This window comes from Zonotrichia leucophrys, chromosome Z (genome assembly GCF_028769735.1).
Source record: "Zonotrichia leucophrys gambelii isolate GWCS_2022_RI chromosome Z, RI_Zleu_2.0, whole genome shotgun sequence".
Classification (NCBI taxonomy): domain Eukaryota; kingdom Metazoa; phylum Chordata; class Aves; order Passeriformes; family Passerellidae; genus Zonotrichia; species Zonotrichia leucophrys.
Genome location: NC_088200.1, coordinates 56209156 through 56351845, shown reverse-complemented (window position 1 = coordinate 56351845; position 142690 = coordinate 56209156). Strand labels below are relative to the sequence as shown.

At 42.0% G+C, this 142690-nt stretch overlaps 6 protein-coding genes across 20 annotated transcripts in view; 3 read left to right on the top strand and 3 right to left on the bottom strand.

The window, feature by feature from the left end:
- Nucleotides 1–21435: 21435 nt before the first annotated feature.
- CHRNA6 (cholinergic receptor nicotinic alpha 6 subunit) lies at nucleotides 21436–32583 on the top strand. The gene is made up of 6 exons (XM_064735484.1): nucleotides 21436–21716; nucleotides 23989–24128; nucleotides 25262–25306; nucleotides 26950–27059; nucleotides 27201–28185; nucleotides 31102–32583. Exons 1-6 carry the CDS (start codon nucleotides 21638–21640, stop codon nucleotides 31222–31224), a joined length of 1482 nt encoding a protein of 493 aa, XP_064591554.1. The 5' UTR covers nucleotides 21436–21637; the 3' UTR covers nucleotides 31225–32583.
- A 1267-nt stretch (nucleotides 32584–33850) lies between these two features.
- On the bottom strand, nucleotides 33851–51333 carry CHRNB3 (cholinergic receptor nicotinic beta 3 subunit). Of its 4 annotated transcripts, XM_064736421.1 has the most exons (7): nucleotides 46693–46957; nucleotides 43456–43607; nucleotides 42361–42405; nucleotides 37827–37936; nucleotides 37073–37602; nucleotides 36720–36985; nucleotides 35182–35430 (listed from the first exon to the last, which is right to left on the bottom strand). In XM_064736421.1, exons 1-7 carry the CDS (start codon nucleotides 46733–46735, stop codon nucleotides 35296–35298), a joined length of 1281 nt encoding a protein of 426 aa, XP_064592491.1. In that variant the 5' UTR covers nucleotides 46736–46957; the 3' UTR covers nucleotides 35182–35295. The 4 variants fall into 4 exon arrangements, with proteins under 4 accessions (XP_064592493.1, XP_064592491.1, XP_064592492.1 ...); XM_064736423.1 differs by lacking the exon at nucleotides 36720–36985 and having other exon boundaries at nucleotides 33851–35430; XM_064736422.1 differs by lacking the exon at nucleotides 46693–46957 and adding an exon at nucleotides 51157–51333 and having other exon boundaries at nucleotides 36720–37602.
- Nucleotides 51334–61511: 10178 nt separating this feature from the next.
- On the bottom strand, nucleotides 61512–68344 carry THAP1 (THAP domain containing 1). The gene is made up of 3 exons (XM_064736335.1): nucleotides 68051–68344; nucleotides 67509–67704; nucleotides 61512–63524 (listed from the first exon to the last, which is right to left on the bottom strand). The coding sequence occupies exons 1-3, from the start codon at nucleotides 68119–68121 to the stop codon at nucleotides 63057–63059; spliced, it is 735 nt and encodes a 244-aa protein (XP_064592405.1). The 5' UTR covers nucleotides 68122–68344; the 3' UTR covers nucleotides 61512–63056.
- Nucleotides 68345–68836: 492 nt separating this feature from the next.
- On the top strand, nucleotides 68837–84310 carry LOC135460120 (transcription factor JunD-like). The gene is made up of 2 exons (XM_064736790.1): nucleotides 68837–68946; nucleotides 71179–84310. Exons 1-2 carry the CDS (start codon nucleotides 68837–68839, stop codon nucleotides 72812–72814), a joined length of 1746 nt encoding a protein of 581 aa, XP_064592860.1. The 3' UTR covers nucleotides 72815–84310.
- Nucleotides 84311–101707: 17397 nt separating this feature from the next.
- On the bottom strand, nucleotides 101708–126228 carry RNF170 (ring finger protein 170). 9 transcript variants are annotated; one of them, XR_010443085.1, is made up of 8 exons: nucleotides 116822–116866; nucleotides 116408–116551; nucleotides 111453–111528; nucleotides 110065–110176; nucleotides 108970–109043; nucleotides 107008–107112; nucleotides 104972–105304; nucleotides 101708–103602 (listed from the first exon to the last, which is right to left on the bottom strand). XR_010443085.1 is itself a non-coding variant. In XM_064736034.1 (8 exons), exons 3-8 carry the CDS (start codon nucleotides 116542–116544, stop codon nucleotides 105035–105037), a joined length of 774 nt encoding a protein of 257 aa, XP_064592104.1. In that variant the 5' UTR covers nucleotides 116545–116551; nucleotides 123286–123343; nucleotides 126165–126228; the 3' UTR covers nucleotides 101708–105034. The 9 variants fall into 9 exon arrangements, 8 of the variants coding, with proteins under 8 accessions (XP_064592104.1, XP_064592105.1, XP_064592106.1 ...); XM_064736034.1 differs by lacking the exon at nucleotides 116822–116866 and adding exons at nucleotides 123286–123343; nucleotides 126165–126228 and having other exon boundaries at nucleotides 101708–105304; XM_064736035.1 differs by lacking the exon at nucleotides 116822–116866 and adding exons at nucleotides 123286–123343; nucleotides 126015–126192 and having other exon boundaries at nucleotides 101708–105304.
- A 46-nt stretch (nucleotides 126229–126274) lies between these two features.
- Nucleotides 126275–142690, top strand: part of HOOK3 (hook microtubule tethering protein 3) — an 88222-nt gene continuing 71806 nt past the window's right edge. For 2 of the 4 annotated variants that reach the window (XM_064736894.1, XM_064736895.1), the window contains exons 1-2: nucleotides 126277–126437; nucleotides 140366–140451. In XM_064736894.1, the coding sequence (XP_064592964.1) occupies nucleotides 126381–126437; nucleotides 140366–140451 (143 nt within the window). In that variant the 5' untranslated portion in view covers nucleotides 126277–126380. Of the gene's footprint in view, nucleotides 126438–140365; nucleotides 140452–142690 lie in introns of all 4 variants that reach the window. The other 2 variants (XM_064736896.1, XM_064736891.1) reach the window with 2 other exon arrangements.

Sequence of the window (142690 nt, the reverse complement as noted above, 5' to 3'; positions counted from 1 at the left end):
TCTTTCTTTGTGAAGAGGTACCTGCACAATGCGCTGGAAATTTGGTTGTATGTGTTGAGGGTGTGTGTGTGTGTCTGTGTGAGCTGTGAATGTGTGTGCTTTTCTGTTCAGATGCCTCTAGCTAATTTAGTACTTAATTGAATTATAAACTTGGCTTCAAAGAGCATCCCTGGAAATGTCAAGATGGCTTTGTCACACAGCCATCTCATGCCACATGGCAGGAAAAAGACTTTTGCTGTAGCATATGGAACTTGAAGCCTAGAAAATCATCTGGAGTTATCTGGATATTTTTGTAATAACTAACTACTGTTGTAATTCACTAATTCTTGGTGAGGCTTTCCAAGGTTTATGACAGCCTTTGCTTCTTGGATAACTTCACATTCCCACATGGTGGCAGCTGGTGTTTGGACAGAGAGACTTGGCTGAATAGTCTTAAGTTTCATATTATATCTAATCCAGTCTAACCAAGACTTCTGTCCTGCTCTTCTTCCCTGCCACTGTTTGCCTGTTTCCCATGTGTCAGGTCCAACATCAAGGAAGGTAAAAGGGGGATAATTCATCTAGCTGACTGCCTGGGAAGCATCTCCTTTTTTGATTCAGCTTGTTTTCTTTTGCAGAGACATGACACTGTGTAGCTGGTAGTACACAACAGAAGAAGCACAGGGACAGAGGTAGGAGGGAATGAGACCAGCCCTGACTGAACTGCCTGCTGGTAGACTGGAGAAGGCATAGCATGAAATTGTGCTCCAGCTCATGCATCTTCATGGCTTCCATAACATGGTCAGCCTTGTAAAATCCAACTCTGAACTGATTCTGTTTCTTACAGGACTGTGGCAACTCTATATGCCCATGTCAATCGCCAAACTGCACTGCACTCATAATATCTCTGCAACATACTAAAGGTATCAGACATCCATATCTCACATCAGAAGTCTTATCAGCAGCACAGGGTGGATCTTAGTTCTGCTTTTCTTATGGGTGGCTTGTTTACAAAGCTTAGCTCTGACAATGTTGCAGCTTTTACCCATGACCTGGTGGGCTTTGTGAGCCCCAGCTTTCTTTCTTCCTCAATTTATCTCCAGCTTTTGGGATGCATAGTTGTAGTTGAACTGGATGTGGCCTGCAGCTCTCTGTTGCCTTTTCCTTCAGTGGGACAGTTCTATGCTGCCTCCAGACATGCAGTACCTGTAGCACTAAGTTTTTGCCACAGGATGTGCAGGTTGCAGACAGTCATAGTACCTGCTCCCTGGTGGTGATTGCCTGTGCTGAACTTGCTTTTCTTGCAGTGATCAGCCCCAGACAAGCTGCGCTTGATGCAGGAACATGGATGCATTCCTGAGGGAGCCTGGAAGCTGGAAGGTGCCTGTAACATATCATGCTAGAGTTGTACAGGATTTTGAGGGTTGGTGATTTGTATAGGAGAGAAGAGGGTGCATTACTCTGCTGTAGGGTGGAATGTTCTGCCCCTTCCAAGGGCTTCACATTTTCAGTTTCTGCTTATTTCCTGGTGGGATGCTATAATTTTTTTTCCATCTCCCACTTTTGGTCTAGATACAATTCTGACAAGTTTCAGAAGTGTTTCATGGCTTTTCCAGTGGAGTTTCTGGACTTCATGGCTAAGGTGGAGGTGTTCTGTGCCCTTAGGGGACCAACTGCTGGTATACAATGTCTCAGTTGATGCAAACGTACTCAGAGTGATGAAAATACTTCTCAGCCCTTTACAAGTGCTTTTCTCATCATTATGTAGGTGGGCAGGAAGTCTTGATATCACCTCTGCTTATTACAACAAATTTAACAAGTATTATGTGAATGCTTGAAATTCTATCCATGTGCATATCTCTAATATCCCAAAGCTGACTACATTCAAGGCCAGGATTTGACATCTTCCTGCCTTTGTGATACCTCAGTATATTTCATTCAGTGCATATAGCCTAGGGATATTTCTTAAATGCTCTCTCATTTTTCCAAGGACATGGACCTTATCATCCAGATGTCACCTTCCATTCCACCATGATTGAATGTGACTCAAGGGGATTATTTTGCTGCAGTTCACTACTGTACAACTGTTATGTCATCAGATGAAACCTGGTACATCTAATTCTGTCATTATGACTCTTAGGCTGAGGGCTTCACATCAGCCTGACAGTGTGTTGTCTCGGGGCTTGTCTTGGCCTGAGATTGTTTTAGCTGTGGTAGCAGCAGTTTGATAGTTGTTTGACTGCTTCCTACATTTTTTCAGCTTAGTTCTGTGAATAGCATCCAGGGTAAAATGTGACAGGCGTCAGCAAGGGCCGGCTTATCCCTGAGGAAACCGGCACCTCATCACCAGCCCTGTTCACTTAGCAGTGCTCCTCAGTTCAGAGGAGCAAGGTGGGTGCTGAGCGACAAATGTCATCAGCCTAGAGTCCAGGTCATTAAATTGTACCAGGCAAGTATCATGACAGGACAACTCGGGGCCAAACTGGGAAGTCAGGCTATGAATCAGAGTGTAGATCAAAGATCTGTGGCCTGATGTAGGCAGTGCTGAGATCAACACTCATGCAAGATAGCTTGAGTAAGTTGAAGCCCCTCTGAAATGGGGCTCCTGGGCTGAAAGGAGAAAGTTGTGTTGCAAACAGTGACATCATTTAGTTCTCATAGATAGAAGGGACTGCTGTAGAGATGCTCTTCCTCTACTGGGTTAAGTACCAGTTCCTCCACTTCAGGAGGATTAGGGTGTTGGGCCTGAGGCTAGTATGTATTCCATCTGCACTTGGTGCAGAAATAAATCTGAAATATTTTACTGCCAGTTATAAAATTCTGGATTTGCTCCACTGTCCCTGAGGAAAGAGGAACACTATGGCTGAGTGTCAAAGTTAAATGGGAACTACTGAGAGCAAAACAGATTTTATTAGCAAATGATCCAAAATAGCCCCAAATGGCAAGCACACTACAGTGACCAAGAGCCTACATTTGATGAAGAAATTGGCGTGCCAAGGACTCAGTGTGATACCCACTTACTGCCTGGGGAGAGCTTGTGCCCTCCCTGAGCCTTAGGACTTGGAAGGACAATGGCAGGCTAAACTTAAAGACAGAGACGAGGCATAGATAGTAGGAATTTAATATGTATCAGTCTCACTCTTATTTTCAGAGTGTTGATTTTACCATAACTGAACCGAAGCTAGTGACCTTCTGTATTTTAGTTAGACTGTGGAGACCCTAATTAGACTAACAATAAATTCTGAGCTCCACCTGCATTCCTTTCTGCCCATACCAAAATTTATTTTAGAATGTAGGAAGAGTGTTGTAGAGCTACCAGAGAGAATGGCATTGATGTTAATGGCAGTCACACCTGTTACGGCTGGAGTCAGGTAGAAAAGAATCAGCACTATACTGGTTAGCTGAGGATGATAAACTGCCTGGCATCCTTCTAACAAGCCGCCTTTTCTCCTCAGTTCCCTTTTTGGCTGCATCAGCTCCTCAGGGTAAAAATTACTATGTGTTTGTGTGGCATCCCACATTTCTTTTACAATCCTTTAGGCCCCTTGGTGGAATGAGGATTTACCTATATTTACCTATGGCCAGAGCATGTTCCACCATTTGCTTTGAGGAAGGGAGGCTGAGTGTGGAGGAAAGAACAGATTTATCCCTCAAACCCCAACAGTCTTTGATACTGTCTTTACTCCTAGAACAGGGGGGACAGAGCATGAGGAGTTGATTTCCACAGCTTGTTCTGCCAAACTAATTTGAAAATAAATCAGGGTAGACAACATCAACTGTTCTTCCCTTGTTTATCCTGGTCTTTATTTCATTGTTGAAGGCGGTCAGGTTGGTCAAGCATGGCTTCCCTTTAGTGAATCCAGGCTGACTGCTCCTGACCACCCTCTTGTCATCCATGTGGATGGCCTTATTTCAGAATGAGGTGTTCCATCACCTTTCCAGAGACTGATGTAAGGCTGAGTGGCTAGTAGTTCCCTGGGTCCTTATTCTTGCTCTTTTTGAAGACTTGGTGAGATTTTCTTTCCTCAGGCAACTCTCCTGACCACTGTGGCTTCTCAAAGATACAGGGTATAGTTGTAGGAGAAGATAACACTGCAAGTCTTTGATACCTTATGCATTGGGTCTGGATGAGAAGGGGTGGTGGATTTTTTTTCCACTGTCAGCACCTTTCTTCTACATGTTTCGGGATAGCTGAAGACCAGAAGGGAAAGTTTCAAATTCTGTAGTTCAGCAGTGACAGTGCTGTGTGCTGCCATGCAAAGAATATTAATAAGTGGACCTTTCTCATCACTGGATTACACTTCACAGTACTAAACAAGTGGTAGCTGGGCATCTATGGTTACAGTTTCCACATACTCCCAAATACTACAAGTCATGCAGCTTTTATTTTGCAGCTGATCCAGATGGGAATATTTATTATTTATATAGTTAGTTTTAATTTATCATTTAACTTACCATTTGCCATAGTGCTCTGTAAACAGAATCCAAGAGACTTTTTTGTGTGTGTGTGAATTAGAATTAAAATCCTGTGTATTAAGTGTGATAGCAAGTTTTGGAAATCTGTAATGCTGGTTGTGCTAGTACAAAAGATGACTTACGAATGGAACTTCAGGTTCATGTTAGATGAAGTCAACAATTAATAAATATACATTCGGAAGTCTGCCCCCAAAATGGAAAGGGAAGGATACACACATCCTCACTTGTTTGTTCCACAGGACATGGATTGTAACTGATGTTTTGTGTGGGCTGTGGAGAGGCAGAGGCAAAAATAATAACAAATCAAAGAGTCCTCTAGAAAAATCAGAATAGCCACTCTGTGAGTCCTCTGGAAAGCTTACACTGGCACTTTTGTCTAAACAAGTCAACCCAGATGTACTCAGTTAAAAATATATCTCCTTTACAAAGCTATTTGCTACCTCGACACCAAGTGTAGCCGTAATTTCTGTGTTAGACTTCCTGTGGCTATCATGTGAGCTTGTGAGTCAACCCATTAGAAGCTTTTCCAGTTATTAACCGTGCCAATAACTGAGAACATAAGTACTCTCACAGCACTGTGCTTGTGAAGCAAGTAAAGAAAGCTAAAGGCACTGAGCCACTACCACTTTCAAAACAAGGAATAAAGATGTTTTCCTCTGCTTTCTCAGCTTCATTGCTTTTAACCAGTTAACCAAAGTTAAAAAAGAAATGCTCTTTCATTCTACTGGTGCTACAGCAAACCTATGGTTTGTCTCTAATCCCTTTTATGGCTATCTCATGTAAGTCCTAATTAATGTTTAATTCCTTACTAAAGTCTTCCATTAAAGATTCACTTTATTTCTGGGAGGCACAAGGCCATCACAACTAACATGTATCATTTGTTTGACAGTTTTATGGTTCAGCTGGAACAATTTGCTGAGCTGTCCATCAGTATCTTCCCTGTAGCTTTGCAGCCTTTCTATTTTAGTCATGAACTGCAGAACAGAGCAGAGTAACAGGCCACTAAGTGATACTTAGAAACTGAAGGAATAAAGCTCAGAAAAGCCACTGGAAATACTTTGCCTAATAATTTATTACGTTGTTTTAGTTGTTTTGCAAGGTTTAATGCTAGTACATTAGAAGAGGAACTGTGCTTCAGAGACATCTTTTCAGTAGTGCAGGACTTGCAATATTTTTGTTTCATGGTTTTACACAGTTCTCTCCATCAAGAAGTCACACTAATTGTCAGTTCTCTGCAGCTGTAGGGGGGTGACAGATACCTCTGCTGTGTTAGCATGGCCTTGGCAGTGCACTGTGAAAGGCTGGTGAGAGCCTTTCTGTGCTCTCCCAGTGTTTGGGCATCATCTGATAAGGCACAGGAGGAGGAAGGAAGATATGTCAACAACTTCAGCTGCTGGGAAACTCTGCAGGTGCATTGCCTTGCAGGACCAGAACAAACCTATGCCCTAAGCCCTCCAGAGTTGGGCAATCGCAAGCTGTCTGTGATATGGCTGTGTTATGTATGTACCTATCTGCGTTAGGTACTTACATATAAGTCTTTGACATACATCCTCCCCTGCACTACCTGTCTTAGACTCATAACAGACCTTGTGTTGTAACCTTCACTGCAGCGTTGTTCTCGCCTCTCTGCTGGGGCTCTTCTCCATTCTCTGCAGCACAGTCCTTCCTGTCTTCTCAGGGGCTCCTCCTGGGCTCTTGACCCACCCCTATTTATTTCAGTTACCTTCATGAGCTACAGCTGCTGCCCAACTAAGGACCCTGCAGCTGCAGCTCGTTTGGAGCAACTCGGACCCACACAGATCCCACAATACAACATATATTCAGGCCCCCACATTTCCCCCCTTTTCTTTTAACAATTATACAGTTACAATACACATACAGTCCCAGCTCTCAGGCTGCCACAGCTCTCGGCTGTCTTTAGATACAACCATAGAATATATACATATCCCTATACAGTCCCAGCTCTCAGGCTGCCACAGCTCTCGGCTGTCTTTAGATACAACCATAGAATATATACATATCCCTATACAGTCCCAGCTCTCAGGCTGCCACAGCTCTCGGCTGTCTTTAGATACAACCATAGAATATATACATATCCCTATACAGTCCCAGCTCTCAGGCTGCCACAGCTCTCGGCTGTCTTTAGATACAACCATAGAATATATACATATCCCTATACAGTCCCAGCTCTCAGGCTGCCACAGCTCTCGGCTGTCCGGGGGATTCCATACCTTCTCTAGTCCCAGCTCTCAGGCTGCCACAGCTCTCAGCTGTCCGGGGGATTCCATACCTTCTCTAGTCCCAGCTCTCAGGCTACCACAGCTCTCGGCTGTCTTTCGATGTTCCAAGGCTCTTTTCTTTAAAGGCCATATTCTTCCAGCTTTCTGCTGCTACAGCTCCTTAATTCAAAGGCCATGTTATATTCTACAGTCCCAGCTCTCAGGCTGCCACAGCTCTCGGCTGTCCGGGGGATTCCATACCTTCTTTCAATGTTTGGTTGCAGTGTTCTTCCTCACACGGGGCACCAGTTGTTGTAATCTTCGCTGCAGCGTTGTTCTCGCCTCTCTGCTGGGGCTCTTCTCCATTCTCTGCAGCACAGTCCTTCCTTTCTTCTCAGGGGCTCCTCCTGGGCTCTTGACCCACCCCTATTTATTTCAGTTACCTTCACGAGCTACAGCTGCTGCCCAACTAAGGACCCTGCAGCTGCAGCTCGTTTGGAGCAACTCGGACCCACACAGATCCCACAATACAACATATATTCAGGCCCCCACATTTCCCCCTTTTCTTTTAACAATAATACAATTACAATACACATAAAGTCCCAGCTCTCAGGCTGCCACAGCTCTCGGCTGTCTTTAGATACAACCATAGAATATATACATATCCCTATACAGTCCCAGCTCTCAGGCTGCCACAGCTCTCGGCTGTCCGGGGGATTCCATACCTTCTCTAGTCCCAGCTCTCAGGCTGCCACAGCTCTCGGCTGTCCGGGGGATTCCATACCTTCTCTAGTCCCAGCTCTCAGGCTGCCACAGCTCTCGGCTGTCCTATCTTCTATAGTCCCAGCTCTCTTGGCTGATATTCCGAAGTCCCAGCTCTCAGGCTGCCACAGCTCTCGGCTGTCTTTAGATACAACCATAGAATATATACATATCCCTATACAGTCCCAGCTCTCTGGCTGCCACAGCTCTCGGCTGTCCTTAGATGTTCCAAGACTCTTTTCCTTAAAGGCCATATTCTTACAGCTTTCTGCTGCTACAGCTCCTTAATTCAAAGGCCATATTATAATCCAAAGTCCCAGCTCTCAGGCTGCCACAGCTCTCGGCTGTCCAGGGGATTCCATACCTTCTCTAGTCCCAGCTCTCAGGCTGCCACAGCTCTCGGCTGTCCAGGGGATTCCATACCTTCTTTCAATGTTTGGTTGCAGTGTTCTTCCTCACACGGGGCACCAGTTGTTGTAATCTTCGCTGCAGCGTTGTTCTTGCCTCGCTGCTGGGGCTCTTCTCCATTCTCTGCCACACAGTCCTTCCTTTCTTCTCAGGGGCTCCTCCTGGGCTCTTGACCCACCCCTATTTATTTCAGTTACCTTCATGAGCTACAGCTGCTGCCCAACTAAGGACCCTGCAGCTGCAGCTCGTTTGGAGCAACTCGGACCCACACAGGTCTTACAATACAACATATATTCAGGCCCCCACAACCTTGTGTCTTGATGTTGTCACAGGTGCCATTAATAAATGATGACAGTTTGTGATAACATTCCCATTTCAGTGTGATTACAAATGATAGTGCAGAATATTAATGGTTAGCTTTTCATACAGCTTCTCCATGAAGCCCATTCTTCCACAGGAGCAATGACCAGTCTCAGGGAAACAGCCTCTTCCCAGTTGCTTCACCATTTTATATAGTGCTCTCTACAGGCTTTTTGTAATGGCAGGAGTCTGCTAAAATGCACAGCACTGTCATGTGAAAACACCAGGGTTTGCACCTCAGGCTTATGGCCATGCTTAGCCTGATGCACAGTGAGAAAACAAGTAATCTTGAAATTATGTGAGAACAGTGGTACCCAAGCTAAAGTAAGATGGACCTGTTGCATGGCTTGAAAGATGGTTGCTGTGCTTGCCCACGGGTTTCCATTCAAAGAGTAGGTGTTGGTTACAATTGTGGGTAGAAATGAATGGGAAATCTTGTGGTGTAAGGTTTTCTCATTTGCACAGTGGAGGAGTGGGTGTGCTCAAGTTAACCGAGTACTCTTTTTCAGGGAAAAGAACGCTTAAAATAGTGCATGTTAAAATGGGCAGGTTTTGAAGATCACACAACATATTAAAAGAGACCACAAGGTCATTCGGCTTCGGGGGTTTGCAGCTGCTTCCCACACAGAGCATGTGAATACTTCTGCTCAAGTTAGAATTCCCAGTTTTACCTCCTTCTGAAAATGGACTACTAAAGTCATTGAACTGGAGCATAACTGCTTTCCTCTAGAGCCCAAAGCGCATTTAGCAGCTCAGCAGATATGAGCATTGCACACTCATTTGGGATTTTATGGATATGTGCATCTGTACCATTACATTCTGATGTGCAGCCTAATCTGGGCAGAACAGCACTATTGGAGGGATGAGATTAACGCAGTGCATCCATTTCAAGTAGTCCTTGCACTCATCCTTCCCTATCCATCGACATGTTTAGTAAAAATGTATATGCATGCACAGACACAAACACACAGATAGGTACTCCTCTTACCAAGAGAGTCAACTCTCAGTTTCTTGTCAATCAGTGGTTACTGTCTACAAATGGGTCTCCTTAGCGTGATGACATCCAAAATTATCCTTTTTCTACATGGTGGCTTAATTTTTCTTCATAGGGCATATTTTGCTGCTCCCAGATTTCCATCTGACTAAATCTTGTATTTTCCAAACCAGATCTTTTTCTTTGGCTTGTATTTTGCAAACTTCAACCATACTGATAAAAATTTCTTTACAGTTGTTGGACTTATTTGGTTGAAGGTGGAAGGATGAAACAAATTATAGTAGCAAGAGAAACAAAATGGAACTGACAAATATCTTTGATAGCTACTCATGTAAGAAGTAATGAAGTGTTCTGTGGGTATAGCAAGGCAGTAAAATCTAGAGGTGTTTATGAGACTGACTTAGAATTTTAATAGTTTACCCTTCCTAAAACTAACCATTTTCTTTTCAAGAGATCTGTCTTCAAAAATTTCACAAATTAGAATTTAAACACAAATTATTTTACCTGAATAATTTCTGCTGGCCACAGAGGTGACCAAGAAAAATGAGGTGCTCTTTGCAAAAAACATGTTTCATTTAATTTTTTCTTTCTTGCAAACTTCGACCTTTTCTGAATTACAAGGCGCTAGCCATCTCTAATCAAAGGGATCCTGTTGGCTGAGCCAGCAACACTTTAGTTCCTGCAGATGTTAGCTGTTATTGCTTCATTGCTGCTCACTTCTCATGGGTCTGCTCAGGGAATTTCACCTTTTGCTTTTCCTTGTCAAGCTGCAGCTCACTGACAATGTAAAATATGTCAGACATTCATTGACACATTCTTGCTTGTCTTGGTGCTGATGTTTGACATGGCACCAACACACTGTGTTGCCCAGCTGACACTGTGTGTCAGTTTTTCCTCTTCATCATGTCTTCCCCCTACTGTTTGCATTTGTGGCCCTGGAACATTTTAACTGAATTTCCACCCTGAATCCAGGGGATATCCAGTCAATTTTAATTTACCTTCTTCACCTTTGATTCAAAACTGCTGCGTCTTCTGTAGTATAAATGAATGACAGTTGAAATTTGCCCTTTTATGCACATTCCATCTCAACACATGCTCTGACTTTGATTATATCTTCATATTGGCATCCCTCCTTAAGCAGGTAGTGCAGAATGATTTAAGATGCTTTTAATACTGAATGCTCTGACAAAAAACAAAGCACAATACTTAGTTACAGCTCTCAGCTGCCCAGCTCTATTGGTGATTGCCATCATATGTTTTGCACCAATTTTTACTTCATTAGATACTAGTATAGATGAGTTATGTCCTCAAATACCATAGATGTACAATATTACTTGTACAATGCCTTAAGGTGTCTGTCATCTAAAGTTGATATAGGACTTGCTGCACAGCCTCTGGAAGCCTGCAAAGGAATTGTCTTTTTTTTCCTCACTTCTGTCACCCAATTTTGTCCATGAAAACAAGCAATTATTCTCATTATTCATGTAAGTCTACCCTGATTATTATCCATCTGAATGTCTTCCTTGTTACTGTCTTTGTTTCAAATTTTAGAGGATGTTCAGTGGTACAAGCATACTGTGAATGGATTCTGTGCCAGTCTCAGAGTCTAGAGAAGATCTGAGCTGCGAACTTTGTTATCTTATTGTGCCAGATGAAACAATGGGAGGTAAAAGGGTGGGATCTAGCTAGCCCAACATAAACCACCCAGAAGGCAGAGTTAGCTAGTCCCTGCAGAACAAGCACTGAGATGTCTCTGTCTAAAGTCTCTGCAGTGGCCATTCTTCTACTGATGGCAGAGAAAGCCTTGAAAGGGATGCCTCATTTCTGTATAGCTAGAGCTAGATGGAATTAATCCCCGTTAATCAGATTATCTACTTCTGCCTGAAGCAAAGACAGGAATATCTCAGCACTGCCCAAACCTAAAATTTCATCAAAAAGACTGTGGCACTGGCAACAGATCACCGAATACTCCTGGTCTAATCCTAAGGCTGTGTACAAAACTTGAAGCCTTTCCCCTTTAAACATTGCCTTTTAGGATAGCAGCCAGTGGCAATAATTTTGTAACTAAAGGAGATGATGTTTTAAATTAATGTTTCCACTTCCTCCCTCTCTCACTCACAACGCCCATTATGAGGTTGCTGATATTCCTTCCAAAAGCTTTTTCAAACAGAGCACAAAATAAAAGATGGTTTCTGACCATAATGACATCAGGCTTTCTCTTAGACTTTTTGCCCAGAGGCATAAGAGGTATTGATGGCTCAGCCTGTCCTAGAAATGTCAGAATGCATGAGGTTCACAGAGCCATGCATTAAATGAAGTGTACAGGACTCTGTAGCTGTCAAACATTAATTTAACAAAAATAAAGCTTTGCTATATAAAGAAGAGTCAATTTCGCTGATGGCCTCCTGCCTCCTGGACTAATACAAAGTTATCCATAAGGAGAGAGGGACAAGTCCACTGACCTACCCAGAACAGGATCTTGCCACTTAGTTCTTGTTCACCTAAATGCTTCCATTTGTGCCTTCAGTTACAAAATGGCTGTTTTCTTGGCAGGATTTCTCTTCACGTAACAGAGGATAGGTGTTATCTTTTTTATGTCTGAATTAACAGGAGATTTGGATCTTAATTCATTATCCATTTAACTGGAACGGGCTGCTAGTCTCCTTTGGCTGACTTGAAGTGTTCGCCTTCCAGATGCAAACTTAAGCCAGCACCAAAAAGGTTAAAAACTCTCAGGACCTCTGTAGCTTCGGTCACTTACACTGCGGTGTCTTCGTTCTTTATGCTGCTGCCGATTTAAATTCCGTCAGTCCCACAGCACTCTTTTTCTCAGCACACCTTATTACTGAGAGCCATCAATTAAGTAAAGAATTAAGTTTTTAAAAGGATTAAAAGTATTCTTTGCTAAGAAAATGGATTTTTGTCTGAGTGGTTCTGCTTATAGAAGGATGGCAGCATTTTCTAAGGATAAAAGAGTCCTCCCCCTTTCCCTCATATAAATCAACTGGCAGCTGAAATATTTTGCAGAGGATACGTCATGATGAGATTTCATGAGAGATGTGACTTGGCTGCTTGCTCTTCTGAGAGTGTTTTATGTCACTGCAGTCGTAGCATTCTTCTGCTTGCCAGGAGCTCTGGAAGGGAAGTTTAAGTTTGGCCAAATGTTTCTTTAGTTCATTTTTTGCAATTTGCCTAAAAGGAAATTAAAATTTCATCTGAGAATCTGCATGATTTTTTGGTAAACTGTAGGTTAATAGTTTGGGCTATTTAAAACAGCACTACTAAGCATGTCAGCACAATCTGAGTGCAAGTTCTATGGCACAGTGCAGACTTAATTTTAGCATTAAGATAACAAGTTTCTATTTCAAAGAGATCAGAATTGTTCAGACACTTGTACCAGTTCCTTCTGGAGTGGAAGAATGTCCTCTCTGAATAATACTGACAAAAGTCTCACCTGGTGGGAAATCCAAGCACACTTAATGTGCTTTATTGTATGTTAGCACATCAGTGCTGCTCTAAATCTTTGTGTTTTGACTGGTTTTCATGGAGTCTATAGAAAAACATTTACACAATTTCTCAGTTATGCATGGAATCTTAACGGGACTGTTGAGGTCTGAATAAGTTCCTGCCTGTTTCTGTTGTTGATTTTCCTCTAAAATTTTTCAAGAACTTGTATCTATAATTTTTGCCAAAAGGGCTCTTCCTGACAAATTTCCAGTGAAGTCTGATGAAAAAGAGCAAAAGAGGCTTATTTTCAGATGAAATTATGATTGTGAATATGTCTCATTTTCCAGAAAGTATGTCTTAGTGGTTAATGCATTGAAGCCAACATTTTCATATTCAGTTTTTGTTGACTCCCTTGATTGCTCAGCGCTTTGGCTGTTCCAGTTGTTCATGTGACCACTGAGCACCTCCTTTTCCTCCTTGCCTTGCCTCCTGTGCCAGTTTAGAAATTGACACCTCTGAAGATTGTCTACCTGTCAGTGTGTTTGTGCAGAACTCTTGCAAAGTAAATCTTTTTGACACTGAAATTCGACTGCCTATGCATTACATGACTGTATCCTCATTTCCCACTGGCATTAAGGAATTCCAGAAACCTTTAGTGATGGATTGGGAAAAGAGGCAGAGAAGGAAATGCTGGATTCTCTCAGACAGAAACATTTTTACTACTACTTTTGTTGTTCCAGAGTGGTGATATGGTCTTTAGGAGCAAAAATAGAATAAACTAAGTTAGCAAGAGTAACATTCTCACCTATCACAAGGGATGGATAATTGCTCACAAAACCAAGCACAGATAATCCCAAACAAGACTGTTTCTTCAAAATCTAAAGGACACTAAGAATAAAAGCATCTCACAAACTCTGAAACAACCAGGATTACTTAAACTTCCAGCTCCAGTTCAGATTTTTTTCCATTCATTTGCATTTAATAAGGCAAGTGCCCAGACAAAATTTTGAGTATGTCTTGAACATATTGTGCCCTCTTTGCCATGTGCAAACATCTTTGCAGTGTCCATAAAATGTTGTAGTATCCTGGGAAATGTTGGAGAGTAGGACATAAAGAATTTTTAAGAGAAACATTAATAGACCATTTCCAAAATAAGGAGTAAGGACTGAAGTCTTAAGAACTTTCAAAGCTCGCCAATCTCTTTTTGATATGTGTAGAAGCTGTGTCCTTCAACTTTTTCATCACCTGGGAAAGTGTTTCAGATTTCAGGCCAAGGTACCATAGATATTTTCAAAGGAACATTGATTAGTTTCATTACAGGGGAAATCTGAGAAGTGAATGGCAGAGTTCCTACAGACATGGGTTATTTGCCTCATATATTTACAAGTTCTCTCAAATTGCACCTTTTTTCTTTTTTAATTGGATGGGGTGCTTGCTCTGAGCTCAACTTTCACATTACCAGAACATTGCTAAGGCTTTCCTCCATTCCTCCAGCATCAGCAAAGCAAAGGGGTTTGCTTCATTATCCAACCTGACAAAACCTTTTCCCTTACCTAGCTTTTCCTAAGTTCTGTCCTCTGACAGAAGATTAGTGCTAGAGGAGTGTCAGGTTGCCTGGTCTAGACATGGTGTGTTTCTGACATTTTTATCCCAGGTAGAATCTGACATTTAATTATATAAATGGATGCAGTGTTCATCACCATGCAGTCAAACATCTGTTATTTCTGCTGCACTTGGATTGTTTGGGCTCAAATAATCCGGGAGATAAACCTTGTATGACAAGATTTATCCTTCATCTTCAAGCTGATGTTCTTTCTACTCCAGATTTTGGAGGAAAAATAGGACAGGTACTTAGTTTATTTCCCATCTGATGGTTTTGTTTTCTACATATGTTGCTAATGGTTGAAGCAAGAAAAAACCTGTTCTTTATTTCACTCCTGCTTCCTGCTCAAACAATAGTTTTTCATCACACATTTTTCTGTCTACTCACTGACCCTTCCAAAAATAAATTTTTAATGAATTTTAAAGAAAATTAAGTTTTTGTAAATTTGTTGTGAATCAAAAACTGCATTAAGGGAACAACTCAAATGAGATTTTTTCCATCTGAAGAAACAACAGACTATATATCTCATTTGGGAGAAGTTACACGGTTAGTCAGCTCGTATATGGTAGTTCACTAATCAGCGTACATACACATAGCTCCTACATAGCTTCTACACAAGATGCTCTGTACCCCTCGGGGATCTAAAAGTGAGCAAGAGGAGTGGTCATGGCTATTGAGATACTGGAAGTTTGGAGGGAAAAGATGCATACACAAAAAATAAGATTCCATCACTCCTCCAGCTCATTGAGTAGCTCATTTCCCTAATGCCAACTTTGTTCTTCTTTTTCAATTGTTGGGGATTTTTTCCCACTGATTAATTTAAAGACTATTTCCACCCCACCTCTTCTTTTTTTCTTTCTTTCCCCAACCACCAAGTTCTCCATGAATTTTATTATTTCTTTGGAACATACCCACAAATCTCAGTGGGTGAAATCCAGTATGTCATAGCCTCAGAGTAGTTATTCAGCCAGCATATGACCACAACCATGAATTGCTGGATCAACAAGAGCACTGTTAGATGTGCTCTGTTCACATGGTGCTTGAGTTACTTGCTTTTTCCAATGGTCTATTATTTCATGAATTTGTGAGGGCTAAAATTGGGCATTTGCATCTTAATCCCTTTGAGGCTAGGTGATTTCAGACATTCAGTCTGGGACTCTTTATTGCAGGCATATTCCCATCATTCACTAGCTCAATCTGGCCCTTTTGTTAAAGACCCCTACCCTTTCCACTCATCACACTCATTGCTATTGTATTTTCCCTAACAATATTGCTTCTATATCCATTATCCCTACTGCAGGGAAAAGACATGAGGAGACCTCTACCCACAGTCCCTGAATCCAACATTTTCAGGAAGTTACATCATAGCATCCCTTTGAGCATTCCCATTTACACTTCTGCTTGATTTGGTTTTTTCCCTACTTATGAAATGCTAAATTTCTCAGAAATAAAATGTTGGCTGTACTAGCATCCCTGGAGGCAATCCATATGTCAATATGGAATTTGGTTGCTTCCATAAGATCCTATTCAAACTTGTGTGGTCTGCATGTTATTTCTAATAACTATCACAACAAAAAGCTAGTGATTTCTGCTGGCCTCTCTCTGTTATAGCTCTTTAGAGTTGCTTCAAAACATTATGTGATTTCCATTTTGGGATTGAGGAGAAATAACATCCCTGGTGAGGAGCTCAAAAGAGGGTGCAGAAATATCCAATGCACCCTCCCTATAAGAGTCAAAATATGCTTGCAGCAAAGAAAGGTATTTACACAAGGGAAGTGTAGAAACATATATATTACACGTTCAAAACCTACTCCCATTAACTGTTGCTTTAGTAGAGAATTCTTAAAAAGCTGAACAGAGGTGATTGTGATTGGTTTGATGTTTAGTTCCTTGAAATGGATCAGATTTTATCAGCCTATACATATATATATAATCTCCATCAAGTTACAAGAAGAGTAGGTCCAAGCTGAAGGTCAGTGAAGGTAAAAGAAAGTGATGCTGTTAGTACAGTGGAAGGTGCTTTGGGGATGTTGCCATCAGGGACACTTTAGCTTGGATCTTCGTGCTGTACTCTGGTTACTGCATCTCCTTAGTGGACAGGATCATGAGAATAGGCATCTATTCATGTCATTGGCTACTCAGTGCATATTGACTGCCTGACTTACTGACTGCCCAGTTCATAGCTGGGGCAGCAGGGACACACTCATAGAGGTGCTGTGGTTCAATCTCTTCAATACAAAAGAGAAATTAAGAAAGGACTTCATCACAAGCAAGCTACTGAACTGAAGAAATCCTGTGTTAAGTTTGTGGAAATGCCCTAATCAACGCAAGCTTCAAGGCCTATTCCCACACATTATTTAAAATTTGACTACCAAAAAAAAAAAAAAAGGCTTTAGTGTAAAAGATCATGCCTGAAGCATGAGCACATTATTCTGCATACAGTAGTCATTGAAGCTCCATCTTCACTCATGCTTCACATCTCCTGCACACAAGGATGCACACTGGAAGCCACTGGTCAGTGTCTGGTGGATCAGAGAGCAAACACTGTTGACATGTGAGGTTCTAGAGCATGAGAGAAGCCAAAGGACAGGACTTACACATGGGTGAGATCCTGCCTTGCTGCACGGGGTGTGAATATATTACTCAGGGTGTAACACTTGGCAAAATGGACTGTACTAACACTTTAGCAGAGGTTAGTGTTCTGGAAGGGCTTCTCTGATAGTCGAATGACTTCCAACAAGGCAGTGAAAGTTGGATTCCTAATATTCTTCTGATAAATGCTTTATTATTCTGATTTATTGTAGTAATACCAGAAGTTGAAACAAAACAGTGGATCCCAACAGCACACAGGGTTTACACAGATTAATAGTAATCTTTTAGCTCTATGAGACTAGCATTGTCACATATAAGGCAGGTACAACTGCTGTCAATATTGCTTCTATGAAGCTGTAGGAAACTATACTGTGTGAGAGAGGTGAGAGGTGGAACACAGACCAAGAGCCCACCAGACAATCAATTGTCATTGAAATGGGGTAGAAGGGATAGGGCTGGGAGAATGCATTTCAGAAACAGAGCAGGAGTAATCAAGAAAAACCGCTGAGAAAGTGTCTGAGTGATGTCAGATGGGAGAACAGAGAGCAATGATTTTCTCTGCCTTAATAAGTAATAGATGCATGCTTATTAGTGAAGGATAACTCTGACAACACAAAAGAATAATATTCTGGTTTTCCCTCCAGCGGGTGTAAATCTTTGTGACCCTTTTTGCCCAAGTACTTGTAAAAAATGCCTCATGGGGAGTCCTACTTTGAGCCCAGTGCTTGCTGAGATCAAATACTTTCCTCAGAGTATTGTCACAGGTGGCCTCTGCCTCTCTGCCTAATGTCTGCAAAGCCTTGAATGGTTGAAAAGTCTGCTTTATTTCTACAGTCAACTGTCTTAAAAGATCTGGAAATACCTCTTCATGGTATCCAAATGCCACAAATCAGAACAGAGCATTTTAAGGTAAAATATAAGTGTTCACATGCTGATGAATTGCCTATGCAGTACAGACATGGAAAAAACACTAGTCCATATAAACTTTTCAGGCTAAACAATTCCTTCATCACTCAGAACCTAAGAAGCTTCATGTTCCAGCCTTTAGAGATAGTCCTTCAATTGCCTGCTCAATTTAAGTACCTCCCTTTCTCAGAAATCTCCCCTCTGTGAGCTTTAGTGAGTTTCCCGTTTACCTTAATTTAGCTAATGCATAAGATATCCAAAGCTGATTACAGAACTGTCAGTCAGATGGCAGGACTTGAACTGATTCTTTCATTATTCCATTACAGTTTCCTTCTGCTGGCGTCCCTTTTTGCTAGCAGTCGGTGTCCCCTGCCCAAGGAAGCGCTGTATGTGAATATGCAAAGAGGACCAAACCCTGGATGAGTTGGTTGAGTCCCTAAAAGCTGTCTGCTTGTGAAAGCAGTAAGTTGCAGAGTAGACATAACATTAAATGGTGCTGAGATCCCACTCAGCTGTTTCAGGGGAGGTATCACAAGCAAATGTATAGGTAGACATGAGCAAGAAGCCAGTGAGAAGTGGCTCAGATCCCCATAGAGCTTCCAGAGCAGCAAAGGGTGAAAAGTGCCCCTAGTACAAACTAGGCTGTACTGCTTGTACCCTAGTACAAACTTGGCTGGTGGTAGTTAGCAAAGAGTTAACAGACTGTGAACTTCTCCACTGGATGCAGAGGCTTCTCAGCAGATGATCGGGACATGAGTATCTCATGATGGAAAACACTTTTGTCACAGAGCTGTTTGTAACAGTCCCATTGCAGGTTAATCCATTGCATTGTCAAATCCTTACAAACAACTCAGATACAGCTCTCCAACAAAGGACTGCTTGGCTCTAGAGGAGGAAATCAGACATTCAAATCTGAGCCTGGCTCCAAATGGGTCTGTCATTAGGATTGCAAATAGCACAAGGGAGCATGCCTTCAGCTCCTGGGTGCATAGGCAACCCTGCAAATGGGTCTTCTCATTGTTTGTTTTTTTCACTGTCAATACCATGCAGCATTTACAACATCAAGTTCCAGTTAAGTAGTGCATCTAGGTCCGAGAAACCTTTTTGTGCAGATTTTGTGCATCTCTGCAAGCTGCTTGCCCTCTTTTTCCTGAGCCATCATAACTGAAGAAACCAGAGATTTTTTTTCTGAGTGAATATATGCTTGGGGGTAAAAGTACATATGGAAGGACTAAATCAGCTCTTCCTCCTACCTAGAGGGCAGAAGAAAAATGAAAGCTTGTCAATATATGCTTTCTGTTTGAGCTTGGCATTTTGATACCTCTTTTGGCCAGTTCATATTAGATTAAATTAGATACCTCCCAAGCAGCAATGATTCACAACTTTTTGCTCTGCTTCCAGCTGACATCCTTCTACTGAGGCAGTGCATCAGCTGGTCTCTCTGCATTCTCCATCTGGATGCCTCATCGGCCTCTTCTCATGGCTCGGTTTGAACTTTGCCTTCCTCTTCAGCCTTTCCCAAAGGCAGCACCCACTCCAGCAGGGTGTCAGTAGCACAATCTCCCCTGGCATCTGCTCCCTGAATGGCTGGTATTGCCTCCAAATTCAGCCTGCTTCCCTGGTCCCTTGCTCCCCCTAACAAAGCAGTTCTTTCCCTCAAGTGTGGCAGCAGGGATCATCTTTGCCAGTTGGCCTTGCACTGCTCTCCTTCGCTCTGGAGGGAAAGCACACTCATTACCCTCACCTCTGAAAACTTTTCAGTCTGCAGACATGCATGTGCTGATCTGTTAACTTCTCCCACCTGATTCCCTGGCCTGTTACATTTTTGGAAAGAGCAAAAAGTTTGAAAATGTCAAAACATTTTAAGTTGGGGTGAATTTGTTTTCAAATTGTATCTATGTTAGCATATGTCGTCCTTCTAGAAGCACTGGACTTTAACAGGAGTGCATATGCCATGGCTACAGCCAGCCACAGGCATCCTGTGATGCCACATGGCTGTGTAATTCTGTTAGCCACAGGCACATCAATTCAAGAAGAATCTATGAATTTCATTTGTTAAGGTGAGGAAACTGCAAGTTTATGAACCTGGACTATTACCACCATTCTAATAAACATTGCAACTTGGGAAAATTTGGCATAAAGTAGAAATTTTTTGTGGTTTTTACTTTTTTCCTAGGAAAATGTTTTAAAAGACAAATCACCACACTGAAACCCATGTTTTCATCTTAAAATTATTTGCATGAAGAATTTATATCTAACTTCAGTTTAGAGATGCCTCATAGCCATGCCTTGTGATCTACACTCACACTGTTGCTTTTGAGAGGGCAAAATTACTCACAGACTTCCAAACACTCATAGTTTTGTTTTTTTGCTTTCTCGTCTCTCTGCAGAAGGCTCCCTCTCTCTAATGAGCTCTGGAGTAAGGCTGGTGCCTGTAATCTTTAAAGATTTTCTTTTTCATCCCTCAAACCTTGTCACGGGCAGCCACTTCAGGGATCCACATGGGTCCACTTCAGGGGTCTTCTTTATTCAGTCAACTCATTCCTAAGTCTTTTTCTTCCAGACAATCCTCTTCTTTTCTATTTATACTTCAACAATTTGTATAAATTACAAACTACTTTCTTATTCTGTACTGCAGCTTGGCCTCTGTATTTTTTAGTATGAAGGGGATCTTTTTTTCATTTTCTGGCTTTTTTTTTTTTTTTTAATTCTCTCTACACTTATACAACAATGTAAGTGCCTGAAAATGCAGCAGCCTTTCTGTTTTTATCAAATCATTCATCCAGTCACTCGGACTTGATCATGCTGGATTGAGCACGCATAAAGGAGATTCCATGTCTGAGCTGCTTTCTGGGAGGCTGGATGGCACCTGTGGTGCCTTTCACCCTTCCTGAGAAACAGGATCCTCAGTTTCTCAGATCCTTTTCCTACAGATCCTTTTCAGGCATTCCTGTTGCAAGGACGTGTAGTTAACACCTGAGGAGAGAACATGCATCAACCTCTAAATGATTGTGAGATCAGTGTTTTTTTTAACTTCTGTGATTAAGAGTAACACTCTGTTGCAGAGAACTTGGCCTGTAACAGCACCTGGTGGGTTTTTGTCTTTAATCTGCTCCTCCGTTTTCACACTAGCATACTGGCACAGGAGGCTGCACACATGAGGGAAAAAAAAGTTAGAAGAATTGATGTTGTAAGCTGACTGGACTGTCAGGAATGAATTTAGCATGCTTAGTTGCCCCTGTCAGATGGCAATAATAAGTCTACTTGCCTTGGATTTATTCACTGAGAATACTATCAAGCAATTCTATCACTTGATGCTGTGCGCATTTCAAGGTTCGTATGGCTTCTGGTAGACATGTTAAAACCATGTAACATCCATTTCTATCACCTGAAGAATCAGTCCTCAGCTAAGAAAATGAAGCTGTTTCACCTCTGCGTATTGTGACGGACTCACTCAGGTGATCATCGGGCAACAGCTATAAAGCAGCTGCTTCAGCACGATGAGAATTCTTAACCCTTTGGTGAGGGGCTGAGTGAATGCTCCCCCTGCTCCATGATGGCTGTCCTGTGTCTTGCCTTCCCTCTCTCTCCCGCACTCTTGCACATTCCCCGGGGCAGGGGTGCGGGTGACTGGAAATGTGAAGTCACCTGATAGGATGCTGCCTGACTCCCTTCGCTCTGAGCGGCATAGCTCTCCTTGCCTAGTGGTAGTGAAAGCAACTCTGCAATGCTTTGCTCTGCTCAGCAGGCTGCTGAGTTTGCTGCAGATGCAAAACAGAAATCCATCCTTCTACTGCCTGCTTACCACCAGGAGGGTTATATGTCTTCTTGCCTCTTGTTCCTTCTGCCAAACCTCTTTTCTCAAAAGCAAGCTCTGTTCTGCTGCTAGCAATGCATCCTAAGACGTGGCTATGCTGGTGTTGCCCTGCTTTCTGTGTGTGGGCATTCGTGTTCACATCCTTGATTAAAGGTAGGCTCTCTTTGATACCAGTTTCTAGAATATTTTCTAGTTACTGTCTCTGCTTCTGTTTTCTTGAATTAATTCAATGTAAAGCTTCCACCAGCTATTTCTAACCTGAAATCTGTCACACTTCAACAGTATTTGAAAAGAGCTAAAGCAATGCTAGTTTTCCAATGTAAAACTCTTCATTTGTGTTTGATAACTAATGGAAGAACTATTTCTAGAAAACAATGGAAATGGATTAGGGTTCCTAGTAGTTTCATTTGATGCTTCAATTTGCAAGTGCTTTAATAATGCAGGCTATGGATGTGCATGGTCAGTACTTACACTTTCAAAAGTGAGAACTTTAACTATTGTTCACTATTGTTTGTGATCTGTGTTTTAAATGTGCTGCAGTCATTTCTGTTCACAACTCTCATGGAGTTTAGCACGATTTTTACATTTAGGACACATTTATTTTGAAAATCTCACTTCTGCAGATGACCAAGATGTGTATCAAATATACTGCTTGTCTTAGTAAGGCATAAGAAACTGTTTTAAAGCAGCACCATAGGATAAAACCTAAATACTTGTCTGGTTTAATTGCTTTATTTTAAAGCATGTATCTATTAAGAAGCCAGTGGGAAAATTTCAAATGAAACATGATTTTAGATGCATTTGCTTTATGTTCCCACAGTAGTGTACTTCTAATCACAGCGCTATGCGTGGTGATGATGAAATCTGAAAAGAAAAATTTTAGTTCTCTGTTGAATGAAACAATACATGACATAAAAGAATCTAAACTTCATGACATATTCATGTGTCTTCTCTGAATGACGCGGAAAGGATTAAATAAAATATCACGTTTTCAAAATTTTCCGTACATGTAAGTGACCAGTAGGCAGCATTTCATCTTGCAGTGTGATAATCCCCTGCAATTTCAGGATGCTTTGTATCACCTTAGAGGTGAAATCTCTTTTTCAAGAACAGGGGAAGGACAGTCTAATCATGAAAATGCAGCATACTGAGACCAGATGTCTCCCTGCAGGACATCTGCACATCCACAGGCCCTTGAAGGATATGTAAATTGCAAATTTATGTGCCAGACACCATGCTGCCTGGTACAAACCCCTTCTATGTTTAATATTTGCAGTCATAAAGGCTTATCATGGTTACTTGTCTGATGTGTTCTAGTGAAATCTGCGACTAATGCAAAAAACTTATGACAATGAGTCCTAAAACAAATTTTTCCTCAGTTGTATCAGTAATATCTTTGGGATAATCATATAGCTTTGATAACAGAGCTGTGCACAGCATGAGACAGAAATTCTAAATCTTGTGTTTATAAAATGTTTTTATTTTAGGTGCTGAAATACAGTAATGAATTGTAATAGCAAAGTTTCTCAAGAAAATTGTTCTTCTAAGCTGTTGTTGCCAGAGCCAATAAAATTTAATATTTTCCTTTAGAAATGAAAGTGTATAGCCTTTTACACTGTGAAAACAACTGTTTAGACTATATGTAACAGGTTAGGAGCAGTCTTCTTAACTCTGCAGTGAGTCAGCTCAGTGCCTGTCACATACCTTGCTTCTTCTGAGCCATCTGGTATGTTCTTCATTAATGAGGGGTTACAGCTGTGATCTGCTTGTTCCCAAAGAACAGTTCTGTATTACATAGATGCATGCTATTCTATAAGAAATGTTTAATATTTTCACTTTTTTCTTGTTCTTAGAACTTAATAAATGAACTTTCTGCAAAGAAAAATTGTGCTATCTAAAGGGTGAAAATATCAATTGTGAGGATAAAATTCAGTCATAATGTTTAAGATTAGGATGCATCATTGTAGTCATCTAATCACCTGATAGAGATTTTGATACAGTAGTTGCAGCATCAAGCTTTTAATTTCTAAGTAGGTATGCTTTTCATGAACACCCTGTTTTACTGGGAAGATTCACAAAAATTAAATCTGTCACATTTCTGCTTCTTATATTTCACACCACCTTCCTTTGGTGTCATACCAAGGTGGGCCAAATGGAGGCTCATAGGCCAAATCCAGCTTAGGAGACAAAACCACTGAAGCCATTACTTTACTATTTGAGGAAACAAGGAGTAGCCAACATTCTGCAGGAGGATGCTTTCAACTGACACCATACTGGCAGCCTCTCTTCTCTGTGCTCTGGTAGCTTTAAACATGATCACAAGCACAAGGTCCAGAAATATAGCACAGACTGGTATGTTATCCAGCACCTTTTTTCCCCTTTTTCTTCTTTCTGGCTCAGCTGTTCTTTGTCTTTACCAATACAGATACCACAGCCTGCGAATCAGAGGAACGGTTATTTCACAAACTCTTCTCCCAGTACAACCAGTTCATTAGGCCCGTGGAAAATGTGTCTGATCCTGTCACTGTGTATTTTGAACTGGCCATCACCCAGCTTACAAATGTGGTAAGACTCACTCCACAGTACTGCTGAGCTTTGGGGATGGTTGTAAACACATGCAAATTGCTGAAGCAGGAGATGTAATTGTGATGGCTGCACACACCTACAACTCTCCTAGCTTTCATTTCATGTGTTTCTACCTGCACCTGCTGAAACCTTTGCTGTTCTTTTAGTCAGATGAATTGTTCCAGTTGCTTGAAGAAGTGGTTTGAATGACACAGATTTATTTCCTTACTTCTATAGAATCAAACCCCTCTGCTTCAGGTAGCAGCCTCCAGAGCCCAGGGCAGAAGCACTAAATGTTCAAGCCCAGGCTCGCTCTCTTCACAGGGCTAGCCCACTCCAGAGACACCTAGTGTGTCCCAGCATGGGACCAATTCTCCTTTGGGACTACTGTCATTTCCCAGCAGTCCTGAGGGGAAAAATCTTCTCATTTTTTTCAATCTATGTGTTTCAAAATGATGTAAGGGAAAAGTGTGGAAAGTGGAAGCGTGGTGTTTTAAAGCATGAAGGTGGGGATGTATGTTGCATGTTTTGGAATGCAAATGGGTGTGGGGCAAACATACTGGGCAGGACAGAGCCAATGTGGAAGAAACAAAACATCACCTTTCTGATTTGTGACTGATTGGCAATTGCAATAAGTGACCGTAAGAAGGTGGTGTCTGTACAGCAGCTACCTAATTTAGTGCTGGTCAAGTGTATCTGCTCTAGAGGTTTGCATAGAAATTCAAAACACTGTGATACAAAGGTCATTTTCCTTGAATCTCAACCAATTCTGTACTGTGTAATCAGAGTTTTTGAGACACTGAATCCAACAAAATACACAGCCACAAGAAGAATCTCATTCTTTTGGTACAGGTCAGAGCAATTCTAGGTTGTGTGCTCTCCAGATACTCAAATGTCTGGCAAAAGAGTGCAGCTTTCTGTATACCTGATATTTATGGAGCATGATTTTTCAGTAAAGTTTTATTCATTTTTCAGTAGGGTTGCACACAACAATGTACAATGTGTAAACCTCTTGAAAGATGCTAGAAAAAATCTGCTATCAGTTAATGTGAAGTTCTGTTTTCCAGTTTTATGGGCAAACATTTTGGCCATCTCAGGATACTAAAACTGTTTATGCCTATGTTTCTTTATAGGATGAAGTCAATCAGATTATGGAAACAAATTTGTGGCTAAGACACGTAAGTGACTGTGTTGCATTTCTCTTGCATTTTGCATTGAAATTATTAAATGTGTGTTACTTGTAATTCATGTCTATACGATAAGTTTTTGTTTTGTAACAAGGATTTAAAAAATGAATGAGAAGCTCCACAATGAAAAAGTAATTTCTTCATTCTTTTTACCTAGAAGTTATATCTTCTTTCTTTCCTGTGGGATATATTCTCCACCTTCATGATTATTGGTTTTCTTCTGGAAAATCGAGCTGGATGTACTCCTTAAAGAGTGATTAAATATGCCACTCTAGGTATTCCCCATCAAAATATGTATTAGAAGAAGGAGCACGCCTCCATTGTTCCTGATAGCTTTGAGTATTTTTACATAGATAAGTATTGGAATTAAATACCAATATTGCCAGATGGAGCATACCAGGGCTCGTCTGGCCCTTGCTGCTGGACCAAGGGTGGCGGCTGTTGTGTTTCACCTCAGAGACACCTTTGGCTGGCTGGATGTTGCAGCTCAGCACCTGGCACAAGTCCAGGCATGCAGGAACTCAGTTTTACCTCTGGCGGAAAGGCTTTAGGTGAGGGGAAGGAAAGGAATCAAGTTCTGCTGGAGGGTTTGATCCAGAGCTTTATTCCAGGCACACAGACCTCTGAATGTTGCAGCAGCTCCAACAGAACCACGAACCACGTGGTCAGTGTGGCTTTTAACTCCAGGGAGAGGGGGAGGGAAGGGGTAGGTATGCCACCAACCAGGTGAGGGGGGAAGGCTCAGGGGACAAGTGACACCTGGATAACCTAATGTCCCCAGGGCTGAGAGGCATCTTTTGAACTTCGACAGTCACACGATGCCCTTGCTGGAATGCAAGATTGACGGACAGCTCTCAGCAGGGGGCAGGGGAGGAGAAGGGAGAGGTGATTGGCACACCTGGGGAAGGAACCGGGATAAGTGAGACAGGCTATGACATCACACCGCAACTAAGATAAGGATTCTTAGGGGACCTAAACTGCTGAGAAAATATAGCTAACTTTCACCTTTGTTTTCAGGCACTGGTTGTGGTCCAGGCAGAGTTTTCTGTAAAAGAGACCATACTTTTTTTTGCCATAGGTGAGAGACTGTGGAGCATGGCCCCATGATAGGGCAATAGGCAGCAATGCAGGAGAGCTGCTGTGCATCCCTCACTGCCCTGACCTGGTATGTCAGCACTCCTGTGGAACAAATACTGTCTTCTGGCAGCAGCTGCCAGTTCGTGAGCAGGTGGACCAAACATGGGGGTGCTGGTCTCCTCTGGCGCTGTCCTCCTCTCACGTGTGGGGTGCTGCAGCAAGGTCCTATTGTCTCTTGGCAGTGGGGAGGGAATCTTTCACAGACAAGGCTCTCTACTGATGTCGCACAACAGAGGAAAGATCTCAGCATGGCAGCAGTTCATAGCAATTGGCACCCCATCCTGTCACAGAGAAGAGAATAGCAATCAAGAGAGCAGTGTTCACACATGTCTAGTGTTTCTCCAGGTCATGGCCTTCCTTGGAATGATTTTTTGGACCATTGTCCCCTTCTTCACACGCTACACTTCATTACAGTCTGTCATTTTACGGGAAGATCTGAGAAACAGATATTTGTTGATAATTTGAAGTTTTATAATCCTTGTCCATTCTTCTTTCAGATTTGGAATGACTACAAACTGCGATGGGATCCCAGACAATATGATGGCATTGAATTTGTTCGGGTACCAGCAGATAAAATTTGGAAACCAGATATTGTCTTGTATAATAAGTATGATGATTCATTTTACCCATTTTACTGATTCATTTGAATCTTTCTCTCAAAAATATCTCCTTGCATCTCCTATAAAAACGCCCATTACATTTTATTTTCATGGTAATTGTTTTGGTTTTGCCTCATTTGTCTTTCCAGTGCTGTGGGAGATTTTCAAGTTGAAGGCAAGACCAAAGCCCTCCTTCGCTATGATGGAATGATCACCTGGACCCCACCAGCTATTTTTAAAAGCTCCTGTCCTATGGATATTACTTTTTTCCCATTTGATCATCAGAACTGTTCACTCAAATTTGGCTCATGGACCTATGACAAGGCCAAAATTGATCTTTTGATCATTGGATCCAAAGTAGATATGAATGACTTTTGGGAAAATAGTGAATGGGAAATAGTTGATGCTTCTGGCTACAAACATGATATCAAATATAACTGCTGTGAAGAGATCTACACAGACATAACATATTCTTTTTATATTCGAAGGTTGCCAATGTTCTACACCATAAATCTGATCATTCCCTGTCTTTTCATCTCATTCCTGACTGTGTTTGTTTTTTACCTGCCATCTGACTGTGGTGAGAAAGTTAATCTTTGCATCTCAGTGCTTCTTTCTTTGACTGTATTTTTACTGGTGATCACAGAAACAATCCCATCCACCTCTTTAGTAATTCCCTTAGTTGGTGAATATTTACTCTTCACAATGATATTTGTGACTCTGTCAATTGTCATCACAGTGTTTGTCCTCAATATACATTACAGGACTCCAATGACACACACAATGCCCAAATGGGTAAAAACCGTCTTTCTTCACCTTCTCCCCAAAGTCCTGTTGATGCAGAGGCCACTAGAACAGCAGAAAAAAACCACCTCCAGAAAAACCAAGAAAGTATCGGACACTAAGTTGGGCAAGTCAAAGCACAGCAAACACAAAGACACCAAATTGCACAAGGAGCTGCGGTGCAGTCACTGTGATCAGGCAACTGAACTCCGTACCACCAAAAGACAGCTGAGCCATCAGTCTCTGAGATGGATGGCAGAGCACATGGAGTACTCTCCAGAAGTGAAGGATGTCATCAGCAACGTCCAGTTCATCGCAGAGAACATGAGATCTCAAAATGAAACCAAAGAGGTAAGGGAGGTAACCATCCCTTTAGGGCTGGTTTTGTTTGTATTGAAATCAATGGTGATGACAAGGTGGAGTGCCTGTGCGTAAAATCAGGGGCTAGGTCAGCAGGGCACTTGTCCTGGTAGGAGTCTGTTACAGACCTCCTGGGCAGGATGAACAGGCAGGATGAACAGGTATTCTAGAGGAGGTTAGAAGAAGTATCATGATCACCAGCCCTTGCTTTCCTGAGGGACTTGCGCTTGCCAGGAAGCTGCTGGAAGGGAAACAGCAGAGAAGAATCAATCTAGGAGGTTCCTGAAGTGTGTGGAAGATAATTTCCTGACACAGGAAGCAAGCCAACCAGGGACGGTGCCCCACTGGACTCATTGTTTGTGAACAGAGAAGGACTAGTGGGAGATGTGACAGTTGGAGGCCATGGGCACAGCGACCACAGAATGATAGAGTTTTCAGTTTGGGGTTTAGTTGTGAGGCGTGCCAGCAGAACTGGATCTCCAGCAGCTAGACTTTGGCCTGTTTAGGAAATTGATTTCGAGAGTCCCTTTGGAGTGAGTCCCAAACGTCAAAGGAGTCCACAAAGGCTGGGCATAGTCTAAAAAGGAAATCCTAAAGGTACAGAAGCAGTAGGACGAGTTGCTGGGGAAGAAGACCATCTAATGGGTTGTTTGTGTGAGGTCATGAATTTTTTTCTTATTTGGGATTACTATCATAGAAAATGGTGCACACTGTAATTTAAGGGATTCTGGGGCCATATCCTCCTGTGTAAACACAAACTAAAAGAAGCTGCAAAAGGATTTTCTGACACCAGGAACTCATAAGGAGCAGAACTTCTCTGACACTTCAAGATATTTATAAAAGTATTTAGAAACTAATGCAATATATATCTTTGATCTGTCATGGAATTTTTGGTTTTGGTTTTGAATTTTTTTAGATGCTCTATGATGGTAAAATCCATCTTAAATTTAAGTACTGCTGTATTTATATGGAAAATCACAACAACTTTATAAGGGAAATGTTGATATGCATTATTTCTATCAGAATATTTTGTTGAAATTCATACAACTTCAGTAAAACCTAAAGATCACTTTTATTCCCCCCTTTCTTTATGGCCTGCAGAAGAAGTTTCATCTGACAGCAAAATCTATAAACTTCTGAATAAAGGAGTAGAGTTAAGTCAGTGACTGAATTCATAGTGAGAATGTAGCACATGCCAGTCTGAAGCAAAAGACAGGAATCTTTTACCATAGAGGAGGTTGGGGATTGAGCTGAGCCCTGCTTAGTACCTATGGCCTTAGTGCTTTGCTTAACTCACAAATTTCAGCCCTGCTTTCATTATCACGCCAGCTGCACAAAACATATCTATGTACTGATTCAGCTACTTTCTCTGATGGTCTCCCAAAAAGAAGTTTTCCATGCAGTCATGCAAATAACTTACTGTCTTGATTATGCAGCTCAGGGGGAATCTTCTTTTGCTAATTTTGCTGATTTCCATTTTGCAAATCTCTCCTGCCTCATGAAATTTTATTCTTAGTCCAGTGTGTTCATGAGCAGCTTTGTATCTTACCTTTTAGAACATATTAGAGAGGGGAAGCATAACTTTTCATTTACAAAAAATCTCCTTTCTAGGGAAAAACCAAGATTTGTTCTCAGGCAAGCACTGGGAGGCTGCTTCTGCTTCCGCCAGATATACAAATGGGTGGTGTTATGTACTAGTCCTAAATAAATCAAAGCCCTTTAAAAAATGCAGAAACATTTATAGCTGTTGGAGTTCTTCCTGAGTGCTCTTTCATGCAAAATGCAGCTTCCATGTCTGATTTTCAGAAGTCCTCCAAGGTTCTTCCCTGACTACCTGCCTGTTTCTATTCATGTTCATGTTACTATCATGGCCAACTTCTTTTTCGCATAACATCCCTATCACTCAACCCAACACTAATGACTATCATAGCTGTCCTCTCAGTAGCCCTGGGAGGTTGGATAGCATTAAACTAAATACAAACTTGAAAAGTCTTACCTTATTTATCTGTTTCTCTGGCTGAATTGCCATCATCAGAGTCTACAACTTCAAACCTACCCTACTTAAATTTTACTTATACTCTCCAATACCTGCTGCTGTATTCCTCACCCTCAACATGATCAAAATCCTAAAGCCAGTATTTTCTTGGAGGCAAATATAATAAAATTGAAAAAACAAGTGGAAGATCTCTCAACAGAGAGCTCTTAACTAGTCACTAGTTTATATGTGTGAATGTTCTTCTGATGCAGTGTTTCTTGTGCAGTACAAGCTCCAAGGTACAGTTTAAAGGACAGCAGCTTCATTGAATGTGGTTCTAAGATCTGTCTCTCAGCCATGCAAAATCCGTTCTGTCCTGCTTAGCACACAACACTGCAGTTTGCTGGAACCCTTGCTTTGCCATATTCCACATGTCCCTGTGTCCAGTTTCCTGAAATCAGTGGGGCCTGATTGGTGAGACAGTGTTTCAAATCAGACCAGAATAGCAAACTGCATCTTGTGTAGGCTGTCCGGATAAATCCTTCAACAGGGTTTAGTGATGTGCAGCTGTGGTGCTGTGCCTGCTGTTAAACCATCCCACTCTGCACCCACCACATGATCAGGTCCTGTTTGTTAATATCAGCATCACAGCCATGGATTAGCTGCCCTCAGAGTCGAATATTTAGAACAATTCAGCAGACTAGCAGACAGTGTTATATGTTCTCAGCCAAAAGTGGTAAAATGCCATTAGAAAATCAGCTCCCTCTGAAGAGATGTGAAAACGGAGCAACTATAAGCATGACAGGCACATTCCTGACTTGCATGTGTGTTCTTCCTTACATTCAAAAGCACAAAGGGCATTTCTACTGCGTAATGTCAACTGTATGTAACATTACATGTATTTATCCTTCTCTTTTTTTATTCTCTTGCAGGTGGAAGATGATTGGAAATACGTAGCTATGGTGATAGACAGAGTATTTCTCTGGGTATTTATAATCCTGTGTGTGTTTGGGACTGTAGGGCTCTTTATCCAGCCACTAATAGCAGAAACGTAACTCAATCCATTGCTTTTTATCCACTTTTGCTCTTGTTTCATTTTCGGTTCATAGAAATTTACCTTCTATTTCTCTCCTCTAACATCATGCCTCTGCTCATCACCTCATCAGCACCCAGCCACAGAAGCTCCCAGTACAATAAAGTATGCGTTTACATTTATGTTTGAAATCAGACAGATCTTAAGCATTTAATCATATTTGAAGACAAATGGACTTAAAGTTAGAATGTGGTTACCATGTGAGGCATACACATTTGAAAACTTCATGCCTCTAAAATCTTTTAAAATTAGTTTGATCTGCCACTTACTTTTCCATGTAAGGGGACCAAAAGGGGCCCAGAGTCCCCTTTACCTCCTGATAGTAAGTACCAAGACCTTGATGAGCTTCAGCAGGATTTCTAAGCCACCTATCCCACCAAGTTAACAGTGGTCCTAGTCCACAGGTTCTGTTCTGAAAACTCTTGCTTGCTCAGGCTCTGACATAAATCCAGCAGAGAAGGGTTTGTTCCTGACTAGGTACTTGCCATGGACAGAATTGGTTTGACAGCACTGGACTGATCTGAGGTTTTGTGTTTTTAAAGCCCAAGACCAACCTAAATTATGCATATCCCAGCAGGAGAAGGATGGATACCATGAATCCTCTGCAAAGCTGAGCACCCTGTTTCAAACAGCTGTGCAGCAGTGTTCTGCTTCCTGACTCCTCATGGGTCTGTGCTGTGTGTGCAAACCTGAAATTTAGGGCCATGTCCTTTGGGGCTGAGGTTGCTGATTTGTAACTAAGTCTCAATCCTAGTGTGCTTCCTCCTGAAACAGTTAGTAGATGTGTTCCTGATGTGGTTTCTATAAAATGTGGGTGGTTTACCCTTAAGTCCCTCATTTGTTTATATTCTTCTAAGTTTTGTGGTGAAAGGTTCTTCTTTAAAAAGCACCACTTCAACTAAACCAAATGGCTCCAAGAATACAAAGCCCTTGTCTCTTACAAGAACTTCTAAATTTAACTGTGCAGTGTCAATGCAGTGCTTTCAGTGTCTGACATGCATCAGTCTCCGCCCTGAACATCACCAATCCCTGGAAAGTAAAACTCCCTGTTTCTGAAGTCACAGGCTGGCCTTTTACTCTTTTGTGATGTTTTATAATAAAGAGAATAGGAATGAATTAGTGTATATGTTAAAGACAGAATGACAAGAATATAACTGTCTTAATTCACCCAGTCATTATTGTAGAAGAATGAGTAGAAGAAAACTATTATTTTCTGTAATCTCCCTGAATGTTGTTCGATTACGTAGCAACTGACAGACAGATGCATGAAAAAGCATGGTTTATTTTGTCAGCCTGTCAATTAAATGTCACTCCTGAGATACACCTTGAAGAATTTGTGGTTTGGTTTGTTTTTTTTTTTAGATTTCTTCTTGTTAATGTGTTTATAGATGCTACTATTGGCTCTTTAATCAGAAAGAAGGTGAAGGAAAAGAAAGGAAATTTGAAGAGGAGAGTTGAATTCTGAACCTAAAAACTTCATTTCCACAGAAAAGACATCTGACTGCCAGCATTCACGGTTACACTCTTTGACCATCCAAACCATGAAAATATTGTGGCTGAAGGTGCATTGCATTGGTATCTTAAGCATGACAGCTACAACATCACAGCTGAGACAGTATTAAGGCAGAAGGATATGGTTTTTTGTTAAGACTTGTCATTTGCAATATTGTCATCCACAGGCAGAGTAGGTAGACCAGAGGAAAGAGCCAACTGGAGGACTGTCTCCCTAATTGTGTATTTAGTGGCAGACCTTTGTGGGGAACATATTCAATGCTTTTGTGGGCCAGCAGCAAAGAGATTTAGAGAAGCTCAGGATCAGGCAGCACAAGGGAATGAGTAGTGACACTACAGGTGTAGCAGTACCAGATGCAATGCTAGGAATACTCGAGGCCAGAAGCCATACCTGTGCAATTTTCATACATCTCCAACACATGAGCTCTGCTAATCTTCACCAGCATAAACCAGAAAAAGCAGCTTGGCATCAGACACAGACGTGTGAGACAGAGCCATGTGTTGCCTGCGGGTGGGCAACCAAAGTGCTGCATGGTGGAGACAGGACCATCTGTCAGGTGGACACCTGAGGCAGATTCCCAGGAGAGGAGGCTGTCATCTGTCATGGCTAACAGGCAGCCTCCTGGACCCAGTGCTCATTGGGAATACCTATCACTACTGGACCTCAAAAGTCTGGAAACACTGGAAAGAAGAGCCTCCTGGCTCTTTTCCTACAGACATTTCACAGTACTGTCTACAGAAACAAAGGCACTTTATGCAAGAAGAGAGGAGCAACAGATAGAATGGTCAATGTGTATGTGTTTTACGGTTTTAATGGTCAAATCCTATGCTAAGATATCTCTCTATATTTCCCAAAATAAACGAGTTTATTCCAGCAATATAATAACCACATCTGAATGCTTCTTGCTCAAACTCACAGAGAAATATAAAAAGTAATAAGGACTTTCCAAGAACCTGAAAATCCCTTTGTTTGAATACATTTGGGACAAAACTTTTTAAATGGGCTACAGTCTAGCTTTGTTGACAACAAATCAACAGCAAACCCCAATGTACGGACACCCCAGGAATCATTTACTAAATACATCTTTATTAATAATAATTGCACAATTGAACACAAGTTTCTGCATTGACACAACATGATGGGATTACATTAACTCATGGAGGTCTGACATGCATGCACAATCCAAGCACAAGAACACCTCTATGTATTTTTAACGGTTTCCAACTTCCATGTCTAGAGAGACAGTTTCAAGGCTAGCTAAAATTTTAACACAGATGTAGATTGTCAAAAATTTCATCTCCAAATCCCTTGCTAACCCTGAAAATATTTGCAAGTTCTGAATGGGATTTTCTAAAGCACGCCATGTTGGAAAACACTGCCCCAGCAAAAATTGTTCAGGAGTTTCACCTGGGCTTTCTGTGACATCTCACTTATTTAACACTTTTAAGAGCTGTTTCTAATAATGCAAAAGGATCCCACAATAAATTAATAAAAGGAGTGAAATTCCAAATTGCCTAGGAAACATGAACAAGCCAACATCTAAAAATGTATCTTCCTGGTGACCAGCCCATCCCATAGCTCTCAAGAGAAACCACACTCGTGCAACAACCAAAACTTTCATCTGCCAAAAGAGATATCTGCAGCTTCCCTGCAGCTGAACATTTCAGGAATATCACTGTCGCCTTATGGAATAGCATAGCCACCTTCACTTAGGTGATCTTCCACTTGTGAACAAGCAGGTGAAGGAATAATAGTTTCTAAATGTGGAGCATTGGGAAAACTCCTCACTTTGTCAGCCTTCTGGTACACTACAGAGCAGCAAGCAAAATTGCAAATAATCCTGAAAAGTGGGCAATACCTTGTAGCTTCCTGATGGCTGAGGTGAGAGAAAAGTGTGCATGGCATAAAGGCTGGTAGCAGGTGGGCAGTGGTAGGTTCTGCCCCATCAAGCTGATCCTACAGCAAGGTGAGGCCAAACAGGTTTTGAACATCCCATCGAAGAAGAATTTATACTTTTTCTGATGCATATGCTATGCAATTGCCAGTTCTGACACATAACGCAATCTGTAGACACTTACACTGCTTTTTAATTGGTAACGCAGATAAACTGAGTAGAGATTTGTGTTCCTACTGTAACTTCTTTTACAATGTAGCATTTGAACTGGCATATCTGCCTTTTAAATACAATGATTCTGCAACACCTTCTATTTCCAATTTTAACTAATTATTTTGGTTTTTATAGTAATACAACCAAGCTAACAATAAAATAATAACTCAGCTGTGCAACCCCAGTTCACTTTAGGCCTTGGCTGTGCACCAAGCTCTTCTCTGATTTCAGACAAAATCTGTAACTGGTATAGTTATTATTAAGATTGAAAGCACTACTAATAAATGCCCATTGTTACCATCACTTTCCCTCATTCTTGCTGCTGCTTCCCCTCTTGTATAGCAGAGACCAAGCTCCAAGGCACCACTGTGCCTTGCCACCATACTTGTTGTATGTTACTGAGGGAGTGTTTTCTACAAAGTGTTGTTCAACCACATCCGTAATGCAGGGGTAAAGATGAGGACTGAACCCGTCACTGACACCACCAGAAATAACCACAGGAAGATGCGATCCAGGACTTGAGCTACAAACTTCCAGTCTTGTACAACCTGGGAAGGACAGAAGGAGGATAGATGTAAAAGGGAACAGTGCCTTGTACTCTGTTGATACTGCTACATACATTTCAGCTCCCCAAATCTGGTTTTAAAATTAGACATTTGTAGTATGTGGTAGCCTAACAGAGATCACATTTTCAGCATTCATAGCTGCAAATCACTCAAACCCCCAAAGCAATGCCATGGTTCTACACACATGGTGATGAGATTTCCTCAGCCTGCACAAAAGCTTTTAGTTAAGTGCATACAGGAAAATTTACGGACTTAGCCTTGAGGATGGCTTTCCACTGAACTGGACTTCTTACAGGGAGATCTGCATCTCCCTGTAAATGCCAGGATGAAGCTCTGGCGCAGCACTTGGACACAGGCATTGATTCCAGTACAAGCAGTTCGATTTACTTGTTTTTGCGTGATTTGTTGACTCAGATTGGTTACACTCAGGAAGGGAATTTTGAATGGTGAGTGCTGGCACAACTATGCATACAGAAAAGTGCTATTTATTAAGGTGATTCAAGGAACCTTTTTATTAAAATTATTTCAGCTTCAAACAGGTATTAGTCACGGACAGTATGTGTTCACATACTACATGTGTGATTTACTGTTCTTCTTTCTGCAGTAGTCCTCTCAGCACACTTTAAACAAAGCCCTAGCTCTTGCTAGGAGCATGCTAACAGATGTTTTTCCAAATGCATGCCAATTGCTGTACTGTCCTACCCTTGCATGAGATTCATTATTTGCAAACACAGTAATTTGCTATTTTAAAAGCCAGGAGGCTCATTGAGAGGTGAAGGATAGTAGTTGGAAACTAATCTAAACAGGTGTTAGTGAAAATCTAAACAGGTGTTAGTGAAAATCTAGAAAACCTTCACTCAAAAAAGAGCAACTATGCAGTGTTAGAAGGCCAGGACTGACACCTGGCAAATGCCATAGAGCTTGCCTTTAAGAGTAAAAGTTACATTTTTGAGCATATGAGTTTAGAGGCTTCCAGATTTGTGTGTATCCCAAACTTACAAAGGACAAGGTTTTTCAAATAAACCCAAACCAGGAATTCCTCAGGAGAGGCTCCTAGAGTCTCTTATATCTGCAAAGAGCATGGACTCACAGAACAATACACTTGTCCTTGAAGCTATGGTTTGTCTCCAAAAACATTTATCAAAGTCTGAGAAAGAATATGTCTCAGAGGAGAGCAGGAGGAAGAGGCAAAGGGAGAAGTATGAAGAAAAGGAAAGTGCTTGGAAGCCATTGCTGCCAAGGAATTCCCTCCTTGCCCTCCCTCCACCTACCTGTCTGATGAAATGCTCCTTTTTAACGTGCCTGGAAATGTACCGAATGGAGTCTGCTGCCTTTTCCAGAAAGGCAATAACAATTTTTTCTCCGTCTTTTGCTTGCTTGTATTTCTGCTTCCCCAGAAACTTTGATTTCGAGGTGGTTCCCTTTTCTTCAGTCTCTGAGAGTGAGTAGCGATCTACATGGGCCCTCATGCAGAGCAGACGAGGCAACTTCTGGAGAAAGAGCCTTTTGACCCAGGGTGCCATGGGATGGTAAGTCGCTGAGGATCGGTGGTGGACATTGATAACAAACACAGTCACGATGATAGAGAGGGTCACAAAAATCATGATGAAGAGCAGATACTCACCGATCAGAGGGATGACTTTGGAAGAAGAAGGGATTATTTCCTCAATCACTAAAAGGAAAACAGTGAGGGAGACTAAAACTGACGTTGATAATGAAAGCTTTTCACCTTCATCTGAAGGTAGGTAAAACACCAGGACAGTTAGAAAAGACAAGCCCAGGCAAGGGATTATTAAGAAAAGAGTGTAAAACAATGGAAGGCGCCTCAATACAAAGGAGTAAGTGACAAATGGGTAAGAGTACAGCCCATCCTTCCTGTTGCCTTTCATACCTTTGGCGTTTAAGATCTCCCACTCCCCATTATCAAAGAAGTCTTTCCTGTCTACATTTTCATCCACTAAAATCAAGTCCACCATATTGCCATCATAAGTCCACGACCCAAACTTCATGGAGCAGTTCTGCCTGTCGAAGGGGAAGAAGGTCACATCCATTGTGCAGGAGCTCTTATAACTGGCCGGTGGTGTCCAGGTCACCACTCCATTGTACTTCACTATGGCTTTGGTCATCAAGGATCCCTCAAAACGTCCATCAGCACTGGGAGTTGGACAGGAAGAAACAGTACCAAGTTCAAGACTATGTTTGCCCCAGTCATACCCCATTTGAGCTCTGTTTTCCATCCCTCACCTGGAGCACAAGGTGCACAACATTCACACAGCCTAAAGAAGCAGCCTTCTGACAGCACACACAAGCCTCACAGTAGCTGACACGCCTTGCCCAAGCTGTGGCCCAAGCCCAGAGCAAGGAGCCATGCTACTTACTTTTCAAACAAAACGATGTCAGGAAGCCACAGAGACTCAGAGGGAACCCGGATAGCAGTGATCCCACCATATTCATCTGGATTCCAGGAGAGCTTGTGGTCGATCCATTCCTATAACAAAACAGCAGAGTCCTCTGCCCACTGATAAGCAGCGACCTCTTTCCTCAACCCCGCATGTGCCTCAACAGCTGCACGCACAGCACAGCACAGCAGGCAGAACCTGCTCTGAGGCTGCTCAGCTGCAGAGAGGGTGCCAGACAGGCATGGCTGGGAGTTGTTGATCCCCACAGGCACTGCTCCTCCAGACACAGGTGAGACCCAAGAACCCATCCGTAGGCTAGCAACCTCAAAGCCAGCACTCCTGGAGAGCACTTGACTCTCACTTCACTCACCACCCTGCACAGCCCACATGAGAGTAGTCTAAAATGAAGGAGCCGCTTCCTTTTAGTGCAGCAGCTTTCCTTCCCTCTGAGAACCAGCCCAAGATGGTTTGGCTGGCACAGACTCCATGGACCCTAGGTGATGCGGGTACTAGCACTCAAATGACTAAGAGATGGCCTTAATTCACTTTTCAGTGGAGACCTGGCTTTTTTCAGTAAATGGAATATAATACCTAATATCTGTACACTGTCCTTGAATAAAAAAAAAAAAAAAATTGGTCTTTCATCAGAAAGACCTGCAGACTGTTGCAGGAAAAATAATATGGTGTTATTGTAAAGTATTTGGTTATAAAAGCAGGGAGAATCCTCTCCATTTCCATCCTGTTGAACTCTAGAATAACTTAGTCTCTTTTTTTTTTATTTTCAGATAGGGAGGTCACAACAAAGTGGCTCCAACAACCTGGAAATTTCCACAGAAAGGCAACGGAAAATCAGCTCTCTGATCCTTGTTCATTATTGATGAGGATATTCATTTGCCCACAGAAATAGCAGCAATGTCATACAAGAGCTGTAGACTGTGGTCAATACCAAGAAGTGGAAGATTAACCAGTTTCCATTAAGCTGCAGCACTAAGAGACCTCCAGGGATGCAGAGGTCTCAGCCTTCACTGAGTAATTTCCTTCATGACTTAAGGATGAACCAAAAAAGCAATATTGTCTATTAATTCTCCATATGGTTCCCTTCTTATTTCTTTGAATCCACATGCTTTTCACAGCTATACTGGAGAGATTTTATATTGTTCAGGTGTGGAACGAGACGAGGGGCCATTGCTGCTCATAGTCTCAGAATGAGGGACAGAGTACACTACTTTTAGCATGACCTTTTTCCTGAAGATGGTTTTCTAACAGATGTCTCCAGAAGCCTAGGCTGTTAAGTGGTCACAGTCTCACCTATGTCCTGGACACTTCCTGTAATAGGTACAACGAGGCTTAGGCTGGAAACACACATCATGCAAGTGGATGGACAGGGCCAAGCAGCAACCAACACAGTCATCTTGTAGCCTCGTAACACAAGAGCAGCAAATACTCTGTGAGCCACCTGGAGATAGAATCATCCCTCTGGAGTTGAACTGGAGCAGCCTCTTGGCCTGGGCGATTTGCTCCATCTGCAATACTCCACACTTTCTTCCTGCCCTGCATTGATTTCTCTCCCAGCTAAAGTGCTCTTTCGTGTCTGCAAGGCAAATGGTTGTTTCTTCTTACTAGAGCAGAAAATAGGCTGAGTGCAGACTTGGAAGATGAGCAGTTTAAAACAGGAATCTCCCTGTGGGCTATGCTGACACAAACCATAGCATCAGATGCATAAGGCTCTTTCCTCTCTTCTCCATTTTTTCCAAGCTGCTCCAGACATTGCAATTGCTCTCTCCTTCCTCCTGTTCTACCAAATTTCCATTTCTGTGCTGTCATTGAAGAGTTTAACCCACTGCTAGTGGAACAAAAACCACGAGACTCAGATTCTTGACCCTTGCTAGCAGGGGGTCATAGCTTGCCTGAATCCAGACCCTTTCTCAGCAACCACTAAAGGCTCCTCTGAATCTTGTGTGTCAGCCTCCTTGTGTATCAAGTCCCACCATCTTGAGCACCAGGATGTTTGAGGTTAACAAAAAAAGGAAAAGAAAATGCTTGTGGTTTAGGTTTGCTTATCCAAGAAATTTAAGGCTCTTGCTGAGAAATTATGAATGTGATCAGGAGCATGGATTCACTAAAAGTAAATCATGCTTGACCAACCCCATTGCTTTCTACGATTAAACAACTCCCTGGATGGTCAAGAAAGAGCACTGGATATTATCTACCTTGATTACAGCAAGGCTTTCAACACTGTCTCTCTCAGAACATCCTTGTAGGCAAACTCAGGATGTTTGGACTAGATGAGTGAACAGCGAGGTGGGTTGAGACCTGGCAGAAAGGCAGATCCCAAAGAGCTTGTAATCGGTGCCACAGGGTGGTCACTGGTGGTGTCCCCCAAGGTTCCATACTTGGCCCAGTGTTGTTTAACTTATTCACCAATGACTTGGATCAAGGCACAGATGCCTTCTCAGCATGACACAAAGTTCAGAGGAGTGGCCAACACCCCAGAGGGATGTGCAGCCCTTCAGAGGGACCTTGACAAGTTGGAGGGATGGGAAGAGAAGAAACATCTGAAATGTAACAGAGGCAAGTTCAGGGTCCTGCACCTGGGGAGGAACAACCCCAGGCACCAGCACAGGCTGGGGGTGACCTGCTGGGAAACAGCTCTGTGGAGAAGCACCTGCGGGTCCTGGTGGACAACAAGCTGCCCATGAGCCAGCAGTGTGTCCTGGGGGCCAAGGCCAATGGGACCCTGGGGTGCACTAGGGAGAGCATTGCCAGCAGGTTGAGGGAGGTGATCCTGTTCCTCTGCTCAGCACATCTGGAGTTCTACTCAGCACATCTGGTGAGAAAGATCTGGAGCTCTGTGTCCAATCCTAGGCTCCTCAGGACAGAGAAAACATGGACAATACAAGTCTAGCAGGGGTAACAAAGATGATGAGGGGACTGAATCATCCCTCTTACAAAGAAAAACTGAGGGAGCTGTGCCTACATGAACACACAACATCCACAGCGGGACATCTGGGTCAGGCACAGGTATTTAGTGCTCAGCCTGAGCTCCTGAGGGCACTTATACATATGAAAACCACAGCCAATTCCTCATTTTCCACTCCTTGTACATTACCTTGGGTCTTGATGCTCTCAGCTCATTAAATGGAGAAGTGGTATTAGAAATGGTAACAATTCCAGAGAGCCCAACTCTGGGAAATCACAGTCCAGAGTTTCTCTGAGCTGTCCTAGCTAAAATCTGAGGATTCCAAAGGCTTCCAGAGAAATCAGTTTGTCTACAGTGCACAGGGCTTGGACCTGCAGGTGAAGATGGGTTCCAGGAGAGGGTTGGAAAGGGGAGAGGACAGATGAGGGCAGATGAGTTCTGCTGTCTGCCCAAGTGGGTACCCAAAGGGAGCCAAGATGTGGCCTTGTGCACAAAAGGGGCTCTACAATTGCAGCTAAAGGTGGGGAAATCGTAATACTGCAGATAATTCAGGACACGTTCCCAGCAGTTGTATTTGGACCAGAGAGAAATTTCTCCAGCAAAAGGGGAAAATCCTGTCTTCCCCACAGTGAGGGAAGGGCTGAGCTTCTCCCTCTTCAAGGGAAAGATCATCTTTACACGCAATATCCATATTGGTTTTAGGGGTCTTGCTCCAGCCAGAATCTCACACTCACTGCAGCAGTACAGTAACCAGACTGAGACAAAAATTGAGTCACATTTCTCATCCACCAGCCCAGTGACCCCCAAGAACTTTTCCTCATGGCATGATTTCAAGTACGGTTTGTTTTTTATGTCCTCTGCCCAGGATCAGCTGACATCTTTACAGATACTCACAAGGCTGAGAGACTTAAAATAATTGTCACAAGGTCAATAAACTGGTGCAATGTAACCTAAACCAAAAACAGTGTTCTTCAGGAGTGAAGAAGAAAGGAGACCTAACAGTTCAACTTGCACCTTTCCATCATTTGTATAAATCACCATCTGTTCCAGAAGCAATTATCATAGAAAGATCTGATTCATTTGCTACAGCTTTTAATGGGAAAAGGTCTGTGGTGGGTGTGTGTGTGCGTGTGTGTGTGTGTGTGTAACGTACTGGCCTCTTCTTTGTCTTTACATATGCTGAGGAATGAAGAAGTCTATCCGAGGCACCACTCTTGGCTCAGACAAGGGAGACAGTACTTGTGTCACCTCTAAGTATGAGACAGGATAGTCCCTCAGGGCACATACAACATCCCAGGGATAGCCACTGCAATACCAGCTTTCCTGAAATAAATACTGGCTTGAGCTCACAGCTGGGGTGCAGGTCAGGAGAAGAGGGTACCCTATGTCCTAAAGGCCTACTTGCCTGCCTTTCTGTCTCTGTACATAGGCTGAAGGGAGAAGAGTGAAGAAGAACTTCAAGTTAGGTATCTTGGTGCTGGCCACTCAGCATCATGAAATGGGATGGATGGCACAGTGGGCAGAAAACTGAAATGGCTACTTAGCTCAGCAGTTCCCCTGGGGAAAAGGGAGGTGTGATGTGGTCTAATTTACCTGTTTCAGCCACACGTTGGTTGTCATCAGCTGATTCTTCTCATCCTAGAGTGAGACAGGGAGAGAGGATTGTAATACCAAAGCAGCCATTAGGAACAGACCCTGTGCCTGCTGAGTCCAACCCTGTGCCAAGATGAGGAGATCCCTATGGTCCTGTTTCCCCATGGGCTTGGGCTCTTCAGTCACCACTAAGGGAAAGTGACTGACTTTCTAGGTACTGTCCCTGCTATCACTGGGAGCCCCTGAGGCTGGAAAACTGAGGTCTGGCATTCCGGAGCTCAAAGGAATCATATGCCAAAGACCCAGGATGCAGCCAGGGCTCAGACAGCAAGTAGAATCAGGTCACACGTGCTTGTGGGCTCATAGGATGGCTCATCTCCCCACACTGCTCAGCCTGGAGGGAGTTTGGGAAGATACAAGCTGAAACATTGTCCTAAATATGTAAATAAAGCACAAAATTAGAGTGTGCCTTCCACAGCACAAGGGGAGGTTGTGGGGCTGGCGGATGTAAGGAGCACATTGTTGTGTGGGTACCTCTGGGCATTGTGCAAATTCCACCGTGCACTGCAGCAGAAAGAGAAGGGAAAATTTCCAGAAGGGAAAAAACACAGGATTAGCTATGCTGCCTCTAGAGTTTTATCTTAGTGACCAGCTGGGTTAAGACTTGAACTATCTTTGGCATCAATGCTAGCTTGCTTGGAATGAAAAACACACAGCCAGCTCTTACTCTTCCCCAGTCCTCTCCTGTAGATGTCTTGTCATTAAATTGCAACATAGATGTCAAGGACTGTCTGGCATGGGTTGTTTGATCAAAACCTTATGGACATTAGGCCAGAACATTCCCAGAACAATAGGGAAAAAAGGACCTTCAGGTTTCCTTCAAAACAAATGAGTCCTACAGTCCATGCTGTGGGTGGAGGGAACGGGGTGGGGAGAAGGTTGTATCACCAGCAGCATTTCATGCTCAGTGTTTTGCTGCCCAACCATCACTGTGCATTTCTTGTGACAGGAGGCAAAAGCTAATTACATTACCAGTCCTCCCAGGTGAAGGCATAACTATCTATAAAAGTGGTGTTTTAAGAACACAACACTTACCACATCCACAAGCTGTGATATCTTTAACCCAAAAAGGACTTTGATGGTGTCGTTGGAGTTTTCCACAGGGCGGACCCATTTCTGATAGCCTTCAAATAAGTGCTTGAGGAGTGCATCCTCATTTTCAGCAACTGAACTGAAGGCATTCACATCTGGAAGAGAGCAACACAGAGTGGAGGCATTGCCAGAAACCAGACATGTAGAATGCCATGACCTGAAAAAGAGCAATGATGTGAGGAAAATTCACCTCTGGGCAGGTCTTGTCTTGTACAGCAAATTCTGCAGGAATTCAGATGCACAAACTCTCAGCAGAACCAGGGCAAGTGAATAGAAAGGCAAGATAGCCCAAGCCCAACTCACATTAAAAAAAAAATCATCAGAGCAGTGATGACTTTGTACCAGGTTTATGTTTTCTATGAACTTTTTGCCAAAGCAAAAAGAGCCCATCAGGCAGCAGTAGGAGCTGGATGATGCAGTCAGAGCTAGATCTGCCAGGCAAGCACAGAGATATCATGGCCTGTACCTGCATGACTTGTGACTCCCACAATCACCGACACCAATCTCCCCCTTGCACTTGCTACCATGAATGGGGAAGGGCAGACCATCCATCCTTTCCCAAACTTCAGCCCACTCCCTGTGGCGTTGAGGTTCTGACATGATCTCCGTCTCTTCTCTTGTGCACAAACACAGCAACCAAGGGTGAGAAGGATTTTATCTCTCTTCAAAGCCACCACGGAGGAAAAAAGACTGGTTCCATACAACAGGGATCACAGCCAATATTGCTGTGTCAGCAGTCAAAAGGACCTCACAGGACACTGTCCAGGGCCCAGCTTGTGCCTTGACAGCCCCAGGATGAGCAGAACATCTGTGTGTGGATTGCCAAGCTTTAGGAGTGGGAGGGGTCTGCAGGCCCATGGATCTGCAGTGCCAGGATCTGACAGTGGGAGAGCCCTGCAGGGCACAGTCAATATGCTCACACACCATGTGCATCAACGATCAGAGTTAAGACAGCCCCCAACAGGGTCCCTGTAGCACATGGAGAGAAAGGGCATTCAAACACAGCAGCCCTTGCAGAGAAAAAACTGGAGGCAGAGGATCATGCTCTGCTTCTACATGGAGAAAAGGATGTGACCACAGACCACCATCTCTGCCCATGTCCCCTTCCCCAGCAGCTGCTGCCCATCTCCTGAGCATGACAGGCTGTGCAGCCTCCTCCACCTCGGCCAGGGTCTGTCTGAGGCTGCAGACAGGGCTACACCTCCCAGCAAGAAACACAGATGAAGAACTGCCCAAAGCAAATACCTGATCTCACAACAGAGTTTTCCATGGGACAAAATCATTCTTTAATGCTCTCTGGATTCTCTCAGGATAGCACAAGGTCCAAGCAACACTGTCATCCCCACTTCCAGACACAGCAAGATATACCATTCCTCTTTGAAGCAGCAATAAACTCTGAAACCTAGTGCTTGCACTCACAAAATAACAACTTTACTGTCAGATGTTCCAGCACAAGCTGCATTTGTCCTCTGTATCTGCAATACAGGTGAGGTGGGGTTATCAAGCCCTGGGCAGGCAGAGGCTGGCTGATCAGAGGGACCTTTCACACTCATTTCTATCAGTTCCATCCCAGAGCCAGGCACAGCTCATGAAGCTGTCAGCACAGTTTATAACAGTCCTCTATAGGGCCACACTCTGTCTTGTCACTTTGTCACAAGCTCTTGAGGTCTGCTGTTTCCAGAAATGTCCCTTCTGCTTGTTCCAGAGTTTATTCTCATGCCAGAGCTGACCCTAGCTCCTCCACAGCAAATAATGGACAGAGTCTGCAGACTCACTGTCCACAGATCTGTCCTAGGAAACTAGATTGGTTGCCCAAACATGGCAGATGGGCATTGCATCTGCAACCAAAGGAAGAGAAAGAACACATTTCTCCCCGCTCACTACCCACAGCCTCAGAGGTCCAACCCCTTGACTCTAAAAGTCTTTGCAGAGCCTGTATCTCCTAGATATTTTGCTTTCCCTTTAGGAGATTCATAGGGGCATATAGTTGTTAAAAACAAGAAATTTAACAGAAAAGCCTGTGAATAGAAAAATCCATAACCCCAAAATATGCACGATCAAAACCAGCTCTGTCTTACTGTCAGAACACATTGCTCTGTTTTCATTTGAGTATGACATCCTGCACACATATATGCAGCCACACACCCTCTGTGTCCGTGGGTGTGTATGACTCCCCCCCAAAAGAAAACGGCGCCATTTCACAGCCCCCATCTCACATAAGGTTCAGGCACCTAATGCTCCAAGGGGGTATAGAAGACAGGTGGTAAAGCTGGGTTCGGGGCTGGATATGTTGAATCTCATCTGCTGAGGAAGCCACAAAAAAGTGAAAAATACTTGAGGAGTCTCAAAAGGAAGAAAGTCAGAAGGAAGAAGATTGCTGCCTTTTTAAGACAGCCTCTGTACTTGCAAAAAGACAGTTTAAAAGCAGAAGTTATTAATGAGAAATAAGAAATATCATGTGGGAAAATTGCCTAACAGTTCCTTTGACTAAGCCCCACTTTATGGTTAAGCTAGATAAACCCACGGAGAAAATACTGAACAAAGTAGCACTGCCTTTCAAAAAAAGAAGAGAAGCAGCCATAGGACAGATATATCCCTGAATCTACCATATGATGGACTGAGAGGCAAAAACTGGGGAGCTCCCTGGCAGGTTAACATGCATTCAAGTATTCAAGCACTGTCTTCCATCTCTCCCCTCTCCCAGTTTCCTGTCTCTCTCTGTGATCTGTCCAAGTAGCAGCTCCCCATGGGTGCAGGACAGGAGTTCTGGGGCAGAAAGTCTGCTAAACAAACGTGCAAAACACCCCAATAAGTACAGACAAGACACTTAGCCCTTTATCAGTTTTCCTGAAGCATTTCAGGTTTTCTCTTGGTGACAGAAATTCTCCCTTAATTCCCTTTAGCAGCCAGAAGTCAAGCCTAGGATTATTTGTTAATTTCTAGACAGCAATTGCCCCACCATCAGTTATTAAAACCTAGTTGTCAAACTGACCATGGTTGCAACACAAAGGCAGCAACTGATACAGCCCTCTTCTGCTACTACTCACACGGTGTTTAAAGGATGACCAAGGGAAGCCAGCATTCACCGTATCCCAGAAAGCAGTAGCTAACCGGCCAACAGAAAAATAAACTTGAACAACTGCAGCTCAGCTTGGAAGGAGAAGAAGAAATCACACCTACCTGAGCGGCTCAGACACAGCACAATGAGCACTAGGCAAAGCATGGGCACCACCGTGGCTTTTCCGTTAAATCTGATCTTCTGTTTTCATTAGCAAATCGGTCTCATCTTTGCAGGGGACTTAAACAATCTAGTTAAAAATCGAAGCAGGCAGTTGAGCCGGCAAGGCAGGGCAGCACCTTCCTAGCCTTATCTTGCCCTCATTATGACGCTTGGTAAATCACACTTCATTGATTTTCAGTCAGCTGTCACATCCCGTAAGCCTTAAACGGGGCTCTGGGTCCTAAACTCTGACTGATCTCCTTGTGGCAGTATTTACATGGCTACAAGCACTGCGGTCTAGGAGTATGTGAGAGGAAAGTCTTTTAAGGAGGAAAAATATCTTTTATGCTACTGCTGATTACAGCTGGGGAAAAGAAATAAAACAGACTGCAGTTCAGACCCAAAGATAAATCAGATGCCTTAAAGATTATCTGATTATCTGTTCCAGGTGTATTGGCCGTAGAGGCAGACTCCCTACAGACCTAACTTAGCTTGTTCCATGCTACGTTTGCTGTTCTGGAGCTATAAAATGGATTTGGGGGGCAAAAAACATCCAGTAAGAAGTAAGTGGGAAAACAATGCTGATTTCTAAATTTATATCTCATACACAAAATATCACAGACATCAGCACAGAAGTCCTTGCACAGTACTATCCACTGGCACAGCTTAACAGAGAATGCTGGGGTCTTGTGTTTAGCAATGGGAGTGAGGATTATTTAGCCAGATTCTCTGCAGTCAGACCTCTGTCAGTCCCCCCCCCAGTGATACCTCACACAAGGCTCCTTTCAGAAACCACCAGAAATTAGAAGCAATCACCAGAAATTGCTGATAATCAAAAGGGATGCAGGTTCCTCTCTTCCCATCCCCCTGACACTCCTCTGCTGAAGGATTATCAGGATCTTCTCTGTTCTCTTCTCAAATGAGAGTTAGTTTGGCATATCTCTCGAAAGAGGAGGTTTTCTCCTGAACTTTTCAAGTTTAAGGAAGAGGCATTCAAAAGTCTTTTAGCTTGTCCCCAAACCCAAAACTCCTCCCAAAACTCCTCCTGATTATTTCTTACTGGCTATTAAATTGCTTGCTGCTTTTTATATAGGAAGCCTGGGGGTTTTTCAGCAACGTGGGGTACACTTCTGGCAGTGGTCCAGATTTTGGTACAGTTACAGGTTTTGTGATTCAGATTTGCCTTATCTAACATCCTCACAGAGGATTGATAACTGGCAGCTGTAATCTTACCAGATTATTCATCTTGCTGTAGTGAAAAATTTGCAATAGAAGTGTGGTTCAAAGTCACATTGCTGCTGCAAGTAACATTGTTCTAGTGTCCTATCAACTTCTTCATGCTCCTGTGACCTTGCAGCCTGCTGCATCCCCAGCTCTCAGGCAGGCCACTGGCAGCAACTCAGTGAGTTTGCTTTTTCCACTACTCTACTACACACAAGAAATCTGCAAGCTCCTAGCTTGCAGATTCCTAGCTCCACAGTTCTGTCCCTGGTCACCCAGCAGGACTAGAGGAGCAGCTGGCATCTTCCTCATCTTTCCTCATCTCAGATGCAGAAAGCCATGCAAAAGCAAGAGTGCAACCAAAAAACCATCTTCAATGAAGTGTACTTTCAACACCAGCTGCTGTAACTTCTCAGTTTCCCTATTAGATCAACACCAGGCACAAGTACACAACTTCTTGAGCTACACAGGAAAGCTCCTTTTTTTTTAATGCTGTCTTCAAGAGAACAGCAGTCATTTGGCTGGAGTGGTGGGGACAGACAGCACCACAGACTGCCACAAAGCTTAGTCTAAAAATCATTCTGCCCGATACAAATTTTTCTGCAACAAGGTTACCACTTTAAAATGCTCACTGCAGATTATCGAATACTTTCCAACGTTTGTTGTCATGTACAGGACTCAGCACCCTCAGATCATCCATCCTTTAGCCTCAAGACTGCAAGCCCCAGCCTTTGTCTATTGACACCTCTGATTGTAGTTACTGCCTGAGATTGCATTCAGGCATTGCTCTGTTAGGCAATATGAGAGACACTTGTTTCTCACAGGGCTTTAACATGCTGCCTTGTGGCAATGGAGTTAATTTATTATGTGCCTACAGGAGTAGGCTTTTTGCTACTAGACGATAGTTGCTTAGAGGGAAATATGAAGTATGGTTGCATTACCATTGCCCCCACCCACTGCCTAGACAGTGACAAGAGGTAAGGACCAGGTTTGCCTGATCATTGGCTTCCAGAGTTACCAGACTGCCAGAGGAGAGTATTAGAGACAGAAATTCTGTTTGCCTGTTGTTTTCCATTCACAAGTCTTCATGCAGCCCTGCACTCCAACATTTTGGAAAGGGAGGTAGGCATGAATACTCCCATTTCGCCAAATGGGCCATGAAGCATAAGGTGCATCTATTCTGAAATAGCAAATTAATTCTTGGGCAGGACTCAGCTTGTGGCAGCAGCTAAGCAGCTATTCTCTATAGAGAAATGTCTTTGCTTTTCCACAGGTTTCATAGGATTTGTAATTAATATGTATTAATAATTCCAGGCTGCGAAGAGCCATACACAGCCTAGACACAAGCAGCACTGGAGCTGGGCCTCACTCTCTAGGCAGCAAAAATGCCAAGAGAAATCTACCTAGAGGCACAAATCCATCTTTTTGAGCACACATGGTTAATACTAGCAGCAACCGAAAATTCAAGGTTACGATGGACAGTCCTAAGCCATGTTACCTGAAGGCACCATGCAGTTAAGCATGGAAAACAGATTCCAGGGAAAGGTGACAGTGCTGTCTGGCAATCAGAGGGTGGGAAACCTGGACTAAAGTGAGAAGGATGGTGAAGGGGAAGGACATAGATGGGAGATGCTCTGAACCAAAACTGTGAGGTTTTGTTTCAAAAATCCAGAGCCAAAGTAGAGTTTGCTGCACTTCTAGGTTTGTCAGCTCCAGGCAGGAGAAAGAGAGATAAGATAGCACTATGGAAGAAGAGACACCTTTTAGGTGGACGTGTCTTCTCCTTCCCAAACACCTCTGACCTTTCCTGGTACATGTAGGGGACATGCCAGAAGCCAAGGAAGGCCAACCTGAAATGCCAGGACTTGTGATGGAGCCAGGCTCTTGGAAGCTCCCAAGGGAGGACTGAATCCATATTATCATGAACACTTGCCCATAGGAGGTGAGGGAGAGTATCTGGAGAAAAAATAGGGTGGGAAAGGGCAGAATTCCTGGAATCTCATCTTTGCCTGACACTTCTCAGATTCTTTCTAATCTCAGTTCTTGCCAGCAGCAGACACCTCTCTTCACCTTGCAGCTTTTCAAAATGTGTGCTTTCACTGGGCAAGAACAGAGCTGGTTTTAGCCAGTTCACCAGTTATTTTTGCAGCACCAAACATTTCCACGTGCCAGATGGAACAGTTTGGAGCCAACAGCCCACCTCTCCATACATCCTGTCCACTCTCCTCCAGCTTCCTGTCCCTGCAAACGCCCTCCTTCTTTCTCATGGCTTGCTTACTGGCCCTGTGAGATGCAAAGCTGTGCTTCGTGTCAGGTGCAAACAGGCGACGTGTGTATTTGTGAATGCGAAATGTGTGGACACCGACAATGGGATAGTTGCGAATTCTAATAATAACTGAGGAAAATAAAGCATGGAAAAAGGCCTTTGAAACTATCTTTTGTTTGCAATTAACCCTAGTTGATTTAGGAGCACTGGAATTAAGGTCTTAAGGATGTTGCTTTTTGCTTGTAGTTAATCCATAAAAAGCTCTGTAATAATAACCTTTTGAAGTATAATTTTAGAATATTACTTGTATCCTTGAAAGTAGAGCTTTTGAATATATATAAAGGAAAAATGCTTATCTCACGCCTTGTTGAAGCAGAGAAAAACAGTTTGAGAAGGAAGATGAACATCACCTCAAAGATTTATGGTTTTGACCAAAGGGAAGCTGGATATCACTGTTATGAGATTTATAGTCTCTGCAATTAAAAGGTGGACCCACGCCTGGGGAACTGGACCCCACCAGATGGGATTCGTCTTTCTTCTTTCAGAAACTGGACTGTCACCATTGGGGATACTCCTTTGAGATACATCCTGAGAAGTTAAAATCACAGTAGTGCATAGAATTGTGATGTAATAATTTGGAATGGAAATTGCTGATGAGTAAAAATTGGAAATAGAAACTGTTGAAAAAAAAAACTGATGAGCACCCCTATAAATATCTGTAACCATCAATTATCGGTGTGCAGTTGGAGGGAAAACTTCCCCCACTGTACCCAGCACTGTATTGCTCATACTTTACCATATTAAATAATAAATTGATTGCTGCTTGAATATTGGCCTAGTCAAGCCTCTTATTCGTAACAGCCCCACCAAGCAAACCCCAAAGCAGTCCTCCCTGCTGCCCTTTTCCCCTCTAATCCATCCCTCCTCCTCCACACACCCTTTTCTACCGCAGTTCCTCAGCACAGTCGCCACTCTCCTCCTCCACCTGGCCCTCCGCCTTTTCCCGCCTCGCTCAGGCCGAGCGGAGGTGCCCTGGCCCGCTCCAGCCTTTCCGCGGCGCCGTGGCCGCAGTCCCAGCTCCCCGCCGTGGCCGGCCGCGGGCAGCGCAGGCCGCGCCGCAGGGCCCGGCTGCTCCCGGGCCTGCAGCCCTGCCGAGAGAATGCGCACGGCTGCTGCAGTATGACACGCTGCGAGAGCCCTCTTTGGGAGACCAGGGTAACGTGAAGTGCTGGGAACTCATGGATGGAAATGTATGCGTCTGTCTCTGTATCAGCCAAGGAGAACGCACTAGCCAGCAGAGCAGGCTCAGAAAGGGCTGAGGGGAGCCCTTGAGGCGGCTGTCTGAACTGAACTCGAAAAAGTTGCACCCACGCAGTTGTTTCGGCAGTGATCAGGCTGTGCACGTACAGGGACAAGGTTTTGCAGAACGAGAGTCGTTTCCGTCTTGGTTTCCTTGGCACCTTGCTACCATGAGGAAAGCCCTCCCTGCCCTCCTTCCCGTTTCCACCACATGCATGTGAATGCAGACTTGAGACAGACCTCAAGTCTGAGTCTCTGTGCCTTCTGACATTGCAGAGTCCATGCAACTGCCTGCTGCACATTGCTCTGCAAAAACCTCCCAGTGCTTCACCCGGAGTGGGACACGGGTCTTGGGGAGGTGCAGAGTGTTTTCATCACTGCACGCACATTAATGTTTCTAATAGGTGGTGCATCGCCTTCTGCATTGGAATCGTTGTTTTCCTTTTTCAGTTCTAACTTTACCATGAGGCCTCATTTAGGAGTGTCTTGCAGCACTGTGGTGACTTCCTGCATTTTTGTGACACTAACTAGCTTTGAATATGATAATTTTCAAATCCACTTGTTCTGAGTTAATGATTGTAAACAAAGGTGTGGCTCAGCTCTGACAGTTTCTCAGCTTTTCCTTCCATTTCATCAAGCTCATCTCTGCTTTCATAAATGCTCCTCGCAGCTCAAATTTTATCTGCAGCATCATGGACTTGCTGTTCAGATGTCAAGGCTTGGAATATTTCAGAGGTAAGCAAACAACTAGTAAGGATCAAGACTTTGCAAGATGCCAGAGAAAAATCTGCTTTAATGACAACTGCTTCAGGAACGACAGAGGAATTTGGTTCATACCTAACTGCATGAGCCTCTCAGCCTCTCATTTTCAATGGTTACACCTGCTGTCTAGAAGCCTTTATCCCAACACACACTGTGCTCTATTACAAGAGGTTCTGCTTTCTCATTCTGATCGAATACAGGCTTTTTATCCCCAAGGCAATCATAAAATTTAAAAGGCAATTCTTGCCGCATCCCATGGCCTCAGTAAGCTGCATGACTTCTTGCACACCTTTGTCCATTTCATACACTTCTCTTTGGATGTGACAGCTCCACTATACAGCCAGAATGGTGGTAGCTGACAAATTTTCTTTTTGGAACTGCTCCATCTGGCATAGGAGGATAAGGGGCTCCCTTGAAGATATAGCAAAATTAAATGCTTTGTCAAAAATTAGATGAACGCTGCAAGCTCTGTTCCTGCCCGCATTTGAGGGCATTTGCTCTTTATGATCATTTGCTGAGTCAACTCAGATGGTTGTCCTGTGGGCCCACATAGTCCATTCAATCCAAATAAGGGGTAATTTTTAACTTTAGAAATGTATTTTGACAGAGGTAATAATTCTGGATTGTCTAAAAGATGAAAGCAATTATCATGTTTCATTAGAAATGTTTGGAAGCCAATACTTCTCTATGTCTTTCTTCATTATATTACTGTATGCTGTTGAGGTGCTGTTAGAAGCTGTTCTATTTTTACAGAAAATGCAACAGCACTAATTGTCTCTGCCATATTCAGCCTCACAAAACTCAGGGTCCCATGATGTGCATGCATTTTACTTCAGATCATCCCTGGCTACAAAGTTGAAACTGCTCTGGCAGCAGATCAGTCAACAGACCAGACCTCACCTCTGTCAAAGTATCACAATACCACCTTCTCCATGGGAAAACAGGGGTGAGAGTACTGAGTGTAGAAGAATTAAAGGCATTTGGCATGCATGCAAGATAGCCTGTAGCCTCAATAGAACAATTCTCAGTAATATCAACTAGCCTGGAACTATGGAAACAATTGATGTTAAACATGAGTCTAAACATAGCATAGCGTACCAGATGCTTTCACCAGATGCTTCATTCAGTTTCTGAATGAAGTCAGACTATGCTTTTCATATAATTTGCAAAAATTAACCTTTGGGTAATATATAATCATAACAAAAGTGATGTGAAAGTAATGTTAGGTAGTAGAATGTCCTGTAATTATTTGCTAATAATGGGTTTGTAATTATTTTATATAATTTTGTAATTAAGTGGTATAACCCATGCATATATCTTAAAACAATGTAAGTTTATCGAATAGATTAAAGTTATGAAATAGCAAACTGGAAGGTTTTGATACTTAAACCGCTGTCTCTACTGGATGACATATTTTATATCTGTCATTTGTTTTGCTTCTAACAAGCCAGAGAAGCTGAATACAAAACCAAATGTTTACATCTTCACCTTACTAGAAAGCGTAATTGATATTATCTATAAAACATGCAAAAACTAGTTTTGCCTTTTCTATCATGTCAGAATATCCTATTTCCTCTAACTTTTAATGGCCTGCCTGTGTCTAGTCAGAAGAATTAACCTAATGGTATGTAAGTAACTTCACGTGTTAGTAAACTGATGCTGGGTTGGAATAACTGCCTGAACTGGGAGCAGAGTCTGACAATTTGTATATATTAGGAGGAAGTGGAACATAGGGGATAACAGCCAAAATGCTCTGCAGACTACTCCCACAGTGCAGGAGAAATGGTCTGGGAAGATGTCCAGTTCTCCAACAGAAGGCTGGTAGGTGTAGGGCCAGTCCCTGGCAAGATGACGGGGTAGAGTGCCAGGAGAGAACTTGGCATGGTCCTGAGAGAGCTTACAGAACAAATGCTATCTCCACTAAACTTCACAAAGGCTCAAAACCACCTTTTAACCGCCTCAGACAAAACTGGGCTGCTGTTCTCTTTCTCCACATTATCATCCTTGCATCGCTGCATGGGGAAAACTCTTCACATTCACTTTCAGTGCAAGTCAGCTAATACACCTGGTTTCATATGGTTTGTAAATTTTTGAGGCTTTCAGTGAGCCCAGAGAGCTTCATGCATTAACACCAGGTGCAAACAACATGATAATAAGTGAAATCAGGAGGAGAAATAAAAAGACTGCAGCGTTTAATTCAGAGTTTAATTCCTTTATGGGTAATGGGGATGACTATTTGCATAGGAATGCTATCAGGCACCTTACTCAGTCAGGTAAATAACCATTTATCATTGTAGCTGGATTTTGCCTTACTGTGATCTGACAGCAGCAGCAGAGCCTGCGACACTACTGTGAGCTCATCTCCCGCTGTGACATCATGAGCAAGCACTTGGCAGCTGAAGCTACATATGACTTCATGACTTTGTTCCAAAAGAACAATGCTGCTTAGTCTTGTCTGAGACAATGAGGCTGCCACAGAAACTCTTTTCTGCACAAAGCTGAGAAAAGTCCATGGTGGACTTCCTAAAGATACAACACCGTTTTCAGAAATTCAAAGAAGAAATGATGGCTTCAGCAAAGCTTTGCCCAAAATGTTCAGTTAGGCTTTTAACATTTCAGTACTAGCAAGTCTTTTACAGTTGATTTTCTTTGAGAGGTGGAGGGGGAAAGCTACATCAGTGTTGAGGACATTGCTCAGAAAACTCTCCCAATCCCTTGGGAATTGCTAAGCTCACTTTTATATCTCTTATATATATGAATTAAGAGGCAAGCAGAATAAAAGCAAAACTCAGCTTGAAAGCACAGAGTGAAATCCATTAAAATACTAAGCAAGCATCCTCTTTCCTCAGGCCAAACTCATCCATTAACCCGAAGCAGTCTTCAGAGACATGCTTTTCATTCCAATGCTGTTTCCAACATCCTTTTCCATTTTCATCTCTGTGGTAATTTTATAGTATGAATCAGCAAAAAGTTACCAGTCCATAAGAAGAGGTTACTGCCTCACCTTCTGAATTCAATTCCCTGTTCAATTGCTGACAAGCTCTGTAACTGAGTAGCTCAGTGTCTCATCATGCACAAAAGATCAGAAAATGTGTTGGAAAACGCAGATGTTTAAATTCTGATAGTAACAGTAGAAAAAAAAAGAGTTTTTGTTAAGAGAGGAGAGCGATGCTGTAGATGAGCAAGACGAGGCACACAAGGAACAGTCAGAGAAAATTATATACAGTTCGATATTATAAAAGATTTCTAGCAGGGAGAATAGTCTTACTTCTATACTCATATCTCATCACAGAGATGGATTTTCCAGGCAGCAAAATTTTATGGCAATCCTACTGTGGAAAACAAACAAGGACAATGCCATCTCCTGTATGTGTAAACTTTTGATTTCTTCTGTCTGAAGGAGTAAAAGATGTTGAAGGATGCTAGGCTTTTATTTGGTGTAGGAATCCAGGCAACACTGTGAACAACACAAGAAAGCACCATTTGCAGATATTTATTTAATTTCATTGGATCTTATCACTGAAGTCATATACATGTCAATAACCTGGTGGCTATTATATGAATCAAAAAATCCAAGCTCTAGCAACCTTAGTAGACAGGTCAAGAGGTAAATATCAATATTGATGGAAGGCTGGTTATCACCATAGTGATACTATTATTAGGTTAAGCTTGCTTGAACATTTAAGTGTAAAATTCATTACATATGTATTTACAGTTTTTTTCAGTTATATGAAGATTTACCATGAGGAATTCTTGAGTTTGTCAGCTGATGACAGTATCAAAGAAAGGTAACTCCACTGATCCTATAGCTGTGGTTTATGGATACCTATGTTTGACACAGATCATTTCCAAACAAGATGACATCTTTAAGATGAAGCAGCTACATGAGCATTCAACTTGGGGGAATAGATGCTTCCTATTATACATAAGCAAGAGATTTCCATGTTGTATTATCCATACTGAAGAACCTGCCCAGTTCCTCACCATGCTGAACACATAAATAAACTCTGAGCAATTTCAGTCCCTTGTCATGCAAACAAAAAGAACACTAGTAAAATATATTTTCCTGTCTGAAATTAAAAAGAAAAAAAAATTAAGATAAGAACTGAAAGTATATAATACAAGAGTATTTGAGGTTATTGTTAAATAAATTATTTTTTACTCACCCAATACAATACCACAAATATTCTCCTGACAGGAACTCCTAGAATTCCTCAGATTAAAACCACTACTACAAAATCATTTGATATAACATTGTATCAGCTCAGGACACCTATGAGACTAGCCTGCATGATCAAGCTTAAAATAGTTAGAATGAAACATTTATCAGTAGGGCCATTTTCTGTGGCCTGAGCTCACACGACCTCCTGTGAGAGCTGTAAGACTCCACCTTGCTAGTTCACAATCAGCTTGGGAATTACTCTTCCTTTAGATTTTCTTTATGTGCAGGCAGTATTGTTCTGGACCTGACAGCATCAGCATCACTGAAGTGATGAATGAAGAGTCTGATCCTATCAATACAAAATAAAGAAGAAAAAAAAAAACAACCAACACCAAAAAAGGGCAAGAAATTTGGACTGAGCTGTAAAAGTAGACATCCAAAACTTCCTTCTTTCAGAGTGAGCAGCTTGGTTATTATCACAAACCTGTAAGTTCAGGTGGAAGTCTAGAGATTTCTTAAGCCTTCCTCTTAATATAGTAAAAGTACCACCCCTGAAAATGTCTTCCTTTCTGAAGACAAAAAATACAACAATTTTTTCTGCAAAATACATGTGCGAGATTCTGGAAAAGTATGAGAATGGGTGACTGACCAGTGCAATGGAGGAACACTGAAGGAAGAATGTAAGGAAAAACAATGAATTGTCATAAAGTAAGATGAAATTATCTCAGCGCAAGAGAGACTGGAGAGAAAATTTTGCTTTAGGAATACAGCATCATCATTCAGTCCTAAGATCCAGTAAACAGCTTTCCCTGAAATTAGTTGAGAGTAATGTTTTCCTGAGCTAACCAGGCCAGCGTGGGAGGGCAGTGTTTATGTGACTCAGCCCAATATAAAGTAGAGAAAATAGATAACTCAAAAAATCAGCTTGCAAAACAGTAACTGGCCTGAGCTGAGTGTAACATGCATATTTCTTCCCAGTAACTCTGAGGACACAGTGTCATGACACCAAGCATTTAGAGACCAGTAATGGGAATTTGAACAGTATATTTGAATTGTGATTCCACTGATATCGCAGCTGCTATATTGTGATTGTGCTTAAATTCCAGTAAATTGCTGTAACATTCTGCTACATCAAAGCCCTGGATATAGCCGTAAGAACTTGGTTAGAGAGTATTGGACTATGGCTGCAGGCTACTAAATGAGCCTAACACAAAAGCCGACACAATTACTGGAGGCAAGACCTCCTCCTTTTTCTGGATTACCTGTCCCAGGTCATTGAATTGAAGAGCTTCCAGTAGAAAGTCACACATCTTTCATAGCCTCAAATACTGGAGCGTTGGTTCTTCTACAGATGATGAGTACAGCCTCAGACTCTGCATCTTTAGTGAAACCTGAAAGGAAGTGGGAAGCCTGCCTGATTTCCTCAAGTTATCCATGAATTTTAAAAAAATCAAATCAAACCAAACCAACAAACAAAACAAACCACAACAAAGAAAAAAACACCACCCCTAGCACCACCACAACAACAAAAATCAAACCAAACAAACAAACAATACAATGACTAGTCTGATAGCATTCTCCATACTCACCCCTAAGTAAAAGACACCTGGAACCAATTAACAGGAGAGGACAATCACTTTTACAAGTTCTGGAATATGTGAGTCCAGGCTCTACAATCTATTTGCCTCCTTTACAATAGGAGGAAGCATCTACAGGATTATCAATTGCTAATTTTGCACAACAAAATGCCTGATACTCAATGTTAAATGAACTAATAGTGGCAAGACTGTGGACAGACTTAATTAATAATTTAATTATGACAGTGTAATGTAACTATTCTCAAGAGAGGTACTTGAATCTTTCCTTCTCAGTAACTGATTTAAATGCTTTCTTTAGGAATATTTAAGATTAGTTTCTTTGGCAACTGTTTCAACTGAGTCATAGTGGATTAAACAGCAACTTTGCAACACATTTTTTTGCCCACTTTTAACATCTTTCAGCCTATATAACACTGTAAGGTCTTCTGCCAATTTTGTGCAATAAAATGCTGCAGTTCTATCAAATATCTCTATATAAAGATAAAATTTGCACTGAACAAGTGCAAAGGGAAATCTCTGAGCAATTGCTGTAATATTTTTGAGTCACATATCCTGTTTTTCTCTTTCTCATTTATAAACAAATCATTATTGTGGCAGAATATGGTAAATAAACTGCTGTGCTTAAAACAGCAGGAGTTACATACCTGAACTTGCAGTCATCAACATACTTCAGCAGATTGTGTTTTGATGGTTAAAATTAGACTCTAGCTCACCCCATTCCACCCTGCCAAAGCCACCTGATGAAGGTGTAAGTTGTCAGGAAACAGATAAAGCTACAGAGTAAAACCTAAAACAGACCTCATGAAAGAAAGACAGAAAGAAAGACAAGAAGGGGAGGGGAGGGGAGGGGAGGGGAGGGGAGGGGAGGGGAGGGGAGGGGAGGGGAGGGGAGGGGAGGGGAGGGGAGGGGAGGGGAGGGGAGGGGAGGGGAGGGGAGGGGAGGGAGGGAGGGGAGGGGAGGGGAGGGGAGGGGAGGAAGAAAAGGAGCAACTAGAAATAACTGCCTGGATCCAGAAAAGCAAATAACAGGAGGAGTCCCTTGGAAAGCATTCAGAAACTGTTAAGGTTTTGTTTTACCCAATCGACTATCTTCCTTTCCTTCTTCGTACATTCAGAATGGGATTTGCTTTGCACTTTCTTCAGCTGCAAGAGAACTCCTTCACGATTCGCACAGGACACCAAGGCCTTAAGTCCTAACAGAGCTGAAGGAAAACAAAATGTCAGCAAGACAGAAGATTTCTTGGACATGTTGATTTCCTTAATTTGCTGCCATAGTTTTTAAGACCACATCAGTGACAACATAGACAAGATGGTAACTGGAAACACAGGAGTAAACAGAGTGGTGACAAAGAACTCCCTCAGCATGACAAGAAGTGATTCAAGTATTTAGCTATTAATTAAAAAACATACCTCTTGTGCTTGAAAAGTCCCAGTTAGACAGGGAAATCTAATACTTTGCAGAGGTGCAAGAAGAAAAAATGCAAACATTGCACATAGATCAGATACCCTGCTGCAGCAAAAGGGGAATTGGGGAAACAGGGAGAAGTAAGCGAAGTGGCATTGAGTCAAAATGTAGGGTACTCCTTCACTGCCTCTGTAGTAGCTGTATTTTAATAAACATGTTCTTGGCTTTAGATGTAACTGACTTCAAACTCTCTCCTCTTTATCTCTTATTCTTCACTTCTCTTCCCGCCAGTTTTCCTTCAATACAATTGCTACTCAGCCATACTTCTGTTTAGAAGTGACTCCAATTCCTGTTAAAGCATCTGCCCATTTAAAAATAAATATTTCTATAGTTTAATGATGGAAATTTTTTGCCAGTTTTGCTATTTTCTAACTCATTTGAATTATTCAGTTTGTAAAATAGACTTCAGTGAAGTGCATTTAAACAAATGTCAGCTACTTCACATACACTTGAACAACCACATGCCATTCTACAATTACAACCTCTGATTTTTAACTCCCAATCACATCTTTTCAGAGGTGTTTACGAAATTGGTGCTAATGCAGGTACCACTTGTGGTCAATGCAAACACTAACTGTTGCAGACCTCTTTAACAGATGATTGTGTGGATGTACCAGATCCCAAAAGGAGAGGAAATTTTAACACACGCTAGTGGAACATATTGTGCTTATTAGCTAGAATTATTTTCCTAGCCTCACCAGTAGCAGAGAGCCTTCATCTTCTCTTTCTATACTGCTACTACAGAAGAGAGACTGTGAAAGAGTGAGGGACAGGGTGCAGTGCATAAAGTCAATTGCTAAAAGAGAATCAGTTGATTCTGTACCAATCTTTTCTCCCCACTTCACAGCTCTGTGGTACTGAGAGCCCTCATATGTCAACTGAAGTCCACACTTAGCCCAGACATGACTACATCAGGAGTTAACACGACTTTTTTTTTTGGCAAGGAAAAAAAAATAGCTGCTGCAGGAGAAATTCAAGCATGTTATCACAATAGGCTGCATCTCTTCTTAGTAATTTCATCTGCTAAGAGGAAAGGAAGACAACTGCAGTCGCAGCAGTCCCCTCTTCAGCATATTAATTCTGAAACTGTCCAGACAAGGAATAATCAATCCCCTCAAAAGAAGAAACATTTTTGAGTCAGCTGTTAAATCAACTTCACCAATGCAAACAGCTTAAAGACACAAGGACTCTGCGCACCAACCACGTATCAGCCATCTACCACTGTACCTAAAATTTAACTTGCAGACTTAGTTTTGTTCGCCTGCTTCTCTAAAGGTTTATCAAGTTAAAACACCCAAAGGAAGGGCCCAACAAACACAGCAGCCAGAGCATAAGGTGGGGGGGAAACAGGGAAGCATGGCCCAGGTGGAAGGAAATGGCGCTGAACATTCAGAGTAGGAAGCTACCCATGTATTTTCAGAAGAAGCTGACATAATGCTCATTGCATCCAGAGGAGAGGATTTATTTCTCCTCATGCCCTGCTTTTGGCCCTGTCTTTAAATAGTATCAGGTGTGGTACTATTGCTGCCTCTGCTGCCTGTCCACTACAAGTCAAACCTGCTGCTTTAGTGAGCTGAAAGTGCCACACAGAAGGGGGCAGCCAGCACCTCAGTCACCTCCAGAGAACTGGAGGACATAAGAAGGGTGGTGGTGAGAGTACACAACCAAGTGTTGGGGCGCAGAGCTGGGTGGCAGGGGTGCGGTATTGCAGTAATGCACTGTGCTTCAGGAAGTCACACTTGAAATTCCTGCAGAGTAAGAAGAGAGGGTTTTCTGCAGAGAAAACAGACACAATCTGCTATCTGGCACACATGCCAACAGCATAGCAACAGTTTTTTAAACGTCTTTTCCTTGTCACTTTTGAATTTTACCAATTTTAAACACTAAGTGTAACAGCAGCAAGGCTTGGGAGCCCAAACTCTAAACAAGGAAATTAGTAGAAAATAAAAATTTAAAATGTCAAGACAATTTTGGCAAAATCCTGGAAAAAGAGAAAAGAGAGTAATTAAAAATCTAACACATCATTTGCTTTTCAAATTTTTAATTAGGTATAATAAATGTACACAAAAGGAAGCATTGGCATTTTTGTTCATTTTAAGTGTATGAAATGGTAGGGAAAATAGACACATGGCATGAGTGAGGTCAGAAGTATCAAGACTGGTTTGAAATATTTCAAAATGTCATGCTAACAGGATATTAAGGGAAGCTTTTAAAGCCATCATGAACAAGGCTTGTTTAACATCAGAGCTAGAACCCTCACCACACACAAGTTTGACACAGACTCAGAAAAGCAAATTTCCTCATGTCTTGTACATCAAGGAATTTCAGCTGTGAAGCCTGCATTGGGGTTAGCCATTTTATCTCATTTTCAATGAGTTTGTTGACTAAATAAATTTTTAGAAATTAAGTGCAATCTGCTGCACTACTTTGTCATGCTAAATTTACTAGAAATAGTCTTAATAAGGCTGAAGAAGAGGCAGCAGCATTTGAGATATTATAAACCAGTCTAGCACCAAGCAACTCCAAAGTCTAGTTCCCTATCTGCCCTTTGGTGGATGCCCTTTGGGGAGTGAAAAAAGGAAATAAAACCACTGTATACTGCAAAGCCATAAAAGTCTGACTCCCTGGATGAAGAACAAACTTACTTCATTTCCTGAAGCTACACATGTTGACAGCAGAGTTAATTTCAAAACCAAGGACAATACTCTACCAGTTACAGTGTTAATGGGAAGATGACCCTACAACATACTGGGACTGTATATTACCAGTGTCCTTTTGCAAGCAGTCACTGTAAACAGTCTTAATCATCCTGCCAACAGTAACATACATGTTCAGTTCAGCCCTGCACTTCAGGATTATTTTTAAATGCCCTCAAAACAAAAGCTGCTTCTACAGGTCCTATGCTAAAGAATTCTCCTCATCACCCTCAAAACACTCATGTGCTGAACAGTTACTCCAAAAGAAGAGGTTCATTTACATACCTCACCCAAAGGGATCCAGAAATTACTTTTTGCAGTTCTTCAAATGCATAGCAAACTGAAGTTGGAAGTTTTCCCAGACTGAAATGTGCATCTTAGCTATCTTTCTGCAGCACTTGCAGATGTTAGCTGACCTAATTCTGTTCTTTCTAAAATCAGTGAAAACTACCTACTGGGGATTACCAAAGCCAACATTAGAAGTCTTGACAAAGCACTAGGTGTACAACCACCTAAACTTCACTCTCACTCAGATTCAGTTCCCAGCCCCTGTAAGCATGAGACAGACATTGTAAAAAAAGTAAATTTCTATGTGTCTTTAATCTTGTGTCCTTTCCTTCTGGAAGCAATTAATATTTTGTAAATTCATTGCATATTCTAATTCTGAGATACTTGCATCTTCAATATATTAAAAGTATATCAAACTGAAATGACAATAAAGAAAAAATATTATCTTATTTGTATGACTGCTTAATTACTGTTTTAGAATTCTGGAAAGTCTTACAGAATTAGAAAGAATTTAATTTTTAAACTAAATTTCTTGGCCTACCAAAGTGAAAACTATGTTCGTGACTCCTAGGCAGGTACTTCTACGACTTCAAAATAGTCATTAGGCAGAATCACATAGCCTTTTCCTGCTAATATGTCTTTTTCTTTCTGAAACTGAACAATCTCTCTTAGTTTCTCAATTTGTCTTTCCTGACGCCGGCACCGCTGTTGTGCGGTCTTGAGCTTCTTGCGCAGTTTTTCAACCTGTTCCTCCAGCTGTTGAATCCTTTTCCGCTGATGGACTGTATCCTCAACGGTGTAGTTATGATCGCAAAAAACAGCAAGATTGCTGGGGGTCTGAAGAGGGGGCATCAATAATCCAATACTAGGATCTACAAATCTGGCATCTATTTGAGACAAATGAAAAGAAGGAGTTGATGGAGACTGTGGTAGTACTGGAGCTGCTGGTGGTGGTGGTGGTGGTGGAGGCGGTGGCGGTGGTGGCAGTGGAGGAGGCGGCAGTGGATCTTCTGGCTGCTCTGCAAATTCTTCAGACTAGAAAGACCAAGGCAAAAAATGTACATTTTCATGCTTAACATTGTTTGCACCACAACTCCCTTATTACAGCCCCAGAATAACCTAAACAACCAGGATTTAAACAAATAAAATAAATTTCAAAGACACAATTTTCAAAACTGGCAAATGTTTCTGGGCCTGCTCTGTCTGGCTTCTCAAGTGGACATATTTTTAACCAGCTTCATTTTAAGGGTTCTTTGAAACTCAAGCCCTTATGTCTAAATAGGTTTTTTAATTACTTAAGAAGCACGAACACAGACTACAGTTCCATAAAACAGAGTTCAGATGACCTAGCAACTCATTGCTGCCATCTCATCCCCCTTTGTCCCTCCTCCTTTCTGCTGCATCATACCACTACATACTTGAACCTACCAGCTAATCTAATCAAAAACACATCAGAAGTGGACAATCTGCTGCTGAGGTAGAATGAGGGCTAACTACTGAGCAGGCTGACACAGCAGAGAGATAGACACAGTAAGACCAGTCTTCTCAACAACTGGGAGAGACTCTAACAGGTTTTGGGCTGCAGCGTAAGGGTTTGGTTAAAAGAGACATCATGAACCAAAATCAACAGCTCTTCAACAGCAAAGCAGCCATCTCATCCTTGGTATTTACTTTTTGCTCAAATATAATTGCTAAAATGACAGAAAGCTATTTGATCTCAAATTATCACTGCATAAATTTTCTGTCCATTATTAAATGTCAAAGCAATGCAACAAAAGGTACAACATACACCTGCCTTGATATGTGGAAAAAGTGAAAATCATACATTTATGGAATGGTTTAGGTTGGAAGGGACCCTGAAGATCATCCAGTATCAACATCTCTCTGCCATGGGCAGGGACACCTTTCACTAGACCACATTACCCATGCAACCAATGAACACTTCTGGGGATAGGGCATTCACAGCTTCTCTGGGAAACCTGTTCCAGTGCCTCACCAGCCTCACAGTGGAGCATTTTTACCTAATATCTAATCTAAACATGCCCTCCTGCAGCTTAAGGCCATACCCTCTTGGCCTGTCACTACCTGCCCTTATAAAAAGGTCCCTTTCCAGACTTCTTGTACGCCTCCTTTAGATCCTGGAAAGTTGCTATGAGGTCTCCCCACCAGTTACTCTTCTCCAGGCTGAACATCCCCAACTTTTTCAGTCTGTTTCTCTAAGACAGGTGCTCCATCCCGCTGGTCATCTTCCTGGCCTCCTCTGGACCCACTCCAACAGTTCCATCTCCTCCCTGTGCTGGGAGCCCAGAGCTGGATGCAGGTTCCAGGTGGGCTCTCCCCAGAGCAGAGCAGAGGGGCAGAATCCCCTCCCTCCCCTGCTGCCCACGCTGCTCTGGATGCAGCCCAGGACACGTTTGGCTTTCTGGGCTGTGAGCTCACACTGCCAGGTAATGTTAAGAAACAGGACTACATAGCTGGTAGATGGAATGGACAGGGGAGAAGCACAGTTCTCCCTTTTGGCAGCAGCAAAATATCAATTGGCTCAACTCCACTGCAGGGTTTTTTTGCAGATAAAACTGCAGGTTTTGTCACATTGCTCTTGATAGGTCCACTTGTACAGGTCAGGACAACACAGATTCATTTGAGTATAGGCCAGAGCAGAGAATCAGATTTTTTTCTTCCCCAAAAGAATCCAGTATAATTCAAAAACGATTCTGTGTACATGTTGATTGAAAAAGCACTGTTGAAACCAAAGACCTTGCATATTGCCTATTGAAAAGAAAGCTTAAAACATTCTCAGTAAAAGAGGCACTGAAAAAATTTTCTACCTACCCACCTGTTGCCAACACTATTAGTACAAAGAAAAGCATAAGCACTGGGAAAACATTGGTTTTAAGAACAGCCATTGATTTTAAGAACAACCAACAGTCCTCACCATCAAAATATCAAGCTCATCAGATCTGAACGTTGTTCATTAGCTTCACTGACTTAAGATACAAGCAAGATAGATGAGTGGGTGTCTACCTGTCCCCTACACAAATTACAGCACTTGGCAGACAGTAACTGAAAAGGCAGTTTGGTGATTGGTATTGAAGAAAAGATTGGCTTTAAAGGGAAGTTTAATATGCACTCAAATATAACTGATCACACGAAAGTACAAAATCAGCCAACTACCAATCTTATTTCTCATTTATAAAAAACTGCTGCTGTTAGCATACCTAATTCACATATGAATATTGTAAAGAGCTTGACCCTATCAGCTGTGACTATCAAATTGTTCTACTAAAAAAAGTCTACAAGGCAAAGGTAGAGCTAGCAAAAAGAAACTCATTCTTGCTAGAAACAAAAGCAAAAATCAGATCACTGCTAGACTGCTGAATTCACAGACTTCTATTTGAAGCTATAGAGCATATGCTACCTCTATATACAAATTATTGTTGTCACAACATATCACAGAGAACAGATCTTTGGTATCTCTGTGACATCATCAATGACTTCTAACTATTTCTTCTAGTGAACAAATATTTCTTCTAAGACATAAGTAAAGAAAAAGTTACAAATTACATAGTGTGAAAGATAAAAATCTGTATTTCAAAATCCATGTGGATTCAACTCCAAAACAACCACAATTATTCTTTGATATTACGTTGTTACTTGAAGATATGTGGCAGTTATTCAAAAGTGCCATGGAACAAATAAAAATAGAACTGAATCCTTCAGAATTAAAGGGCACTCACTCTTCTGTGCTTTTGTAGATCCAGGTATGACAGCGAAATTGGGAACGTGGCTCACTACTAATCCTGCTGCACCAACAGTACTTTTGCAGACTACCCTATACACCCATTCAGTTTTCAGACTGTAAAAAAATTTGCAAGTATTTTACACACAACAAAGAAACTGTGTATTTCACAGATAAGCAAGGAAGTGTAATCAAACAAAAAACACAACCATATTTCCCTGTAACTTGTCTGTCTCCTTGTTTGCATTCTGTTTATATTCTCTTCTGTGTTATTAGCCACTTTTCATTTTTCAAATGTGTAACCTTTTTATTTCTGCAGCACTCCAATATTATATATAAAGAGAAAAACTGAACAAGAAAAAGTCTGAGTTTTCTTCTGTGCACTTCATCCCATTTAAGTCTTTTGCCCCCCAGACCTACTCTAGCTACCGCTGTTCTCCTTTACCACTTTCTCAATAGCAAAGTAGTAAGAGATCAAATATTTTATATCCTTTAAAGGAGTTTAAAATCAGTCTTTTCCATTCTTGTCTTGAAGTTATTACATCAAGAAGTAAGAACTCATAAGTAACTTGCATCTCACAGTAAATTGTTCTAGTGGCACAGTGAAGGGAATACCTCACTCAGAAGACTATCATCAGAAGTCAGGGACCAGTATGGCTTTTGAAAACAATGTTAAGGCAAGACAGAGAGGCTCTCAGGACAGACAGATAGAGGTACAGGTACGGTTCTGCCACTCATTTTAACTTTGCAAAGCCAAAACACAGAGCTCTCTTAAAGAGGGCAGTTAAGTTTCACAGTTAACATCCACTGCATTTTCAATGCTGGCAGTAGCCATCAGCCATGGGAAGAGATTAAGTGTCATTTGCAAGTATTAATGAAGGCTCTCTCAGACTCTGAATACGCAAGAATTGCAGTGAAACAGTTTAACGACAGGGTAATAGCTTCTTACTTTGTTGCCATTCCATTTAATCAGCACATGGATGCTGAATTAAATAGACACATGAATTAAAGACACATGAGCAGGTGAAAGCCAGTGCCTGCCTGTACAACACTTTGTGCTCCAAAGCCTCAGAGAGCCTCAGACAAAACCAGCACAGCTGTTGCAGGTATTTTGAGTCACCACAGTCCTCCTGGTCACCCGAGGGATACAGGCTCAGCGTCCTGCCGGCCTTCATCCTTCCCAGCCTGCATCCTCTCCCTGCTCACTGCCCTGCCACTCTGCAACCAGTGACATGCACAACACGTTATGGCACCTGCAGCCATGGGTGCTTTGGGTTTACCTTTTCACCGGGTTCAGTGTAACAGAAAATTGTGGGCACAGCATTCTCTTTTAGGAGCTTGTTATTGCATTCCCTCTTAAAGCAATCGGGGGTAAAGTGTTCTGAGCAAATGCTGCTGTACTTGGTCGGCTTGAAGTTTTTCCTCTTAACAGCAGCTTCCCACTTCTTGCAAAGATCGGGTCTTGTAAGAGGAAACCTGCAAGCAAGAGGCACTTTCAGCTTTTCTGGAAAGCTTTACAACTGGAGCCAAAACCTTCCTGACCCGCATGGGGGGTGGGGGGGGGGGATGAGGTTTCAGCCCGCTCTCGCTCTGCAACAGGCGGCTCAGAGGGTCCCGTCCCTCGACTTTCCCCAGGGAGACGCCGGGAGGAGCGGGCGAACAGACACATCCCTCTGTCTGTCCGTCCGTCCGTCCGTCCGTACGTCGGTACCCGCCCGCGCACGCGCTCCCTCCCCCGCGGCTCCCCGCGAACCTCGGGCGCGCGGTCCCGCGTTGGCCCCGCCCCCGGCGCGACCCCGCCCCGGCGCCCGCGCGCGCTTACTTGTGGAAAGAGATGGGCTTCTCTTTGTCGTATCGGTTCCGGCAGCGGTAGGCGGAACAGGACTGCACCATCCCGCCCAACCCCACGCCCGCCGCGGGGCGGCCTTCGTGGGGACGGACGAGCTGGCGGGACGCTGCAAACTCACCGCCGGGCGCCCATGCTTCCCCCGCCTCCCGCGGCCCCCCCCCGCGCCCGTGGCCCTACGGAGAGGGACGGGAACGGGACGCGCGGCCTCTCCCAACTCCAAGATGGCGGCGCCAGCTTCAACGGAACCTCTCGCGGTAGCGGCGCGCACCGCGCTCCGCCCATTGGGCGCGTCGGCGCGCAGCGTGCGGGCGGGGCCTTATTCATCAGGCTCGCCAATCCGGCCGCCTCCTGTCCCCTGCTCCACCCCCTTTTCGGGCCCGTGCTCCGCCCACACCGCACCCACAGCTGGGCCCGTGCTCCGCCCACACTCCGCACCCGCAGCTGGGCGGCACCGCCCACAGCCCGCACCCGCAGCTGGGCAGAGCCGCTCCCCTCCACACCCCGCACCCACAGCTGGGCACCGCCGCCCACGGCCCGCGCCCACAGTGCTGCCCACACCCCGCACCCACAGCTGGGCACCGCCGCTCCCCTCCACACCCCCCACCCACAGCTGGGCACAGCGGCCCACACCCCGCACCCACAGCGCCGCCCACGGCCCGCACCCACAGCTGGGCAGCGCCTCAGACCCCGGGACTGAGGGCTGCGCTACGGCCCTTCCTTCACCGAGGGGAGCCCGTCAGGGCCTCCTCCGGCCGCGCCATGCCCGAAGTCCTGGCCAGGGATGGTTGTCCCAGCCGGCAGACAGGGTGCGGTCGGACGGACGAGTGTGCACAACGCGGCTGTCACAGGGACAGGAAGAACCTGGCGCTGTGAGCCCCGCGGGAGGGTCTGACTTTTTTCGGGGAGAAAAATTAAAAAAAAAATTAAAAATAAATGAGAAGCGGGGGAAAGGCAAAAGAAAACAATGGGAAGACCACATTGCCATAACACACAGTTGCATTAAGGACGTGTAAAACAACTCCGTGTCACTCATCTAAACGTAGTTTGCAGGTACATCAGCAAACAGTAGATACATCTCTCAACAAATCGATGTGTTGTTACAAATAAGTTTATTTCAAGCAGTGTCGACATGTTCCCATTCTGTGGGCTCACTCTGCATTTGATCAACAACTAAAACCGTCCTACATAAGTGACAGTTTTTGTATAGGAATGACAAGGTAACCCACCCTTAGGGTCGCCCCAGTCAAGTGTAACATTATATCTAGAAATTCACTGACAATGATCCCAAGTGAGACCCAAGTGAGCGTCCATGGCTTTTTCTCTGACCCCACAAAGATCATAATTTTCTCCTCAGCCTACTTTCCCCCTCTACACTTTCTTTGTGAGGGAAAGAGAAGGTTTATTTGCCTTAGCTTGGTGGCTATGGCTTCTCTTCCTGGACAGCTCTCTTTGCCCAGCTGATGGAAGGTACTAGTCACTGCCATTTGCTTGTCCAGGAATATGACAGAAAAGCCTGTACAGCAGCTTCAGCAATACTTCCACAAAGCCACTCGCATGAGCTGTTGTCAGTACTCAGTGTTGGCTGAGCGCTGTTAGCTCTGCTCCCTCTCTTGCTAGGTCAGCCAAGAGACATGAAAACCAAAATAAGCTCTTTCTAGCACTACCTTCCTCACCAAGAAAAACATGCTTACTCCTCTCCTTTCCATGTGAATGCCTCTGTCCCTGACCTTTGCCTAATGACTTTCTTCTCCCTCACGTCCTCCTGCTGCCAGTTTTCTGGGCAGCAATTCTGCCACAGCTTCAGGGACCAGAAGGGCTAGGCCATCCCATGGCAAGATGAGCTAGAGGTGACCAGAGCCAAAGCCCAGGCTCATCAGCCTGGACAGAGTCCTGCAGCACAAGAGCCAGGCAGACACTAATGGACACACCCACACAAGGTGAAGTGATGAACCAGGTACAAGGTCCGCCCAGGTAATTCAGGTAGGAGCAGCAGGCGATGGTGCCAGTAATAGAACTGGAAACACAGGTCCAAGGTTCAACCAGGAGATGGAGCGGAAGAGAGCGACACCTGTGACACAGCCAGGCAGGGACTGAAGGTGCTGGGCTGTGTTGAAAAGGAACTCTTGCACCATACGTGAGAATTAGGGGCCCCAAAGTACTTGAGTCAGGGTCATCGAGGCCTTAGTCAGTGCACCTAGACTCCAGTTCTCCTATGGACCTGAAGAGGGATTCTGAGTCAAAGTCCTGCACTTGATACCACTGTTCATGTCCTCCTCCACTGCTGGTTTTGGAATGAACCTAGGCACAGCATGGCCATATAGATCACGACGCTAAGAGCAGAACTCAGCAACTTCACTAGACACTGTGAGAAGAGGCACATGGTCTTGATATATAGGAAGTAAATGCCTGGGGAGAAAGCATGAAAGCATGAGTAGGTTGCAGAAGGTGACACCTAACTGAGGGGGTCCGTCACAGATGAAGACATCTGGTGAATGTGTAGATGAGTCACTGCGACCATCAGTCACCAAGCTGATTTTAAAGACTTAAAGGAGAGTGTTCAGTAGCTCTGTCAGGATCACATAGGTATCCTGAAGCAAAAGGGATTTATAAAAGACTGTATGGAAAGAAATTTCCTCATCCCGTAAGAATTTCACAAACTTGGAGAAGGGCAGAGGGAATCGTCTTGACTAAAGATAAAAAATAAATACAACGCCCAAACTGAAATATTCACATTTCAGTAATTTTGAAAATATTGGAAATATGTCTAGGATGTTTCAAATCCTTTTTCTTAACTTCCTCCTCCCCCCAGGAAAAAAAGGCCACATCAAATTCGTGTCCATCTTCTGAGTGACTTTTAGTTTGACTACTTGGCGTGTTTCCTGACGGCCAAGCACTTCCTGTAAGACTTCCCAGCACCGTGTTGTCGAGAATCATTAGTCCTCGACACCTGCACTATCCTGTGCCCATCCATCACAGACTGAACGCACCACACCTGCCCCAGCAGCCGCCACGCGATGCTCTTGCTCGCTTTCCTCCTGAGGACTCCCGGTCCCCGGGCCGGAGTGATGGCCCCGAGAAAACCCCCCCGTTCCCGTACGAAGGCTCCAGCACTGCCTTCTTTCCCACACCGCACTCGCGGGGCGAGTTTCCGAGAGGGAGGAGCAGCGCGGGTTCCCCACGGACACCCCACCGGGAAGCCGTTCCGCGCAAGCCCGGCGGGCGGGGGAAGGAGCGGGCGGGGGGGACCGGCGGCGGCGGCGGCGGCAGCAGGGAGGCGGCGACGGCGGGGCGGGCAGCGGACCCGGGGCGTGGCGCGGGTCCGGCGGCGCCGGGAGGCGGCTCAGTCCCCGCTGCCAGCCGAGGGCGGCCGGCCCCGCCGAGCAGCCGCCCAGCCCGGCCCGCCCCGCGCCGGAGCCGCCGCCGGCCGGCGAGGGCGGCAGCATGAGCGGCGGGCGTAGCGGGCGATCCGCCGTGAAGATGGAGGCGCCGTTCTACCCCGAGGAAGGACTGGAGCTGTTGCCCGACTTCGTGCCGCTGCCGGGTTTCGGTACCGCCGGCGGACCTGGAGCCGATGCGGCGGCGGGGCAGAAGCTGCTGCTGAGTGCCGGGAAGAAGCGGGACCTGCCGGCTGCCGCCCCCGCGCCGCTCCCGGGGCCCTTCGCCCTTCGCCCGCCTGCCGGCGCCCGCGGCAGCGCGGCGGCTCTGCGTTTGCTGCCGCCGCCGCCCGCCGCCGCCGCCGCCCCGCCGCCCACCGCGGGCTCCGCGGAGACGGGGAGCAGCGGCGGGGCGGCGGCGGCCCGCGGCGGCCCAGAGGCCGCGCTGGGGTCGGCTGCGGACCTGCCGCTGCTGAAGCTGCCACCGGCCGCCGACCTGGAGCAGCTGCTGATCCAGGGGGGCGCGGGTCTGGGCGCGGGCAGCCCGGGGCCGACGCCGCCCGGGGCGGGGAGCGGCGGGGCGGCGGCGGCGGGGCCGTTCCTCTACCGGCAGCCGGTGACGCAGGAACAGGAGGGTTTCGCCGACGGCTTCGTCAAGGCCCTGGCTGACCTGCACAAGCAGAACCAGCTCCTGACGGCGCCGCCGCCGCTCTCCGCGCCGGGACCCTGCTGCACCGCCCGCCCGGGGCCACCGGGAGCCCCCGCCGCTGCCGCCGCCGATCCTCCGGCCGTCTACACCAACTTGAGCGGCTTCAACCCCGCCGGGCCGCTGAGCCCCTCGGGCAGCGCCTACCCCTCCGCCTCCGCCCCGCCACCGCCGCCGGGCCTGGCCTTCGGAGCCGCGGGTCTGGGGAGCGGCCGGCTGCCGCCGGCGCGGTCCCTGGAGGAGCCGCAGACGGTGCCCGAGGTCCCGCCGTCGGCGGGCGGGGAGGGTGGCAGCAGCGCGCCGACGCCGCCGTCGCTGTCGCCGCTGGACGCGGAGAGCCAGGAGCGGCTGAAGGCAGAGCGCAAGCGGCTGCGAAACCGCATCGCCGCCTCCAAGTGCCGCCGGCGGAAGCTGGAGCGCATCGCCCGGCTGGAGGAGAAGGTGAAGGCGCTCAAGGGGCAGAACGCCGAGCTGGCCGCCACCGCCAACCTCCTCCGCGCCCAGGTCACCCAGCTGCAGGGTCGCGTCCGCAGCCACCTCTCCTCTGGCTGCCACATCAACGCCGCCGGGCATCCTCCTCCTCCTCACGCCGCCGCCCAGCCGCGGGAGACTCCCCCCGAGGCGGCCGCCGCCGCGCCGGAGACCAGCGCCTGCTGAGGAGGGACACCCCGCCGGCCCCGGCCCCAAGCCCGCCCGGGGGCACCGCGGGGCCAAGGTGCGCGCCTGCTGCCGCCCTTCTGCTATTATTATTATTTTTATTATTATTAATTATTATTATTATTATTATTTATTTGCGCCCGGAGAAGGCGTTTTCTTGCGGGAGCCGGGTGTTGCTAAGCGTTTCCCGAGTTCTGTCCGTGTCGCATTCAGCAGCGAGGGTCTCCGTGGGTGGTTCTGGGGCAGGTGGTTGTTAATTTTTCAGTGAAGTACTTGAGGTCTGTAGAGATTTCCGAAAATAAGAAAATTACTGTTTACAGAAAGATTCAACTTTATTTTCATGGGGGATATAAAACGTGTGTTTCCTAATACACCTTACTGAACTGTATAGCAATGGATAAGCTTTTCAAACTTAAAGAAAAATAGCCAGAATCGTACCTTTTGAAAAGATGTGCGTGTATATATATATTTAAAACATAATATGGCTATGTATATTTTCTTGGTATTGATAAAGAACCTTTTTTAAAATACTGTCTTTCTCTAGAGCTTTAATTTGCCATTGAGAGTTAAGACAGCTGTGTGGGTGCTCTTGCACTTACATGGCTTTGATTTTCAAATCGAACCCTGGAGGGAACTGATTTTTGTTGTAAATCTTAAAGCAGATTGAAATGCGTTGCTGACTCAGTCATAGGAAAATAGTTTTCTAAACCTGTATGCTCCATATTTCTTGTGCCAGTGCAAACTTGGGGCATTGATAGTTATTTATTGAAACTTGAACACTTTTTGGACGTTGCCTAGACCTTATTTTTCTAGATAACACGTTAGCAGAGAAAATGGTTACTTTGGCAAAAAGAGCTTTACTTTTTTTTTCCTTCACTGTGTACATTCCAGTAGTGCGTGCTCTTTCCACAGTATAGTAACAATTCAGTGCTATACAGAAAAGGGCTCAGATTTGGGGTGGGTTAGCTGTAAAGGTGATAATTCCATTGTATTCTGTCTGAATAAATCACAGAAATATTATGGAGAACTAGATTTATTTTTCAGTAGAAATCTGTGTATCTTGCTTCTTGGTCTACTTTGTTCTAAAGAAACTTCCTGCAATACTCCAGAGACAGAGTCAATGCTAGAATGTGAAGTGTTTTTCTGGTTGGGAGGATTCGGTGTGATTTATTTCTTTGTCGAGAATTTATTAGTAGAAGAGTATAGCAAAGGAACTATTTCTTCTGATTAGACATAATCCTCAATAAGTTTTTGAAAGCTTTAGGTCCCTTGCTCGGTGCCACTGCCTTCCATGCTTCTGCTGCACCTGTGTATTTTGAGCCTAGCCGCTAGCGCAGCGCTGCCGAGCCCTGTGGCAATGGTGCGGTGGGAAGGGTCTGTGGGAGTGTGACGGTCACCTCGCCAGAAGCCCCTCTGTGCGGAGCCGCGGGCCGGCCCTGCCGCTGGGGGAGGGCACGGCTTCTCCTGAGCAGATCCAGCTGCAGTGTGGGGCCCTCTTCCCTCGCTGAAACTGTGCTAAAAACTCTGCTTGAACTCAGAGGCAAATCTTTCATGGGGATACGTGTCTGTGCCAGCTGGTGAAAAGGGGTAATCGTATGAGGAGCCAACAGGGCATAGACATCTCTCTGTGTACAGATCTGTTAGAGCCTCTCAGGAGCTGGTAAACATCTCTTACCTCTTCTGAAGGCTACAGCTGAAATCCAGTAAGAATGGGATAGACTCACAGTTTTTCATGCTTTTATTGGGGATATGTGAGTGCTATCTCTTCAGAAAGTTGAGCTGCAGCAATCAAGTGTATGAGCTTTTCCTTTTAGTGCAGTCTTTCCTGGCACATGTATGAAGTTATATGAGAATGCGTAGTTACGCTGTTACTGTAGCTGAGATGGCTCCGAGGATATTTCTTTTCTTAATGCATATGCAAATTAGGTAGAAGCCATATTAATCATTGTGTAACTGTTTGATCATGTCACCAGAGCCTTTTTGGTGGTTGAAATGATTGCCTGTAACAGTACATTCTGCTGTTAGAATTACTAATGAGCAGATTAAAAAAATTTTGATCTTAACACAGGTTCAAAGACTTCTTAGGGGCATTCTGAACCATACTGCATACAGTCTGTAGCACTGCCTGTTACATAATAACTGGGTGGAAAATGTTTTTTTTCTTTGGTAGTCATCCTTCTGCAAAGATGCTGCAAGTCTGGAGAAACTGATAAAAAACATCTTTTCCCCCACACTTCACACTTTTCCCTAGTGAGAAAGGTAAAGCTGCCTGGTAGGTGTGAGATACTTTACTGCATATGTAATGAGGTGGGGATTTTTTAGGGAATCCTGGAAAAAAAAACCATAAGAATTTTTGGGTGAGCACCTCTATTTTGGTCCTTGTCTTTCTAAATGAGTGTGAGTATAGGGCTAGGTAAAGATCTTGTGGTAGAACACAGGAAAACGATAAATGCAGCCGTGCAATACTTCTTTACTTACTTTGTAATTTCTGCTCATAATAAATTAGCAATATCCAAGCAACATGGGGGATCCATAAGGCATGGGAAATCACTGCAGTTCCCCTTCCCAGACATGGGCAAGGCTCTAGTGGGCTATAGTCTAGCAGGGTTATAATGAGCTCTCCCTTTCCAGTATGGTAATGTTAAAGCTGAAAATCACCCCACATTACCTCACTTGAGTTTGAACTTTCTGCAACAGCAGTCTCACACCCAGCATATCAAAGACCTCATGTGGTAACTTCTTTGATAGCCTGCTTTCTGTTGTAGCTGACATCTGTTCAGTGGTAGAAGTGGTGACAGGCCATCTCTCACACCGTGATGACTGATGAGAGATTACTAGTGAGGCTGGCAGCTCCAGCTCTCTGCCAGAGGCTACTGTTCTTGTAGTGGATTTGTCCAAAAGAAATGTGTTTTCTGTAGAGTGATCAGTTACCTTCATAGATGCCTTTTTTATCTGGCATTTAGGCTGAGAAACAGGATCTAACAGTGACATGACCAAAATTTGAGAATAGTGTTGGGGTGGTTGGATTTTTTTTCCTGCTTGGACTGGTTCTGCTAGAGGTTGCTGCATTTTTTGCAGGTATTTGAGTGGAAAGCCAAAGCACCTAACACTTTAAACCAATATATAAAGACTCAGGAGTACTTATCTGCTGCAGCTGTTAGACTTGATTGTTCCTGTCTTCTAAAACATCTCAATACTCTGGCCTTTAGCCCTGCAGTGTTCCTAAACCTTTAAATATGGCTTCTCTATTTTGTCTGCCTTTTTTTCTTCAGTTTGTTTTTAAACATATGTGTCTTTTAGGTTTTTTGATTTTCTGCCAAAAACTTTGGTCACTGTGAGACATTAAAAGATAGATACTGGGTAAAAAATTTTCAGACTGTTTATATGATTTGCATTCATGTAGCTCCTTTTCAGTAACTCCAAGCAAACTGGCTGTGTGTTACTGTAAGGGAAAAAAAAAAAAAAAAGAAAACTACCAAAACCCCTCAAAAACAAAACTCAAAAAAAGCAAACAAAAAAATTTAAATCCCAAAATAAAAGTTATGTTCACTGTTAGCTCAGTGCTTTTTAGCATTTTTTTTCATTCTCCAAAACTACCATGCTTTATTATACTTGTGCACGCTATTTTCTAGTCTTTGCAAAGACTCATGCTGCCTGGCTTGATTTGCAGGCTACCCTCATGTCCTTCCAATCTGGTTTTCAGTCCAGATGTGAACCCATGACAAACGTCCCTCTTTATTTCTTTGCCCCATATGTAATCTGCTCTGGATACTAAATAGTCTCCTCCCTTGTCTGTTTTGTTTGCTGGATGCTTGCTCCTGTGCATATTGTTTTTTGCCCAGCAATTTTTGAATGTACTTGAACCAGTATCTTTGTTTAGATGTGAAGTGCCTTCTTATTTAGGTGCTACAGCAAAAGGGTTCGATTCATGTACGGATATGATTTATTTGACTTGTTATCAGATCTTTTCTGTCTTGGGAAATAGGAGGGGGAATGTTTTCAGTAAGAGAAGACTCGTTCAGTCCTTCCTTGGGCAGAGAGTGGAGCCCCCATCAGATCTGGCTCTGCTTGGTGTGAGTGCAAGAAAACCACTCTGATAACACTGACTCAAATGATGCCATTGCTATGAAAGTTAATTGGTTTGGTCTCCAGTGTAGTGAAGTCTCTTGCAATCACAAGGTCTCCAAACAGGTTCAAGTAGCTGGTGAGTTGTTCTTAAAACTTAATGTGATTCCAGGTTGAGCCCATTTGGTGTGTTTGGAGAGCCTTTCCAAAAGCAAATACTTTGCATACTTTGAGAATCATAGGTGTTTGGACACAAGTCCTTATCATGGTGAGGAGCGATTTTGGTGGTGATGGTCATGTTTTCTGTTATAAGACTTTGATGGTCTTCCAAAAGGTAAATATCTCGACATATCTTGACTCTTGACTATGTCAGTAGTCACTACTGACTATCATGCTCTATTTGAGATCAAGGGTGGCTCTATGACAGTTCTCTGTCATCTTGGTTTGTATATGTATCTTTACAGAAGAAAGGGTCATGAGGCATCCTTCATTCCTTTAAATATCTGCTTGACTCTCTGTTTCACCTTCGACAAAGGAGTGACCTCCCCAGGTTAAGCCCTGAGGCATTCTGCGGCTGTTAAAGTGGAAATTGATTTGGCAACTAATTTTTAATCAGTTATATAAGTAATTGATGGTTCCCAAAATACTGAATAGTATTTTTTGATAGTGTCTGAAGTACAGGTGCATGCCAGGTCTGAATTACTAGTTGTGCTGAAAGAAAACATCTTGGTTGCCATAACTGGAGTCTTAACTGTTTGAATCTAGCAGCTTCTTAGAGAAAATTTTCCTATATCTGAGATTAATATGCAAAAGGAAAAAACCCATCTGCTTGTAACATAGGTCATTCTTTGATGCATTTTATGTGTCCTGCTTCTGGAGTGCAAGTTAAAAAAGGAAAAGCAATGAGTAACATTTTCATTTATTCATATATGCAGCTGTAACTGCTGCTGGATAATTTTGCTCTTTTCTTACTTGATTCTCCAAGTTTCTATGTTTAGCAAGTAGACAAATTGGAGTATGACATATCTGTGTACATATTTGATTAGTACAAAATCACTTCCATTTTCCCAGTTTTTTGTTTGAAGTTTTACTGTAAGAATGAGTGTTGAAGAGTTCTTATCCTGTTTTGATGCTTGTTGGTCACTTCTTTTGATCAGTAGTGACTGCTGTAGTGACTCTGTAGTCACTGCTCATCTTCCAGCAGAGGTGGACAGTAAAGTCTGTCAGGGATTCACCTCTTTCAGTATTTGGCAAGACCTGTATCAGCAGAAAAAATCTTGGACAGAAAGCTTTCACAGTGCATAGTAATCCTGCAAACTGTGGTGTGAGAAGGATGAGTTAACATCCTAACATCTCACACCACAGTCACTTGCAATCAGGGTTTAGTGTATCTGATGAAGAATGATAAATGTTCTTGTAACAGAGGGCAGAATCTGAAGTTTGTAAGAGCCTTGTTAATCTTGCCGCACATGGTGCAACTTTACTATGAAGATGTTGAATTAAATCTGGATATATGGAGACTCAGGCCTTTAAGGTAAATTATGGGGGACAAGAGGTTTTAGTAATTCATGATTACTCCTCTCCAGTGTTTCAGAGATCTGTCTCTTTTTATCCTCTGAAGTGTCTTGCAGCTGTTTTGCTGTGAAACTTCTCTCTTCATAACGACTCAGTAGCTTGGAGGCGGGACAGAAGCAACTTCTCCATGAACTGGTCATGTGTGACAAGCTAAATGTAGGTTTCTGAGAAATGCTGCAACAGTGAGTGCACAGTGGAGAACCTGCTGTTGTTTGTGTGTTGCTAAGAATCTAGAAATGTATTCACATAAATCATAATGAGACTAGCTTCCCAAGGTACCATCCTGTTGCCTTGCTTCGGGCATTGATCCTTGCTGTTTGCCTTAGTCTGGAAGCACTTTTTCCTAAGCTATTGCATACCTGAAGGCTTACTTTCTGCATCACCATAGTCACAAACCAGATCTCTGCTTGGATGTTGAAACAGTTGGCTTCAAATGGTCAGTCAGAATGCCTTGCTCTAGTTGTCTTTGAAGCATCCCACTGGGGAAACAGTGGTGGGGAGGAAGGAAACCAATGTAGGATCTGTATCTTCACACCAGTGCTGTGTATTGAAATGCAACTTTCAGTTGAGTAGTCTTGACAAAAGTATGTTACCGATGTAAAAACTCTGAATCTTGATCTTGTGTCTGCAGGGGACATGAGTTCTTGTGCTGGAGTCCTGCTTGTGCGGTATCCTCTCAAGTCAGTGAGGACTAACTGAAGAAACAGCAAATCCAGCCTTTATGAACTAATTCTTCTGAAGCACAGATACCTGGAAACGCATGTTGAGGTGTTGTGTCTAGACACCATCATGCATAGAGAAGGGGATGGCCAAAGGAAGGAATTGGGATTTCCTTAGCTGCAACAGTACACAGTGGGGTTTTTCATATGCTTTTGTTGTGGTCAGATTCTTCCAGAAGAAGACTAAGCTGCATTTCCCTGTGTGATCACAAGGTGATTTTTTAGATTTCCAGTCAAATTGGAGGACTGTCAAGCTTTGCAATGCTAAATTTAACACAAAAAGAGAACTTACTTTGAAGTCACATTTAGCCTTAATGTTATCTGAAATGCTGCAGTTCATGTGTAGTCGTTTACTACAAGGTTAAATGATGATTATCATAAATAACGTTTTAAAGTAGTCACCCTAAATAATGGCTTACGTGATGTTTGCTTTTTTGTCTCTGTCCATAGCATAGCTAGCTGTAAATTGAGCTTTGCTTTCAATTTCTAGTACTAGTAACAAACAGGGTCTGCAATAGTTTGAGGAGTAAATGTTCTGGTTAAATATTCTGACTAAAGAATGACCATTTCTGTAGGAATGCTTTGAAGTGATGGTTGGGTTTGAAGCCTTGCTGACATGGAGATAATAGATATGACCAGTTCACTGTGCACTAATACACTGCTAGATTCTGATATTTAGCACACTGCTGATAAAATTTACTACTACTGTTACTTACTGTTTAAGAACCAAGTGTGGATGGAATTGTAAGTCACCTAAATAGCGTCCATGCAGCCTTGGAGAGCTGTCTTGCTGGAGATCAGTAACAGACTCCCATCCCATACAAAGGGGAAGAGAAAGATCATTGGTTGCAGTCTCTGTTTTGGTTTTGCAAGTTCAATTACTTTTTTAGGTTGAGTCCTGTTTTACTATTATCTCAAAATTTATTTGAATAAATTTGAAAACCTTTCTAATAACTACCTTGAAGTGTGTCTTGCAACTGTTCAGTTTAAATCAGTGGTTGTCCAATTGTGGTATTACTTCTGTCATAGATGAAGAAAGCTGAAGCTGTTAAGAGTCAGGCTTCTCACTGCATGCCTGTTCTTAAACAATGGTCTGAAGAGGTGAAAAATCATGACCAATAGCTTGAACTCTTAGGAGTTGTTTGATACCATTTTCTTGTCCTCTTCAGAGAGCTTCCCACTGCCCCAAGGGATGTGTCCCTCCTGCCTCATAGGGAAAACTGATCTTTAAGAACTAACTGTTTTAAACTAAATGACTAACTGAAGTCTTCTGGTACATGCTGAGTAATTTGAAAGATAGCATACTGAATTTGACAATCTTTCCCACACCTCTGTTTCATAAATCCTCAGATTTTCTTGTAAAGCAGGACACAAGCAATGGAGTAATGTCAAATAAAGTTAGTATGCTGTTCCAGAGAATTAATTTTGGATAGTCTCCTTCTTTTTCCCTAGTAACAGCTATGAAAGAGAGCAGTAGAAGATACTGATATATAACTTGCTGTTCTTCACAAGTAGAGACAGAGTTTGAATTCTTGGATTTTTCCAACTTTTACCATTCTGTCTTTTAACATCCTTCACAGGAGGGTGACAGAATTAGTGAGGAAGTACTATTAGGGAGTTAAATGTTCTTGTTATATCTAATGTCACCTAAGTTATGGCCATAAGTAGCTAGGACACCTATTTATGGTCTGCAAGATGACACCTTCAGAATAGGGATTCCTAAAATGCTGCCAAAGTGTTTTTATCAATCCAAACCATTTTGTGCCAGTTACTAAAATGGTATTGTAGATCATTGTGATTTTTGACAGTCTTTGTGTGCACGCTATAAGTGAAATAATCATACAAACTGGTATGTCCACATGGTATGATACCAGTTTCCCAGCAGGCCAATAGTGTCTAATAAAGTTTACTTCTTTATTCCTTTCCCCCCTTGTAGTAGTTAGAGATGATGGTTGAAGTTAGCAGCACCAGGAAGGAGAAAAAAAACTGAATCAAAGGGAAAAAGAACACTTATCTCTGAAACAGTATTTAATGGTAGTATGTGTTTTATGTTTAAGTAGCAGATAATTAGGACTGCTCTTCAGAATGCTTTTAAACTTACTTTGTTTTGTTATTACTGCATAAGTGTCTTCTAAATGTCTCTTCTTTAGAAACTGTGCCCCTGCCTGTTTGGCCTGATGACTAGTGATTTCACACTTACCCTTATTTATTTAAAGCCATGGCAACCACCATGCTGAAATGTCATCAAGTAAAGCCCAGGTCTGCATGCTGACTGGTGATGCAAAGGTCTGCTCTCTAATAAAATGCAGCCCATGAAGGACGAGCTCCAAAAGGCAGCTACGCCCTGTCTTCAAGCATTTGCTCTAATTTCAAGGCTTTGCCATGTGGTGTTGCTCAATGTGCAGCAAAACAAGTTCTTGCGAGCCCCTTGAGCATTCCTACACGTGTAACAGATTAAATATTCAGGATTTGTTAACTCTCCCGCATGCTCCCCAAGGAAAAAAAAAAAAAAAAACCAAACCAAACCAAAACCAACAGAATCAAACCCAAACCCTGAAACAAAAGGTCCAACACAAGTATATATTGGAGAATTGTTTTGCTTTGTTGCAAAGTGCTGTTAATTACAGAGATGCTTAGTGAAGTTCTGACATGTGAGCCATCAATCTAAACACTCCCAACAGTGATTTTGCTTTGGTTGTGCTTTGCTACTTTGTACAGGACAAAGGGAAGGGAGTAAATGTTGCAATATAGTATTGTGCAATTCCTGACTTTTAAATAGAAAATGATAGGCAAGTCTGCATAGTCTTGCACACCAAAATTTAGCCACTGATTTTTGCCACTCCCACTCTTCCTAATCAGAAATACTGGCTTCTTAAGGACAGCAAGAGAGAAGGGGGAGAAGGGTAGAGAGATTAAAGAGGTGTCAGTACCAGGAGTATCTTGCTGTGAAGGGAATTGAGCCTCCATGGCCTTAAAATTCAATCTGTAAGGTTACCTCTATTTAATGATATCTGAAGGTAATTCTTAAACTCCCAGTGCAGCATCTTACCAGGAAAGGCAGCTGGGTCTGTATTGCTGAATAAGTCTTCTGGTGAAGTAGCTCTTCAGCTTTCTGCATTTTTCCATCTGTGAAGTTGTAGCACAACTGTGAAGTTGTAGCAATCTTCCAGGGCAGTTTCTCTTTCCTATAGTGTCTCATCTAAAGTTGGCTTGTTTTTCCTGCAGTTTCTGCCTGCACTGAAAAATCTTTCTGAGGTTTGGGGAACCACACATGTGCCCTCACTGTGTGGTACTTGTGATGGCTAATCTTGTATGACTTAAAAGAGATCCACTTAGAAAGGAGTAGCTCCAGTTAGGTGCAGACTGGGAAAGATTAAATTAATCATTCTTCGTGCAGTATGTCTTTCTGTCAGTTCAACAGAGGAACTAACTCCCATCAGATAAAGGACAGGTCTTGGGCAATAGGACCCAGCTTTGCAAGCCCTTGGTGGTTTCTGGTTCTTGCTGAGCTTCTGTGATGCAGAAAACTCTTAATGGTCTGCATTACTATAATCACAATACCTTGCAATGTCATGGGCTGGGCTGCTGGTAGTATTACTGGGATTCATGCAACATGCTGATTAACAGAATAAGGGATTTCCTGTAAAGGCAAGAATCCCCCCCTGCTGTGTCACCACCAGCATCTCCAAGCTCTCTTTCTGTCCAAAAGAGGTGTGAGCAAACTGCTGCTTCCTACAGTTCTTCAGTCCAAGCTGGTTCTTCATAGGCCTTCAGGCACGGCACTGAAACTTTCTCCTTCAGGGTAGCTCTTCAAAATCAAAGGTGGAAGTAGAGCAGTTCAAGCTGATCTTTGCTCTCCCAGCAGCTTACATGCAACTAGTTGGTGGGTGGGCGTCTGTCTACATCCTTTCGTGGGTTTTTTTAAAGGTTGGGTTTGTGTGTACCTTCTTATTCTGCCTTACTTAATTAGCTGGCACAGAGGAAGCCTCTGAGAAACCCTTTAAAAATCCCTGCTTTTGGTAGAATTTTATAAAATTGCAGCATGTGAATAGATTCAAAAACCCCAATGAAACAAAAAACCCCAATGAAACAAAACAAAACAAACCAGAAATGAAAAACAAAAAAACCCACACAAAAGCAACCTAAAACAGACAATAAAACAAATAACTCTGTATGGATATAATGAACCTGATTGATTTTGCGAAGTCTTCAAACAGGTATGCTGACAAGGGCTTTGCACACAGATGTAGATAATAGTGAAACAAAATTGAGTAGCTACTCATTTGCTGGATTTGGTCAGGAGAGATTTTAAAGGACACTTCTGAGACCTTTTTTCTGATGCAGTGATTTTTTAAAATGTAAACAAGCTACAGGGCTTAACAACTGAGGATTATGTCCATTGTAATTTTTTACATTACTTTTACTAACTGTATTATATTCAAAATACTTATTTCTCAGATAAAGTGGACAATACTAGTGGGCATCTTGCACTTGATTAAATGTAAAACATTTTCTTAAATTAGTGATGTGTTTAGGAGAATACTGTAACTTTCTGAATATACAACAGTGATAACTGTGTTTACAATAATTTTAAAATTCCTACTGTTCAGTGGTAGCCAACTTGTTTGAGAATTGAAAGTAAGGCATACTGCAATTGGCAATCTTGGAAAAATTAACTCAATGCTGCTACCACTAAATACTGTGGGATGGATACCGTGGGTTTAAATGGCAGCAGGATTGTATTCCAAGCCTCTGTCTTAAGAACTTAATGACTAAAAGGCGACTTGCCTTGTGCTCATTTATGTATCCCTGTGTGTAGTATATCAGTTAGAAATCTGTTATTGATTGATTTGTAACATTAGAACCTTTATGGAGATCACAGTGGGGTTTTTGTTTGTTTTTGTTTGTGAGCAGACACTTAGACATTTTGGAATGTATAACATTGATCCTTGTGCTGGAATTGTTTACATGCAAAAATGTATTTATGATTTTTTGCAAACTGCAATGTGCAATTTTGTACATGTGTTTTAAACTACAGAGTTTATAAGGAAGATATTGTATGTACAGTACTTGGACATGAGTATTATTTCTTTGATATAAATATCTAGAGGAAAATTAAAATTGCTTTATATTCATATTTTTGGCTGTGTTTTTTTATTATTTCATTGAGAAATTTAAAAGTCAAAGCATAGTGATTTGGACTTTTTTTGAAAAGTACTTTTAAATTTTGCTTGATACACTGCTCCCTTTGACCGTGTCATACTGAAGTGCAAGGAGAGATTAATTTCTTCTCGTAAAAATGTTGCTCTTTGGGATAACTTCCCTATATATGTGTGTGTGTGTGTATATATTCCCTATACATATGAGTGCAGTTGCAGCACATAAATTAAGGTTTTATAAAGAGCAAAAGAGAAGAAGAAACAGTCCAGCTCTGATGATATCAGATTTCAGGCCCTTGCTAAGAAAAGCTGACTGGAGTCATCAGCACTGTGGGATGGGTCTCCAGTTACCCATGTCTTGACTTGTGTTGTTCAACAGAACAATGACAGTAAAACGTTTTGCAAATGTACCTGTTCTGAACCACATCTGGAGTAAATCTGTTGAAATGAGGAGTTTCTTTTTCTTTCCTGTGATCAATATTCTTTTGCACATTGATACACCTTGACATATTCTGAAGGAGAGCTACTCGGTAAACATCCGCACGTGCTGCGAACACTTCTGAGGTCCCAGCGGAAAGCTCCGTGCTTCCCGGGCTGGGAAGGCAGCGCTGCCTTCCGGACGCATCCTTTGGAGCGATTGATGCTGGGCAGAGTGAGTGCCAAGCCCCACCAAGAGTGCTCCGAGGATGCCAAACCCAAGCGGGAGCTGAGAAGCGTGGCAGTGCCGGTGGCTCCGGCTGTGCCAGCTCACACGCCAGCACACTGCTGGACCGTGTCTGGTCTCTGGAGTGCGTGGGTCCCAGGTCTGGCACTGAAGGAATAGCAGAGGGAATGTTTTTTTCTGGTTTAAGATGTGAATGCTAGGATTTCAGAGGCCTGACAAAGCTGGGGGAGGGGAGGGAAAGGAAGCTATAAGCACACTGTCATTGGAGCTGTTTTGTCTTGGCACTTAGGTTTATGACCACATAATCAATTTGGTGTAGGATTACTGTGACATCTAAATGTGAACCGTGCCTCATTCACTGCTCTGGGAGCTTTAATCTCCACGTTGTGCATGGCTTCAGGCTGTGTTTCACACAGGCTAGTTAGGCCATTCCTTGCAGATTTCCACTAAAGACAGATTTCTTCATGGGAAGAAAGCACTGTGGCACTGTTGCAATAATATTCATGCTTTCCAAATTAATTGCAGTGGGGAAGTAGAATAACAAAATGGTGCCTGCCTTTAATGCTTTGATAGATGTTTGAGGGTACTGTTAATTTTCTATGTCAGTTTGAACTGAAGAGCATAGGAAAAGTGTTTTGAATATGTGGTATACGAGTCTACTTGATCTCTTTAAGCTTTGAGTTCCTCTAGTTCTGAGTGCCCCAGAATGGTGCCTTCAGAAGTGCTCATGAATGAGATAGTTGAGACTAATTGAGCTTTATTATCTGGAGGGTGTGGAATAAAAGTAGGTGTTTTACACTGGTTGAATAACCTGCAGGATTGTGTTCAGGTTTTCTTTTTCTTCTGAGAATGTCCCTTTCTTCTCCCTCTCTGTCTTGGGGTTCCTTGCAAGAGTGAAACAGATATGACTCTTGCACAAAACCACAGTTCTAACATAGAACAGGAACTCGAAATTTATTCCTGGGCCCCACACATCTTCCAGACTAAGGGAGCTCTTGCAGCCTATTGTTTCTTTTCCTTCAGCCAGAGTAACTGAGGTTTGGCATAGGCTGTTCAGGAAGATCTGACAGCTTCATCATTTCCCTGAAGTCAAATAGTAGGTGGCACAAAAAAGCTGTGAACTTCTCTCACTTGTCCTGATGTGAGCTGGTTACTTTCTGTTTCATCTATGCTGCATTAATGTAATTTCTAAGTTTTCTCTTTTTCTGGTGTGACATAGTTAAGTGGAAGATATGACAAGCAAGTTGCACTGGGTTTCCCCTTACCAACTGTAAATTAGGTCATGAAGTGTAAATTACAAGCCTTGGGCAGATGTTTCTGAACCATTCTGCCAAATCTGAAATTTGTGCTGTCGTCATTCTTGCTGCAACTCTCAAATGTCAGCCCCAGAAAGACCCAGCTGCAGGGTAGGTAGCGTGTTAATGACTGTAACTGTTGGATTCATCAGTTCCAGGAGGTGATTTGATGGATGTCAGCCTGTGGCCAGAAAATTGGGCTGGCCAATCAGGGCTGGAGACCTGATTCCTGAGATTCCAAGTTGCAAAGGCCAGTCACAAGGTACTGTGGATACATGTAACGCCCCATGATATGACTGCTATGTGTAATGCATTGTAATGGTTGAGTTCTGGGGTGTGTCTCAAAGCTCATTCTTCAGGTATCCAGTTACCCAGACCAGGAGATGCAGGAGAAGACAAATGGGGTAACCAGAGCATATAATTTCTGACCATCACCTTGTAGACTTTAGTAATCGGCGGAGGTACCTGGAATCAGCCCCTCTCTGAGCCATACTTTTGAGTTAAAAGGGCTCCTGCTCTGCTCTGACCTGGCACCACCATGATGCCACAGAATCATGTAACCTCCAGCACAACAGTAGCTCTGAACACCACACTACCTGAGGAAGATAGGTCTGGGTTCAAATGTTCATCCTTTGTTTATTTCTTGGTCTTTTTTGTGTGTGTTTGTTTTCTTTGATCAAGAAAAAAGTTTTTTCTTTTGGACCTGATAGAATAGATCCAGTTTTCATTGGGAGCAGAACATCAAACAGCTCAGTCATCCTAGGCCCTGAGCTGCAGGGCCCACCTGAAAGGAATATGAAATGAGTTTTTGGCTGCAACTATTATGTCTGTTTGAGAGGCCTTAAGCAGATCTTACCCCAGGAGAAGGTTTCCAGCTATCCATGGCCTGCGCTCTACAGTGGAATAGCCATGCCCCTTTGTTACTCTATTCCTTATGGAACAGCTGGACCTCTTGGCAGGTTGGCCCTGTCTAGATGCCTGGTGCCCACCAAAGCTGCTCTGTCACTTCCCCCCACAGATGGGCAGGGGAGAGAAAACATAAGGAAAGGCTCAGGAGCTGAGATAACAACAGAGAGAGATCACTCACTGCTTACCATCGCCAGCTAAACAGACTTCACTTGGGTTGAATTTACTAGCAATCAAAATCAGAGCAGGATAATATGTAAAACAAATCCTAAAAACACCTTCTCCCTACCCCTCCTACCTTCCCAAGCTAAACTTTATTCCCAATTCTCTATCTCCTCCCCCAAGTGGTGCAGGGAGTTGAGGAGTGGGGGTTAATGGTGAGTTCATCACACATTATTTCTCATGCTGCTTTCTCCTCAGGGAGAGGAGTCCTTCCCCTGCTCCACTGTGGGTTTCCCACAGGGTCACAAGTCCTACTAGAAACCTGCTCCAGCAGGGGCTCTTCTCTCCATGGGTCTGCAGCTCCCTGCCAGGACCCTGCTCCAGCAGGGGCCTCCCAAGGGGTCACAGCCTCCCCTCAGGCATCCCCTTATTCCAGTGTGGGGAATGTCAGTCCTGGCACCTGGAGGACCTCTCTCCTCACCTTCTCTCAATGTCTGCACAGTCGTTCCTCTCACATATTCTCACTCCTCTCTTCTCTGGCCATAGTTAATGTTTCACAAGAACTTTTTTCCTGTTTCAGAGGAAAACAGAGTCATTACTACCATCTCTGACTTGGCCTTGGCCAGCAGAGGGTCCATCCAGGAACCATCTGGCATTGGCTCTGTTGGACGTGGGAGAGGCTTCTGGCAGCTCCTCACAGAAGCCTTCTCTGTAGTGCCCCCATTACAAGAACCTTGCCATGTAAACCAAATACAACTTCCCAATGCCCTGGGATTCTTGGTGCTTATGGAGAGTTGCAAAGAGAATTTTTCTTCCTTTGCACCCTGTTTCCACCCTTTCTCTATGCCTGAGCTCTCCTTTGGTGCCTCCCACTCACTGCACTTCTCTAACCCTAACAGTGCATCTCCATCTGCTGCCTCAGGCTGCAGCTGGCAGCCTTCCCAGCTCCCCTCCCTCCCTCTTTGCCTTCCCTGCCCAGGTGTGTGTAGGCACTTTGCTGTGCAGCAAACCGAATACACCCTCCTGAGGAGCGGACAGAGGGAGTGCATACCAGGTTATCCTCCACGGTTTCACCTGTCAGTGTGCAGAAGCAGAAAATCTCAGATGCGAACTAAAAAACTGACCAACAAGTGCAGCTGTAGAAGGGAGGGAGCCTTTGCCTAAGGTGAGTGTCATGAGCCTGCAGGTTCAGCACAGCCTTGCTTCCCTGGGCTGGGCAGGGCAAGGGTAAAGCCACAGCAAGAATGTGGCCTTAAAACTATGTGGGCTTTGTGGATTTGCCCCTTGGTTCTAAGGAGATCTTGGATCTCCCTACTTTTTGGGTTCTGTGTTTAGCTGGCTTAAATAGGGGAGAAAATGAAGGAAAATCCCAGACAGAAAATTACACAAAATTGAGACTAATGTAAATACTTTGGGGAAAAACACCAGCATGGAGAGACTTGTTAGTCTCCCAAACACTCTTTAGAAAATCCAAAACTTGAAGGCAATTAAGAAAGCACAACAGAGGTGCCAGACTGCCTCTGCTTTTTTTTTTTTTTTTTTTTTTTTTTTTTTTTTTGCCTGTTTTGCCACAGGCCAAGATTCTCCAGCATTTGCCGTTCAGATTAAGTAAGAGTTGACTGAGAAGGAACGTATTCCAGTATCTTTCTCTCATCACTGTAACCTTTTGAGGGGCAATGGAGATTTAACTCCACGTGCTGGTCAGCTTGGTGAATCTCAGGAAATTAACAACTCTTCCTTTTCAACTATATTGTCTCTGTTACAATGCAGCTGTGGGTGTTGGACAAAATGCTTTCTTAATGACCATTCTGAAGCCTGTTTCCAGGCCACCTGAGAGCACACACTGTGGGTAAAGACAAACCCAGCCACAACCTGTTGTACAAATGACTGGACATCTCATTATGCCACAAACACCTTGAACCATCAATATCCCCCTAGGATCACCTCTTGCCTTTCTAAGGTGCTGGAGTCTCACTGATTGCAGATTCTGGAGATTTTAAGGGACATTTTTGCCCATGGGTGGCAGTTTGGGAACAGCTACGCGGGCTTTCCTGTGCCTGTGCAGCTGTGGCTCTGACAGCATGACTCACAACAAGCTTTTCCCAGTGCCTTACCAGTTAATTCTTTCAGTTTCTTTAAATGAGACACAGGGCAAATGTGACTCATTGTCATTTCTGGAAATGACAGACTCGCAAAGTGAGGCCCAGGGGAGTGTCTGCCTTGTGCCATGCAGCTGGGATCAATGGGCAATTGCCTCCCGACCTCACTCCCTTTCCCTTCTACTTTCAAAATTAGCATTCCTACTTGAGTTTTGACAGCCAATACCAGGAAAGACTTTCTGTTTTTCTCTGTTGACTTTGTGTGAAGTTAATGTTCTTGGTAGAAAGAAAGACAAATTGCTTGAATGGAAGAACTTGTCAAATTTTGTGCTGGTGTTTCTTTATTAAAACCACATATTTGATTCCTCTCTGCACACACCAGCCTTGCCATGAAGGCAAATCTCTTCTTGGGTAGATCCATGGCTGTTAGAACTGGTCACTGTGGTGCTGGCAGCTGGGCTAGTGCATCGTGTGTGCCATTTTGTACTGTTTCTGACTGCTCCATGGCACTGCAGCAGCCCTCCCTGGAGCAGGCACCCCCAGCAGAACGTGTCCATCTGGCTTGCTGCTGGTACAGCAGCTGCAGCCTGGCCTTTTGGTGTGTGGCACTTCCCTGGTACTTCCCAAATGAAAACCATGTGGGCCTTCTGCAAAGCTGCTGCTTCACTCTAACAGTCCTCATGATATACATTAGCATTGGTGTTAGTCCTGCCTAAACTTCTCCAGATGCAGAACAAGCCATCTTTGCTATCAGGACACATAGAGAGCACTTTAGGAATCTTTGCCCCACTGCTGTGTAACACAAAGGGTCAGGCAGCACTTTTGAGCTTTTTGGGCTGTGAGCTTAGGAGAGGTGAACAAAAAGGTAAAGAGAACAGAACACAACGGGGAACTTCATTTTATTCTTGCTTCTTAAGGTCTAAGTCAGGGCTTGCCCAGCTATGTGGTACCCAGCCAAACTGGGCACACCACTGAGAGAATCACCAGAAGGATGAACCTGCATCTACCTTAACTAGACAATTTTGCACTGACAAGAAGACCTAGGTGGCTTTCCAGGCTGTTTCATGCACAGCCCTCCCCATGGTCACAGCTAATAATTTTAAGTGGTGTGCATGTTCTTACGGGAGCACAGCCCAATGGAAAAAGACTGCACACATAATTAAATGTAGCCCTCCCAAGTGATTGCTCTGCTTTCAAGGCACCTGCAGCTGGGTGAAAAAGATGAAACTTCAAGCCTCCACACATCTAGGCTTGCAGCAGACTGTGGTCACTGCAGACAGGAGCTTAGCATTTACAGAGGTTCACGAAAAGCAGGCGTGGTGTCTGCCCCCTCTCTTCACCTCCTGGTGCTTGCTGGTGGGCTGGGCATAGCTGGCACACCCCCCAGCAAGGACACCCTTTGGAAAGACTGCAGGTGGGTGTGGCAGCCTGGACATCTCTGCATGTTTGCCAGTGCTGGGGAAGGAGGACAGCAGTGCACACAAGGGCAAGAGTGCACACAAAGCTGTGTCCTTGTGACTTGGTCACCCCAGGGTGTGGGTGGAGTAAGCACAATGTTCAAGGCACTGAAGTGGGAACCTGGGCAAACAGCAGTGAGGTAGTGTCTGAGACCACAGAGCAAATATTTGCCTGCAATGCATTAAGGGAGATAACTGAAAGGCAGCCAACAAAGGGTGGAGGAGTCTGGTGGAGACAAGGCCCTGCTTGTTTGCCCAGCAGTGCAAAGGACATAAATGCAAAATCAGGGCCATTTGGGCCTCTCAAGAAGCTGTAAAAGGTGAAAAACAAGAGGGGGCCTGTTACAGCCCGTCTCCACGTGCCTAAATGCCCTCTGAGCCCTGGTTGCTCACCTGCCTCTCATCTGCTGGCTTGTACCTCTGAGAAGCAGCTTTCCAGGTAGGGACATAGAGGTTAAAGCCTTTTCCTGTGCTGTCTCTCTTGCTCCACACCTGCAGAAGGAGCTGAGCTTTGCCTGGGAAGATGGAGGTGAGCACAGCTGGCACCAGCTCCTGATCCCATCTTGAACTTCCAAACCTCCCAGTTTGCATGGTCAAACAAACTGCATCTACCTCCTGCTGGATCTGTGGCATTAGGTTTTTCATGATCCACTCAGTTAGGAATCTTTGTTACCTGATTAGGATGCAGGAGCAGGATGCAAGAGTAGATCATGGACTTACCACCAAGGCAGAATTAGAGCCCCTTATGTTCAAGGAATCAGATTTTAAAAGGCAGAAAATATTTTTTGTGATGCTTTATTCTGAGCAGTAGCAAAACTCAGGCCCTGTCTGGACCAGACAGATGTCTGGGTTGGTGCCAAGTTGGTGACATCATTTTTTTAGTACCTGGTTTTGCTGTTCAGCAATTCCATGTGTACCCTGCTTTCTCAGACAGATTTGGTAGCACAGGGAAGGCTTCATCCCGGTGGTGACAGCTGCCTTGGCCCCAGAAGTGGGAGTTTTGATGTAACTGTGTCTTCCCCAACATCACTGGAGCAAGAAGTCCTGGCTCCTGGCAAGGCAGAGATTACAAGGGTGTCTCCTTTCACCCCACTGCCCCTCTCCCAGAGTACTTTGGATGGTTTTCTTTCAGGTTTCTTCCGCTTTTTGCTATGAAAATCCTTGTTGAGTCAGACATCACCTTCATGTTCATCGGTGGAAAACTGCTCATGTTCTGCTCTACCCTTCAAGTGAAGCCTCCTGGCCTCTTTGGAAATGAAGAGGTGCTGGATGATACACTCCAACACCTGTAAAGAAAGAGTTATGTCCCTGAGGAATAATCAATTATGTCCCTGAGGAATGGTTAATCTTCCATCCCTGGACTGGATAACGCTTCCTTCCTTCAGTAACTTTTATGGGCAGAGGTAGGTAGCCCTGGTGAAGGGGCCAGCCACCAGAACCTGCCCTGCTCTCTGTGTTGTTGCATTTCTCCCCATCTCTGGGCTTCATGTAGGGGCTGTGCCCCCAGAGGAAAAGCCTGCCCTTCAAAGGCATCTGCCTCACACCCATCCAATAGAAACCTGGGAAAGAAGGGCTGATGTTACTGTGGGAATTATGATTATTTTCTCAACTGATTTGGGTTGCTTTGCACTCCCTTTTTGTCCCAAAACTGTTGCAAACTGGAGACATGGTACCAGGTTCTGCAAAACTGCTTGCTCAAGGACAGTGAGACTGTGGAGCCATTTGACACAGCTCCCTGGCTGACAGCAGCAGACACCTCGGAAAAGAGTATGATAAAAGACCTTCCTTCAGCTACTGCTGATAAGCATTTGGGAACTTTTGGATGGAAATGTTGTTCTGGGGCTTCCATGTTTATCAGTTCTTATGGAACTAATGTCACAGGTTTGTTTAGAAGCTTTGGGGAGCTGTAGAAACTCTTAACACCTCCGGTTCTGTCAGCAGAGGGTAACTGTGTGTCTTGTAGAGCAGCTCATCCTTTTGCTGAATTTAGAAACTATTCTCTGCTAACTCCCTCTGGTGTCACCCACACCTGGTGGTATCAGAAGAGGTGAGTAGTGGTTTTCCTGTCACATCTCCCATCAGAGTCCTGGTTTAAGATCTCTGCTGTACCTTCTCTGTTTAGCAGGTGAAGCATTCTAGTACCTTTGCTGTGTCCAGGCAGAGAACTGTGCTTTACTTCCAGTTTCCCAGTGTCTGCCCTCTCTTGTCACTGGACCCATCTTGAGATGGGGAGACCAGAACTAGGTGGAGGGCTCACAGTGAAGAAGAGTAAGAATTCTCTAGTCACATATACCAGAGGATTAAATTACCTTTATTACCTCTCTCATAATTCTCAGCCTTTTATTTGCTTTTCTAACCACAGCGGAGCACACCAAAACATTCACAGCAGCTCTTGGGTCTCTTCCTGAGTGACAACAGCTGACATGGAGTTCATCAGTCAGCACCCATGGAAAGGATTGCTTTTGCCCTGTGCCCACTACTTTGTGTTCATCAGAGCTGCATTTCATCTGCTAATTTACTGCCCAATTATTCTGACATTGTGGGCACATTCTGATGTTGTTAAGTAAAGAGACAGAGCTTGTTAGACTCTTGTCTGCCAGGTAAACCTTGGGAATATGAGTAAGGAGAGCAGGATCCTTGAGCTTGCAAAGCATCTGAAATAAGAGTGTAAAGGTATAACTTACCCTGTCCTCAATGAAGCTACTATTGCTACTTGTCAGAAAAACAGAGATCAAAGATTGATATATAGAGATCTACCAATCCACTCTTGTTTGAGTTGTTTTTCTTTTGGGTCAGCCTTTGGATCTGGTTATGCCTTTGGAAAACCTAAGGCTGCTCCAAATGCTGGATTGCACTTCAGCACCCAGTGTTGTTGCTGGGGAGTGGTGACTTTCCCCACAGCAGATGGAGCGCTCATGTGACACTTCGTACACTATGTATCATCTATTTACATCTTTTTTTACATTAGCAACAGATGGCTTGGCATAATTATATTTTTTAAATTAGGGGGAATATGTATCTAAAACTTCACACATTTTCTAGAGCCTTTTTTACTATTCCTTTTCACTTTTGCAGCAACAGCGCTGAGGTCTTAAGGAAGGACCTCCCTTGTCCTTCCATCACCTTCTGTGAAGAGGTGTCACACTAAACAGGCAGGTAGATACAGTATAGCAGTAAGCAAGCAGAACTCCCCTGGTCCTGCAAAGGGAGAGGAAAAGGCAGCTTGGAAGGGAGCAACACAAAAGGGAGAAGAAACAGACTTATGGGTAGTAGTAGGAGGGAAGGGGAAAAAGAGAAGCACCAGGAGTGACAAAATATACCTTCAAAAGCTAATTGAACTCAAGCCCTACAAAAGCATAACCTTGCTTCAGAAATACAAAACCTAGCAAAACCTGAATTCAGCAGTGAGTTTCTTCATGGTCCCTTTTTTTGGCATTTAAGGCTGTAAGCGTGGGGTCTCTGATACTGAATTTTTCTCAGGAAATATGAGACTTGTCGTGAAGAAGGGTTAATGTAAACCAGGACTTTTCCATGCTCATGTGACTCTCAAAGCTGGGGCTGTAAGCAGGGTGCCAGGCTGCTTTGGTTTAGCAGTGCTGATGCTGTTAGAAGAAAAGAAGAGGCACTCGTTAAGACTACAGGAAGAGATACAGCATAGACCATGAGCAGCCAAGATACTGAAATCTCTTTATCAGACCATATTTGCCTGGAAAGTAAAAGTCCTTGAACAACGAGGAGTGAAATACATCCTCACCATTGCCAAATGAATCGTCATTCTTGTGCACGATGTCAAACCATGAACACCTGGCAATGCTCAAACTGCTGCCTTTTGTTGGGAAGGGACTGGGCTTTAGTGGGAGTGGGCCTTCAGAGAAGGGCAGGAAAATGCAGTCGGGACATAGCAGGTTTCATCTGCATTCTTTACTGCAAAGGGCTGCAGAGGGCAGAGGGAAAGGAGGGAAAGGAGATCCACGGGGGAGCACATCTGTCCACAACCTCATCATTGCCACAGTGCTGTCCATAGGCAAGTACATGATCTTTCTGGTGCCAAGAGGAAGAATTAGAGTACAGCTCTGGGTGGAAACATCTCTCAGGCAATGGCCCATAGGCAGTACCAAGATCTGCAGACAGAGCTCTGGGCAAAGGCTGTGGCACCCCTTTGTGACCAGAGGGCTGTGTGTTTGTAAGTAGACCTTTCCCAGCTCAGGCATGCACACCTGCTGAGATGTCATTCTTTTGCCAGATTATTTTGACCCATGCACCTTTGCTGCAGTGTATCAGATGATGTGCCTACTGGTTCTTGCTTGGTGTTTCTCAGCAAGCAAACATGGTATGGTGGGTGGATGCAAACCTAGTTTACATTTTTACACTACTTTTACTCCTCTGTAAATCCTACTCAGTAATGACTAATCCCCAAGCTGATTCCCTTTTCCCATTCGGATTATTTTATTTTTGCTAAATTTCTGTACTTGATAAAATTTAACCCTTTAGGGTCTTCTTGTTTTGATTTTTCACGTGCTATATGGAAAAGTGGTTTGCTCTAAAGCAGTACCCCAATGGAGACTAAAGGACACATCCCTTCCAGGAAAGCATAAGTACCCAACAAGAATGTACAGAAAGTGCATTTGAAAGTTTCTTGAAAAAGAAACTATGGCAGATACCTACAAGGAGTCAGGTGAGGTATCTGGGTATAGGTGTATTTTCCAGAGGAGCCCACCTGTCTTGTGTCTGTTCCTGAATCTTCCCATGATGTCAGGGACAGCTTGGGCTATGCAGTCTCTACTTACCTGCCCTCATCTTTATCAAGACTGACACACACAGGAGTCACTGGGTAGTGACTGGCTGAAGCAAACAGAGCAGAAGGACAGAAGCAAGCTCATGTTAATCTTCTCTGAAAGGCGTTGTGCAACCAATTCATTCCTGCTGGGCTCTGGACACTGTATCTGCAGCAGCTCAAAGAAGAAACAGATACCCTGAGAAGCCAGGTGTTGCCCAAAAAAGCTGGAAAGCCCTGCTGCAAGATGAAGGAGCACAGCGTGAGGACAACCCCACCAACTCACAGGGTTGAGGGCCAGCTGCCACCTCTAGCTCAGCCCTGTCTCTGGGGGATGGCTTTCCTCTGCAGTGTACAGCGAAGCTGCTCTGCAGCGCTGAGGGAGCAGTGGGGCATGCCTTGCTTTGCTGCAGAACTCCTCCATTGGCTCACCAATGCTGAGGGCCAATGCCCAGCCCGCAGCTTCATCCTGGCCTTGCTTTTTGTCTGCCTCACCCTCCTCATGAGATCACCATGGGCCTGTTAGGATCTGACCTCACTACCCCCCATACCTTGCTGGGTGCTGTTGTTTAGGGATTTCCTGGCCAGCTAGTGCTCCCCTGACTCCCTCTCTCTTTCAAAGGGTAAAGATCTCCCTGCTTTCTTCTTCCATTCCTGGCAATGAAACATCAGCAACTGGGGATTATGGGATGTTTCAGCTATCCCCTACACCCCTTTGCCCCAGATCTACCACAGCAGCTGCAGTGCCCCTGTGAGTCACCGAGGTTGTCACTGAGGGCAGCAGCCTACAGTGAACAGGAGAACAGGAGGTAGGATGGAAGTTCTGCCAGGGCTGGGGCAGTGTGGCTAATTCTGCTGCTGATCTAACATCTCTAAAAAAATATTATCAATAACCTGTTTCTTCCAAGCAAAGTGAATCAAAAGTGAAAATCTGAATTCAGTGAAGGGTTTGCCCAGCAGCTCAGTATGGGAAATTCATGGAATTTCCAGAGAAGCGGCTTTGTTGGCACCATGTTGCCAGTCCTTGCGATTTTAATCAAGTATCTTACACGGTTGGTTTCTTTCCTAGGGTTCTTGCAGTTGCAGTATGATTACTGAGATTTCTCTTCTTCTTTTCATATTGAGGCAATCTTTACTTGTGGGAGCTGTGAAAGAAATCATGAGAACAAGAAGCCCAGGGGCCCAAAATACCTATATGTAAATAAAGGTTAACACCACAGAGATTATTTTCAAAGCAATGCTTTGTTTTTCATCAAGAAAAGACTTGTACCTGACAACCTCAACGACAGAGAAAACCAGTCTCTCCAGATGTGACTGAAATTGAATGCAACTGCTCCTTAGTATGTGGGTTCTTCTCCAGCCTCCCAGGTGCAAACACAGCCTGCTTAAATAGGAGGTCTGCGTGATGCCTTGTTTCTTCTGGTGCTTCACTCTCCACTTGTAGCTACCAGACCAGGGAAGTTATAGGTGTAAGGAAAAAGTCTGCTGGACTTCAGATCCTGCACCTTTTTTGGAAAAGGCACCTGACCCAGAATGCCTAGCTGCTTGCACGGACAGGAGGCAGAACCACGGAGCTGTAGTAAACTGTCTTCAGGTTGCTGCATGAGGAGTTTCGCCCTTTAACAACAGACACATCTAGCTTCCCTCCTGATCCATGGCCTGTGAGATGCAAAAGCACTAAGGGGTTGGCTGGAATGGATATTCAGGGGTAAAGTGGGAACTGTTGCAGTATATAAGCAAGAGATTCATCAAAATTTGTTTTGTGATCTTCATTTTGGTCCTTACAGAGAACAGTAAGAAAGTAGGAGGGGAATGAACAAAACAGCCAAATCCGGCAAGGAAAAGAGAAATTAAACTAGAGCAGCTTCAGGTCACGTTGGTTGGATGCTGAAGACCATAGACATAAACTGTCATAAGCTAGCAAACTGATGAGGCATATATTGGGTCAGCCTGCATTAAACTCATTACCATGACCCTCCTTAGAGCCCACACATAATAGCAACCACGTCAGACAGAACCAAGTCCTGGCAACTAGATGGTGAACCAGGCTGGAGGATAAAAATGTGACCTTCTGCTCTGGAGAGTAAGGACACATCCCATGCAATGATGGGAAGCCTATCCCTGAAAAAGGTGGTTTACCAAGTAGTTCTTGACTGCCCTGTATAAAGTGTGGATTATTTTCAGGTTTTGCTTTATCCCCATCTTGGTAAAAGAAGAAATGAGTTTCCAGAATGAAGGCATCAGGAAGACGTGATCCATTCTGCTAAGAAATGCCTTAACAAATCATAGCTGGGAAGTCCAGTGCCAAGTTGAGCCAAGTCTTTTGTTAACTTTGTAACCTGCTTTGGTACACAATTCCAGTGTTTACAGAAAATGTGTAATTGAATAACTGGTAAGATGCTGTAAATCAAGTTGAATGTTTGATGAATGAACGTGCTACACTTGTCCTGACACCTGATGCCCATGTGCTTGCAAAAGCTCATCTTAACGCTTGAAAGTTCCTCAGCCAAGGCTGCCAAAGGACATGGATTTTTTAGGAGGTCTGCTGTATTGTTGCAGTTTTGGGTAGGTTTTCTGCTTCCAGCTGTCAGCCAAACAGAAAACTGCCTGTTAGTCGACCATACTGAAAGCTACATGGGCATTTGTTCCATGGAGACAGAGCAGTAAGTCTTACTGTCCCTATTTCTATGAGATTAGGTGTCCTAGTAGGTTGCCTTCTTCCCTGTTGTGTGTGCTGAATTTTTAAACTAGGGAAGAAGCTGCTGAATTTCAGTCTTATTCAGCTTAGGGATTTATAGAGGATTAGAGCAGCCCTAGGTCTCGAGGTCCTGCTCCCATATGGACAGCACATCATTAGACACTGTGGTAAGTAGAGATGCTTTCTGTAAGGTGAGAATTTTTTTCATTCAGGGCATGAGAAGCCTATCCAAATAATAAATAATTAATAGTGCTAAAGCAGGGGAAAAGAGCAGGAGTTTAGAGCTCAATTTCATATTCTACAGCTTGGATTTGGTATGCCCCATCTGTACCATGCTGCCTTATCTGTTTGTCACCTCGGCATCCACATAAAAGGATATAAGTAATCTCAGATCATGCCATGGGATTTCTATCACAACCTTCATGTCAAATGTTAGGGCTGCTCTACTGAACGGGTGAAATCAAAGGGTGTGGCAGGTTGGGGTGTCCTCCTAAAGTAGATTTCTAACTGTGTAATATACTCTCATTGGTATGTATGGCCTCTCATGGTACTGCATGGCCTCATATGAGGACATCTGAATATCTTGTCTCTCTTTGTTTATGCTAATGCTAGATGGAAGGCACAAGAATTATGACAAGACTATAAAATAAATCCAGAAATAAAGGTTGAAGAAACTGGTATTTTGACTACTGAATAGACTGATGAAGATATGAGTCTTTATTTATGTTAAAACAAGATTGTATTTTCTGTGTTATGTAGGATTGGAGAAACCCATATGGCCAGAGTTTGAATGATAGCAAATGAGACTTGGACTAGAACAAATTTGCCAAAGTGATTGGGGAGGGGATTGTGTGTTGTGGAACCTCTCCTGGGAGGCCTCTGAAGGCAGGCTGACACCTGTAGGGACTGTTTTTTGCACAGCTAGTCCTGCCTGGGGGAAGGGCAGGACAATGAAAAGGTGGCTGCTTTCAAGCCAGCTTGTCTGGGCCTTAATAGATGTGAGACCAAAGAAGCTTGATCTCACCATTTATTGGTCATGGTGTTTCTGACACACATTACCTGTCTGCATCAGCTGGCAGACCTGACCAGCTTACCTTTTCCCAGGAATTTTACTTAATAGCAGTGTTTAAAATCTATGGCATAACAATATGGCTACACCTTATTTCAGGACACCTTAAAGATTATTTACTATAATATTCTATTTTATTGGCAAAACTCCTTGTTTGTCCGATATTTTCCAAGTAGAGGACTGTTTCTCATGATTAACAGATGATTAATTGGTGAGAGAGAAGGAGAGGGGAAAGGAACATAATTGATAATATTGAGTCCATTGCTCACTGCTGGCAGGCAACTGATGGGGGACCATGGGTGTATCAGGTGTTAGTAATAGCTTGGCTAGAATATGTTTCATGGAAAGCTGTTCAGCTTCACACTAGCATATGCTGTGCTTCACAGTCAAGAATTGTTTTCTACCCCTTCCCCCTTTTGCCTTCATTCTGGAAACTCATTTCTTCTTTTACCAAGATGGGGATAAAGCAAAACCTGAAAATAATCCACACTTTATACAGGGCAGTCAAGAACTACTTGGTAAACCACCTTTTTCAGGGATAGGCTTCCCATCATTGCATGGGATGTGTCCTTACTCTCCAGAGCAGAAGGTCACATTTTTATCCTCCAGCCTGGTTCACCATCTAGTTGCCAGGACTTGGTTCTGTCTGACGTGGTTGCTATTATGTGTGGGCTCTAAGGAGGGTCATGGTAATGAGTTTAATGCAGGCTGACCCAATATATGCCTCATCAGTTTGCTAGCTTATGACAGTTTATGTCTATGGTCTTCAGCATCCAACCAACGTGACCTGAAGCTGCTCTAGTTTAATTTCTCTTTTCCTTGCCGGATTTGGCTGTTTTGTTCATTCCCCTCCTACTTTCTTACTGTTCTCTGTAAGGACCAAAATGAAGATCACAAAACAAATTTTGATGAATCTCTTGCTTATATACTGCAACAGTTCCCACTTTACCCCTGAATATCCATTCCAGCCAACCCCTTAGTGCTTTTGCATCTCGTGACATGAATTAAGAAAAGCTCAGGACTGCAGCACAGAGAACACACATCCAGTTCTTCCAAGCCCAAATCTTCACCCTGCCTATAAACTTACAGAAACTATTTTCTGTTTGCTTACATTCTCATACACCTGGCTTTATGCTTTTGTTTGCTTGAGGATTGTTATGTGAAGGTGCTATCTGATCATCTGTACTGGTTTATCAGCCTGAAACCTCAGTGCTCATGGATCTGATGGAATGGGTTGGACTGCTAGGGAAGGACATCTGATGTACAATACGCTTCTGGGACTAAGATCTTAGAAACTTTGTAATCTTTATTTTGGCAATCATAAAGACGAAAACCACTGAGGTAACTCTAACCATCCTGACCACAGACACTACAACAAAAACAGATCACAACTGCAGAAAAGTTACTGCCTGTAGAATCCTAGGAGACAAGAGGGCTAATGTGTATGTCTCAAAAAGTGATAGCCAGATGGAGCTATGGATTGTTGGTGACAACAGCCAGGAATTATTTGTAATAATCCACTGAGAAAGAGGAGGATGTGGCTGGAGAAGAGGCCATAAGGAGGTAGGGCAGCACATTTCTGGGACAAATGTCCTAGTTCTGGCTCCTGGAGATGAGCACAACATAGCACAAGCGCAGGAATAAGGCTGAGAAGTGGGCATGGAATGTAAGAGGGGATTGACACCACCAAAGATCCCCAAAGCCATCCCCAACCCATTTCCAGAAAAGTCTAGAGGAACGGACTGCACAGGGTTGCTAATTTGCATAGAAAGTGAGACACTTATCTCCAAGGTGGGGACATTTATTTGTAAAAGGTATTCCAACCAAGCCCACATGTGTGGACATCCCCAGGACACCCCAGATGGATCAATGCTGGAGCTAGGACTGGTGACTTCTCTTTTCCTCTCTCCTTTCTTCTCTTTCTCCCGCTTTAATTCTCTCTTTCTCTCTCCCCTTTCACCTTACCCCTCTGTTCAAAACCCGCTGCCATGTGTTCATAGAGGAGGTAAGGTCCTAACTTATACCAATTTCCATGCCAAGTATGTAATTTACTAATAGAACTTTTTAAGTTTTTGTGGACCCTCTGACTTTTGTCATTCCTTTTGACCATGGGCACCTACCAATCTTGAGTACTCCCTTCCCCTCAAGGGTGGGACACCACACTTACAACTTTAATGCATGGAAGTGGAAAAAGGGGAAATAAAACAATATTGCATCCAGATAGTCAATAAAATAAAATAATTCAAGAGAATCTCTTTAACAGTAATTTATTATCATTAGAAGTAACAATAAGTAGTTTTAAATTCTTTTGTCTTAAAAATCTAGTGTAACATACTGCTACAGTTCTATGAAACTTACGGCAAAATTGTATCCCCAAACCACACTGCTGTGCCTGATCCTCACAGACATCAATGGTGTGGCACACAAATAGCACAGAAATGGATCGCTCTATACAGCGATGATCACTAGGCCTCAAGATGCTACAAGTTATTTTGTAAGAGCTATTAAGTATAATTTTTGTTTTCCTCTCTGTTAATATTGCTAGAACAATCAAATATTTCACGTAGCTTTTGGTGCCCATGTGGTCTTTTAAGAACTGTGTTTTATCCCCATACATCTTCATGCTATAGTTTTCCTTTTTAAAATTTTCCTCCCTTAGTGACATGCCTGCCCCACCACAGGAGACAAAACCACAGCAACGTTTGCAGTCACTCTGCACACAGCATCACATGTTTCCTTCACATTCTGAAACCAGTGGTCAGCCCTAACCCTTACCTTTCACATTGCTGCCAGAACAACTAAGCAGCACACAGTTCAGGAATACTACATGCTCATATTTTAATCTCCAGCTTCTTGGGAGTTCTAGAGCTTAGGTTAAACTCAAGCTAAGCACCCAAGAGAGCTAACTTATAGCTATTTCAGATTTGTGGAAAGGAGCAGTGGCCAGACGTTGCAGGACAGATGCATCTTTGCATTACACAAAAAGGCCTGAACAAGTCATAATACTGTTTATCATTGGCTTGCAGGACCAAAAAAGAACAGCCACAGGCAAGCACGCATATCACTGAAAGGAACAGTTATAATTCTGTCAAGCATTTAATGTGCTGAATTTAAGATTACAATGTTACTCAATACTCAAAAGTAAGCAGAAGTCTCTGAGTGAAACCCTTCTGGCTATCAGAAATGTACTGAAGAAAAAGAACATGGGGAAACTTCATATAGTCTTTCAGATGTGGTTTGTGTATGATTTCAGATACACAGGATCCCCTTAGATGGGATAGGAAATTTCCACATGAACTTCACAGTAGTGCACGGAATTGGGAAATTCAAAGACAACCAATCAGTAAGCAGCTTCATGTGCCCCTATATCCACTCTGGATTTAGAGAGTCATGGGAAAATTATAGTCATAGGGTAAAAGTATGGATGAAGTAGTAGATCAACAAACTCCATGAAGAAATTCTAATTATTCTACAAGAGCAGTTCACACTCTTCTCTAAGCAGACCAACAACTTAAACTCCAGGAGAAAAGAGGGTGTTAAATTTACTTAATCAAAAAAGAATTTTGGGGTTTGTTTTCAGCTAGATTTCTTGAGAAAGAAAACCCCAAAACCAAAAACAACACTTACAGTAAAACTGTGAAATCCTGTCTTACGTAATATCCTAAACTACTGTCTTGCTTTGTAAATGCATCTAACAGCTTATGAATTTCTCATCCTTACTCAATAACACCTTAAAGAGCTTTAACTGAGGTAGCCACTAAAACATCACCATACATTAGCAATGCCAACACAAGGTGAAAAGCTCAACCAAGATGCTCAAGAAAAGTCAGCTAGCATTGCTTCCAAAAATGTAATTTTCTCTCTCACTCTTTTCTTCCAAATCTTACTTACTTCCCTTTTCTCTTCTTGCCCATCTCTAACAAACAGCAACAAAGAAAAGTTTAGCTTTCCAGTTCATTTGTAAAATGTCCTCGGATTTCCAAAACGAAATTTTCAAATGAAGAATAGGTGAATTTAGTTTTAAATTAATGCCATTTAGAACACTGACACTGAAGGACAATCTGCACCCTCAATGACTGACACCTGAGGTTTCAGCTCTATCATCTTCCTGCACATGCTTAAGTTCTAGAAGCTGTAGAAAGACACCTGCAAGGGGAAAACACAGAAGCAGTGAAAAGGTCCCTTTTAAGTCTCACCTATATATGTAAACACACAAAGAATCACCTATTAATTCACTGTCTTTCAAGTACTCAAGAAGTTAAATTGCAATTATCAGTCCTCTAGCTAAAAAGTACTCATATCCTGGACCTTCATAGTCACAATCATTGCTCAAAATGAAAGCATTTTCAAATTACTTGTACAGCCATGGTAGCCTATGCTCAAATTCAACATAAAAAACAACCAGCTTTAAGGATAATTAATACCCTGGTATTCTTGAAAACACTTTCAAGAATTTTTTATGGTCCTTTATCACAGACTATTTTTCAAAGTAATTCAGAACCTCGTCTATCAACATCCAAATCAAACAACCAATCAAACAAGAAAACTCCAACTGAAAATCACCCCAATATCTATGTTGTTTAGTACACATATATTGCAGAATGTACATCTGGGTAAACATCTACACTGTACACATACAAGTACATGTACTGTAAACATCCAGTTCTGACTTCTTTTTTTGAACCACTATTTGGAATTTGAGTGTCCTCTCCAATTGGCAGAATGTTTTAATGCATATATGGAAATGCAAAGTTGCATTTCAGCCATATTGCATTGACCCAAAGCAGCCCAAAACCTCTGGTCTAAGATACATACTTGCCAAATGAAAAAGTCTGAAGAGAAAAACCATGCTCTCGCTTAAAAAAATAGAGCGCTAATGAGTGTGATGTGCCTAATACTGGTTTCTCAGTGTAGAGCAGATACTGTGTATGTATTCCCAAATATAAAAATAAAATGGTACAAATTGCATGCAACTGTACATAGTGCAGTTCAAGCAATATCAAGGTATTATCCTTATTTTCTGAAGCATGTGGACAACAGCAAACTGCAAGGTGATAATTGTAATGCGGTCCTTGGGTTTCCTCTTCCACAGAGACAAAAAAAAGCAATTTTTATTTCAAAAAACTCTAGTCCACAACAGGGAGACATCAAACAATTTAACCATGATAACTGTACTGTGAAGAATTTCTGAATTTTCTTACACATCGAGATTATGCAAAGGGCTTATTGTTTGAAGTACTTTGCTAGAACTCCTTTTTCACAAACCACAACACACCAAAGAGAGTGTTTCCTGCTTTCATTACACTCAGTTGTTAATCAGGTGGAAGTAGACAAAGGGTGGTTTATTACAACATTATAAAACTAACCTCATCCTTATGAAGCATATGTAATGCACAAATTAAAGATTCCAGTTAAGCATCACCATATACTAACCCTTTATATTTGTATAACATAACCAGCTAAGAAATTGTTACTACTGAAATCACACACAGGCACATTGCTATATCATACTTACTTTATAGTTTTCTTTTTAAAACATTCCACAACTGACTTGGCTTTTAGGTCACTTTTGTCCATTTCATCTATTTAGACGCTGTGTTACCACTTCTCTGTACATGATAGAGATATATATCAGCAGCAGAAAAATGACAAAGAAATCATCCAAGAACCCCAGAATTCCAAACAGAGCTTCAGGAAGAAAATCCAGAGGTGAAGCCAGGTACAGCAAGGCTCCAATCAAGCAGAGGAATATCCTGATGCGAAACATCCAGAAGAGGCCCCCTACAGAAAACATCTCCCTGAAAGCATGTCGCAATAAAGTGGGGAGATCCATAATTCTTTCCATAATCTATAAAGAAAGAATTTAAAAGTTAGTATGTTGCTTTAGCAACTCATCCATGCTAAACTGAAGTTTCTACTACTACATTACATCTTCGATTCTGTTAGTTTATAGGAATTAAAACAAAATCCGGGAAGAGTTAATGAGTTTAGTTTTACCAGGCAGAAAAGCATTAGAATATATACGTTTTCAAGAAACAGTTAAAATGCGCTATTCTACAATGAAAAGCACACACTTAATATACATTACGAGAAAATATACTGGCATCTATTATGAAGGAAAAGCAACGACTAATAGAGGAAAACAAATGACTGGGGAAGTAAGAAACAGCAAACAGGTTAATTGGAGTAAAATATTGATCAGAATGCAAGACAAACCAGGACTGCGAGAAAAAACCTAATAGGTAAAGTAGAATAGGTTACAGTTTTTCAGAAACACAATACCCCCTCTCCTGGTGTATAACCAGTGATTCACACAAGTTTCCAAAGGATGGATGAAGCTTCAAAGTAAACTAAAGAACCTTTAAATAAATCCATTCCTGCCTTCTTTCCATTTTGCTACTATGATTCTGCCAGCTTAGCAAGGGACTGCTCAAAAGAAAATATTCAGGTTTTTGTTGTGATGAGCAGGGAGGGATGAACTTTAAAACTTCTTTTACACTGGCTCCCTTCTATGGTAGACAGTTTCTACACAGAGTTGTTAAACTCCATATAGACTGACTTAGTGCCACAGCTGAAAAAGTTTTTGAGAAAGAAATTTTGTATGTGGTAACATTGTATAAATCAAAGACAATTTATCTAGTCCAATTAGGGCTTTAATGCAGATTTCTGGCATGACCTCAGACAGGTTACTGGGGACTAGACACAGCTCGCAGAGAGGTCTAATGGAGCCTAAAAGGCAGTTTCAACCTCTTCTGGACAAAACCCATAAACTTTGTGGTTTAGAAAAATACTCCTCCCTCTTCTGTCTCTTTGTACTGTACATTTTTCTTTTAATGTCTTTCTGCTATATCCAAATCCCATTACAAATGAAGACAAGCAGGGAGGTTATTAGCATGCGTGTGTGTGCATTTCACCTTGCAAAACAGGACACACACACACAGGAGATGGGCTCACAAGGCTGACTTTCTAACATTTGTAGAACTTTGACCACCCCCCTTAGCTATTTACAGAAGAAAAATTCTTTTTCCCGTCACTCAAAAAGGAGAAAAAAGACTGTAATACAGACTAGGGAAAAAAAAATCAAGACAACATACAGCTGTCTGAGGAGAAAGGCACAGAGTAGAACTTCATATTCTTCTTTATAATCAGTATAAAAAGACCAATGAAGTGAATATTCTTCCTTGCATGTCATTTATTTAATTAAGTATTTTTAGTGACTAATTATCAATCCTTTCAAAATAATGACTCATATCTAAAAACCAACTTAACACATAAATACTTGAGAAAACTCAAGACTTATTAGATTCTCACTTACAAGAAAAAAGTAAGTTTCCCTACATTTTCATAAATGACAAATATATAATTTTGGGTTTGGCCTAACCATTTCAATATGAATTTCCTAAAGAAAAGTTGCATAGGCCCTAAGCATCAGGAAGAGAAAATCCATATCCCAGGGAAAGGAAAAAAAAAGAAGGGGGGAAAAAACAAAAAAAATTGCTCTCAAACTCTCCTGACACTATTGACTTCCACCTAAATTTACCGAAAACTTACCGATCTGGGCTGTCCTGAAAATCTTCGATTGTAATCATTAACATCTTGAAACACTTGGGCTGCACCCTGCTGATCTTCACCAAAGAGTGGTAAGAATAGTGTTACCTAGGCACAGCAGGGAGATTATGTTACAAATGCAAATGTAAAACAGTCATCTTTAGTTAACTATATAAACGAAAAAAATTTTGGTTTAGTTGAATAGTTAATAGGAGAATAACCTGAAAATTACTAGAATGGGTACTGCTATTAGATTTTAACTAATTAATTCCTTACAGCTCCTTACAGAATATTAATTTTTAAAGAGATTGTTAAAAAAAAAGCACAAAATAACCTTCCTTTTAAGAGAGGCTTCTTAAACACCTAAATGCTTTATGTGTCATAAGTGGGACAAATGATTTGGAGAACAAAGCTAATTTACCAAATTAATCTAATTTTCTTTTCTAAATTGGAAATAGAATAAAGCAATCAATGAGGCCTTTCTTTTCCTGTTTTTAGGATTGCTTTGCATAACAACAAACATGCAGCAAAACTCATGATTTCGCATATGGATCTTCATACTGAGATGAATTAAGAAAAAGACATTAACCTTCAACTATTTTGTATGGACAGAGAACTTTGCTCTGTTCTTGGGTTAACTTTCATGCAAACATAGAGAAATAAGATATATGTGAGTATGACCTTACTCACATATATGTTATCTTTCTAGATAGGTGTTGCTGAGACTTCTATTTGGAAGCAATGTACAGGTAAAAAAAATGCAGATTATCAGGGGAAACAGGGAAGGCATAGTGCTTTAAATTATTATAGTCTTCAGAAGCTTCCTCTGTAACTGGCAACTAAATATAAATCTGTGTGGCAGTCACATTCAGAAACGAGAGCATGAGGAGATCTACATTCAACTTCTGGTCCTGTTGTATGACTAATGTTCATGTATACATCTTTCCCTTCACCATTTATAAATCAGGGTTAGAACGAATACATAACCATGCAAACAGTGCCACCTAATATACCTGTTACTCAGAGAAACATAAATGAAAAAATATATAAGGAAAGACAATAAAGAAAATAACTTATTTCCCCCTTTTCCACACCTTCCCCATCTATTATTTGTGTCTTTTTCTTCACTGGCTACACTCTAAACCTATTCATTCTCCTTCCAGTCATATCTATTTTTTTTTTCCTTCAACTGTCTTCTTACAGTCATTTGTCCTGCTGATACACACAATCAAAGTAGGATACAATGGAGGGACAAGGGCATGAGTTACATAATTCATTAGAAGTTACTAGCTCTGTAGTTTGTGCACTGTTAAAACAAAGATGTACTTTTGTTAAAACATACACTATGAGACTCACAGATCCTAAGCCTTAATGAGTTGCAGGAACATATTTCAAACTGACAATGTAAGTAAGTTGCGTAGGAAGTAAGTTAGTGCTTGCTCTACAAAGAATAAATTAATAATACATACAAGTTAAAAATAAGACCAAAATAAGAAATTGACATGGATAGGTCTTTTGGTAGGGACAGAGGGAAGAGAGAGCATATTTCTCAGGAACCAGTAGTGTGTAGCCAAACCTTTCAGATGCAAATTCTGGTAAAAGAAGTTAATAACATCTTCAACTTAACATCTTCAATCTTAAACAGAGATTTAAACTATGATCCTTTCAAGCATGAAAGGATCATAGTTTAAATCTCACAATTTTCTGTTTTCATATAGTCTTTACAGAAAAATAGCTGAGTTATCAGCGATTGCAGAACAATCTGAATTTTTGGAGCCATCTGTCAAAGCAAGAGGTTCAGAAAAACTGAATGTCCACCATTCCCGTCTCACATATCCCTCTGTACTTTTTCGGTTTCTCAGACTTCTTTATCTGCCAGCCTCACTATTGCAGCTCACAAGTAAGTGCCTTTTGGCAGGCTATCCTAGACAAAACTGACAGATCGATGATGATTTAAAATATTACCGTCTGTCTGCAGATCGGACAGCGGATGGCACCCAGCCATGAGCCATACCTCCAGTAGGCAATAATGCAGGAACCTAGTGAAGGTAAGGTACACACACATTTAAACTCCTCAGATGAAAAATGCATCACCTGAAATAATACATTTAATGGCAAAGGAAACAACAAAAAGTGTACATAAGCAGTTAAATCTACAGTTTCTGCTGTGATTTTGTGTACAGCATTCACTGAAGATACCAAGAACTAAAGTCTTCAAATTCAATGCTATTAATGAGAAAACTCCTGAACAGGTTTCACATGAATCAGTAATTTAAGGCATTATTTCTCGGAAACACAACAAATTTTTATTCATTAAGTGAAGAAGCAAATAATAAAAATTTTTGCCAGTTTAAAATGTAGAAGTCACAAAAATGCCAAGAGATGTAAAATTTATCCTAAAAACTTGGCTTTATCGTCATCAGTTTCAACAGATGAAGGCAAATATAAAAATGTAAGTATTTTATCTGTTTTCCAAAATTGCTTGTTTTTCATTTAAACAACTGGGCATGGTATATGCTATATAACTCAAAAAAAAAAAAACAGATGGAAGAATTCTACTGGGAACCTGAAGGAGAAGAAGCAAAATGCTACACAGGGTGTCAGTATATAAATATAGCCTCAACAAACCACAAAACCAAACACTTTAATCAATTTTGCACTTACTTATAATTCTGCAGAACTTCCAAGAAAAAATATTTTGTGAAATAAAGAATATTTTATTATTTCTAAAACAGTTTTTTAAAAAATGGTACATTCCCAAATGTTCTTCAACATCTTGAGTTTTTTACTAAACTGGAAACAAATTATACTCTTCGACATTTTAAAATTAAACAGTTTCATTCCTGATAGCATAGAAAACAATGCTGCACACTCTTAAAGTAATTGTTTATTCCTAAATGTATTTTCTCAACTATTTATAAAAAAATTATTTATTTTGCAGATGCAATGCTATACAGTTAAAAGGAAACAAAGTTTTGATTTAGGATGCCTGAGCTAGTGCCAAAAGTTTGTACTTCTGTTCTGTTTTTAACTTTGGTGCTAGGAGCTTTTCTTGCTTACCACAGAAGAGATGTCCACAGTTTGTTTCTATAGGAAACGTAGCCTGTTGCAAACAGACTGGACACGACATATCTGTATAGAAGCGATGCCGATCACCAGCAGTAGCATCCTGCTGGAACAGCAGGAAAACACAAAGTGTTGGAGATACTATGTTATATAAGTCTACTGAGTTCTAAAAAATAATAAATTGGTGTTCATTCACTATAAGTCAAACACAGAACTATGTGAAATGAGAAATATATTTAAATGTAAAAATTAAACATGGTTAAATGCATTGATTCAATAAGCACGTTCTTGTGACAGGACCATTATTTTCCCTTCATCTGTTAAAAAAGTGTGTGCTTCAAACCAGTTAAAGACCACAAAGGAGGAACCTCCTTGGTCCTTCACAGTGAGTCAGGTTAGACACGCTAGAGCATGAATAACAAACTTGGATCTATATTGTTGCTTCATTATCCTGAGTAGTTCTGTCCAGAGCCAGGTAACCAAACTGCGTTGCTTACCAGTTGCAGCATTTAGTGTTTCCAAGCCCAAACACAGATATCAACTTGCGTATGTCACTGTCATGAAACCGTTTTTCTCCCCATTTTGCCGTATTTGTCTTCCATATAAATATGCACTGTCATTATTTCAAGACATATCATGATACAAGACTTTTCAATATTCTCCAAAAGCATGGCATAGACTCTACCTGTTCAACTGGATGCCGTCACAGAATCATTGAATGGTCAGAGTTGGAAGGGCTTTAAAGATCACTAAGTTCCAACTGTCCTGCCATAAGTAGGGACATCTTCCACTAGACCAGGCTGCTCAGAGCCCCATCCAACCCTGCCTTGAACATTTCCAGGGATGAGGCATTCATAACTTCTCTGGGCAGCCTGTCCCCAGTGCTTCACAGAAAAGAATTTCTTCCTTGCATCCCCCTAGGTTCTTTCAGTTTAAAACCACTACTCTCTGTCCTGTGACTAAAGGCTTTGCTAACAAGTTCCTCTCTGTCAGTCTGTGCCTGGCTCCTGTTGCTGTGCCATTGTTCTGCTACACACTGCTTATCAGTCTAAACATCTACCCCTGTCCTCTCTCAGCAAACTGTACTCCAGATTTCCTTTCCTTTACCAGGAACATTCCAGGAAGCACACAGCATAATCTAACATACTCCACCTTGTGGCAAAAGCTTATTTGAAAAAAGAACCAGCCAAAATTTAGTTTTAATTCCTTGATGCATCCATTAAAAAAGGGTACATTATCCCATTACTTGATGGATTTTAAGGATGCCTCTGTACAGTAAGTAAGCTCCCATAACTTTCAAGATCATCTTCTTCCAGAACCTCAGAGAAGACTGCAGCATCCCACATCAGAGAGCTGAATGATGCCGACACTTGGTACAGCACCTGATCAGTCTGAAGCTGCTGACGAAGAGCTCGCACTAGCTCTTGATTTTCTGGGTGTATGTTCTGATGTTCATTTCTGTGAAAGGAAATACAAGCAATAAAAAGCTCTGTGATCCCACATTGAAAAATAACTTACTGAAACAAATATGAAACCTGAACAAAGGGCAAAAAACCATTATTTCCTGCTATAAAGGATTTTAAAGGAAGTACACAAATAATAAGGGAAACAGGAATTTATTCTGGACACTTGGACACTTAAAGCTGCACAGCAGCAGGATTTTTCAAAGACTCCACAACCAATCATTAATCATGTTAAAATTAGATTTTAATCTGAGAAAAAAATTAAGCTTCGAACCTAAAAAAATGAAGTAGCTTGAAAGCTTTTTAATTAAAGACACGTTTTTGTCTCCATTGCTAGTTTCTTATTTGTTGGTCTACTCAACAAATTACTCAATAAATTACTAGTTTTTCACTCACTGCCTAAGTCACAGAGTTGGAACCTCCTAATTACTTCAATTTTATCTGCTACATGACATTTGCATAAGAAGGGGTAGACAAACTTACATTTAGAATATTGAATTTATGTAACTATCAGCAGACTGGATATAAAAAGAAACCACTCTTTTAAAATCACTCTTTTTTAAAAAAAGAAGATTCTACAGGCAGGCAAACTACAGGTTAGATATGCCAAGAGGAATCATTGGGAAGGGTCACACTGAAGAAGGAAGGATGGATATATTACAAATTTGAAATTCAAAAGCATAATGGGACAGATTTGAAATTAAAAATGTGCTGACAGCAATCAGAGGTGTTGAGCTACAATAAATATGAGTCAATAGCATATGAATTTTTATGTTTTATTAATTCATATGGATTTGAATGATGATACATTCTGCTGAGCACTCTTGAGGTCTCAGCTGGATTCTGTTCACCATTTTGGGCTAAATGCATAGAAACACATAGAGAAGTTGGAGAAAGTTCAGAAGATAATAAGAACTACTGCCCACATTTTTTATACATTAGAGAAAGACTTAAGAAATGTCAGTTTATATAGAAGACTGTTCATGGAGTAAAAAGGGGACAGAAAAAGTCTTTCATTCTAAAAATATGAGCAATTATTTCCCACAGTTATCTAAGGCTTGTAGAAACACATTTCTAACTACATAATGTACAAAATCAGACAAGATAACCTCAGGCTACTTTGATTCATCCCTGACTAAAAGTTAAATCAAAAAACAGGTTGCAATGCTTCCAGGGATATTGAGGTAAGCTGACCATCTGTCAGAGATGGGGCTGGACTGGCTGAACTTTCAGGACATTTTCTGGTTGCAGTTATATTATATAATTTCCTCAGTGGCTCTAGAAGCTTCTGCAATATTTTCCTTCAGGTAATGTGGACAATCATAGTATTGCATTATTGCTCAAATGCTTATTGTGTTATTGCTAAAATGTTTAACATTTTGTCTGCCTCATTCTTTTTTCAAAGAGAAATAGACAAGTCCCATATTTTTCATGCTAATATTTACATGACTATCTGTAAAAAGAAAATTTATTTAATACTAATGTGGGTGACATATGAAAGTTATATGATAGAAAGCCTGTATGAAAACCCTTCTTATGCACCCTTGGTCTCCATGAATCAGATTTTGTGGATGTTGTCTGCCATACATATTATATGTATAGAAGTATTTTTCTGTTTAGATGCTACAAAATAAATGTATTTCACATCTTCAGCTTGCCAGAATGTCTGATATATATTGAAGTCCAATTTGATTCACACACAAGTGCAAGGCATGAATTGTAAGACAGTTTATTCTGATTTCTCCAAAAACAACTAAATTAGCAGTAGCAAATTTGCTACTGCAAGTGTTCATTTACATGACCTTACCCTGGTATAACATACTATGCCAAAATCATGAGAGCATTTGCAGAGCTGCAGGGGTACACCATGTACAGTCACTTATGCATAAGAGAGTGATGTAGCTGAAAACCATGCAATGTTCAGGAAGGGACAGGCAGGGCTCAAGGCATATCAAATTTATAACTTCTGTCATGCAATTAATGTAAGAAGATAACTGAAATAAATGAAAACCAATATGGTGCCATGTCATTAGAGGCATTATCAAACACAAGCCAGAAAGAAATAAAGTTAGATGCAAAAGCCTTTTATTTCCCTATTTCTGACTGCTAGCATGCCAAAACTTGAGGGAAAAGGTCCCATGATGTGGAAAGATTTGTATTATGTACCACAGAGGGCCCAGCCAAACTATGATTGGAAGGAAGAAGACTCATTCAGTGTGCAGTCTCACACAAGGAAATAGAGGGACAGTACTTAAGGGGACTGGCACATCACTGTGCAGTGATGGACACTGTTAAATTCTAAGGACTAAGATCTCACTTCTGCTGAAAATAGTGACTTGCTCCTATAATCAAACCATATGATGGATAGAAAAATTAGATTAAAAAATCTAAACCTGTAGACCCATAAACATGGAAAAGTTAAGTCATCTAGGTCAAATCCCTTGTAGGGAATTAAAGGATCAGGATTCCTTTAATTTGCTGAATACACTGAATTTTCACAATCTCATTTGTAATGTGACAACCTACTCACCAGTTTAAAAGATGATGGAAAAAATCTGGCTTCATTTTATCAAAATTTATAACTCAAAAGCATACAGGCGTCACAAAAGTATCCTATAGTGCCTGAACTACACATCTGCAACTTGTTACAAATGTTAATTATGGCTTGTAAGTTTCTCCGCAAGAAGCATGAATGAAGCCTTGATGTGATGCTTCATTGACTTCTTTCACCTGGAAACAAGTACAACAATTATATCCCTTAACAGTTCTTTCCATATTCTGTTTCTGCCCCCTAATATCTACTGCAATACATACTCCTTGCTGCTCATTTCCCTTTTGATTCAGCTCCTGCAGCTACTCATCACCTTGTAAGCTTTCCTTCCTGTTTACTTACCCATGACCTGTTCCTACCCAACTTAAGTTCAGTTCTGCTGATACAGAAACATGAAAGGCAAAGAAAAAAACTGGGGTAATGAACACCATATAAGCAACACAAAGGCCACTGTACTGTCTAAGGTAACTAGAGAAGAAAAAGAAAATACTCTTTTTCTTCCTCACTTCCCCCTCTCTGCTAAATAAATTAAAAGTACTATAATTTTTGTACTGTACCAATTTTCTATCATACTATGCAGATTTTGAGGGCAACAATACAAAGGAGATAGATGAAGAGTGCTCCTGAATAGAGACAATTTCAAAAGGTACCAGAAGGCAGAGCAGGGAGCTAAGAGGATACTGGTAAGTCTTTCAGTTGTCAGTCATAGAATCACAGTCACAGAATATGCTGAGTTGGAAGGGGCCCATCAGGATCACTGAGTTAGACTCCTGGTCCTACGTGGACTGCTCAAGCCACATATGCACGAGAGTATTGCCCAAACACATCTTCAACTCTATCAGGCTGGAGCTGTGACTTCCCTGGGGAGCCTGCTCAACCTTCTGGGTGAAAAACTTTTTTCTGGTATCGTAACCTAAATCTCCTCTGACTGAGCTTCACGTGTTTCCTCAAGTCCTGTCACTGGCCACAAATTATACAAAGCAGACCTCCAAAGTCTGGAAGCTTTGTGTTTTCAGTTTGTTTGCCTCTCCAGAAAATAAACCATCAAGGCATGTAACAGGATTCACAGTCAACTTTTTACCTACCTCGTTACTCTGCAGAGACAGTCGATAATTAGCGTTATCTTCCTCCCTAAGTAACTCCTCATAACTGACGCATCATCTCCCTGAACTTAATTCTGACTGAACTCCTGCTACTCTTGTCCACTCTCACAACTGCTGACCCTTGTTCCACTCACTTTTTGTTTAATATTTCTTACTTGCCTTTCTAGAGTTCAAAAATAAAGTGTTAACTTTTAAACTAAAAGTCACAAATGCCAAAAATGTCAATGTGAAGGACAGAGAAATCATAACAGAGCAGATAAAAAAGAGGCATTATTAAAGCAATCTGAGTAACTGAAACAGCATCGGGAAAAAAAAAGGCAAAGCGAAGTGAATGCCTTTCTTAAGATTCTTTTGTGATCTCCTGGTCCTTAACAGCAGCACTGCCTTGCAGTCCAACCAAGTTTTTCTACTTATAGCCTATTTAGTAGCTTGCTCTCAAGTAACCCTACCTTAGCAATATTTCTCACATGGACATATCTTCTTCAAGTTCCATGATGCCACTGTGTCACTAAAACTGAGTTCCCTTGGTTTTGAAAACTGTTCTCTGTTCAGAGGTTTACACACATCAATAAGAAAATAAAACAAAACAAAACAAAACAAAATAAAATGAAATAAAATAAAGCCAATCTGAAGCTCATTTTCCCAAAACACATAGGCTAAGATGTTTGTTCGGATGCAAAGAAAAACTCTGAAATAAAAATAAGCTTTGATGACTTCATCATTAAAGTTACTGAATTCTGAACTTAACATTTTCCTGTATGGAATGCACATCGCAGTCCACTGTTGTACAGCATACTCATTTGAAAAACAAAAAAATCAGTCAATTTATTTGGATTTGGGCTGTTGTTTGTTTGCTTTCTTGGAAGGAGACTTCAGCTAGAACATACATAGGAGGAATATATCCAATTTTAATCTTGGAGTCGTTGACAAATCTGTACTTTTTAATCAAATACAACTGTTGCGATACAGACTGTGAATTTAACCATTTTCAGTCTTAATGAACGATGAACACTACTAAGTTTGATTATCTGAAGATATGGAAGAGTTGAACTCCACTTTTGATTTTAGCTGTACCAAGCAATTAGTTAAATATAGTAAGCAATCAAACAACCACTTCCTTACTGTCACAAAATCACAGTTTTTATGCACCAATGCACGCAATTGCGAAGAAAGTTAGGATTTTTATCAAAAATGAGTAATTCCCCTCAACACATTCTCACCTTAAAAGCGTATATACCAGAGCAGCAATGAAAGTGAAACTGAGCACAACTGCCACCAGTACCTGGTCACTTACTCCTTCTATAACTGAATCATTATCTAGCTTCAAACTCTGAACTTCTGCTTGGTGACTGGCCATCACAGCTCTAAAATGAAAAAAAAAACAAGATATAGATACATATATTAAAATGTATGTGTCATGCCTTGTTATGTGCACAGATATTTTAAACACAGTTACAAACAATATGTAAACAGAACAGTCATTGTTGGGAGAAAAGAGTGGTACAAAAAGAAGGAATGTATCCATTTTTAACAAACACTGAGTTTGCTGTAGAGGTCTTATGCAGTAGCAAACAAATCTTAAATGTGTTATGTGTTATGATTTAAACATTAAAAAAATTAGTCAGATAGTTTACCTTGAAATCTTTATAAGATAAATTGCATAGGAATAGGTCATTACTGAGCCGTCCATATTCTAAGGACTGTCTATTGAAAAAAAAATTAAAAGACTGCATTATCAAGAATTTTAGCTATTACACACCTCATCATTCCTGGTAGGCTAAGCCAACACAGAAACTTAACTTTCACCACTTACATGAATGAAAAAACAAGGACATCTTGGTTTTAGTGTTAAATGCTCATTTTGATACACAGGAATCACCCAATACATTTTAAACTTCATTTCCGTTTTCTGTGCATTACCAATCTTTAGCTGGAAACATGGGGAAAACTCGAAAGAAAAATAGTATTATCCTTAGTTAGACTCACTTGTTTTACATTTGTTTCACATTTGTAGCCATCAGTGTCTAAGGTTAACATTTATTAACCCAGAGCACTAACCTACAGCTGGAGACGTGAAATAAAATAGTTTCCAACCCACTGCTGAATCATTGCTGTTGCAATCAGGAAGTGAAATGAACTATGGCTATGAATATTACGAAATCAGAACAGTGAAACTAACTCTGTCAAATGACATGAAAAGTTATATTGAAGCTCTGTCCATGCACAATTGAAGTATTTCCCATGAAGCTGTCATAAAATCCCACTAATGGTTTCTGAAGGCATCAAGACTGGTATCTTTTTCTGCATCCTAGTCCAGCTTGCAAGCTTTCATCAATGTTTCACTACACTCCACAGCTCCTGTGTAGTTTTTAATTTAAACCTTGCTGTCTAGAAAATATTACCAAACACCCTCTGGCCCTGAATTAATTGCAAAACTGAAATGGAGTACAAGTCATCAGGATTTTAGTGGATACCTGTAATGACTACCCTGACAAAATTTCAGCATGTCAGTCTATTGCTAATAAAAAAGCATAATTTTTCCCTAAGACAGCTACTCTCACCCTCCACATTTTTTCTAGTATAAGCAGTGGAGCTTTTTTCAAGCTTCCTCACGTTGGTGGCAGCAGCCTTCTGTAGCAGGAATACAGGAGAAGTTGATACATTCTAAGAGTATTGTTAAGAAGTGTAAGTGGTATAAGTAAGTACCATAAGACCAGAGCAAACTTGCGGAGAACAAGGGGAGATTTCATTAATTGTTGTATTTTTGGGCTTTCCCTGTGAAAGCTAAAATGGAATAATGAAGCATACATGAAGCGAAACAATAAACTAAGTTATCCTAAGTGTGCCAACCTGAACTGAGACTACTATTTCTGTAAGTATAGTCAAGTTTTTGCTAATTACAGCTTTCAACAAGCAACTGTGTCACAGTATTTGGAAAGAGTAACTTCTTTCAAAGGTGGAACACCAGTGACTCATAGAAAGGCATGTTTAAAGTAGGTCAGTGTTTACACACGTTTCATATATACTAAAATGAAAGACCAGATCTTTGTGGAAAGGTCTTACATAGGAACATAGGCCTACACAAGGAGTTAGAGCATTTCTCTGCATAGCTAGTTGCACAATTACATTCCTATAGCTAAAGCCATGAGGTTAAGATGTGAAATTTTTCTGAGCAGTGGTTCCCTGGTGCTGAGGATCTGGACTGGCAGGTGTGCTGTGATGCCTCCTTAACCCAACATTACCTACCTATATACTTAAGTTCTTTGCATATCCTGTTCTGAAGTAGCTTCTCTTTCTTACACTGCATCATTCTGAGACAGCCATTTTCCACAACTGTGCATGCTAATATCTTCCATTTCTATATTTTTCCTCCTTAAGTATCATTATCAGTTGACTAATTTTTTACTCTGTCCCACTGTTTTTTCCTGGGTTGACCACTCAGAACAAAATCAGACATATATTCCAAGGAACTGGTATAATTCCTTCCTTGCTCCACATCAGTTCTGTTAGAATACACCAACATGCCAATGACAACTACATCCCATTAAGTATTACCCAGGGTTTTGGGTTTGGTTTTTTTTTTCAGAAATGCCTATTGTGTCGGAGAGGTACAGACAATTTAACAGTACCTTTGGAAGGCAAGCACTTCCTATATTAACACCTGAACTTCCTCTGTCACTGCTTGCTTGACGCACTTGGAAAACAACACCAAGATTATCAATATCAAACAAATTTAAATCAGTTTCCCTCAACAGCCTTCAAGACATCTACTCCAGCTCTTTTTCTGTATGTTCCTTGCAACAACACTCCAAATTCTTATCTGCCTACCATCAATAGCATTCACTGCATCTGCTTGTCTTAATTTCTGCTCACTCATCTTTCTTGAAATACCAAACTAAGTTGCCAAAGTTAGCATCAGAACATGAAAACGAAATACACAGATCCTCACTTTGTCTTCCTTCCTGCACATAATGCAAGTTACTTATATGTACTTCAGCCCTTCATTTTGAAACATATATGACTTTCCCAATAACATTTTTGACATAAGCGTAGTGTACAAGAAAAATTATTGCACAGTCTTTTTCTCTGCATAAACACCCTGAGACACTTTGTCTTTACTTATGTATCAATACTGCAAAGACTATATAGAGGAGGGGTGGAATCTGCCTCAGTCTCATTCCCAGCTGCTTCTATCACTGAATTCTAGAGAGGACAAACTATCAATGCTTAATGTCCATGTTGTTCATATTTTAATTTACTTGCTGTTTCTGGACAGCTAACAAGTGCTCTGTATATTTTTCTTATTACTTCCAACACTTTCTCTCAATAAGATCATTGCACAGGAGAGCTGACAAGACTTGTGTAGACTAGGTACTACAAAACAGAGGGTATCACTTCAAAAGAGCCAATACATATTTTCTCTGAATTCATGCCTCAGTAGAGACAGTACAAATCTCCTCCTCCTCCTACCTCTAAGACAGCATGTTAAAAATGCAATGTCTACAAAGAAAATGTTAAAATACGCTAATAGAAAAAATGTCTGAAGGAGGAAGTAATTTTGTGATTTCAAGGCTATCTTGAATGTTTTCAAACAAAACACCCAGAACTGGAGGCTTGCAGTTCATGTTTCTTCAAGTGCAACTACAACAGCCAAAGAGTGATCTGCAGTGGTTTGAATGTATGATAACTAAAAACAGCTTCTAAGAAATCTCACCTCACAGTGAGTGTGTTCAGCAATTGTTGCTCTTTCAGCTGGTGCAACTAAGAAGCAAGCTATAGGACATTTAAATAATGTAATGAAGACTCAGTCTTTGGAGACAGCCAGCCTTGATAAAGACCAGGTATGTGTCAGAGAAATCTTCCAGAACCAGATTTTATTACCTATATCTAACCACTCCTAAAACCAGATTTTATTACATATATCTAACCACTCCTAAAATAGTCACTGTTAATAATTTGATGCAATTCAAGAGTGAGTTAGTATGGCTCATACTAAATTCCATCCATTGATTCGTTACATTTTTCCAGTTATGAAAAAATGACAACATTTCATCAGCCTTTTCCTCAGACAATTATTTTCAGATCTGGGTTCTACATCACAGGCTTTTCAGACATTAAATTATTTTAAAGGTTTTCTTTCTTTCTTTTCTGTAGGTTACTTTGTTTCTGTCTAAAATTGCAAAGAAGGTTTGAATTATTTTCATTGCTCTGTTTCTATTTTTTAATACAATAAATTATTTCCTGTCTACACTAGCTCTGAGAAAAGTACCAACTGTATAAGATTACTTCAGTGGAAAAAAGGCAGTAATTGAAAATATATTAAATTTGGATAAATGATTTCTGGTTATACTTAAGAATTTTTTACTTTTGAGCCATTTCATAAAGATGGTTTTCTTAAATGCAAGCATAACTCCAGCCTATGAGAGGATGAAAACCAAGCAACATCTAATAATACTCACATCAAAACTGGAATTCATACAACTAACTTCAGAATTTTAAAAATATCAATCACAAACTTAAAAACTGACAAAAATGCTGGGCCTTTTTCCTACTTCAAAAGCAACACCACCAAAGCCCAAATCTTAAATTCCAGGTTTATTTAATCTTCAGACTACTGGCACTTTGCTTCAAGTAAAACAACACAGAAAATGGGGCAAAAGACAAGAGTTCTTGATGGCTAGAGAGTATAAACAACCTCAGAGTAAATTCTCCACAAAAGGTTTTGCAATAGAAGGGAATGCAATTTACTGTTTGTAAAATCATACCGTTTTATTTGTAAATCTGTCAGTAATTAATCATCTGTACAGAAAATCATCTTGTTTATTGTAAGTTTTTCTCAGAGTGATCACTGACAGAAGGTAACACTAATTTATTTTTTTTTACATTTCAAGAGTCTACAGACCTTTTTAAAGTTACATTTTCCCCTCTGTAGTTATGTATGAACAATGCATGCAGATTTAAGCAAAAAAAAAAGAGAACTATAATGAGCAATACTGCAAGAACAATGGCTTTTATTCTTGGAAATTCATACAGAGCACATTGAAGTGTGAGGGAATTAAGACATATACCAGCGTGGATGTATTATTTCTTAATTTTTCAGATCTGAAAAGTATTGTTAGGACTTTCAATGTTCAACATAAAGCACCGCTACAACAATGCCCTATGCCATGACTCATAAAAACAATCCAGTCTTTACCATGATATGTTAAACAGCTGTCAGCTATCCAAAGTCAGAACTTTTCCCATCGTTTTCTGAAGTATTTGAACTTTTCTGAGTTTATCAGGGAAGCACCATATGATAATATACTCTTAAAACCACAGAGATTTTGAGGACCCACTACCAAAGAAATGTGCCAGCACAGTGAAAAAGAAATATGAGGCTCTCTTGATGTCTGAGAAGTAAAAAATGGGGTAACACACAAGCAATACTTGTGTGATGTGAGATACAAGTTATTAACCCTACTGTATTGACTTTGTGAGCCTGATACAATTTGCTCAACATCTGAAAGTAATTTGGATAACAATGTGTCCTTTACGGGATAGGCTGGGAATGAACTGGATAAAAAAATAGAGTTTTGGATTTTCATTTATTTCAGTTTTATTTTGAGTGTTTTTCTCTAGATGCAGTACAGCCACCATCTGTTCTTCAAAAAATTATAAGTTAATTATAAAGTGATGGTGGGCCACCGTGCAAGCCAGAACCTGTAATTCCTTTTGCCAGTTGCCTTTCATTAGCAAAAGCATCGCTCCCACCCTTTGAAAAAGCTGCTTAATTTGTAGAGGTTGTGTGTTTTCCAGGATAAGTTAATTCATCTCCAACTAGTCAAACACCACAAGTAACACTTTCTTGAGAACAAAAAGGCTTTAACTCCTCAAAATTTTCTTCTATGTAAGATAAACAAACAAAAAATTGGTTTCATTTTATAAAAAAGTTTCTAATGAGATTGTCCTGTTTCAGACAATATAAACCAACTTTTAAGAATTTAAGCCTGTTAAAATAGAGCATGCTTATTCTGTAATCTACCCCCTGAACAAATATTAGCTTATGTTGAAATATCTATAGGGACAAATTTAGCACATTTTATTTAAGAGAAAAGCAGGCAAAAATTCCCAAAATAAACACAAACTCTTAAATGTAGGGCAAAAATTGAGACCTGTCTCATCAGAAACTATCTAATTACTTCGTGCTCCAGTGCAGGACCAGGTCATGGTCCCTCTCTGTCATTGACAATGGGACTTTGGGAATGGACTTGACTCAGCAAACTGAATCCTACAGTTATTTGTGCATTCTGTCTTTAAAGGTCCAAAGATATGCCCAGACTGCATTCAGAAACAATTAACAACAGCAGGCATGAACTACACATCATGAACAGTGGAAGTGTTGAAGACTCTCTGAGTTTACTAGCCTAAATCCTAAGGTGATAGATTTTGTCCAGGTTCCTTTGTGTACTAAAGTCAGGCTTTGAAGAAGCGGTGTAGACAAATATAACTTTATAGAACAGAAATAATGGAAATGATTGATGGCATACTTAGAAAAAGTGTTTCTTGAGGAAACAGGATTTATTAACCTTTCATTTTTGTGACCACAAAATGTCTTACTTTTATAAAGCACCAACAACAATCTCTAGTACTAAGTATCCCCCTACACTGTAAAAATCAGTGGGAGAAAATCCAAAGGGCACATTTACTAATGGAAATTAAAAAAAAGTCTATAATATAGCAACATATAAGTTGATGAGATATATATATTCTGTGACAAGGCTGTCAAAACTGACTTGAGATTATCCCATTAGAATTTCATGCAGTCTGCTAATGCATCATTATTATGAGTTTGCATCAACTTTGGGTTTACAAATAAGTTCAGCTGGTACAAGAAATACAGCCAAACTCAGCTGTATAATATTCAGTTACATGCTTACCATGAACTACCTTTGCTTTCAGGACTGTGCTGACTACATTCAAGTGTATGCATACCCTTTGCAAAAGAGAATGGAAAAGGTCTGAACAGTCTTGCTAAGAGAGGGGAGAAGGCAATTTCAATAGGCAAACAATGATTTTGTTGAGTATATGTTACAAACTGACCAACTGAGACACTTGCCTGATAAAGCAGATTTCTGCAGGGTCTGAGGTCAGCAGTCTCTGAGGCACATTTTTTCCTAAAGAGAAAAAAAACCAAAAGAAGAAAAGAGAAAGTAGATATTCTACTTTTTCTGATGGAATCATGTTTTGCAAATTAAAAGTAATGCAGCTGCAAACAACAGGTGCAAGGCTGTGAGGGAAAATAATCCAAAATGAATATATCATTCTACTAGGAAAACAAAATATCTCAAATAATTTTTCTCCTGAGTCCAAAACCACATGAATGACTTGGAGCAAGAAGACATGCAATGCCCTGTTTAGCATTACTATTCTGAATATCTGCATGGGCGATGTATGATTTGTGTAAAACAATTCCTAACAAAGTTTTCCACCACTTTGTAAGGCAAAACCATACTGAAAGGTACAGAGTTCTGAACAAACCAGAGGGTGGAACTGAATTCATATGCAGGTAGGAGCATGAGAAAGAGCTTGCGCATGCCTTCAGCTTGGATTCCTGACTTTCCTGGTCAGGCAGGAAGAAAAAGAAAATACTGTCACTTCATTATAATAATGTTTACTGGAATATGGTAGTACTTCAGCTAAGCATGAGGAGGCTTCATATCTCTCTTAGGAAAGGTGCCCAGTGATTCCTTGTTGTAGAAAGCGCTACCTCCATACACAACCTCATATCTAAAACAGACAGCAAGGCAAAAAAGTAATACAGTATTTGTTTGCGTCAACAAAATACAAGCTACACCTCGTGGCAATGGGCAAAGCAGAGTGGGAAATGAGACACAGAGAAAGATATGCTAGAAAAGCTTAAACCATGTAATGTACCTGTGAAAGCTGTCAAAAGTACCAAACATGTTGCTTAAAGCACACATTAAAACTTGGAATGGAAAGTTGGTAGTTGTGCAGTTCTCTAAAACTTTAAATTCATCCTGAAACTGAAAGTTACCCTTAAATGAAGACAGATTTTGTTTATAACTTACAGAGCAGATTATACAATGAGATCAGTAAGAAAGTACTTTCCTGGGAAAACTTGAAACTTTTCATAGCTCCTACAATACTCTACAGTTCAAGAGAAGCTCACATAAAGGGAGCATTTAGCTTTTCTCCATGTTACTAATTCATTAAATGGAAAAAATGTGAGAAAAGAGGGAAAACAGTGGCAGTTTCACATCTGTGACCCTTCCTGTTTATACAGCCCTCCACTGTTATCAGAGCTTTGTGCCTGCTCGTCCATGTCCTTGCATGCCAGGCTCATTGCTAACTGATAGGGAACTGCAGAACTTATCACGATGCCACACACTCTCATTGCAAACTTCAAATAGTCCAAAATCCAACACAGTACTGTGTGAGAGAGAAAGAGTTGCTTGAACTCCTCAGGTGACCCATTTGCAGCATGATGGAGAGTTCCTCTGGCTGGGGCATGGCAAGGATGCAGGGGCACCCTGGCCACAGACAGACTCCTTGTTTTTGAGATAAAAAATTAATTAATTACCTAAAGAATCACACAGAACCAACTAGGCTGGAAAAACCACTGAGCTCATCAAGTCCAATCTAAGACTGAACACCTCCCTGTTAACCACACCATGACACCAAGTGTCATGTCCAGTCTTTCCTTGAACACCCATTGGGATGCTGACTCCACCACCTCCACGGGCAGCCCATTTCAATATCTAATCATCCTTCTTCCTAGTCACCACTTGCTACTAGTTCTAAGCAAGTAAGTCATAGAACTGTAGAATGTTAAAGAGATTGGAAAGAACCTTAAAGATCATCCAGACCCAACATCCCGATGCCACAGACAGGGACACCTCTCACTAGACTAGGTTGCTCAAGTCTTATCCAAACTGGTTTTGAACAGTGCCAGGGGTGGGGCATCCACAACCGCCTTGGACAACTTGTTCCAGCACCTCAACACCCCTGACAGTAAAAAACTCCTTCCTGCTACCTAGCCTAAATTTCCCTTCTTTAAGTTTAAACCCATTACTCCTTGTCACTACAGTTCCTAACAAAGAGTCTCTCTCTGACTTCCCTGCAGACCCCCTTCCAATACTGGTAGGTTGCCTGTTCATTAAATTTACTACAGCAGAGCTTCGTTGAAAAGAAGCTAACAAGTCATTGTCTTGTCCAAAAACAGAGGAGAACGTCGTCAAGGCTGCTCCATACACAAGCCAAGCCACACTAGATACTAAGACTATGATATGTCTGTGAGTTCAGGGTCATTTCCCACTCCAAAAGGAGGAAAACTTTGTAGGGGCTGCTTCAGTCACAAACAGAAGGAAGTCTGCGGGTGAAAGGTCATTTTTCTACTCCAAAATGAGAGAAAAACCTTGTAGGGATCACTCCACCCAGAAGCCAAGCCACATTCCACACCAATATGGGTAACGCCTGTGGTACACCATCCTCACAAAGCCACACTGCCAGCCCCGCCGGACACTCTCCTGAGCAGCTCCTCTGCGCCAAGACACACACACACACACAAACACACACACACTAACACGCACACGCACGCATACACGCACACACACACACATACACGCACACACACGCGCGCACATACACACATACGCACACACACACAGACACACACAAACACACAAACACGCACACACACACGCGCACATACACACCCACGTACACATACACACAGACACAGATACAGACACAGACACAGACACAGACACAGACACACACACACACACACACGGAACCGGGGGAAGCACTGCACACCCCTCCTACCCGAGGGCCCGGCGGCGTACGAGGTGCCTCGGCGGGCACGCAACCGAGGGACTCGCGTCTCCCGGACCCTCCCCAGAGCCCCCTGGCCGGCTGTGAGGGGCGGACAGCCCAGCCCGGTGCGCTGCGGCCCCGCCCGCGCCCCCGCGGTACCTCAGCCACCGCTCGCCGCCGGCCTCGCGGCCCCGCCCCGTCCCCCCGACGCCGCCGGGTCGCGCCGCGTCCCTCGCCCCGCCCCGCGGCCGCCGGGCGCAGGCGCGCGCGGCCGGTCCGTCAGGGCGCGGTGACGTGTCGGCGCCACCGCCCGGCCCGGGACGGGGCGGGGCGGGACCGGCGGTACCGACCCGGCCGCGGCCCCGCAGTCCCGCCATGTTCAACGTGGAGAGCCTGGAGCGCGCCGAGCTCGGCGAGAGCCTGCTCACCTGGGTGAGTGCGCGCTGCCCGCCCGCACCGAGTTGGGTTGCGGCTCAGGGCCGCGGCGCTGGGCGCCTCCCGCCGCGCCGCGGCTCCGTTCCGGTGATGGAGGCCCCGCGGCCCGCACCCCGGCCGGGCCGGGCCGGGCCAGGTCGGCGGAGCCCCGGCGGTCCGGCCTTGCTTTGTTTATGTCTTATCTTGGCGCATCGGGGGTGCCTGGGCAGGGCCGTGTTCCGCCTCAACGCTGCCCGTGCAGCGGGGGAACAAAGGCCCGGGGGGCCGGCGCGGGAGCGCCCCCAGGTGCGCCCGGGCTGGGCTGGCGAGCTGCAGGCCGGGCTCGCGTCCCTCCTATGCCGTCGGTATGTCAGTACTCCGTTGTTCGTACCTGCCTGTCTCCCTCTGACCAGCAAGGCCGCCTTTCTGACCGGAAACTTGCATTTCCGCTGTTTATTTTTCTCTGTTTTTTAAGCAGTGGTTAAGTCTTGAGAGACAGAATTCACCGATGAGGCCGAGGATTTTACAGTATCAGCCTAAGTGGTGATATATTTATTCCTGGAGGTGTTCAAGGCCAGGTTGGATGGGGCTCTGAGTAACCTGATCTAGCTGAAGGTGTCCCTGCTCATGGCAGGGGCATTGGAACCGGATGGTTTTCAAGGTTCTTTTCCAGGCCAAACCCTTCTATGATTCTATGATCTTATGATAAAAATTACTTTATACTACTTTAATATTTGTAGTTTTTCCCATAAATGTCTTTTGGTTATGCTGTCACTCAAAGAGCAGCCAAAGTATGGTGGACATCAAACCTGGTTTTGCAGCTACCTGTAGTCTGATCAATGACCATAACACAGACGTGGGACTTAACTTTCTGTAGTAGCTGAGTTATAATTGGTCAGTTGTTTGAAACCTCTGGATTTTGGTTTGAGGCTGGTTTGGATTTTTTCCCTTCTATACTCAAAATTGCCAAGTAAATACCTAGAATATGAAACTCTGTAATACAACTGATTGTTAACTAGAAACAGAAATTTTCAGATATTTTTTTCTATGAGAAGCCAGAGCTGACTGAAGCTCTGATGGTGATGAGTAAGTTCCTGGGGAATAACAGGTTAGATTTCTCAATGAAAGTCAGAAAGGATGAGTAAGGGAAATAATTTATTGTTAGAGGTGAGCACATGGCCTGGCAAGTATAGAAGATGACAATTTTGGGGAAGAGGTTTTCGGAGAAGTGCTTCACGTAGGTCTGCAATAAGTCACTGAGTTTCACTTTCCTTCACATTCCTGCCAGCTTTTCCATATTTGTTATGGACAAGTGTTGGCCCCTTATTTTGCTTTGGGCTTTCCATGCTTTCTCTTTCAGGTGTGGGGAATAAAAAGTCCCAATATGAGTAAGTTGATACGTGTTAATACTGGCAAAGAAAAGTTGAGTGAGAGGCTGCAGTCCTGAAGCTGTGCGTACCCTGTGCAGCCTGGTCCTTTCTGTAGAAATGGTCCACACAGGTGCCTTTACACTTCTCAAATATTGAGCTAATGAGGAGACTAGCTGCATCTCTTTTGGTTAGCAGAAATAAATAATCTTAAACAGCATTTGAATGGATCAGCTTTATTCTGAGATGAATGTATGAAGTTACAGATTATTGTACAGTTTTGTCATTTATGTGAGAATGTGGCTTTGAAACAGATTCAGTAATAAAAAGAATGAAGAAAGGTGACTTTACTTTATTCCAGCATACATGAAACTTGCAGAAGAGGCGGTGAAGTTTTTTGTTCCTCAGTGAAACTGACTGTGTATAAAGAAGATGCTTTCTTTGTTTGGCTTTCTCTCAAGTCCCCTAATGATTCTTGGGAAACGGTTCATTTAGATAGGAGGGTAGAGCTGTCTTAATAACAGTGTATGCACATCTGGGAAGGGCAGTCATTTCCCATTATGCCAGGGAAACTGGCTGTTTAGAACTGGTTTTGCCTCCCAGGTTGCTTGCTTAACATTCATACAGAAGTACTTAAACTGGTTTGTCTGTGTTTTGAATAGATAAGGATTTCTCTAAGTCTGAGAACCTGTTTGGCCTAAAATGACTGTTTGCTCAGATGGATATAGGGTGAGAAGAAAGTGTTCCTCCCTCTACCAACTAATGATTTTAATTAAGGAGCATATCACTTAGGCTTTTTTCCTACATACCTGTGATTTCTCTTCTGCTGTCTTTAAGCTGGAGCAAGCTTCCTACCTCTGAATATGTTTTGGTTTATTTTTTAATATTCTGCCAATACCCATTTTTGTTGATAGGCTTTGGCTCTAGCTAACTCCTTGTTTATTTTTCACCTCTCTGACAATGCCATCAAATGGCTTCCTAAGTAATTTTTGTTCAGGATTTTAAACAGCTGAATGAGTTTTGACTTAATACCACTTTAGCAGGTGACCCTGATATTGTTTTGAGACAGCCACAGTAGTGGCAACTTGAGGAAAACTGAACGAAGGACTGGAGGCCAAGTACTGGCCTCTCAAAACTGATATTTGCACTTTGGCAGTGTTAGCAACTTACTATAATTGTAGAATTGTTGCTCTACCAAAAATCTCCCACAAAACTCCCTTTTGAGACTATCCCACGCACTATGGGATTGTTGTCCAAGATGCAGTTCAGCCAAGATAGTTTATAAAAATGCATCTGTGAGGTAAACTGCAATAATACTAAAGTTGTTTCAATGTATCTAACAGAGATTGACAACTTCTTTTTCTGTTTAAAGTTAAGACTTGTTTATATATGAACACATTGGGTTTTGGTGTTTGGTTTGGGTTGTTTTTGTGCATGTGTAGTGTCAGGAGCACTCTCAACTTAGATACATAGCTGAGGCATTTCATAAAATGTGGAGAGCTGCCAAACATAGCTGTGCCAATTACACTTTAATGTGTATGAAATCATTGTGATAGCTACAGGCTTTTGCTGTGTAACCTGAGAAGGTTTCTTTTCTAGCGTAGAACTAAGATATGATACTGAAAAGATTGCTTAGCATTGGGATATAAACAAAGAGGCTGCTGCTAAGGTGGTTGTAAGTACCAAGTTGGTGGAGATGTCATAAACTTTCTTTCATTGTGATAAATATCACTTATTTTAGTATGTGCTGCCTCCACCAAACTGCATCTTGCCTGTTTTCTTTCTTTTCCAACCCTCAAGGCCAAATAGAGTTTCTGTTAAAACTTTAGTGATAAGTGAGAACTTTCTGAACATTGCAAGTCTCCTGTTTCAGCATGCTCCACCTTTTAAGCACTTTGGTTATTTATATTGACCTTTCTCTCTTTTTGGCTGAAAAATTTCCTCAGTACAGTGTATCTCTGTTTTCTGTGTCATGGCCTATCCCCAACTGTAAGGATTTATCTGTAGTAGTATGAAGTGTAGAGACCAACTACTGAAACAGATTCCTCAGGACGGCTGCTTGCAAATGCTTGATAGGCACTCTAGTCAAAGAGGAATTACTAGGGGAATCTACTGGGAAGGCTGTTTTTCCTCTCCATCCAGTTATATTCTTTTTAGATTACACTATTATGCTGTTCTTGATCCTTGTGCATTTGCACATTTAAGTAATTTTCTGGTTTCTTGTAGATGCCAAGATTGTAGGCAACTTGCTGTCCCTGTTTAAATTGTTTCTTCTTCCACTCCTTGGCCACTGACCACAAAGTCGTAGAGTTTCATTTACTTCTGATAATATAATTGCATCACCATGTCTTACCTCTTGAAAAAAAAAATTAGGAGAGGTTGATTGTGCTGATGATGACAGGGAATCAAGAAAACTATTCTTTTGAATATAATGTGTTGTTGTTCAGAGGGCAAAACCACTTGAGCTTGTCTGCAATCGTGGAATGTGGCTTGAGGAACCTTGCAACTAATATGAAAGGCCAGTAAGCTGAACAACCTTTTTTTATATTTTATGACCTCTCTCTAAGATTGTCAAGAATCTGTTGCTTCAGCTTTTAAAGGGATAGTTGTCTATGACTGTAATATTCTGTGTGTAACATTCATCATGTTTGAAGGAGCTGGAATGTCTAGCACCATTATTAGATAAGAGTGATTTTTTTAACATATTGCTGAGAAGTCAGGCAGAAACAGGAATTTCTCTTCAAGATTATATTGAAGAGCAAGTGATAGAAGGCTGATGATATAGGAATATAATAATTAAAGGTGATAGGGTATGGTTTGTATATGTTCCCTGCCATTGTCCCCCCAATTTTTAAGTCAGTCTGACTGAACAAAGAATCATCTGGCATCATTGCTGGCATCATTCATCATGCATGCATTTTGACACTGTTAGATTTTCATTCTTTGGGGCCTTGTCCCACATTCTGCTTTTTTTCCTGTTTTCTCCTTCCTGAAGAGCTGTTCTGTACAGTATATATTTACAGTAAGTTCTCTGAAGAAAAAAGACATTTCCATGGGATTTAGTATGTGCTCAATTTCAGCTTCCAATTCTGCCCCCTCATCTTTTGGTGAGGGGTTGTGAGATGTTGGTGGAAAAGAAACAGACTTTGCTGCTGGGAACTATGAACCTTAGAGAGTGTAAAGGAAACAAGTTTTCTGTTAGCTTGTTTATCTCAAAGTGGGAGGTGTGGAGAGAAATCTGTTTCTGTCTTCTCTGAAATACTTAAACACAGATGTTTTAAAGAGATTAAGTTAAACTGTGAATTTTGCACAACTCTCTTAATTGTGATATTTTGGGGCTTGTAAACCTTGAGATTATCTTCTGTCCTTCTGCTCTTCACGGACGCTAGAAATCTTTGCTACAGTGTGTAGACATTCAAGTTGAGCCTTGGGTCTCTCCTCTCTCCCCTGTTACACAATTGCACTTTTCTGCTCTCTCGTTTTGGCTGACTCTTTAGCGTGGTCGTCTAGAAAGGTGTTTGCCTAAATTCACCTTATTAAGTGCCCCAGCTTCAGAACCTAAGACTGGGGTTTTAAAATCAATTTAATTTGCAAGTCCTAGCGATTTATTAGAAAAAAACCCCCAAACAACAGCGAGGTTATCTGTCACATGGCAACCAACAATAGCACAAGGCTACAGCAGGAATGCATGGTTGAAAGTGAGGGGAAGAGAGTAGTAGTGTCCTTGTGGCTTTTTTGCCAACAGCCTGGCAGGTCCTGCCATACAGGAAAGCGAGAAGGATTAACTCTTTCTTTAACCTCTGGTAGTGGTTTCCTGCACTGCAGAGTATGCTTGTATTGTTTTTCTGTCTGCATTTGCCATGCCTAACTTAGACCATTCTCCCCTGTGAGTTCCTTAGTACTGCTCATTCAGAGCAGAGAACAAAGAGACAGCATGGGAAGGAGAAGGGTTTCAGTGAAGGGAGAAGCTCTCTAAGGTTAAGGGTGGGGGAGTCCAGCCAGTGCTCTGCTCCTGCCGGTGTCGGGCAGAAGCTTCTGAATGGATACAAAGCTGGAGTTGTGTTTCAGTGGACTAGCTGGGGCCACAGAGGGATGGGATCTTTTCAAAGGGAGCACACGGGAAGTGGTACAGGTAGTGGAGCAAGTATTGCACAAGAAGATGCATTGTAAATCTGATGATAATGTGCTTTAGCCCTGGGATTCCTAGGGCTCTTTCATGCCATTAAGCTGCAAGTTTCTTTGCAAAAGTGTGTCATGCTGCAAGTGTAGTATTGCTTTGTATCCCTTGTGGACCTTCCATTTAAGCTGTCTCTCAAGGTAGGTAAGTTAAAATATTAAACAAGAAATGTGTATTTAACTGCATGATTTATGCTTTGGGGACAACAGGTCAGGAAAATGAGCATCTGTAATTTATTCAGTGTAGTGTTGCTAAGTATTAAATGAATTATGACCTTTCTACATTTCAGGATTATGTAAGATAAATCTTTGAGTAAACTTGTTTGCTATGGCAGCAATGTATCCATAGTTTCACTTCAGTGTAGGAATAAGTAGAAATAAGTGTGTGATTAACTGCAACAGAATTTATGTGTGGGTTTTTTGTTTCTTGATTTATTTTTGTGTGTTTTTGTGTGCATGTTTGGTTTTGACTTTATGAATTCTACTGCCCCATTTGTGGTTAGAAAAAAAGTCCAGCATGGCTTGATCTCTCTGGCAGGGGTAATGATTTAATTTTATGGTCAATGTCAGAAGATGGCTGCCTGTTACATGGTAGCTACTGCCTTTTTTAATGGAATTTGGTCAGCCTCTGAAAAATCTTATTTTGTACAAAATTCCATGAGGTTCAGGTAATTGTTTGTTGAAATATAAATAAAGAAAAGGAAAAGCCTTAAACTAGGCAAGATATGCTAATTTTACAGATTACAGATAGATCTGTTACCAGTCCTAGAATCTGTTGTCAGAAATTTCTTAATCTGCTGAAAATTTAGTGCCAGCTTTTTCTTAATCCTATCTTTTAGCTGCTAAATCTTTCTTACTCATGTGATCCTGTGAAAGCCTGTGTTTCCCCACGGGTCAGAAAGTTCATGCAGATGATATTTCAGTAGAACTTAGTGTTCTTGGATTCATCTTCTGTGCTTTTCAGGGAAGAGAGGTATTTCTCTCATCTGTCAATAGAGACTGTTTCTCATCTGTATTATAGGTGCAAAGTTTGGAACTATGGGCTTTAAATAGTTGTTCTTCTGTATTTCGCAAGGGGAAGGCTGTAATCTATTTTTTATTTGTTGGTTTAGCTTTGTTTATTTTTTTTTTGTTGTTGTTGTTCTTTTTTAGGGGGGATTGATTTGTTCTGGTGTTTTTTGGTTTGTTTTCTTGTTTTGTTGTGTTGTAGTTTTTGTGAGTTTTTGTTTGGTTTTGTTTGGTTTTTTGTTTGTTTAAGTAATGTTAGAAATATGTATAAATTTCTACAGTTTTTCTAGCTAGCCACTAGCCAAGAAGTAAATTGACTTTTCTTGGCCATGTACCCTTACAAAAATGCTGTATCTTGCTGCCTGGTACTTACTTTAGTCTGGATCTCTTTGGGCACATTTGCCTGATGTTGTTCAGATTTTACTAGCTTAGCCATCTTAATTCAGAATAGAAAAAGATTTTCACTCTTTCGTTCATTGAGCGCTGTTCTGCTATTTTTACTGAACACATACTTTTACAGAAAAGTTTCATCATCCTTTGGTGAGACTTCAGGTGTCCCAGTTCTGTGGGCTGGATTACTGTCTGGGCTTCTGTGAGTCAGAGTGCTGAAGGTAGAAGATATTCTACTTCTGTGTTTAATATGACATCATTATAAGTGTGTTATTTTGTCTCTTCTGGGCAGTAGAGATGGAAAATTTTGTACATTGGTTAGCAAAGGAAGCTACTGGTTCCTGGAAAGCCTACCATTTGTGTTTTGGATTGTTTTGTTTTTTTGTTTTTTTTTTTTTTTTTTTTCCCCAGAAAAGAAAAGAAGATACTTCTAGTCTTAAAGGCACTTTTGAAGCTTTCTAAAATTCATTGGTGCTTGGTGCAGTGTGAATGTATGTATCCCATAAATGTGGGTATATTGATTTAATGTTTGGCAATTTTGCACTTTATTAAGTGGCTTTTATTTTGAAAAGAGAAAGCATTGACTGATACATATTACTTTTAAATAAAATGTGATTAAATAGATGAAGGCTTGAAAAGAACTGTTGGTTTATGTTGCTGTTTTAGGCCTTCTTTTATGTATTATATATCTTCATTTTATCTTCATTACAAATGCTGTGTAGAATTATTTTTCATCAGTTGGCTCATCTGGCTTTCAACTGAAAGTATGTATTCCTGAAAACAGGAATACATTAATTTTTACCACAGGAGTTGGTAGGTTAGATTGTGTTTTCATTAATGTTTCTGAAATGGTTAAACCAAAAACCATTCAGACTTGAGACTCTGTTCAGTGTATCTTAATAATATCTCAATAATTTGTCATCCTTGAAGACGTCAGTTAGCAGCAATTTAGTGGCAATGCCAGGACAGTGCGGTAGTAGCTGGTTTTTGCTGTCATGGCTCTCTGGCTCTCTTATCTCTTAAATCCTTTAGTAAGTAAGCTTTAGTCAAGCTGTGTCTTCTGCTTTCTGCACTGTGTTTCTGCAAATGAAATATTTAATAACTGAAAAAGCATCATTTTGAATAAATACTTTGGTTGAGATATTTCATGGCTTTGGCCTATTCAGATATTTGGGTTTAAACACAATATACATAAAATGAGAGGCAAATTAATAAAAAAATAATATTCAAATTCTTCCCTAGAAGAATCCCCACCCTGAACAGTAATGTTAAAACCTTGTCATTTCATTGTTGGGCTGATTGAGTAGCTAACATTACAGCTGGATCACAAGTAACTTTTGAGATTGTAGTAATGAAAGTCTGACAACCTGAAAATCAGTGGAAACATTCACAAATTCATATCTTGGAATAAAGCTGCTGCTTGTTAGAGAATCTGTTTCCCCATTGTTTGTTTCACGCAGTCTGCTGTTACCTTGGAAAGCATGAAAAAACAGCTTATGCCATGACCATGCAGGCAGAAGATTACAGTGCTACAAACTGTGAGGAGAAAAATGGGCAAAGATATCCTCAAGTTATCCAAAAGGACAAGATATGCTTTTAGGATGAGAATCCGCTTCTAATTTGAAAATACTGTCTTCATACAAGAATTTTACATCTGAGGAAAAACAACTGTGTGTATTGCTTAATTATCTCGCTGTTGTGCGGAGAATTATTCTGGTTTCCTCCAGGCAATGAAGCTGAGTAAATGTTTTAGTGAGATTCTTGCAGATCTTGTGGGTAATACAGGATGCAGGATTAATGTGCAAGGACAGATTTGTCCAACTCACCTTATTCGTCTCTGCCAATGTGCTCATTGCATCCAACCAGTGAAGCTGGTTCCTTTCGTGTTTCCTTTCACAGCCACTTCTCCCTGTCTTGTCTCTCTGATTTGTTTCTTCTGTACTAGCGTGGCGTTGTTCATGGCTCTGCATAGCAACCAGCTCTAAGCTTGCATGGTCAGTTCCACAGATATAGGGAAATAGTGGATGAATAATTCTAAATTGGTGGTGCCATGGCTAAATCCTTGTTGGGAATTAAGGATCATACAATTTACTCATTCTGCCACTGATTTCCCTGCGGAAGTGGAAGAAGAGGAATGGAAAAGAAAAGGTAAACCTTGCAGGTTGACATAAGAAAAATTTAATCATTGAAATAAAATACGCAACAACAACAGCAATAATAGGCTAGACATAACATAAATACAGAATAGTTCCAATAATTAATATAGCATAGTACTAAATATGCTAATAACAACAACAATAATAGTAATTGTTAATAATAGTTATAATGGTAAGGAGAGGGAAAGAGAGTGGCAAAACCTGACAGAAGCAAGCAGGTTGGTCAGAATCTGTGGACTTACGCTCAGTTTGTCCCCCACCAGTGACTGGGGAGTGCTTTGCTTGGATAAATTGGAAACTGGATGTTGCTGTATGTTGTGTTTGGGCTTAAGGTAACCAGTCACCCAGAGTTTTATCTGCTAAGAACCACTAATAAGAATTTCAGGTATTATTCCAAAAGAATATTTGAGAGGTTTGTTATGTAACTCCATCATTAATAGAAACCAAGCCGTGTATATAATCACTGTGCAAAGAGCAAGTCTTTCATTATCCCTTAATGTTGAGAAGGAAAAGGTCATTGAGAATGTTTTTTTGTCTTTGAGGTAGAATTAGTTTGCTTTGTTTGGTTTTTACTTTTTTTCTTTTTCTCATTAAGTTTCATCGGATGCTGAATTCCCCATTACATTTTTATCCTGGTTTTCACCTAATGTCTTTGACAACTGAGTGTTTGTCCAGTTCACTGACCTTCATATCAAAAGTATTTTTCATAAAATACATTTTTGCATCCTATCCCTAGTAGCTAACAAATCCTAACTAGTCATATATGTGACCAGGAATTCTTAACTCAAATTTTCTAAGATACTGTCTTCCTGAAGCAATTATTTAGTCCCTAGTGATAACCTCCTTTGCATTGTAACAGTAACCTGCTAATTCTTATTCTAAGGTTTTTATAAAATTTGACTCTCTGTGTCCATGTGGATCAGAGATCTGGATTAATATTCAGTAAAATTAATACCTTTTCTCTCATTGCAGGATAGTTGATGGAAAGTATGAAGGCCTATTAGACCTAGTGATTAAGTCAAGTGACTGAGGTTTTTCCCTTTACCCCTTTCTTTTCCTCAGAGTCTTATGTGATAGGATCATAGTATAGTTTGTGTTGTAAGGGACCTTTAAATGTCACGTAGTCCAACCTTACCCTGCCCCTTCCCCCGGCTTTGAGCAGCAATGTCTTCAACTAGATCAGGTTGTACAGAGCCTAGCCCAGCCTTACTGGGGATAGGGCATCTACCACTTGTCTGATCCAGTGTTTCACCACCCTCATCATAGAATAATTCTTCCTTATCTACTCTGAATCTATGATTTTTCAATTTGAAACAGTTACTGCTTTTCTGTTTGCTACAGGGCCGATTTAAAAGTGTGCCCTCATCTTCCCTTAGAGTACTGAAAAGCCACAGTGAGGTTTCACTGAAGCCTTCTCTTCTCGAGGCTGAACAACCCCAACTCTCCCAGCCTTTCATCATAGGAAGAAAGTCCTGCTCAGGGCCTGCTCAAACTTGTCTGTGTCTTCCTTGTACGAAGGACCCTAGAGCTCGCTGTAGTACTGAGAGTTATGGGGTCTAATGAGAGAGTAGTAGAGGGTAAAAATCACCTTTAACCTGCTGACTGTGCATATTTCTGACTAATGTTCAGCCTCACCCACCAACACCCCCAACTCCTTCTTGGCAGGGCTGCTCTCAATCTGTTCTTCCCCCAGCCTGTGTTGGTAGGGGAGGTTGCCCCAGCTCAGATGCAGCACTTGGCCTTGATCTTCATGAGATTCATGTGTGTCCACAGACATGACATACAGGCTCTGTACAGCAGTTCAGGAAGTGGGGGAAAAGCCCCAATAATCATAACAGCAAACAGAAATTATTTTTCAGTGCTGTGGAACTAATGAGGAGAACTGCATTGCGAGCACTGAAGAAGTAGGAGCAGAGGAGCAGCTGGTGCAGGAAGGGAGAGTAGTCTTCCAGGAGGAGACACATCACAATGCACAGGAAGAGCACTGTTTTAACAGCTGTTACTGAATAGCTGTTTAGAGGCATGCACACACAATTTGCTTGTCTCAATAGCTGGAACTCTGTGTCTTGCCACATTCTTATCATTTGCCACATTCTTATAATTTTCTCCCTTCTGGAAAGTGAATCCTTACTTTCCCTAGAGGGAAAGTGAACATATTGCCTTACTGAAGTTTAGCATATTGTAGAACTGGCAATGGTATAGGAATTTAACTTTGATGTAAATTTGAAAAGCTATTTTGTGTAAAGTTTTTTGAAGGAAATTTGTAATTTTCATATCTCTGAAGGATATGAAAAGCATATAGTTCTTTATTTTTTAAGATTTGTGTAAATGTTGTGCAGTTTAAATTTGGCACAATTGAAATCTGAAAACTAAATTTATAGCTTTTTTAACTAAAACTAAATATAAAAAATAAGTAAACTAAATGTAAAATTAAATTTCATTTATTATGAAATTTAAATGTTTATACAGATAAAAGACACATTAGTTTCTGTCTTTTCTTTGATGTCTAACTATGAGAAACATTATTTTCCTCCATGGAAATTTTACATGTATGTCTATGGGAGGAAGAAAGAGTTCAGATAGGTTAACTGAACCTTAGTGGTAGTTTAGACCTTTTTTCTATGTAAAGTGTTAGGGAAGTATGATGATAAATTATACACAAAATAACAGAAAATGTGCATCCTTTCCCTCTGTGTTTTGGAGATAGACTTGCTTATTTTTCTTTGACTTGCTCATCTTTCAATGTAGTGATATCATCTACATACCCTTTTGTTTAGTCAAGGAAGTGTTGTGTATATCAAGTTACAAAATAAATCTAAAACACCCTGGTTAGTTTGCACTCTGTAAATCTTAATTATGTTGCTGTTGCGTGTTTGAAAAGAATATTTAACTTTGTCTACTTCTGGAAAACTGCAACAGTAGTAGTTCTTAAGGGATTTTTTGATTTGAGTCTTGTGCAGCAAAATTATTTCAATTTTAATTATTTAAATGTATAATACACAAAATTAGAAAAAAAGTTTTCATTGTCTGTGCTTGATAATTTTATCTTTTTAGCATCTTAAACTTCTTCAAGCATAAGTATCCACAATGTTTTTGCAGATCTTATTGTTGTAGCTCTTAAACTATTATATATTGTTTAATATTTTGCTGAATTGGGGACTCAGAGTTGTCTCTGTATTCCTTCAACATTGTTGCCACAAATCAGAAACTACTGGTAAATTCAGTTTTCTGGCAAAATTGTAATTCAGTGTTGTATCCTGTTATGTTGTTCTTTCATGCGTGGGTTTTTTTCCTCACCCACCCACTCTGATTTTCATCTAGTGTCCTGACAACCTATGATGGCTTCTTGATTTCTGGAGAGGCAGCTGTGGGGTTTTTTCAGGTAGTTCAGACCATGCTGTAAGAAAATCTGAATCAGAAGTGTAGAAGTCACTTTTGTCTGTCTTATATGCCTCTCAGTAATTTATTAATGTACTTTTGGAACATGGAGACATCATTCATTATTACTGACTGGTCACAGTTGACCAGGAAACATGCTCTGAGAGCTCAATTTTTGACTCTTCATTCATATAATGGCTTTTTTTTTCCTACTTGAGTGTTAGTTTTTTTCTCCGGAATACAGGGAAAAAAGGAAAATTCACCTAGGTGCCTGTGCTCCAAATTAATGTTAAATGGCATTGCCAGAATGTCTGCATTACTAATTGTAGCTTACATGACCTAGAGTCCTTATACCAAAGGTATAATAATGTACTCTTCCAAAGGTGTAAGGAGAATCTGGCTGTTGTGCACTTCATTTTCTGAGAGCCTTCTCAGAGGAAGACCTCCAGAATTTCCCACTGAAACATGAATTGTCTTTTATTGTAATACACACATATGAAGGGTATTTATTGGGAAATGACTAACAACTATTACTCTTCCAAATGCCACTAAAGCATGAATGGTTGCACATTATGTTCAGAAAAAAATGATTGATTGTATGTAACATTTATGCACTCTGAAACTGCAAGTGCTTTCGTAGACTGCTTTATCCCTTTTACATATGAAAAAATTTGCTTTCTACAAATAAGCCCAAGTTTCCTGTAGGAGGAGGATAGTAACAGAGAGCACTAGACAGATACCTTCCAAATAGTATCATAAAAATTGTTGTAAACTCATTCACATCATTTAAAAATAATGTTATTTTAAAGTAAATTATCAAGTAACTTAAACCAGTTAAAAAGATTGTCCTGAAGTGGACTGATTCTTCTCATCAAGAGAGCAGGGAAGAAAAGAGCTTTGTGCGGACTGTGGTGCATGTCACTGGCGTTAGTACGTTAGCGTGAAATATTCAGAATTCTAGTAGTGTATAGAGCAATCAGGGTTTAGCAATATTGTGCTCTTCTCTTCCATCTCATAGTAGGGATTAATCAAGTTTGGAATATGTATATCAATCTACATTTCATCTTGTCATTGTGGGGAGTTGAGCATTCTGTGGGATCACTGTTCCTTCTAAAACTTGAGTTTATTTTGTTGATTGAGAGGGTGTACTTGAATTGTACAAGATTATATGGAAGTACTTGAATGCACTGATGACTTTCAGTAAGTAGAAAATGCAGTAGGAAGTTTGCCTTTTGGAGAATGTAATACTGGTTTTTGTAGCAGTTTATTGAGAAAACAAGGATAAGAAAACAAGATGTTTCTGTCTTTGACTATTAAATATAAAGCTTTTTAAAACAAACATGTATGCTAAATATGTGGAGTTTATTATTTTTGCTATTTGGTATTTTGCTATTTGCTATTTTTTTTTCAAACCTTTGAAAATTCCTTTACATTGAAGGAAATAAGGATAACTTTTTCCTTTCTCACATAGATCCAGACATTTAATGTTGAGGCACCATGCCAGACCGTGGAAGATTTAACGAGTGGGGTTGTGATGGCCCAGGTCCTTCAAAAAATGTAAGTAATTGTTTACTTAATGAATTAAATACAGAGGTTTTTTATATCTGTACATTTTTGTGTACTTACATGTGTTTTACCTTGGCTAGTATTGCCTAAGGATGTGCTCACATGGTACTTTAAAGTGGAACATGTCTAATGATGTTTTCCTCTGTAGTTTACAGATAACTATCTTAAATGAAAAAACCCCAATTGTTTTAGAGAAGAGTTAATTCAAGTGTGAACTTACTGGAAAGTAACCTGAATTAAAACTAGACATACAGATTCACACTTAAAATTGAAATCAGTCCAAGGTAAGATAATTGGCCCTGACTGCTGTTTGAAACTATAGTCAGTAGTGTTAGAAGTAGTTTAATGCAATAAAGTTTCAATGATGAACTGAATGGAACTGTCAGTTTAGTTTTTTGCAGTTGGAAGTACTTTTCAGTTTGTTTCCACTACCCCTTGTCTGTTAACCAGACACCGCTGAGATTATGTGAGGGTATAAAGAAGAAGCCATTGGGTTATTTATACACAGGATTGGTAAGATCTTTCTGAGCCTTTTTTTCTTGAGGCGAAACAAACACAGCTCGCTCAGTCTCACCTCACTTGACAGAAACTGCAGTCTCTTAATCATCTTAATTGCCCTTTGCTGAACTTCCGTGTACGTCCAAGTGTCTCTCTTACTGGGGAGGCCTGGATGCAGCAGCTCAGATACGGTTTTAACAGATCTGAGCAGTACCTCCCTTGGCCTGCCGGCAGTGATCTTCCCAACACAGCCCAGGTTTTGGTTTGCTTTCTGTGCTGCAAGGACACATTGCTGGAGTGTGTTCCACTTGGTTTCTGCCCGTTTTCTTGTCTGCAAAGCTGTTTTCCAACCACTTACCCTCCCTATATACTGGTGAATAGGGTTTGTTTGCATTTAACTTCTCTGAAATGTGTAAGGTTACTCTCAGCTTGTTTTTCCAGCTTGTCAAATTTCTCCTAAATGGCAATGCAGCTATCAGGTGTGTCAAACATGCCTTCCATTTTTATATTATATGCAAAATTGCTCTCTGTCCCTTCATCTAGGTCCCTACTAGAGACATTTAATACTATTGACCCCTTGGATATGCTGCTAGTGAATCCAGCTGGATTTCATGCTTCTGAAACCTTTGAGCCTAGCATTTCAGCCATTTTCCAGCCCACCTTGCTATCCAGTTACCCCTGTAATGCTTCATCAGTTCTATGAGGATGTCATCCTCATAGATCAGGCAGTCTATAGCAGGAATCTGTAGCAGTGTCACTCATGTTGATCTGCTTAGTCATTCTGACTAGTAATCTCTCAGCTGGCTCAAATCCGTCCTAAGGCAGGGCTCATTCATTCCCTTTGGTCTGTTGCAGAAAGGGCATCTTTCTGTCACTGTCTTCTTAGCTTGTTCTTCCTAAGGAGCCTGTATATGTTCATGTCAGCAGCCTTGGCATGTGAGCTATCCTTCCATGACCTCATGATCCCAGTGGGTCTCTGACCTTGCAACTACATGTAGAACTCTGTTTCTTCCTATTTGTTCTCCATGCTGCCTGCATTAGCACACAAGCACTCCACATATGCATCCAGCTGTAGCTGTGATTTTCTGTAGCGATATTTTCTGAAAAACCTCTTTGCTAGGATTTTTCTCCTGAGAAGCTGAGAGGCCTCAGGAACAAAATGTAAACAATAATTATCTGCTGCTGTGGAATGCAACAGGTGGATTTTTAATTGGTCTCATATGGTTGTTTCTAATTAATGGCCAGTCACAGTCCAGCTGTATTGGACTCTCTGGTCAGACACAGGATTTTGTTATCATTCCATCCTCTGCGTTCTTTGCTAGCCTTCTGATGAAATCCTTCCTTCTATTCTTTTAGTATAGTTTTAATATAATATGTATCATAAAATAATTAATCAAGCCTTCTGAAACATGGAGTCAGATCCTCATCTCTTCCCTCTTCCTGGGACCCCTGTGAACACCACCACATCCAGTCTTTCTGATTCCCAAGAATGAAGCTTTCCCCAGAGAGTCCTTCTTTAGGCCTTTCTATATTTATGTGCATATGCTTGGAGTGATCTCACTTTACCCATACCTGTTTTGTTGACTATGAGGTGTCTTTTGTTCATATCATTCCTCACCCCTAATTCTTCAACAGAGTTCACTACTTTGTAACTTAATGTTCACTTTTTTTTTTTTGCATAAAACTGTTCTTACCACCTTGGCCAGCCTGTTCATGAGGATGCATCTGTCCA

Excerpts from the sequence above, each read along its gene's own strand:
- CHRNA6 (XM_064735484.1), top strand. The coding sequence starts at position 21,638 with ATGCATCCTAAGACGTGGCTATGCTGGTGTTGCCCTGCTTTCTGTGTG. Across the intron at positions 24,129-25,261 it reads TCACCCAGCTTACAAATGTG|GATGAAGTCAATCAGATTAT; the intron begins GTAAGACTCACT and ends GTTTCTTTATAG. Across the intron at positions 27,060-27,200 it reads GATATTGTCTTGTATAATAA|TGCTGTGGGAGATTTTCAAG; the intron begins GTATGATGATTC and ends TTGTCTTTCCAG.
- CHRNB3 (XM_064736420.1), bottom strand. The coding sequence starts at position 46,735 with ATGCTTTGCCTAGTGCTCATTGTGCTGTGTCTGAGCCGCTCAG. Across the intron at positions 42,406-43,455 it reads TATCACAGCTTGTGGATGTG|GATGAGAAGAATCAGCTGAT; the intron begins GTAAGTGTTGTG and ends GTCTCACTCTAG. Across the intron at positions 35,431-36,719 it reads AGGAGCATTTCATCAGACAG|GTTGTACAAGACTGGAAGTT; the intron begins GTAGGTGGAGGG and ends TGTCCTTCCCAG.
- THAP1 (XM_064736335.1), bottom strand. The coding sequence starts at position 68,121 with ATGGTGCAGTCCTGTTCCGCCTACCGCTGCCGGAACCGATACGACAAA. Across the intron at positions 67,705-68,050 it reads AAGCCCATCTCTTTCCACAA|GTTTCCTCTTACAAGACCCG; the intron begins GTAAGCGCGCGC and ends TCTTGCTTGCAG. Across the intron at positions 63,525-67,508 it reads ACACTGAACCCGGTGAAAAG|TCTGAAGAATTTGCAGAGCA; the intron begins GTAAACCCAAAG and ends TGGTCTTTCTAG.
- LOC135460120 (XM_064736790.1), top strand. The coding sequence starts at position 68,837 with ATGCCCGAAGTCCTGGCCAGGGATGGTTGTCCCAGCCGGCAGACAGGG. Across the intron at positions 68,947-71,178 it reads GACAGGAAGAACCTGGCGCT|GCTCCAGCACTGCCTTCTTT; the intron begins GTGAGCCCCGCG and ends TCCCGTACGAAG.
- RNF170 (XM_064736032.1), bottom strand. The coding sequence starts at position 116,862 with ATGACCTATTCCTATGCAATTTATCTTATAAAGATTTCAAG. Across the intron at positions 111,529-116,407 it reads CTGGTATATACGCTTTTAAG|AAATGAACATCAGAACATAC; the intron begins GTGAGAATGTGT and ends TTCCTTTCACAG. Across the intron at positions 109,044-110,064 it reads CTGTGGACATCTCTTCTGTG|GTTCCTGCATTATTGCCTAC; the intron begins GTAAGCAAGAAA and ends TACCTTCACTAG.